The following is a 111,665-nucleotide window of genomic DNA, read 5'->3' as shown; positions in this document are numbered from 1 at the left end:
ATTTAATTTTTGTTTTGGGAAACACTCTGCAACATGTATGCAACTACAGTGTCTCACAATCAGCAGAGTAAATGGCATTCACTGTTGCCACATTGATACTACTCAGCTAGTTAATATTAAAAATCTTATTTTGTATAATTCATACTTAATTTTTTATTTTTTTTTAATTTTTACCATTTGTTATTTTTTCTAAGACCATAAAATATTATCTATTGGTACTGACAGTATTATTAAAATTTTTTAGTTTACAGAAAGGAAAAAAAAAATCCATTTATTACTTCAAAGGAGAAACTATTTTTAGCTGTCCGTCACTATAAGCAAAAAGGCATTTTATCAAAACATGTGCTATACTGAGAAGAGCCAACATTTTTTATATTAAAATATCTAAAAAAAAATTTTCACATAAATAGTTGCAACCAAGATCTCGTTAGACATAAAAATTTAATTTTAACAGATGATGCTTATAATTAAATACAACAAGAATTAGTCCAGTCATTTGGTGTTCAAAAAGGAGTTAACCGTACCTGGAAGTTTTGAAAATTGGTATGCTTATAGATTTCACCATGCTCTTTTAGAATTTTCACTTTGCCACCTCATATCTTTGCTGCTCACACCGCCATTGTGGAAAAATGGCGCCAAAAACAGTTTTTTTTTCTTTGAGAATACCCCATTTCCACCAACTCATTTTGCGATAAAAATAGTAATGTAAAAAATTAAACTTGAGGAAATTTGCTAAAATTCATGTAGTTATTTTGTGTGTGTGTGTGTGTGTGTGTGTGTGTGTGTGTGTCTATATATATAAAACCAATGGTTTCAGCATACGATTGCGGCAAAGTCTACTCCAACATGAGCATTGGTGAAAAAAACTCATTTCCACAACACCATGAGTAAGAGGCACTTCTTTTTTTTGTGGTATCCCCAGAAGGTATAATCCACATAATGCCAATGCAATTTCGGATACATAGATCTTATTCTTTCGACGGCTCTATCTATGCGTTCAAACATATACATTCTCAAACCAGGAAAAAGAAAAAAAAATTTGCAACAAATACATTCAACAAAAAATATAATACATACAACAGTCTCTGATAACATTTTATTCTTGCACACCTTCAGTGGCTGTAATAGAACATCAGCCCTACTTAATCATGGAAAAATGAAATGTGCCAATGTAGGTACTATGAAAGAAAAAAAAACAGATTTAAACAAGCTTGTCTAGGTATTCAAAAACCAAAATTCTGACCAAGAGATGATTGCTAAAGCTGGAGAACGCTTTCTCATTGGATTATACGGGTACAGCGGTTTGAAAAGTATGTCATTGAACTACTACAGAGATACATGCTTCACAAAATCAGCATATAAAAATAAATTAGAAATTGAAATACTGCCGCCGACAGAAACAGCAGCACTACAACATTCGTTCCAAACCTATCACCCATCCAGCAGTGGTGTGGAGTTGAACAAAATTCAGAGTGATGGGGTTGGAAAAAAAGCAGGGATGGGCTAAATCTGTCATTACACTTGAACCCCCAGCTCCAGAAACCTTGTTGAAACTTTTTCTTGCGAACACAAAAAGGGATGTCGCGGAGCCTGTGGATGCAGAAAGGCTGGGTTAAAGTGCTTCGCTATTTGCACGAATTGCAATGGTACCAGTGATAATTTGCAAGTTCAACTACAAGAGAGCAACGAAGAGGACTGTTATCGAGCAAACCTACGACGAAATCTAGGAAGAAAATGATTACACATAAGCTGATGAACTCTTCTCGTGGATGTAGAAGAAATTTCTATCTGTGATGTTTTTCTCTGTTTTGAAGATGATGAACCCATGAAACCTGGTCCATCAAGAATAACGAAGCAAAGGAGATTGCACTAAAAATTGTAATTAGTGCATTATGTGGATTAGGCCTACAGGGGACATAAAAAAAAGTGACACTTTACCTCCTGGTGGTGTGGAAATAATTTTTTCGACAATACACGTGTTGGAGTAGACTTTGTGGCAATTGTGCGCTAACACTAATGGTAAGTTTAGCAAAAGAAGTTGAGGTTATGTGCATACAAGGTTCAGTTAGTGCAAAAATTTAAGCCTGGTGACTACATTGCTCATCAACAATTTGCAATAAAAATGCTGGACCATTGTAACCCCTGAGCAGCGCGCACTTCTCCGGAACGCTTAACCAGATTTTAAAAAAACTTTAAACGAAACAAATTTAACACTGTAAGAGAAAAAGGACCTTTTATTAATTCTAGTACAATTTTTGGATTAGTTAAGTTATTTGGGTTGATTTGAATTTGCAGCACCTTAGTATGCAAATGGTTTTGTGTTTTGTAAAGTTGGCATTTAGTTTTAAAACTAGTATATTTGAGCACTTTTGTAATTTATATTTTAAAGGATGTGTAACTATAATATATCACTGTATAAAAATCTACGTGATTGTGTAATAAGACATGAATGGGAGTGTTTAAAAGACGTTAAGAGTGAGCGTTAGTTAAATTTTTTGCTGCAGATTGAAATTAAATTTTGTCAAAAGTTTTATTTAGCTACTGTTGTTGTCTGTACGTAGTTTCGAAATTTTTCATAACATTTTAATTGAGATATAAAACCTCAAGTTTTAATAATTTAAAGCTGTTTTATACAGAATTTTAAAAAGTCTCGTGTCTAACGCGTTAACTATATATGCATGTAACCTTCTTGTTTACTAAAATAAAATTTTGTGTTAATAGGTGCAATAATTCTATCATAAAATAATTAAATTATAAATCTCTCCATAATGCAGAAGTGCAGTCTTTTATGAAATCGTCTGTTACACGTTACTAACATATTGTAGAGAGATGGGATGAAGCCCTTATAGAGACAAAGCACCATGGATATTTGTTAAAGCTAAAATATGTCAGAGCTATATCTGGGAAAGCCAAACGATGATCAGCTAATATTACCAATTTTTCACACGTAGCGAGTGCAGACGTCTGTGAAACTATTTCCACCGAAGTTCGTATTCGACGAATCAAAATGAAAGTTAAACTATTATACAGTAGAAAGAATTCTGCATCGTTTGATACCTAACATATGTCCGTGCACTGCCTGGAAACTCTAATCGAAGGTTAGTTGAAAGTCCAATTTCGCGTTGTTTTTGGAATTTTACACAGAGCCGTTTAAAAATAATACGCGCTGAAGAGCGTTGAACAGTGCTGCTAAGGATTGAGCAGCGGGAACTTCCCTGAACCAGGTACTACCTGCTCGTAGTGGGGACTGGCGAGACCGCGCTAAGCCGCTTATCTCTCTTCAAGATCCGGAAAGGGGGCAGTGCATTGTTACCTGCCTTTTTCTGACCACTGAACCATGGAAGTGCAGAGTATATCAGTGCTGTCGTTCAATTTCCTTGTGCCAGCTGAAAGAAACTTGCATCAACAGCTTCTATGTTCAAAGAGCTAATTCTTTAACATAAATTTTTATTAACGTTACCGTATTTTTCCCTGTTCACTTACAATTTGGTTTATCTCACACATCTGCCTCCCTACTCTCAGTACGCCTTCATGGCCAGTGACACCTTGTTATCATTAGGCCCATTATGTAATGATACGGAAACGTAATCAAACGGTAACGCATCTCGTAAACGCAATACGACCATTTACGGTACTCCGTCAGCTCGTTCTACAGTGTACGGATTTCACTTGCGCCAATAAGCGTAAAAAATACTGACGTCACACAACATCATTGTAAACAAGCTCAAACGTGACATTTTAAACATGCATCGGTTTTTATTTTTAGTTTACGTTGAATTGTGCATGATGACTTCTGTTTGATGCATTTAACTAGTCAAACGGCTTATAATTAGAGACGCCTGAATTTCGCGAATAGATTTCGTGACTGGTTGTATTGCATATCACTGCATCTCTTATTCATGTAACTGATTGGATGCTTGTTACTCTCGCGCGTCTGGGCACTTAAAAAAATATGTGTCAAATATCGTACCACACGTACGCTAATGTATGAATAATCACTTACTGTAATTTGTACATCTCGAAATGCATTTATACACAACACATTCGGCTTCGTTTTAATAAAACTTAAACAATTAGCTTGTCGGTATTTCCCGGTAAATTTATCAATGTACTGAAATGTCACTTTTGGTTTTAAAGAAATAAGTTTTTATATCACTCTGTATAAAAACATAAAATTGTGTGAATTAGCACATAACAAACAAGGTAAACAACCTAGATTTCATAAAATTATTGCTACATCCACCGGTTTTAAAGTCACGATGTATGTAGATTAACCGACATGCCGAAGGCATTACCTACTTGTTGGAATTTCGCGCTTAATCTAGCTCTAAAACTAAATGTTTCCATTCGTTAAAAGTGTGCCGCAAATATACTTCTATTTGTTTATTGACATTTTTTTTCTTTCACTTGAGCCATTGTCGTTACCCAGCCTTTTTAGGCCGTTCAAAACTGGTATTCCCGAAAGAGAGGTGTACACCAAACTAGACTTTTTTGATATTCCAGACAGAAGAAATGACGTCTTAAATAATAAAGCGGAAACAACTAGCAAATATATGGGGAAGGTACCTAAGGGTAGGGTATCGTACTCCGAGTGCACACTTGTTATTGGGCGCCTGGGATGCCCTAAGGGATGAAAGCAATGAAGCCCTGCAATGGCGAAGCGCTTGAATGAGCGGGGTGGTGGAAACGGGAGATCCCCGAGAAACCCCGCCAACCACGAAATCGGAACGATTCCTACATGCGAAATTCCGGGCTTTTGCCCCGCTGGGATCGAACCCAGATCGCTTTGGTGGGAGGCGAGGGGTCTGACCCCTCAACCACCGCAGACCCTAACATGATATTCAAAAACAAGAATAAAATGGACATGTAGGTACATGGTATACGTAGTGATAAAATAGTGCATTGCTATTAGCTGCATGGAAGAACGCATGCACAAGAGTTCGGCATTGCCCATTTCTCAATCTCTCTTACGCTTGCGGATGCGAATATGTGTACACTTACGTGTGAATGTAGAACGAACTTAGAGGGTCTTACGTTTCCCTTTTTGTGATACGTATACGTTTGTGTGTCACGGTCAAATGGGCCTAATCATTACTTGCATAGCTGTTTCATAAATAAGTAGGTACATACTTAAAATTAAATGTATAACTCCTGTGCCCAGAAAACTGCCTTAAACTTACCTTAAACCTTTGTCCAAAGTATATTTTTGTAAGACCACGTATTAGTGGCAAGGATGAAAAGTTGTGTTTGAAGGATGAAAACAAATACATAATTACTTAGTAGGTACAATATTAAATTCGTTTAGACATTAAATGCTGAATGCATTGAGTTGAGTTGAGAAAAAACATTAAAAATAGTTTCGCTGTCTGGAATGCAAGAAAATGTTTAGTCGGACATTTTTTAATATTGGGTAAAATATCTATAATAGGATGTTATGTACATTAAGTTTTTAAAATGTTCCAGGAGTTTGTAAAAATCTTCAAATCACTTCCACTTTGAAATCTACGCACACCTGTAGGCTTTGTTGAAATAGATTTTTTATATCTATTTACAGATGCACACGAGATAGTAACATAAATGAATCATCCAGTGTCAACAAGTTACCAATTCCAAATTAATATGTTTCAAAAGGTAATATCAATACAAACTTATAATATATTATCTTCGAAATATATCTTTTGACTTTTTTTAAAATAGATGTTTCCTAATGCATAATGATAAACACAATAAAAACAAATTTAATTGGAAAATTAGTAAATTCACTTTGAAAAAGTTAATCTAATGCATAAAGTGGCTTACTTACATTCTGCACTTAACGATTCAAATGTTGTTAGGTGTTTTACATTACCTGGGAGACATATATTAATATTATACAAATTGAAACCAAATTACAAAATTTGCATCTTCGTTTTGCAGATGGCGTGCCATATAACATGTATATTTTCTTTGAAATTCTATCCAAATCAGCTGCAACAAAAGACCTAACTATAAAATGTGTTCAACAATATTTTTGTTTTAAATTACAGCATTTTGGAACAGATGTTGAAACTTATACAATTTTTATTTCTATAAATTTAGCAATATTATGCATGCAGAAAAAAATTCTCTTTTCTTTATTTAAAATACTTCGCAATGAAAAATCAGATATATCAAGTCACGGTTAGGTTTTTTAAGGCCTCCTAGGTTTATTATATATATTTAAAAGAAATTATTTACATTAAGAAGATTAATGGATATTATTGTTGGCAAAACAGTTGACAAATTTGGACGTCGTTTGACTAAATGGTTTTTGATTTATGGCGAGTTGAGTTTGACAGATTTTTTGATGCGCGTGAGCATGTACTGCACGCGCTAGCAACTGACGATCAAAAATAGTGAACGCGCATACACACTCCTTGCGCCTTACGCATCCCAGCTACGTCACAGGACGAGATCGCTCCCCCCTCCCCCTCCTGCCTTTCCTGTTTTGCTCTTCATAATGGCGCAACCTAACCCCAACCGCTCTAGCCAGACACAGTGGCGGCAGCTAATCCTGCTTGATTGACAGCAGCTACCCAGCTACGACAGTGCCCTCTATAAGGGTATTCTGGAACTGTTTGCAAGGCTATTCCGTGACCTCCGCGGCTCCTCCTCGATTTTGTCATTTCCTCCTTCCGTCTCCGGCCTGTCGCTCACTCTTAATGGAGTTGCTCAGTGAAGTTTATTTTCCTTCACGTTCGTGAGAGCGCGAGGGAGTGAAGGGGTGGTATGAGACAGACTGGTAAGTGAGCGCGGCCGTGCACGGAATAGTGTGCACTTTGAGCTCTGAGCCTGCGGGTCAATTCGTCTGAAAAATGAATTGGCGTTAGATAATATGTACAACGTTTAATAATGAGAATTTTCTATGGGCCACCGTGGAATGGTGGTTGAAGATGGTCTGCCTTTTGGCCTGTGTGTCAGAGGGTGCACGTTTTTGCACATAGTGTTTTCAAGAGCATGTCCTGGAATGCAAAATACCATGTTTGACAATGTTATTATTTGCCTTGGTTCTACAATTGTCTGGAAAGCAAGTAAATGACAGTGCCTAAATCATAAAACCCTGCTTCAAGACAGTTCATGTGCTAGCAGTGAGCACTAACCATTTGACCATCTATGATGCTACTGTGTTATGAGCGAATTGTAAGGCTTATGACTGCGTGGTTACTACAGTTAGCTAAAAGTTAAACTGTGCTGAAAAGCGTAAATAGGTCAACTCAATCACCAGCACAAGAGACCAAAAAATTGAGACCCGGATCTATTTAGAAATTTTTGAGAACATTTACATACTGTTTTAATAAACCATTATGAGTGGTTGTACAGGATTTAAGTAAAGTATGTTTGTTTCATGATTAAATGTATTTGAGTGTTAAGGCTCTTATTGGTACATTGATGTGACCAGTATAAGAAGTTTAGTAGGCTTGTAAGCTAAAACGAATGAAATAATGGTTTCCTTTTAAATCTTATTATTTTTAAGTTATTTTACTATTTACCTTTTGTAACCTCATCGCTGTCATGTTTAATTTTTGTTGCAGTGGCTGGTGTGAAAACTATTGATGGCATTAAAACTTACCGTTGGGCACAACCCAAAGTAGGAAAAGTCAGGAAAACTTACAGAGATGGAGAAAGTGTTAGGAAAACCTGTGCACGGGTCAAGAGTGGAGAAAACTCTTATCATTATTGCAGCATGGTTTGGAAACAGTAGGGTGTTAGTGTGGCAAGAGAAATGACAGCTTTGTCAGGATTATGCAGTATGGCATAAAATGAGTCTGGGTGCTGCTCGTTTGTAACCAGGGTCGCAGCACAGCCTGCAGCCCTGATGGTGGGTGACAGAACTAAGCCACCCACCTGACAGATGCCAGCTCACCTCTCTCAAAAGCAGAAAATGAGGCAATTAAAAGAAAAATTTGAAGACATAGGAAAAAAAATTAATAATTTTATAACTCTGGGAGCATTGTGTGCTCTTGTGAGTGGGTGTTTGTGGTATGTGTGTGTTTGCATGCATGCACTGAAGAAACAGGCCTCTTCCAGCTGGAACAGAAATGCTGTTTTACCTGTCGCCTGTAAGTGGCTGTCAGTAGGTTATAGAAACTGCCCAGTCCTGCAGCACAGTCTGGGTGTTTTTCGCATTATGTTTAGGATGTGGTAGAGGAACCACTGTGCTGTGTGGGGTTTTTATTTGTGTGTTTATTTATATTGACGCCAACCGTCAGAGCTCCTCTAGTCCGCACAGGCCGCTATGGCACATCACCGCTTCGCCAGTGTGTGTGTGTGTGTGTGTGTGTGTGACCCGAACACACCCCAGCGTAATGTAGGACAAACGAGTGTAATGCTATGAGCGCCAGCTGCCATAAGTGTATTGATTGTCACCAGAGAGTCAATCGACCAGTTTGTTACAGTTACTTTGCTCCTTATTAATACTGTTCGAATACTAAAGTAGGCAATTATTAGACAATATTACCATTCCAATAATTACGTAATAAATAATGACCACTGGCTGACTTAGCACGATTAGGCTGACAGCATGGCCTGAACTACTTTTTTGCGAACAGCATGTTTTTGTGGGAATGGAGCTGGGAGCCGCACGGAATCCAGTTGACTACCACCCTTGAAGCAGACCAGGTGCGTATCGCCCCGTAGGGCCCATCTACATTTATTCTCTTAATTCGCCACTGCAATAGCTTAAATTTCTAATACTTCCACATCTGGCCCCGCGGGCAGGCTGCACGGCCAGCCAGATATCGGCAACATAACTTAAATGTGTGTGCCTCTTGTGGGGCGTTTTATATTTTACGTAATTTTTTACATTTTTGTCTGGGTGAACGTCGAGACCCAGACTTCAACGACTAGAACTCGGTCATCGAGACGTTCTCATTTTTGTCCACGCAGAGCCACCGGTTGGACGAAATGCAGCATCGATTCTTTTCAATTAATACGGTCTGAGGACTTTTGGGGCCCACATTTAGTTTCACCCACGTGACATAGTTCTTAGCTTACAGAGTTATGCCACGACGATCTTCCTGCTTAATACATAATACTAGTAGCCCATGTGTCAAGTGGTAGTTTTGTATATCATTATTCAGGGATTTTGTATTTATTGTAGCATGACCACTGAGGGATGGCCACTATGTGTAACTTATAGTGTCTTTAGTTATGTGTAGTGTTGCAGACACACACCACGTGCATGGGCATTTACATTTCAAGTCAAAGCAGGACGCCGAGCGCACCTGTCCTATCAATTTGCAGATGAAGGCTAGAGAGCCCGTAAATAAACATTCACAGATTAGCATCTAACTCTGTGTTGTCACGTTAACGTGACTGTAACAGTCGTGTTGAGCTTCAGCTCTCGAAGTAACCAGGCCAAACTGAGCAGTGCATGTAAGAGTGCCTCTGTTCAATAAAGACAAACTTATTAGTATGCCCAGCATCTGCTTTCGTAACGGACTAGACCACTATTTAGCATAGCGTTCCTGGTGGCTACACAACCCAGGGATATTTTCAACGACCATATATTGGGCCAAAACCAGCTGCCCGCCGGCCACATGGCGACGTCACACCCTGAAACTAGTAGGAATATATTAAAGCTGTTTTCAAGGTAAATACAGAAACGTCTCTAGTGTTAAAAAATGTTATTTTATTTTTAATTTACGGAAAAGTCGCGATATAAGATATTTACCCCCGCATTTGACCCGTAAGAATGTGGGAGTGATAATGACGTAAGCGACGCCGTCTTGGTGACATCAATATCGTTATGGAATCGTGATTTATTCCACTCCCAGAAAAATAGACCTAAACACCCTACTAAATTTATAACAAACATTTCAATACGAAACCATTGCTTACAAAGCACCAACACACAAAGTCAACGTGTAAACGGACTGAGGAAGATAAACACTACCGTAATTCGGGGTTACTTAGACCACTTTTCGATTTAGGACATCTGTTAATTCAAGACCAATTACATTAGAGATCAACTTATTGTTGTAGAATATGGGTCTACATTTAAACTTTATGTTAACATGTTCAAAAGTTACCTAAAACACATAAATTAAATAGAAACAAAATAAAATATGGTGGCTTAAGTTACCCCCCTAATAAGGGGTTACTAAAGCCAGTTATAATAATGTAATGTTCGGCTAAGTTAGATGGTGGTGGGGTAACAAAATTTGCATAAAAGGTTAAAATAAATGTAACACTATTGTTAAAAACTTTTTATACAAAATAAATGTGTGAAAAGTAAACATTTTTACATTTTTAGTACTGTTGATGTTAAATTTACACTAAGATGGTTCAAGATGTTTAATTTAACATTTACTAATTGCATTTTAGTTAACAAGCACAAATGGGAAAGTATGTTGTCCTCTGTTGATTTTTACAGGCTCCACAGTAGTGACAATGTCTGCAACATCCACATCCATCTCATCATTCACAATCGGAAACACATAATTATTTCCCCTCGATTTAGTGCTCTTCCGAAAAAATTTACCTTTACTTTATTTGCCTCCAGTTAAGTTCAAGTACAATGGCATAGAACTGTTTCTTTACTTCTTTTTTTGTATTTTCATTGAAAATAAGTTCAACAATAACATAAACATCTGGTTTGAGATCCTCTATTTGATTATATAATTTGTTTGAATTATCAGGTGTTTTTTCAACAGATTCTAAGTCAAAATCAATATCAGTAAGGTCTAAATACGCTAGGTCTAAAGTCGCTTAATACAAAATCTGAATCTGAATCTTGCACGGAAAAGTCACTGTCATCTTCTTCACTTGAATGTGAATATTTTTTCCTTTGCTTTTTTGAAGTGGGCTTTTTTTAAAACTGTTGTCTTCAGTGCTTTTGAAAGTGCTCATCTGGGGCTCAACGTCACAGGCTTTTGCATCCAAAACTTCAAGTCCTTCAATTCCTTTTCCTGCTGGAACATTTAATTTTCTTTTTCTGTTTTTCATGGGGTTTGTCTCTTTCTTTCTACTTTCCTGCAGATAGGTTTCAAATGATTGAACCCAGTTGTTGCTAGAGTCACAGTCTTCAGATCTCTTCTCTTTATGGCCATCAGGGAGCCTCTTTAGTACTTGCTGTCGATCCAAAGGAACAATCCCTGCTGCTCTGAAGCCACTCTTCAAATTTTTTTCTGATGTTTTCTTCCCCTAGATCATCAATACACTTTTTTAAAAGTCGAGGAAATCTGTCTTTTAGGGACACCACCACGATTCTTCTTTTTCCAGTCATTTAGTGTTGCACGCCACTTTATCTTTAAGGATCGGAAAAAAGCCACATCTAAAGGTTTGGGTATAGTGTGTACTATTTAGTGGAAGTAGCACAAACGTTATGTTGTTACTCTTACATTTGTCAATGATATGTGGCGAAATGTGGCTTGAAAGATTGTCCCCAACTAACACCTTCTTAGCATCTTTGTCAAACTTATTGAAGAATGGCAATGCTATCTTCTCGAACCAGTCCTCAAAAATTTTGAGGGTAAACCACCCACTCTTAGACCTATTGTAGACATCACCCTTAGGGCCATTTTCAGTCCACGAATCAAAAAGATTACATGCCTTATAGGTAATGTGAGGAGGAAGTAGAGTTCCATCAGTACTTCCTGAAAACATAACAGATGTGCTCGACTTTGAAAAATCGATTATGCGTTCAGGATGACGTGTGCATCTTCTTACCACAACTTTCTTTCTGCCAGAATCGTCAGTAATGTTTGTCTCATCATAGTTTACTATCATAGATGAGTCTATGTCCTTAAATGTCAATTCAAGCTCATCAAAATAGCTGTTTAGAGTTTCCTCATTAATAGCAGCTCTACTCCTTTTAACATTCTGGCACAGCCTATTAGAAAGAATCCCTCGGTGTCTCTTTATAAATGATTCAACGAAATCTACTCCAGGCATATTTCCTCTGAATCTTGGTTCAATTTGTCCAAGACTGTTAGCGGGAATCCCCAATCTCCAGCCAATCGCACACATTCCGCTAATTTTTTTTCCTCTTCACCATCTAAAACAAAAGGCCTTCCAACCTTATTTATTTTTCCTTTTACTGCTGCAGTAAGTGCACACCTTGATATCCCAAACTTTTTGGCAGCCTTCCGTAATGATACCTTAACCCATTCCTCACTTCTTCTACTGCTTCTTTTACCAGATCTTCCATATAATCTTTATATGTTCGAGCGGTAAATATGTAGTTTAGCGGTATTTGCGAAAAAAAATGTTAAAAATCCGAAAATACTTTTATTATGTGCTCTTTAACTTCCTCTTTTCATTAAACCTGGCGGAGATAAGAAATTCCAAATACTTTAGGAGATATCGAATTTTTTAATTTTCATAGTTGGGCGATATTTGTTAAAAAAAAATTAATTTTCCGAAAATAATTTTATTCTATGCTCTTTGACGTCCTCTTATCATTAAACTCGGCGGAGATAAGAAATTCCAAATACTTTAGGAGATAAGTATGTAATTTTTTTAATTTTCAACACAATACCTGTGCATTCATGCGGCACATAAAATTGTTTCTTGTTTACAAGTATGATTTTTTTTTTTCGCGACGTAGGTGAACGACTACATAATTTTCTACTAATGGCAAAGGAATTGTACCCACCTCTAACTTAGTTGAGTTTTTAACGTTTCAAATTTTAATATTTTATTTGTTATTTGGATATTGTTGCGAAAGTAATAAGTAAAAAAAAATTACGTGAGTTCCTACTGTATATCCTTTGTCCCGGTTTGTTTGGTCAGGTCAGTTACATTATAAATACTTTAAATCTAAACAACCATTAAAATTATTTCACATTATTTTTAATGTCCACTTAGTTTGAAAGTATTTATAATGTAACTGACCTGACCTAATCTACCATTTAATTAATAAGGCATTCACGAACACACGGCAAAATAGAAAAAAAATGTCGTTGGTCGAATGATAACACAGGTCTTGTATTGCAAAAAAAACGGCGATATCTCCTCAAGTATTTGGAATTTCTTATCTCCGCCGGGTTTAATGAAAAGAGGAAGTGAAAGAGCATATATTAAAAGTATTTTCGGATTTTTAACATTTTTTTTTCGCAAATACCGTAAAACTACATATTTACTGTTCGAGCTCCAACAGGCCTTTGGTAGTTACGAGGCATTTTTCATCTAAAAAAATATATATAAAAAATAAAGTTTATTAAATATAATGCTGTTAGCAAGGGGTAACAAAAGCCACTAATGTGCGGTGGTATTTGCTATCCCATGCAGGACACAAACATTTATTATAAAATGTAAGAAAAAAGCAAAATGGTAAAATAACCTATAAAGTGAAGCAACAGCAAGAGTAATGTTTGAGGTTATGTTTCAAAATGCTTTAGTGAATTCAAGATAAAAATACGATTTCGGTGACTAAATTTAAGTTGTGTATAAATTTATAATGAGTTTTTCCTAAATATAAATAACTCAAAACTTCACCAAAATGTGGAACAGATGGTATTAAAAATAAACCACTCAGCTTAAAACAGGGCTGCCAAAATCAGTATCCAAAACTACCTTACAAAATGGCTTAAGTTACCCCAGCGGCTTAAGTAACGTCGAATGACAGTACTTAGATTGTTATGGTAATTATACTATACTATTTCAATGTTTTTTTTATACGCGCGATTACACTTAATTTTTATTCAATTACGTGTTTTCCTCTAAAACGTTTACAAATACAGTTACGTGTGATGCTCCAAAATATTTTTTATACAGCTACCGACACATTACTTACTTAACTTTTCCAATAAATTACGTACGCCATGTTCGTTTCAGGTTCAGCACACAAAAAAAATTAAATAAACTAAAGATGCATAAAAGCCGATCATTCGGGCGTATGGCTCTAAAACCTGTAAATTTATACTAATGCCAATGTTTGAATTTAACTTAAAAAAATATCTGAAAATTCATCTCATATAATGAATAATATTGTGATTTAAATTTATTCATGTTCAAAATTTTTTAAAAAAGCACAAATATAATAAGTTAAAAAAATTCAGTCCAGCATTGTGATGCATTATTTAATTTCAAAATTAATAAATTCTGAAAAGCTTTAAATTGCTTAGACCAAAGACAAACTTTGATAGAGTGACATGTTTAAAATATTTTTAAGGTTTGCTGTCACCCGGCCTCTGTAGAAGGCCCAGGAAGTACCTGACGGGCGCTACTGGCGTCGCAGTGCTGCTGTTGTCCGGGGGGCGCCAGGCTAGTGGAACACTAGGCTGTTGGTGATGGGTCGTAGGTACTCCGCCCCCGCGTGCCCCGCCAGGTACGCGGCTTGAAATCTAACCTGAATTACCCTACTTGGTTTTGAGGCCGCTCGGCCGTGTAGAGGACGGGGCGATAAGAAATAATCGTTAGCGAGACTGGCTATGTTTGCCGTCGTCCGGGGTCTCGGGCTCGAGTCCAGGTGTGGCTCCTAGTGGGAAAAGGCGGTTCTTGATCTGTGTTGTCCGGGTGGGCGCCAGACTAGCTCGTTTCTAGTCGTGAATTTGGGGTCGTGGATGTATGTGACCCTGCGTGGCCCACTAGGGCCGGCGGCGGTGTTGCGTGAGATGATTTTAAATAAGAGACGTGGAGTTGAGGTGGCGGTGTCGTACCTTTTATTCAGAGGAGCGAGTCGTACACAATACAACACTCTACAGAGGTCCCCGGGGGGGGGGGTTTTACTTGTTATTCCGTGGCGCCGTATTGTTTGTGTTCCGCGTTACGTGGCCTCGGATGCTGTTATGTCTCAGACGTCTCACTGGGTACGCAGGTAACGTAATTTCGTAACACAAAGGCGGGACACAAAATACACTGAATTAAGGGGGCGCGTACAGGTTACGTGGCACTCGTTACTCGGGTAACGTAAGTTAGCAATACAAAATACGGGATACAAAAATACACTGAATTAAGGGGGTGCGCACAAGTTACGTGGCACTCGTTACTCGGGTAACGTAAGTTAGCAGTACAAAATACGGGATACAAAATACACTGAATTAAGGGGGCGGGCGATTGGGGACGGCCAATCCCGTATGCAAATGTCTCGGCGCGGGTGTTGTGCCCACTGTGGTGAAACACGCACCGCAATTAAGTTTGTCCAAGTTCCCTTGCGGGTTGTGGTCAGCGCCGTGCGCGTGACCTTAAATAAAGTTCTGTACGTTGCGGGAGACGGCCCGTGCCGTATGCTGAAGAGCAGCCCCGCTGACCAAGTGTGGTGCGGGGTGTCCTTAAGTTGATGCGGCCGGATTAGGTCCTGGACCGAAAAAAGGGACCGGGTACTCACGGAGAGGTTAAGTAATAAAAGGGGTTTTGTTAATTAGTGACTATATTTACCGGACGTTACTTTCAATGTAGACAAAGGATGTTGCCTCTCCGTGGGACGTAGGTCCGCCCCGGTCCGTGAGCTGCGCTGAACTGCCGAACTGGCATGGCGTCCGAGGGAGGCTCGGCTTCTCTCGCGCCAGGCGTGACCTCATTACGCTAGACTCCAAACGGATGTGTCTGGAAGAGATTTTATTGTCGCTAAAATCCTAATTTAATGTTTCAGGAGGAATGGGTACGGTTCTTCTCTTGTCTACTCAGGTTTCCGCGGTTTTGCCTTTAATTGCTGTTCGGCTCGTCTGACTCGGGTGGGCCATGGCCAGGGGTGTGTTCCGTTAGCGGGAGCATATACTGGCGGGTGCAGGTCGGGCTCTGGGGTGGTCGTCGGCCAGACGACGTCAAACGCCCCCCCCCCCCCTGTGAAGCCCGACCTTGCGCCGCTTATGGTCCCGCTAACATGGGGCCACCCCTAGCTCCGGCCGCTCCATCCCGGCGTGGTTCGCGGCTCAGCAGCTGGTTGGCTCCGCGTACTGGACCTGGTGATCGTAGCCGACTGGGCTAGCGTGCGCGCCGCCCCGGTTGCCGTCGTGGCAGGCGTGCCGGGGGCGGCGTCGAGGCGCCTGTGCGGGGTCCGCGGCTGATAGGGTCAGCGCACTGGACCTGGTGAACGTGGCCGACTGGGCTAGCGTGCGCGCCGCCCCGGTTGCCGTCGTGGCAGGCGTGCCGGGGGCGGCGTCGCGGCGCCTGTGCGGGGTCAGCGGCTGATAGGGTCAGCGCACTGGACCTGGTGAACGTGGCCGACTAAGCCAACGTGCGCGCCGCCCCGGTTGCCGTCGTGGCAGGCGTGCCGGGGGCGGCGTCGTGGCGCCTGGGCGGGGTCAGCGGCTGATAGGGTCAGCGCACTGGACCTGGTGATCGTGGCCGACTGGGCCAACGTGTGTGCCGCCCCGGTTGCCGTCGTGGCAGGCGTGCCGGGGGCGGTGTCGTGGCGCCTGGGCGGGGTCAGCGGCTGATAGGGTCAGCGCACTGGACCTGGTGATCGTGGCCGACTGGGCCAGCGTGCGCGCCGCCCTGGTTGCCGTCGTGGCAGGCGTGCCGGGGGCGGCGTCGCGGCGCCTGTGTGGGGTCAGCTGCTGGTAGGGTCAGCGCACTGGACCTGGTGATCGTGGCCGACTGTGTCCCTCAGCGTCTGGTACGGCGTGGATGGGTACAGCCTCCTCTCCCGTTCCGGTGTGCCGGGCGGGTTTGGAGTAGAGGCCTCCTCGTCCCCGTCGCCCAGTTCCATCATCATGAGGGTGGTGTCGGCATGGTCGTTGTGCGGTTGCGCCCTAAGCCCCTCCCCGGACTCGTTCGAGGGGGGTGACGGTGGTTCCGAGTGTGGCTGCGGTGTCTCGCAGCGTGCGGCGGTGCGGTGGTGGCCAGGGTGCCGGCCGGCAGGGACGGCGGCGACCAAGGTCAAGCGGCTCTCAGCTGGCGGGCAGCAAGCGCGGGCGGCGCTCGGCACGGCCCGGCTCAGCCATGTCGACATGCGGGCGTTTCGCGGCCCGTCGTGCCATACGGATGACAGGCGTCATCGTCTGAGTGACGGTCACGTGCGGTGGTGGGGCGGTCGGGGGTCCAGGTGCCGTGGCGTCGACCTGCATTGCGTCAGGCAGATGCAGGGAGCTCGGGCGACCCGGTAGCCGCGGTGTCGTCACGGTGTGGCGTCGTGGCGCCTCTTGAGGGCGGAGTGCGCGTCGCCTCGGCAGCTGCTGTGGCAGGCGGTCCGAGGGGCGGCGTCGTGGCGCCTCTTGAGGGCAGAGTGCGCGTCGCCTCGGTAGCTGCTGTGGCAGGCTGGCCGAGGGGCGGCGTCGTGGCGCCTCTTGAGGGCAGATTGCGTGTCGCCTCGGTGGCTGCTGTGGCAGGCTGGCCGAGGGGCGGCATCGTGGCGCCTCTTGAGGGCAGATTGCGCGTCGCCTCGGTGGCTGCTGTGGCAGGCTGGCCGAGGGGCGGCGTCGTGGCGCCTCTTGAGGGCCGAGTGCGCGTCGCCTCGGCAGCTGCTGTGGCAGGCTGTCCGAGGGGCGGCGTCGTGGTGCCTCTTGAGGGCAGATTGCGCGTCGCCTCGGTGGCTGCTGTGGCAGGCTGGCCGAGGGGCGGCATCGTGGCACCTCTTGAGGGCAGATTGCGCGTCGCCTCGGTGGCTGCTGTGGCAGGCTGGCCGAGGGGCGGCGTCGTGGCGCCTCTTGAGGGCAGTGTGCGCGTCGCCTCGGCAGCTGCTGTGGCAGGCTGTCCGAGGGGCGGTGTCGTGGCGCCTCTTGAGGGCAGTGTGTGCGTCGCCTCGGCAGCTGCTGTGGCAGGCTGTCCGAGGGGCGGCGTCGTGGCGCCTCTAGCTTTTTTGATGTTTCAGGCGGTGACGTCGTGCGCGTCTGTCTCGTTTTGGTGGGCTCCATCCCCTGTGCCTCGAAGCCAGGCGGGCACCGCAGGGCGAGTCCCGGTGGCGGGGCCTCGCACAGGCATCTTGGCGTCGTGGCCCTGGGCGTTTCGTTTTCCAGCGTCCCTTTTGAGACCGCGTACTCGTGTGGTAGTGACGACGGCTGCATGTCGTTGAAGCCAGGCGGTGGCGACGGTGTGGTGCGACGTGTCGGTGCCGAGTCTGGTGGCGTCCCGGTTGAGGCGTGTGTCGTAGACGACGCGGGTTGCGTCGGAACGGTCCTTCGCGGCACTGTGACAGTGGTCAGGTGCGGTGGCGAGGCCATCCCGGCGTCGTGGGGTGTCTCCGACACGATGCGGGTTCGGGTCGTCGTGGCAGACTGCGGTGGGACGGTCGGCGTCGTGCGTCGTTCGGTCGGCTGTGGCGGGTCAAGCGTCGTCACAGTCATGTTGAGTGGCGTCAGGTCTGCGAGGGGTGTTGAGGCTGGTGGCGTTGGGCCCGGAGGCGGAGGGAGCAGGATTGGCGGCGAGAGGGTGACGAGCGTCGGCGTCGGGACGGAAGGCGTCCTTGGTGAGGCGTAGTGCGTCGGCGTGAGTGGCGTCAGGTCGATGAAGCGTGGACCTGCTGATGACGGTGTTTCCAGACTTGGTTCGGGAGGCGTCAGGTCTACAAGGGACGTCGAGGTTGGTGGCTCCGGGACAGGAGGCGGTGGGAGCGGGATTGCTGGCGTCAGGAAGCCGAGCGTCGGCATCGGGACGGAAGGTGGTGGGAACATGGTACGTGATGGTGCGGATGTCGTCGGGACGTGCGTTCGTGGTACGTCGTGCGTCGGCGTGGGTGGTGTCCGAATGTCGTGGATCGTCACGGCGTATCGTCGGGGAGGAATTATTAGCGTCGCTGCCCTGTACTGCACCTGGGTGGCTCGTTCTGCGGTACATCGCGTGCACGTGAACGTGAAGAACTCGTGCTTCAAAGTCCCGTCACGCTCGTTGGTGCAGTCACGATGCCACAGGCTGTCACATTCGTCGCAGTGGTAGCCCCCGCTACTTCCTCCGGGACACGACCGGCTTCCACACATCGTCATCCCGTATGTGCGGTACTCTTCATAATAGCCGCACTCGTACCCAGCGGCGGTCCTGCCGTATAAGTACCCACTCGGGCAGGGGTGGTAACACCCGATGCATCTGTCCGCATCCATCTCTGCGCACTTGGTGCTCCTGTTATCGTGCGTGTTCAGCTGTGTCGATGCGTGTTTTTCACTCGCGGCTCTGTGCGCGCTGTGCAAGTCTGTGCGCGGGGTCGCGTTCTCCGGCTGGGCAGGTGCCCGGACAGCCGCACAAAACGGAGGCGAAAACGGTCCGCGCGGAGTGGGGGTATCAGGATGGTTGCCCGAAGCGGAGAGCGTGAAGCGGGGTGACGAGGTGGGGGTAGGTGCCCGGACAGCCGCACAAAGAGGAGGCGAAAACGGTCCGCGCGGAGTGGGGGTGGTGACGTCGCTCCGTTGCTCGCCTCGCCGTGATGACGTGCGGGGGTGGGGGTGGTTGGAGTGTCCTTTGTCCGCTCGCCTCGTCGCGCCGGTCTGTCTGGCCTTCGACCCTTCCTGTGTCCAAAATGGCCGTTTCGTGTCTCCGCTGTCGCCTGTTGGTGAATTTGTTTCGAAAATGTCCAGAAGGGGGAAAAAAAAATTTTTTTCACGTTATATTCTGCCCCACGCAGCGGGCGCCAAATGCCGTCGTCCGGGGTCTCGGGCTCGAGTCCCGGTGTGGCTCCTAGTGGGAAAAGGCGGTTCTTGATCTGTGTTGTCCGGGTGGGCGCCAGACTAGCTCGTTTCTAGTCGTGAATTTGGGGTCGTGGATGTATGTGCCCCTGCGTGGCCCACTAGGGCCGGCGGCGGTGTTGCGTGAGATGATTATAAATAAGAGACGTGGAGTTGAGGTGGCGGTGTCGTACCTTTTATTCAGAGGAGCGAGTCGTACACAATACAACACTCTACAGAGGTCCCCGGGGGGGGTTTTTACTTGTTATTCCGTGGCGCCGTATTGTTTGTGTTCCGCATTACGTGGCCTCGGATGCTGTTATGTCTCAGACGTCTCACTGGGCACGCAGGTAACGTAATTTCGTAACACAAAGGCGGGACACAAAATACACTGAATTAAGGGGGCGCGTACAGGTTACGTGGCACTCGTTACTTGGGTAACGTAAGTTAGCAATACAAAATACGGGATACAAAAATACACTGAATTAAGGGGGTGCGCACAAGTTACATGGCACTCGTTACTCGGGTAACGTAAGTTAGCAGTACAAAATACGGGATACAAAATACACTGAATTAAGGGGGCGGGCGATTGGGGACGGCCAATCCCGTATGCAAATGTCTCGGCGCGGGTGTTGTGCCCACTGTGGTGAAACACGCACCGCAATTAAGTTTGTCCAAGTTCCCTTGCGGGTTGTGGTCAGCGCCGTGCACGTGACCTTAAATAAAGTTCTGTACGTTGCGGGAGACGGCCCGTGCCGTATGCTGAAGAGCAGCCCCGCTGACCAAGTGTGGTGCGGGGTGTCCTTAAGTTGATGCGGCCGGATTAGGTCCTGGACCGAAAAAAGGGACCGGGTACTCACGGAGAGGTTAAGTAATAAAAGGGGTTTGGTTAATTAGTGACTATATTTACCGGACGTTACTTTCAATGTAGACAAAGGATGTTGCCTCTCCGTGGGACGTAGGTCCGCCCCGGTCCGTGAGCTGCGCTGAACTGCCGAACTGGCATGGCGTCCGAGGGAGGCTCGGCTTCTCTCGCGCCAGGCGTGACCTCATTACGCTAGACTCCAAACGGATGTGTCTGGAAGAGATTTTATTGTCGCTAAAATCCTAATTTAATGTTTCAGGAGGAATGGGTACGGTTCTTCTCTTGTCTACTCAGGTTTCCGCGGTTTTGCCTTTAATTGCTGTTCGGCTCGTCTGACTCGGGTGGGCCATGGCCAGGGGTGTGTTCCGTTAGCGGGAGCGTATACTGGCGGGTGCAGGTCGGGCTCTGGGGTGGTCGTCGGCCAGACGACGTCAGTTAATTTGTGTTTAATTAACGGACTTCTCCAGTGGTACGCATGGGTACTCGATACTCCCTATGTGTACTCTATGCGGTGGCAGAACCGCTACAAACACTATGCCAATGCGCTATGTGGTGTCTGAGCCGCTGTACAGTTACATTAACACACGCTGATTACAGAACAAAACACAACACTAATATAACACAATGAACTTGCCGCGGCAGTCTCGCGGGGGGCGGTTACGAGTGCTCTGGAGACGGCCAGTACCGAAAGTTAACTGTCTTAGGGTGGCTCAGTGTGCGTGATCTTAAATTACACCTTACACTTACTTGTGGTTGCAGCCGGCAGGTGTATGCGCGGCGGTCTAGCGAAAGTGTGTTAGCTGGAGTCGGCCAGTGCCGTAAATGGTGTGGTCCGCGATGCGGTGCGGAACCACGAAGGAAAACGGTCGAGATAATTCTGGGTCTGCAAAATACACGCCGAGTCGACGTGAGTAGCAATGAAGTACAAGAAAAGGTTTAAATATTAAAGTGACTACAGAATGAACGACCGGTGGAACAAAGTGGAGGGCTGCTCACGGACACACGTCTTGACCCGGCGCGGAGTGGTTGGAGACTGCCGAAAATGGCCACCTCGCAAGGGAGGGAAACTTTCACTTCCTTTGTGAGTCGGCGCCAAAAACTTAAATTAACTTAATTTGCTCTATTATAAGCTAAAAACACATTCCAGGTGCCCAATTAAAAGGTTGACGCCAACCGCTGGTGCTCCCTCTGGTTCGCACAGGCCGTTATGTCACAACAACACTTACTCTTAAGTGCATCGAACACGCCCGAGCGTGATGTCCGCCGAGTGGGTGAAGGTGCACCGCGACGAACACCAAGGCGACGACAGCGCCCGGCCGGGTGTGGCAATGCGCTAAACTAAATCAGTAATTATGATTTTAAATCAAAAACAACCAAATTAATAACAATTAAAAGATAATTAATTCAAGGGAAATTATGTCCAATTTTTCTATAATCATATATGGTGAAATATGTCATTTAAGTCCAAAACTGGTCGTAGCTGTTTTACCGCGCTTCACGTGTCTCGGCGCGAGGTCGCACGGTGCTCTCGCGCCAGTTACCGTCGGGAGCTCGCAGGGGTCGGTCGCTCCGCGAACGCAGAGCCTTCAGATTTCGCGCTACATCCAAGTCTCAGCAATAGTGTAAGTTCTTCAAATCCTTTTACCAGCTCTGCGCCGACCCCACTCAGTCGCACATCATTTCGTGCGACTCGTTACTGAATCATTTTTATCCCAACAGGGAGTTTTCTATTTATTACGTAATTTTCATGTCCAGAGTTTAAGGACAGCATGAATGAGTCTTACACAGTTTTCAGGCTTCGAAGCCAAGTAATCATTATCGTCAAAGTCTCCTAGCCAGCCTCGTGTGTCATCGAGTTCTAACTTGTTAATCTACGTATCTAACTTTCATCTTATTTAAATGTGTAACCTCTAACGTGCAATCTAACCACGTAATAATTATTTAATAAGTGACAGTGACTTTTATGTTTTCATCTAACCGGGCCTACGTACTTTTCGGGACTTTAATGTTTTCAACAGGTTAGATTGCAAGTAACTTCTGAATATTCATTTGTATGTGCTGTTTTACATGTTAACGTCAATGTCTGCATAATCTGTTGCAGCATAGTAGCTCCGCGACTATCCGCCGCATCTTTCACGTTGATAACGGCCACAGTATAAGTCCGCACATACCATTTTGCCACCTATCCTGGTCGCGCGCATCGTCTTGGCATAGAGACTCGCGTGCCGCGACGGTCAGACAACAGACACGGCCAGTACTTGGACCAGTGTGTGTAACGGTTCTTAATAAAGTGCAGTGTCGTGTCAATCAGTTTACCATTTATTTATAAGGCGTCCTGGGTGGCCTGAACAGCCCGGGTAGATTTCGAACCGCGAAGCGCTCCTGCCTGCAGCCACGAGGCCGTTATTGCCCCTGAGATCACTTTTCATATTAATAATTACTTAAAAAACTTAGGCAGCGGGAGTGGCGTCAAGGTAGCACCTGGTAATTGGGTGCTTAAGGCTTAAGAGCGTGCATCAGATGGAGTTAAACTTTCTAATACAGTCATCCAGGATTCGGAAGATTACTACTATACTTTTACACGTTTAGCATTTCTGTTGACGCATTAAAAGAATTTAAATGTTGGTGAACATTTTAAATGCATAACATTTTGAAAATATCAATTGAAAGTTGCTTTAAAAGCATACTGTAATTGCCATTTTTAGCCATTTTCAAACGACGTTGTAGCCAAGAAATATAGGCACATCTCCATTCTGTTTTAATAGGCAAAAACTGTATTTCTTCGCCAGAAACTTTGTCGCTTTGTCCCCCATTGTCACCGCGAAAAATCTCGAGTAATCTTCCTAAACCGAAGGCACTGCACGCGTTTATAGCATACTGCTGGGCGCGCCGGACTGCCGTGTATGTGTGAGAATGGAACAAGAGATACTCGCGGTTCCTATCTTGGAATGCGAAGAAGCGTCAAAGAGGAGACGAAGATAGATTTCTACCTGACCCGGCGCGCCGCGGCATTGCTGCGTAAGCTCAGATTACCAGGAAGTATTACCACCCTCGTAAATAACCAAAAGAAAAATTTTTTTGTTGTAAATTTGTAAATGTACTATTTTCCTAACTCTGATCATTTAATGTGTTTTAAAGGATAACTATATAAGAAAATAAGCTTAATTAAGTTGTAAGTAAGTTTATTCAAAGTTAATTGCAATTTTGAATGCATTAATAAGCCGCACGATGACTGGTTGTTAGACTGTAAGGTATAACTAAGTGTCTAAATTTTGGCTGTTAGGGTGTACAGAGAGTTTCAATCCTCCAATGAATACATAAAAATGTGTTTAGATGTAGCACCAAGACTTGGTGACCAAGTACTAAACAGCTATATCGTATTTGTTAGCACTTCGAAAATTCTAATTCATAGATAGTGTTGATGATTTTGGTGGTTGCTACCAGTGTAAAAAAAAAATTAAGTACTTAATTATTTATATCAATTACATCATATTTCTGCACGAATTAATTATTTTGAACTGATTTTTGCTACAAGTTGACGCTTCATTTTCAACGAATATCCAAAAACTTATTCCACAAAGTATTTTTTTGTAAAACCATTTCTAGAGTTCAACAGTTTAATGGTAAACGATAGTTTTACCATTATAACTAAATTTATGTTATTTATTTTAAAGGTCCTCTGATTCATAATGGTTCGTGTCAAAATAATTATATAACTATCTAAATTAATTATAGGTTAAACCCGACATTCAATTTTATGAATTTTATTGTCAATGTAATTAAATTGATTATAACTAAATTTGCTACTTGATTATAGATATAGAGTTGATTTATTCAACCTGTGAAGTTAACTCGCCAATACATTTTTTTTTGATTGCTTGAATTGATACATTTTGCTTAAAACTTCACACCATTAAAGTATTTTATAGTCTGAAGTTAATTTGAAACCAACAATTGAGAAGGTCATTTGCAATAAAACCTGTGTTCAGAAATTAGTTCAATTGCAATTATGTAACTTTTAAGTTACAGAAAATATTTAAATTTTAACTGGACAAATATGTGAACAATAACTTTTACATTCAAATTCTGGAACACATTATTCCTTATTATTTTTTTTGTACTTTGTAGGACTGTATCAACTTTAAATGTACACTACTGTATCTTATTTATGTTCACGTCGTTTGTTATATTGTGTATATGTTGTATATGTGATTGTGTTACTGTATCTTGACCAGTGTTCTTTGCCGTGTGTTCTTGTTAGCCTACATTGATAAAAATAAAACCACTGTAACTTATGTACTGGTACTTAATCATGCAATTATGTAAATTAAAATTGTTTTCATAGGATAAAATGTCTGTGCTATACAACAGAAAACCAAGAACAATCTCTGTGTTGCTGTAGTTTATGTAATTTTTGTTTTTCATTGTCCTTCTGTTGGTGATCGTTGTGGAAGTAACTGAGAAATCGAGGTCGAGGTAACTCACAGGAATGACTATCGCTCGTTACTAACGCACTAATTACATAATGTATAAAAATTGTGTGCGTGGGTGCCACGCGTATTACAAGTGACATTTAGTTCCGTACTAAATGCCATTTTGTTTACGAAATGCGAACTGTGTTGCTATCAACACTACGTATTTTTTATTTGTACTTGTGGCTGAAATTGGGTATTACTAATTTATATATGAGAAACAAAATTGTTTGTTTGAAACGCAAAAAATTTTGTTCTTTTTTGAAAGAAGTAAATACATCAATGTTATTTTATACACTAAGACTGTATTATGTACGGTGATTATAATTTATTAAAATTGTGATCCATATATACTTAATCGTATAAAATGTGAACTAAGCTACTACGGAGATTGAAAAAAGAACTGTTGGCGACTTCAGCGTGTATCTTAGAGTGAAAACTACGAACTTATAATTGTCCTGCGAAATATCTTGCTTCGACTATTATGCTGGACCACGAACTTCAGGACGAGGGATAACTAAATCAAGAACCCCATAATTCAAATTTCATAATACCTTGAAGAACCTGGGTATACATGATGATAGTCAAACTCCGAATATAGAGTTGATGTCTAAGGATCTACTGGTTATTTCTACTGCTACCTACCAACAAACGCCGTGACAATGAAGACATTTATGGAGTGTCATGACTATATGTTATGGTTGGACGAATAACACCACGATATCCTTTGACTTATGTTTGGAACTACAGAAGGATTAAAGTGGTATGGAGTTACTGTTAATTGACAGTGTAAATATGTATGTGAAGTGCTTTGAAATATTAGTAGGTAATCCAAACGACGTGCTGATCTGTAGATTTATTCCTGATTAATTAATGTAACATCAATATTATAATATTCAATTTGCTGCACCAATTATTGTGAAGTAATTTTCCATAACTATCATCAATTTAGAAAAGTTTATCGTAAAGTGCTTTACCATAACTGACAAGCCTGTACCAGCTATATTTTGTTTTATTTAACTTTGAGTTCTCTATAATTGATTATGCTAGTCTAGAGTTGGTTTGTATTATCCCAGATAAAGCAAATTAAATGAATTTAAACTAATTTGGAATGTTAATATCTCCGACTTTGATTTTACATTGTTTCTCATAGAGGAAACTGAACCTTGTAATTTGGCGACATGTACTTCATGTTAAATTCAGTGTCACATCCAGAGATTAGAGAAATATACAGATGGAGAATGTCTGACTTTTGACGAGGGGGTTTAGATTATCGTATTTTGTCCGTAGTATTTAAAGATCATCAAAAAAAATTGGTTGTCTGTAAATTCGGGTTACGTACGATAGTTTAACGTGACGTCATAACAAAACATTGATGAAATGATTGCATACTTTATGAATAAAATTGAATCATTTTTATTGAATTATCACTATTTTGCATGGATACAAAATGAAATCTACAATTTAATTGATAAATTTACTTTTATTTGCACTCATTAATTCAAATATTTTTATTACTTTAACGAACAGATTATTTTAACTATAACTTTTTGAATGAAAGTGATTGTTTAATTGGAATGTTCAATTGGCTCCATAAAATAGTATATTCCCTTGCACGTCGGTTAGGCGGTTCAACTTGATATTAAAATTTCTAAATATTTTTAAAATTCTCTTTTATGTTTCTTTTTGTTTATTGCTCTTTATTTTGGAAAAATGAAAAAAAACCAAAAAAAATTAATTAATAAAAAATAGTTTAGTTAAAGTACTAAATTTAAAAGCTACTTTCGAAAAGCCCGCCTTAACCTATTTAATATAATAGTAGATTCATAGGCCAAACGAGTGGAAGATAGATGCGGCACAAGCGTAGAATGAACGTAACGGGACAATGAGTCATGCTTTTTCGTGCGTGCAGCCGGCGTTCATCGATTTATTAGACGTTGTTACGTCAAAAAATTAATTAATAAAAAAATTTGGTTGTCTGTAAAGTCGGTTTTCGGACGATAGTTTAACGTGACATCATAACAAAACATTGATGAAATGATTGCATACTTTATGAATAAAATTTAATCATTTTTATTTTAATATTAAAAGAATAAATACTTGAAATTATACTAGTAATCAGATTTTTAAAATGCAAGAATAATTAACCTTTATTGCCGAAATTGTTGTTATAAGCATTGAAAACCACATTAACTTTTTTCACTTTATAAACAGTCGACGAAACAGTTCACCTGTAGATGACTTGTAATTAATTTTAAAAACTGGCGTTTAGCTATAAAGTTTAAATATAATTATGAACAATTTTTCATATTAATAAACTGTAATCAAATATCTACCAATTATATGAATCACTATAATTTTTTAGTCAATTGTAACATAGCCTATTATTACTGCACTGGCCGACAGCGTAACGGAACACAGTGTAACGGAACAAAGAGCGTAACGGGACACAGCGTAACGGAACAATGAGCGCAACGGGACACTTTTTTTGTGCGTGCAGCCGGAGTTCTTCGATGTATTAGACGTCACGTCAAAAATAGTTTAGTTAAAGTACTAAATTTAAAAGCTAATGATTAATTAATTAATAAAAAAATAGTTTAGTTAAAGTACTAAATTTAAAAGCTACTTTTGAAAAGCCCGCCTTAACCTATTTAATATAATAGTAGATTCATAGGCCAATCTAGTGGAAGAGAGATAGATGCGGCGCAAAGGTACAATGAGCGTAACGGGATAATGAGTCATCCTTTTTCGTGCGTGCAGCCGGCGTTCATAGATTTATTAGACGTTGTTACGTCAAAAATTAATATTTGCACTTATAGAAATTATTAACTAATTTGGAAAATTTTCTATCATAGTTCCTAGTTTCCCATTACAACTATTCGAAATGTATTCAAGTTAAAGTGCGGTATGTATTATAACACTATTTTTACTTTTGTGATTATAATATATTAATATGAAACAAGACTAAATAGGATGAGTGAATCGTTGGAGTGTACATATATACGTATGCGTAGCACTGTGGCTGTGGCTCGCATCGGTTGTTGTGCGTCCGTGGCCTTGGGAAGGGTTTATCTTGACAAGGGGCCCGCAAGGTGGGGGGAAGAAAGGTAACACCTCCCGAATGGTGTGGAGAAGACAGTACGAGAGCGATAACCGACACTTTTTTTGTCTCCTCCTTTTGCTCTCTTCGCGGTCACACACACACACACCCAAATGCAGATGCCAGGCGCGAGCTGAGAACTTGCTGCTCTGATGAACGCTCTTAACAATGACTTTAGAGTATTTCATTATTTGAATTGTGGCACAAGTTGGCGACTGTAAATTTATTAACATATTGTCTCCCTGTGAACTGTATTATTGGGATTTCTCCTAATCCGACTTGATCATTGTCACGGGCACTTTAATTAAGGACTGTGGCCGCGGTGAATGTTAATGAGGTTCGTTGTCTGCTCTGTGCGTGCGGTGCTCGCACGGAGTGGCTATGATGTACTCAGGGCCGGTGCAAGGTAAATTGGTGCCCTAGGCGAAAAACCTTAATCCCCCCCCCCCCCCCGACAACCAAAAAAAAATTTCCTTGCCTCAAAATACATTACGTAAGCCTAATATTTTGTCAACAATTAAATGTAAGCAGGCTTGTGATTTTTTTTACTTATTACAAATCATAAACAGGTCACCATGGACTTTAAATAATTACTTATATCAATATAAGCATTCCAAACTGTTACAAAAATCCATTTTCATCTAGTTTCAATAATCGTTAAACATATTATATCAGCTGTTATGTGTCGTGCTGCACCGCCCCCAGCTACTTGGCATCCTAGGCGGTTGCCTAGTTCTCCTATATGGACACGCTGGCCCTGGACGTACTTGTTTAATGTCTGGGAATTAATAATTGTGTCCTAGCATCTTTTCCCTTAATTGTTTTATGGGTTCGAGCCCCCGGGGTTCCGTGACCTTAACTTTTTTGAGTCTATTGAGGCCACGCCCGAGGCACTCTGACTTGTTCCCGCTGGGCTGGGGGTGCACTCTGAAAATGGGATCTGGTACTAGCGGTGCGGAGCACGAGCTTAGAGGTCATGGTTGGAACGACGTCAGATTATCTGTCCCAAATATATCTGATGGAGAACATTGAAAGCCATTTTTCGTCAAATACTTCCCTTACAACTGTATTGTCAAATATTTGGAAACAAATATTTTACAGTGTGACAGGGCCCCATATGTTCTATGGATGAGGGAGCTCGCTAGGGAAAAAAAAAGTGATTAGGTTAATATTAGTTTGGTCTCGCATTCTAAGAAGTTTTATAAGTCGGTGATGTTAAACAGTAAAATGAAATTTATTCAAGTAATGAAGAATTGCAATTCACATATCCACTAACACATCTACGGTAAGTATAGAAACACAATAAAGCAGCTATCAGATTATTTGAAAAGCTTTTATGCTGAAAATCTTACTTGTAACATTTTCCCTGGAAATGTTTTATAAGAAAAATTAAAAACTTGTAAAAAAAAAACATTTTTAATTTTTAGGACAAGATGTGGGCTGATGCAAAGAATCCTAAATTTGAAGTACATAACATGGCATTTTCGTATCTTTTGTGGGAAGCACTTTGCTAGAAATCAGTTTAGAGATAATAGCAGGAAACCTCTTATTTTTGGAGTAGTTCCTGTAACAAATGGCGATTATGGTTAAGAAATCTAAGTAGCTAGCCCATGAGTCACTTATATATATATATATATAATTAATTCCTTTACTGTGTGACTAAACTGAGTAATGCCTGTAAAATCTTGTGAAGTTCCTCAAAACTTTAGTTTTAAGTAATTATGGTAGATTTCCCTGGTAAATTTTCCTTATGGTAGTTTTCTATTATGGCACTTTTCCCCCTGCATTATAGAATGCCGCGGGTTCGCTGGGTGGTTTGAGGAGTCCCAGTGTGAGGTGGGAGATCGGGGCAGGCGCCAGAAGTGATGACAACTCCGGAGGGCTAAGGGAGCATCAAATTTCTGGTTAGCCGAGTGGGGTAGGGACCGAGGTGGTACATATACTGGGATGGGTTCCTCAGCCCCTGTGTAGGTATAGCCAAAGCTCTAGCGCCCTTCCTGGCTGTGTATGCGGCGTGATCCACATCCACGCCCATGGGGGTCCCGGGGCGGTAGGGCCGTTAGGCTAAGAGTGCCGGGTTAACAAAGAAAAGGGGGGGAAACCCCTGTGACATGCATATAGCTATTTAAGTTAATGTAAAATAATTATCTAATCCAAATTAAGCTATGTCTAGCAAAAGTGAATACAAATAGTTTTTATTTTATTTTTGGTCAATTTTAGAAGCCATACAGTCACCACATTGAATATAAAATCACTCTGTCACATGACAACACTAAAAAGACTGAATACGAATATAAAATAAGTTACTAGACACTACTTTCTCGTCACCGGCCAAAGCTCTTGCCGAACCGTCGACCTGTCACTGTAGTGCAATGCTTCAATTTACCAATCTTTGAAATTCTCTACTGTGAACTCGAGAAGCCTTATTTTCACAGACGAGAGAGCCAAACGCCCGATCATGCATCTTAGGATTTTTTTTTTCATTGTAAATAAATATGGCGGTGTTGATAAAAGGATACTAATGGTCAATTAGGTTACGTTAGCTACATTATAAATACTTTAAAACTTTGTGGACGGTTATTTGGTTAGGATAGCTACATTAGAGATACAGAAAAAAAAAAAGCATGAACTTCGGGGAACTTCGGGTTTTGGCTCTCTCGTCTGTGAAAAGAAGGCTTCCCTGTGAACACTGGTATTTTCCCTACTTTTAAATAATATTTTACTATTCAAGATGTCTTACGAGAGGAAAATAGATGTAATTAATTCTATTAAATTGTTGGGACTAACAGAGCTGACTATTCCATAAACATTCCGATGACGTCACTACATGGCGTCGTTGACAACATTTCTACACATATAGTAGGGGCCGTTAGGGTATTTCGTATGCTCCTTCGTGAAGAAAGCAAGAGACAAATTTTATTGTGTTCCTATATGTCCCAGGATACCGAAATGCCTTGGTGCCACTTTCACAGTGACGTCATTATAAATTGGCAGCCATTTCAAAATGGCCGCCAATCGTATTCATAAAACAAGCTGTATCTCTGCTTTCCTTCATCCGATTTTCATTTTTTTTTTTTATTAGACAGATATTTTAACGGTGGTTACATTATTTGCCTACTACATTTTTCATAAGTCTAACCATTTTCAAAACAATTAGGAAAAACTAAATATTTAAGAATTTTTATTTTAAATATTTTTTTTTACTGTGAAACAAAAAAGCAGTAAACGATAATTAGTGTTTTATGAAAGTTAAAGATAATTTGTTAAGCTTTAATTTGATATATTACACAAGATTCTGTTCTTCAGTATAGCAACATAGTAAGCGAATTAATCTGGGAAAGTGTATTTTTGTAATTGACAAATACTCCTTATTAAACTTTATTTATTTTATATGATGATTTGTTTAATACTCATGTAGTTTGTTTTCAATGTATGCATAATATTTACACTACAAGTTAATATATCTGTATTATTTTATTATTGTGTTAAGGAGAACATGTTGTTAACAAAAAAAGAAAACACAAATATGAATAGTCTTAACAAACCAATGAAATTTTTTTATTCTTATATTTCTTGGTGCAAAATTAAACTTTTAAACAAACCATGTACTCATTTTTGGCGTTCTTATGCATAACATAAAAAAAATATTAAAAAAAACTGAAATTATTGCTCAAATAGCATGTCATGTCGCATTGTCTCATAAATAGAGTTATAATTAGGTACATAATAATTGCATTATGTAGACATAATAATACAGCTGTCATGAATAGTTTTAATCATTTTGATTTCACATGAAATGAACACCATTTTCATCTTCATCGTCACTTTCGAATGTGAATGTTTCACTGTTCAAATTGTTTCCACACAAGTCAGCATCTCCACCACAATTACACATTTCTGTGCAGGGGAGGTTACTTTTTGAACACTTACAGCGAACAGTTTGACATTTTGTTTTGACACAGTTGCACTTAACAAGCTCAAGTATTGCTTGAGGGGCTGGAATATTGTTGCAAGTAACAGGGACTAAGTGTCCATCTTCATATTTCCAGCCAAACTCTGTGGGATTTGCTGAACTTGGATGTCGTTTGTCGCACTGATGCCATTCCATTGCCTGCAAATGTGCCCTCAATATAGCCAATCTAAGTGAAGACCTCGTTGGAGGGAGATTTTCACCCACCACTTGCTTTTGTGTAAAAAGCCACCATCTCAATTCTCCAATTGTAGTAATAGTTGTATTGGGCACATACACTTTGCATAGGAACCTCTCAATTTCCAGCATTACATCATCAGACACTACTTCAGTTTTACCAAGGTTTGCCAGTGCATGCAGAACATTATTGTCTGCAGTCATGAAGGGCTTCCAGAAACTTAATTTCCCTTTTTTTGTGAAACGAGCCAGTGATATCAGCTCCTGATATTGAGTGTAAACCCACAAGTGCTTCAGCTTTTAGATTTCCCAATTTACTGTGCAGTGGCTGAAGTGGTATAGTTCTGTTCCTGTCTCTACTTCCAGTGATGAAATTTGTGTTTTGTGGGAGTGATGGATACTTGCTCAAAGCAAGAACAAGAACATCAGTGTCAGGAGAGATGATGTCTAAATGTGTTGCTCCAGCCTTTTTTGATTCTATGGCATGCAAAATGATCTTTGCATCTGCCTCTTCATGAGAACTGCTCAGAAAAGATGCACATTCATTTGTGCCTTTAGCAATCTGACGCCAAGCAACTACCACATCCCGACCTGTGCGTGCTGCATATTTTAGAAACTGCTCAGCTAAAAGGTTGGACAATTCGTCCTTTGTCTTTTCATGGGAAAGGAGCTTCTGTTTTGAAATTGTATAAATAGTAGTTTCAGATTGAATTCGGTAATGAGTTGGCTCAACATTAACACGGCGCCTTTCCCTAGTGAACTGCTTTAAGGAATCTTCTATGTATGAGTCAAATATCAAGTGGATGCATTTGTATGAACGATATTTATTAGTAATGCGGTTTATAAAGTGGTCTGCCAAGTCTGAGCAAGTCTTAATGTGAGGTGGTTTGTCTAGCGCCTGTACCTCGGCCATGGCATCAATAATAGCAACACTGCCACTTAAAATGGGTTGCATTGCTTCGACCATGTCTGAGTGGCTATCTTCATGCTGGAAGTTGTCTAGTAATGACTCGAGTAGTTCCATTAGCTTACTCTTCTGAGAGCAGTGCAACATTGTTCCATCAGGAGCAAACATTGAACGTGGTACAACAGAAAGTTCATAATTACTGATGGTATCGCACACATCCACCCGAGGACGGGATCTGGCCACTATGAGCAATCTCGCAAAGAGGTCCCTGTCTTGTTTCAGTTCCAAAACAGTGTCTTTCATTTTTATTTGTACTGTCTTCACTGAATGTTTGCAGGTGCTAAGATTTAATTTTTTTATGGGATCCCATAGGTTTACTTGACCAGTAATTATGCGCTCTGTTGTGAATTTAATAAACTGTTTTTGGCCTATGGTTGACATGTTACACATATCTTCCTTCGTCTTCTGAGGCATAACACACATTGTTCTAATGTTTATCAATTCATCTCTGCAGTATTTGAATGGGTTCCCGACTCTTTCAAGGGTTTTCAAAAGTGCTGAAACATTTTTGCTTTGCCTTCCTGAAGCAACTTTTGACAGTTCATGATGTTTGGTTTTATCGGATCCCTGAAATCCAGCCATATCCTTAGCTTCTTTTACAAGCCGCGTGAGCTCAGGAGAGGTGAGAAAGAAACGGGTTCTTGCATTTTCATTAAGAGTAATTCCTACAATTCCTCCCATAACTTTCATAGCCCTGTTTTCATGCTCTAAGGCTTCATCTGCACCCAAACTACAAAATGGTACTTGTGTTTTGTTAACTACCCAGTTTCCCTTTTCAAACTCTTCCCAAATTTCTGGATCTGTAGTTTTAAGTGTTTCCATTTCAGCCAGGTACCAAGCAATCATGCCAGAGTAGTTGAAGAGGTCCATTGCAAAGAAATATTTTGTGAAGTCATGTAAGGAAGAAAGATGCAAATGCCAATCCCCTATGCGTACTGAGCTTACAAATGCTAGCATGGACTGTACCATCTTCATGTACTGCCTCATTACTTTGAAGGTAGGGTTCATAACTTCATTTGAAGAGTCGAAACATTCAAACTTATTGATGATATCCTCACAGGTTAAAGTATACATAAGATCTTTGTGAGCCATTTTAACATCTCCATCAGTAAAGTCTTTAATAAGGACTTTCAACTTAAAACTTAAAATCTGCTTCACTTCTGGATACTGCTCAAAAAATGCTTCTTGGTAAATTGAAAAAAGAGATATGAGAACGACTTTATGAGCCTCTAGTGCTCTCCGTACATGCCTACCTTCCAAGATTTGTTTCACAGTTGCAGGGCAATATATGTTGGACTCGACCCACAATTCTGGGATACCTGTGCCATCGATATATTTGCCTATAGTTCTTAGTTGAGCCATAATAATATGCAACTCTCCAGGTCGAAGGATCCATTTGTTTTGGTTGTCGGTGTGGTTGAATTCAAGGCGCTTAACTGGTCTATAAAGTCCCATATCCAAAGTGACTACCACCTTCTTTTGGCTACATTGCACCATAGTATTGATTTTCTCTAAGGTCTTCATAAACGTAATTTGAGTTTGACTGTCCGTAGGTGACTCAGCAATGAGTGGCAGTACACACACCCGAGTTCTCTGACGGACTGAACCTATGAGGGAGTTGTATGCAGACCAAGTATATGTGTGGTTAGCTTCAGGTAAGCTGATGTTCACTGAGTTGTCTTAAAAAAAAAAATCATTTGATTCTTTATCAGGGTGCTCAGTCAAGGAAGATACAGATGTTGCCTGTAGTATCAACCAAGCAGTGTTATCTAATTCTGCTCCTTCAAATACATTACTGTACATGTTGGTGTTCAATTCTGCATTTAAAACTGGCATAGATGGTTTCAATTGTTTTGACCTCAGATGTACTGCTTCTTCTTTGCTATAGCTAATTTTTCTCCCAGATTCACTATGTGATTTTCCAGTTAACACCAGGGGTACACTTGTGTCATCTTCTTGCATCTCTTGGTAGACTACCATAACAGTTCCATGCAGGGTTTGCTTCCCATCACGTGTATCTTCTTGAAAGTCAATATTATCCGCAGCACAAAATATGAACCTACCTATTGTCAGGTCAGGAGGAATGTAAACACCATCATTTTTTTCCATCCTATGTAAAACTTCACCCACTATCTGATCTTCTAGTTGTAAAATCCTATGGTAATCAACACAGCAGCCAAACCCATTTAGAATCTTAATAAGTTTCTTACTTCTGCTTTCTTTGTGAACAGCTATTCCAACAGCTAATGGAGCTGGTACATCATGAATGTGGCGAGATAACTGGGAATCCTTCTTTGCTACTTGGCGTGATGACATGCATTCATACATCAAACTTTGCGAAAGTCGTACAGCTCTGTTATTTACTTCTGACGATTTGCTAGCATTCACATGGGACATATCTACTTGGCCAACAAGGCACCACTTGAAGAAATAGTACATTTCCATTGGCACAATATCATCCACATTGTCTTGTAATAGAGACCCTTCAAAGTTCCAATTTTTTGCTCCCAATGCGAGTTTTCTGATACACTTTGCTGCAGAGTACAAATTCCTCAGGTTTTCTCCAACATTTTCGTCTTCTGCTTGTGCCATTGCGACATCTTTAACTGCTTTCAATGACACCCTTTCCGATTCATTTTTACGCTTTGGAGAACTGAATAGCACGTCAAACTCCAAAAGTTGTTCTTCAATCAACTTCTTTATCTGCCGTCTACTCTTAACTTCACTTTCAGGGACACCATTTGTTAGACAAATATTTTTGTACACATTTTCCAATTCTGCCATACTAACAACATGTCCTTGTTCCAAAAAATCTCTTAGCGAATTAATAAATTCAATGTCTGATGCCTCAACAAATTTATCTTGCTTTTGATATGGAACATTTACTTGCCGCAACTTGTTGTTCACATTTGTATTCCAACAATTTTTATGATACATTACATCAATGGCGTGAGCATCTGCAGGATTTAAACTTTCATTTACTCGCACACGTAACCTATCGTCATTACTGAGTTCTACAGCTTTCAACAGTTTTTCCCCGGCAATATCAGTTTGCACCAAATGTAGTTTATTGTGGTTGGTTGGACCATTGTCACAAAAAATGCAAACAGATTTCACATAAACACTAGTTTTTGCTCTGGTGTATGGTAAATGTAGAGAAGAGCTACATTCTTGTTGACACTCTATTGAACTTCGGGACTGTTCAATGAACATTCTGTAGGCACGTTCCATATGCCCTTTATGTGTGGCATTTTGATAGCAAGAACGATGCCACTTTGCTTTGTTTACTTCAAAGTCTGTTGCTGTCAACTCACCTAGGCACAATTTCAACTCCACAAAGTTCAAGTCATTCCATGTTGCTCGCTCTGTGATACAGTTGTATAACTTCTCATAACTTTCTTTACGTTTTGGTTCCGAAACACTTTCTGCAGTCTCTAACTGGCACAATAAACACAGTGTCCATGTTGTTTCCGAAGTTCGCCTTCTCTTAGCAGAAGGTGGCAGGTCGAACTTAGCAACTGATTTTATGTTCTCCATCATAGCTTACTCAACAGTTCACCTGCAACATAAAATTAAATTATATTACATTAAAATCACAGGTTAGAGAGAAGATAGAACAAGCAGAAATATTTGTGACATTTTTTATCAATTACAAAAATTCACTTTCCCAGATGAATTCACTAACTATGTTGCTGTACTGAAGATCAGTATCATTGTGTAATATATCAAATTAAAGCTTAATAAATTATCTTTAAGTTTCATGAAACACTTATTATCGTGTACAGCTTTGTTTTTTCACAGTAATAAGATATTTAAAATAAAAATTCTTAAATATTCAATTTTTCCAAAATTTTAGGAAAATTGTTAGACCTATGAAAAATATAGTAGACAACAAATGTAATCACCGTTAAAATATCTGTCTAATAAAAAAAACAAAATGAAAATCGAATGAAGGAAAGCAGAGATACAGTTTGTTTTCTGAATGCAATTGGCGGCCATTTTGAAATGGCTGCCAATTTATAATGACGTCACTGTGAAAGTGGCACCAAGGCATTTCGGTATCCTGGGACATATAAGAACACAATAAAATTTGTCTCTTGCTTTCTTCACGAAGGAGCATACGGACTTCAATTTTCTATCCTAAGGGACTGGACTAATATATTTTTAAGGGAAAATTGTGGAAATATTGGAGTTATGGCATGAAACATTCACGTGCTTACTTAAAAAAAAAGGAAGTATTTTTATGGCTTCAAAATTTAAAAAAAAAGTGTGTAACTTAGTACATGTAAAACTTATTTGGCAATTCAAACCTCGACTCTTTTAAGTATATCGTAAGGGGTTATATATATATATAAATAAATAAATAAATACATACATATTTATAAATATAAATATAAATATAAATATATATATATATATATATATATATATATATATATATATATATAGAGAGAGAGAGAGAGAGAGAGAGAGAAATAAAGAAGAAAATTTTCTACACATGAATTAACAAAATGAGTACCGTACTAACTTAAAAATAACTGCTCAGAATATCAATAATTATTATTGATCAATCAATAATGATTATTTAAAAATAACTACCTTTTAAATATTAAAACCATAAAATTTTAGGTAGGTATATTAAGACTTTCAAGACAAGTTTTAAAAAGTAAATCAACTTCGATAAATATTATTATCAATCACATTTATAATTTTACTTAGTATTATTCAGCAAAAGGATTTATACAATTTAATAACTAGATAGCGCAGCGTGGTGATTATATATATATATATTTTTTTTTTTAATAATTTAAGAAATCTGACTTTTATTTATTTATTAGAAATTTTATTAAAATAAAAACAAAAAAAAATAGTACCTAGTTATTTAATGTACAAATAATTTTTTAAAATTTTTTTTGAATTATTAATTTAATACTTTATAATAGTGCAAAATCATAATTAAATTAAATAATTTAGGTTACATACCTGTTATATATATATGGGTAAAATTTTAAAACATCCTCGTAAAAACGGAGCTTATAATGAACTAACTGTAATACTTTCAATTCAACCACAGTGCCTGGATAGCTCAGTCGGTAGGGCATTAGGCTTTTAACCTAAGGGTCCAGGGTTCGAGTCCCTATTCGGGCGACATATGTTTTTATACTGGTGTCATAATGTATAATGGTGTTCGTGGATACTATTTTAACTATTACGTTTACCCACCAAAAGTTGCAACATAACTTTCCACGTAAACTAGGGATGGAATATTGTTTTTCTCTCCATGTACAACAATGTAGCTTGGTAGCACATCAACGACAGTAATGTTCTAGGTTTATATTTTCATGCACATTGGAACAATTTAGTGAGACAACATTGTTTAATTTCCAGCAATGAAACACTTTCAGTATTACTCTACAAAGAAAAAAAAAGGGGGGGGGGGGGGGCAAAATCCCAAGTGCCCGGTTATCGGGGGAAAATTATGACCCGGGAGGGAAGGGGGTTGAGTTTTCAGAATATTTTTAACGCTTAGGTTTATCTGGATAGTATGATAAAAATTATAGGTAGATTGTTAATATTATATATATATATATATATATATGAAACTTTAAAAGTAATGCTATATGAACATATTTTACAGTTAGGGTCATGGTAATATTTACAGCAGTTAGTGTTTTTTTTTTTTTTTTAACTATGGGGTTTGCAGAGTTGTACATTAAATAATAGGGAGGGGACCCAACAAAATTATTTGCTCCTGGACTCCGTGGTTTATTTCGATGGCTCTGCTCACCACCATGACCTCTATCAGTGGCGTCTCGTCAGGGCAAGCAAGGCAAGCAGTGCTTGCCCAGGCAGTTTCCAGACATTGTATTTTTTAAATAAATATTTTATTCGGAATAGTATTTTACTTAGGCTCGTGCAGTTAGATGTATGTATTTTTTACTCTATCTTCTAGGGACCCAATACTGTGCGCTGTGCGCTATAATAAAAGAACTCGTTAACACACAAAACATGCTGTTTTAGAAGCGTTGCTAGGTTTAGAAGCGCTGGTAGGACCGCTTTCAGCAGGAAGGCTGCCGCAGTAGTTTCCTTTCGGAAGGGGGTGGCATGGTACAAAGGTTCGAGGAGGGGATTGGCTGTAAAAATACGTGGTAGAAGCTAAGATTTTTTTTTCCTAACCTAACTAAAACTAAGTGTATTTTGGAGGGGTCCGGGTTAGGGAGGGACCTATGTGCGTCTCAGGCCGAAGCCTATACGCCTAGTCATGCTGGGATTAGCCATGCAGGAAGAGAGTCGCATGCATCATGTGCTAGGAGGGGATTGGCCAGCCATGGCAACGATTGGCGCCATGACTAACTCCCCTCACTCTTAAATCTAGACTATAACTAGAGATAGGTTGGGCCCAGGTAAAACCTGCATAGACACAGGGAAAACCCTGGGCACATTCATGCGGCATGCAATTGGGCATGCATTACGTGTAAGAATTTACAGGAGACAGAGGATGGTCTGGATGAAGTGTTGGTCAAAAAGGTAACGCTTTCTTGCCGAACTGAAGCGAACATGGCCGAAGCAGACGGTGGAATTCTTCCGTCGACTGCTTCGGCTATGTCCGCTACAGTTCGGCACTGCAGGTAGCGAGGTGGCGTAATAAAAAAAATAAAAAAATAATATTTATAGATATTATTTTAGTTTTATCTTAAGCACTGCACGTCCATCCCTGAGTTGGGTGTTTGCATATTTCGTAACGAAATGCCTAGTTTGTAAGTCAATTATCTTTTTTCTGTCTTAGTTTCTTAGTTTTTTAGGTGCTGACTGGCGGCGGAGTGAATTGTCAGTGTAACCACTCACCACCAGGGGCGCTTGCGTCCCTGGTCAATTATTCCAGATACAAATAAAATTCAAAGCGGACCACGATTCCAAGTGCCCAACCCCCGCATGGTAGACTCTTTTCTACTCTGTCCAACACCTCATCCAGACCATCCTCTGTCTCATGTAAATTCCTACATGTAATGCATGCCAATTTCCATCCCGCATGAATGTGCCCAGGGTTTTCTATGCAGGTTTTACCTGGGCCCAACCTATCTCTAGTTATAGTCTAGATTTGTGAGTGAGGGGAGTTAGTCATGGCATCAATCGTTGCCATGGCTGGCCAATCCCCTCCTAGCACACGATGCATACGACCCTCTTCCTGCATGGCTAATCCCAGCATGACTAGGCGTATAGGCTTCGGCCTGAGACGCACCTAGGTCCCTCCCTAACCCGGACCCCTCCAAAATACACTTAGTTTTAGTTAGGATAAAAAAAAATTCGTGGCGTTTCAGGAATGGAATGATTGACGTGCCAGTTTCTTGGTACACGTACCAGTTAACAGAGTTTCTGATCACGTATGAAGATAAATTTCTTTGTTTTGGTACGAAAAATACCAAATATAATTTTTACTATTCTAATACATTTTTATGAAATTCTTCTCTTTATTTTAAGTTCTTACTTAGCCATTTGTTGTCTGTTTATATATTTTGATATCGATCCCACTTAGTATATAAATAATGTAGAGTAGGTATTTTATTATCAGAATAATGTAAGTCAAACATTATTATTTTTCAAAAATAATTTATAATTTAAAAATAGTCAATTTTTCTACATGTGGAATAGTCAATGTTCAGTTAAGAAAACTACTTAAATAGCAACCTTTTGTACCTTGAAATCCATATTTTCCCGGGGGAGTGTAAGGATACTGAATTTAGACAGCAAGCAGTTAATTTTATTTAATTAAAGTTTGTGAGAAACTGTATGTCGTCGTTTTAAATAAATAGCTTTAGATACGTTTTTATCACGCCTTGTCATTGGTACATGGTTGTTGAACACTTGAAAAAGTCATTGACAATAAAAATTAAAAAAAAAAAAAAATAGTGCGCGTCAGAAGTTATACTTTTTTTATTTTATACTCAAACCTATTTTGAAATTAATAGGTAGAAATACTTAACTTAAAATATATTTTTAAAATACGCAACAAAAATTATGTTACCAAAAATGTTTCACAGAACAATGGATACAAAGTTATGTCTGTGTGTGTGTGTATGTGTGTATGTGTATGTATGTATGTATATATATATATATATATATATATATATATATATATACAGTCAGATGTGCTGACTCATTTATCTATACATACAAGTTCTAACCCACTTCCAGACGAGCTAGAAACTCAATATTTTGACAACAGGTAGATCTCAGCCCGTAATCAACGGAAAAATTTTAAAATGTTGAAATTTTTAATTTTTTAACCCCGAAATAAAAAAAAAACTTTCAAAATAAACCATCAAGCTAGGCCGCAGAAACTTGTGACTATAATTTTAACTTTTAAGCAATATTGTGCTAGTTTAAAAATATTTACCTATATTTGTAAACTGGTAATAATCAATACATTCTACAGATATATTGCTTAAATTCGTGACAGCAAAAGGAAATTAGAATAAAATAATTCCTAGTTTCTGGATAAAAAATAAAGTATTGAAAACATAAACACTAGGTACACTTAAAACTATCAACTTGTGACAGGAAATATTTCGAATTAATTACTAAACTTAAAAACTTATTTAAAAATAATCTTCAATAATGCATTGCCTTGATAATATTCCAGAAATTCAATGTGAAGAAAACACTAACATACCAGAAGCTACAGTGAGGCGAGACGTGTGTTAACTTAAAACATAATTCACTATCGTCCGAATGGTTTACATATCGAGTCGAAGTCATTCGATGCCAAACGAGTTAGATCGGGTGGCGAAAAATTCAGCTGAATGCTGGACACATCCATGACGTTAGTGCGACAAAAAATGGCGGACGCAACAGTTTTCCCGATTAGGCGTTACTGAAATGAATGTCAGAATTTTGTTTTCGAAAGATGGTTACACTGGTACATTTATAATTATATTATTTTTTCTTGTAATATTAAGGTTTTGTTTACAGAATTTACCTGTGAAATCTACGAACTGTTGTACGTACAGTGATTTTTACAATTCAATGTTAAATTTGAATTAAAATATTTTTTTCTCAAACACATATATTAAAAAAAAACCTGCAAGCATTGATGGCTTGTTGTATGTTTGTGTGTAGGTGTGTAACAGCAACACATTCTATATACAACACATACTTTTTTTTTTGTTGCGCGTGGTTAAGAACAGTACGTTAACAATATCACTATATTTTGCTGTCGCGTTGTTGTTCCAGCATAACTCGTGCTCGAGCAGTTGAAGCGCAAACGAATCCTGCGCGGACCTACAAATGACGGGCAGTTGAGGAATGCACGGGGGGAGGGGGGAGTGCCCGGAAAAAAAACCCGGAAAGGTCCATCTTGTATAGGTCGTCAAAGGTCAAAGTAAAATAAAATATGGCGGAACGTGGCGTCACAATCCAATATGGCGGAATCCAAGATGGCCACCGTACGCTCAATCCTCCGCCTGTCCCAGAACATTCTATTTCCGTCTACTCAAATTGACTTGTCTTGATACATAATAAAAATAGTCTTCCATAATTCAATTTTACGAACACTCAAGAAAATTATAGGGTGACGGCCGCACATGTAGGGAGAGTAAAACATTACTGACAAAGCATTAGGTAAACTAACCATGATATTCACACCAGTTTTCAAGTGTCGACTTCAACAAGTAGCCAGAGCTATGTCGAGCCGAAACAATCTAGCACGGACGCTTTATTGAAAGCGATACCAACATATTCGGAATTTCAATACGGCGAGGCCTAATCCCCCTTAAGTTATGAGCATACGTCCTCCAGTGGATCAGAACTGTGGTTCGAACCAATGAGGAGGAGAGGCAAATATATATATAAAAAAAATTGGTTGTCTGTAAAGTCGGTTTACGGACGATAGTTTAACGTGACAACGTCATAACAAAACATTGATAAAATGATTGCATAGTTTTATGAATAAAATTGAATCATTTTTATGGAATTATCACTATTTTGTATGAATACAAAGGAGTGAAATGAAATCTGCAATTTAATTGATAAATTTACTTTTATTTGCACTCATTTATTCGAAAATGTTTATTACTTTAACGAAGAGATTATTTTAACTATAAATTTTATACATGTTTGCTATTTAACTACTTTCCAAACTGTGTTATTCTGTTAAGGATAGGACGATGATAGGAAAAGTATAGGAAACGAATGGGAGAGTTTCAAGTTTAATATGCCTCGAAAAAGTCAAATCGGTGGTTGTTCCAATCGAGTGGAAGAGAGATGGATGCGGCGCAAGCGTACAATGAGCGTAACGGGACAATGAGTCATCCTTTTTCGTGCGTGCAGCCGGCGTTCATCGATTTATTAGACGTTGTCACGTCAAAAGGCTCATTGAGAGACGGGAAGTCGCACGTACCTCGCGCAAAAAGAAAGGGGGGATAAAAAAGTGCGAGAAAGACAATTGGACGCGGGTGTTGGCGCAACGACCAGCCGACGGGGAGATAAGGCGGCGGACGGTCCGTCACGCCCGCGGCGGGGGTCTCCGGGCGAAGAGCCGGCGCCGGTCACATCTCGTCCGACCACGGACCTGCGCGGACTGCCTGCTCGCCGGTGCCCCGGCAGCCATGTTGTCTTCGCCCGCCAGCCTCGAGGTGAGTCCGGTCCTCAACGGGACCCAGGGTCTGGCCTTTGAATATATATACACTGTATAGAAGTCTCCAGCCCAGGTTAAAATTTCTAATACGGTTTTGAGGTAGTTGGTTAATTCACCGCCGCGATCGCCACCATCTCTAGGGCATCGCGACTTGTGGTGGTCCCTGGCGGACAAGTGTAGAACTCTTCAAACACCCCTTTCCCCCTCCAGTTGAACGATTAAGCTGCAGTGAATGATGGGTGGGGGGTGCGGGGAAATGACAGCGGGCGACAGTGCTGCGCTCTAACGTGCAAATAACAACCTAAGACGATACAGGGCGTTACGGCAGCGCACTGCAGCGGTGAAGTTCCCAAGCTGCGCATCATACGCTCCTGAAAAAACGTAGAGTAAATCCTATCCACTCGCGACTTCTATACAGTATATATATTCAAAGGTCTGGCGCTGGCCAGTTCTGTTTCACTGACGGTGCAGCAGACAGTGTCTGAAGTAGTAATAACTGGTCTTGAACGAGTTTTTAGTGACACAAAGTTAAATATATAAACATTTGCGTTACAATTTTTTTTGACGTGATAACGTCTTATAATACGATGAACGCCGGCTGCACGCACGAAAAAGCATGACTCATTTTCACGTTCCGCCTGAGCCGAGCGTGCAAGAACCGGCCAACCACCGTGCGAGAAAATCCAATCTCACTCTTTATCTTTAACTTAAGGGGGTGGGAAGAGGGAGATATTTAAACAAATAAATGTTTTAACCCTTGCAAAATAACATTTCTGCATTTTCATAGCAAACTTAAAAGAAAAAAATGTCGTTATTTAAAGAATATTGGCGCAACAACCGGAGGCACTAGACAACCCAGACCACGACAGACTCTCTCTCGCCTCTCCGAAGGAGAGTATCAAATTAAAGTAGCCTCAGCGCGTAATAAAGAAACGACATTTTATGATGTCCATGTCGAGTTCCGAAAAGAACCGAAATAACTGGGAATCGATTTTAAATCCCCGGTTATTTTGCTGTATCAAAAGTACGAGAATTCCCGGCACTTTCGGGACCGGGGTTTTCCCGGTTCTGAAGCCTATTGCCGTCTCAGGGACGGGGGGAGTGGGAGGGGGGAGGTCCTGGTATTTTTTTTACTCTCCATTCCTGAATTCAAAAGAAGAAATAAAGCTAAAACAAAATTATAAAATAACAGAAATTGTACTAAATAAAGTTACAGAGATATAATTTCGTGAATATTATTGCAATCCCTAGTGGGCAACAATAGTGTGTTTCTTCTTCATATTACAGACCTCCTACACAGAAGTGTTTCCAAGTACAGTCTATATTCATTCCATTACGTGTTGTGTTGGGGTAAATATTATTTATTTCTTATGTGGAATGCGGGATACTTACTCACGACTGCAAGAGAAGGGCTTTTCTAGACATCAAGAAGAAGGAAGTTCGTCTTGCATGTCAGTGTTTCTCAGCTGTCTCAAGGCATAGTAATAGACTGAGTAATAAATATTTTTTTACTTAAAATTAAAGTTTTTGCGTGAATGAAGTATTGAACCAAGGATTTTTACATGTATTTACGTGGTTTTTTTTTCAGTTTATCAGGTCGACTCATTAGTACACAACATTTTACACACAGAGAAGAATTATTGATTTCATTAAAAGGACAGTGTTATATTTCACATTTTGCACTTTGAATATTTCCTAATGTTTTGCCGTAGAATATACATTTTTATCCTGATAAATGTTTAACCAGTTCTTTGCAAAACATCAAGTACCTTTTCAGTTTTCCATAGTGTATAAACTGGTTACAACACCTATTGCACTGATATTTAATGCATTCAGAGTTATGTTGTGGTATTTTTAATTAAATTACCTTTTTTTTTGCATTGACCAAGGATTGAAGAAAGGACAGGAATCGATCAAACGAATCAGCATATTAATTACAGATTTTTTAAAATCAATTTTGACATTTTTCCCGAATTTATAGCTAAATAAATACGAATTTCCAATATGGTACCCAAATTTCAAGATGGTGGGCGCCACACTTATAAATTATTACTCAAATCTAGCAGGTAATAATTAATCAACATAGTGGCAGTGCACTCTAGCAGATTAAAACAAGATGGCGGCCTCCAGCAGACAAAAAAAAGATGGTGGACATGATGTCATACTAGAGGACCCCAAACTCCATGATGTAGTAATTTAATAAAAAAATTTATTAACATGGTGTACATCGGCACCAGAAACTTGCTCCAGCCCCAGTCCTTGGACACATTTGGAAGTACACTCTATAAAACGGAAGCACACTTGGAAGTTTATTCGACAAAAAATAAGCACATTTGGAAGCAGACTCCATAAATAGGAAGCAAATTTGGAAGCACATACCAAAGAAGGATGCACATACGGAAGAACATTCGACTAAAGGATGTACATTTGTAAGCACAATCGAAAAAGGGAACACATTTGGAAGCACAATAAAAAAGGAGCAAATTTGGAAGCACATTCAAAAAAAGAAAGCTGTATTCGAGAATTCAATGTTAGTTATAAAATCAGATTTCGAGAAATGAAACAATCATTTATGAAATACAAGTAAATATTGTATGTAGCCAGCATTTCTTGGTTCACGGAGTATGGTTTTTACTTCGTTAAGGTGCAAATAGTTTCCTCCACTAATCAATGCCAGTAGCAGTCTTAGACGATCGAGCAATATGTTAGGATCTTCCAATGGTGCGTAATCAATATCTTCTGCTGCCGTAATCTTCCTGGAATGTTTATTATTGGTATTTTTAAGATCTCTGAAGTCTTCTGTCTTATCATCATCCTCAAAGCCACTGTCGCAATCACCTTAGAAGTGAGCGCCTTCACTTGGATTACTGTAAGAATTTTAAATCGTTGACGTCGAAGCTTCTTCGTCGTCTAAGAGTTTTCTTTTTAAGTGTATATCATTTTTTCCAAAGTACGGAGAATCCATTTGAATTCGGCTTGAACTTTTCATGGTAATAATACTTTCATTGTTTTCTGTCTTTCTTAAACTGTAAGAATTCTTCAATTTAAGTTCTTTATCGAGATATGGTGAGCTATAAACATAATCACGTTCAAGAAAAGGAAATTTATTGCCATGCAGCACTCTCTTCTATAGAATAGTAGCTCGATCGTTTTCATTTATCTTGTTAGTGGGCTTGGCTTTACAAGTTCAGCTGTGTCTTTTTAAACCCTCTCTTCGCTTAAACGAATTGCTACATCAAACACAACTTATAGTGGATTTTTAGTACAGTCATTCTTCTCGTGTTGTCTTGTATTCTTTCTCAGGATAAATTCATTGCTGCAGAACGTACACCTGTTTCCTTTCGACAATGCCACATGCATCGAACCTGGATCCATGTTAGCTTCTGAGACTAATGCCTGATGAACACAGATTTTTAATTATAAACAGATACTTAAATGCATTTTTGACCTCGACTGCTTAGGGCGGGTGCCGATAAAGAATTTAAGTCACTTTTAATACATTTCGTTCTTTTAAAAGCAAAAATTTATTGAAGCTTTTTGAACTTCGATTTTTTTTCTTTTGGGAATAAAAACGGGAAATTTTCCATCAAACAGGATTTTTTTTCCCTCGAAACAGGGAAGTTTCAAGGAATTTTGAGGAAATTTGACGCCAAGTTGGCCGCCATGGCCTAGAGGTCGGTCGGTCATTAATCCGCTTCCTGTTCCGGACTTATACGGTAAAAAAAATTTAATCTAGCAAATTCGACTAGTCATACTGTAAAAAATACTTTAATATCTTAGCAAGTTATTTGAAAAGATGGCTGATTAAATCAAGTAACTTGCTAAGATATCAAAGTATTTTTTTACAGTATGACAAGTCAAATTTGATTACTTTGAAAGTTATTTTGAAAATATGGCTTATTAAAGCATATCACTCTCTTATCAATTTTTTACAGTGCAAATAGTCAAAGTTACTTGATTAAAAATTTTTGCCGCATAAATCCTGCAAACAATTATTTTTGCCCCCAAACGTTTAGTACGTTTGATTTTATTTTGAATTGTTATCAATAGTAGGGTTATTTATGATTGCGTTGGAAAAAAATGTTTATAGTCATAGTATCTCATAATTTCGTGGAAGGCGGAGATTTAAAAACTTCTGAAAAAAATCCCGATAACTCAAAAACCAAGAGACATTTTCATTTTGGCATTTTGATTCAGAACCGTGTTTAATTTGCCGATCAGCTGCTCTCGGATTAACGTAGAGTTATGCGACAACTTGTATGTAGAATGAAAATTTTGCCACTATCCTCACAGAAAAGCTGAAAAATATTTTTTATATATATATTTGTCTATTTTTTTTGTTTCATGGTAGATATTTTTTTAGATTTGTTTTGTACATATTTCTTAAAGACTTGTCATTCGTTATTCATCGCATACCACATATTTTATATATTGGTCACTGTACAAAACTTCATAAGATAAAAATAAATGTAAAAAAAATATTATTCGGTGTGTGTCTGACCTTCGGATAAGTTAAAAAAAAATTAAACCTGGCCTTCAAAAACAGTTAAGATGGTCACACTAATGCACTATAGAGATTTAACCTAACCACGGTCTCCTAGATAGGTCTGGTAACTTTCTATCCTTCTCCTTGGCTTGACCTGTCGGCTTAGTGAAGCTCGCGGCGGCTAGCGAACTGATGGCGCTTAGCCCTGTCTTAACATTGGGTTTAATGGGAGTTCAGTATATAATTGAATACTATTCGTAATTCTTTCACGTTTTTAAAAACTTGTTTTATAGATTATGACCTTAGCTTAATTTGGAGCTTCGTAGGTGTTTAATGCATAAAAAGACTTGTAATTTTCAATCATTCGTCATTTTACAGGATATCCATTAAAGAATGTTCCATTTCCAATTGTTTATTAAAACAACAATAAACCATACATAAAATTGAAGGTAAACTAACCTAGTTTTTCTTTAAAAATGCTCTATATGTGCACTTTTAGCTATACGGCACAAATCCAACCTAAAGTCCCACACTTTGGTTAACAAGTCCGGAGTAATGGAAGAAATAGCTTCTTCAATTCTGTGTCTCAAATCTGGCAGATCATTAGGTAGCGGCGGAACGTAGACAAGATCTTTCATAAAGCCCCAAAGGGGAAAAAAAAATATGGCGTTATATTGGTGAACGTGGAGGCCAGCGAAAAAGAGCTCGTGTCGTCTCGAATTGCCCATACCATCGGCGGATGTTTTTGCCACACGGAAAGGGAAAAGGGGGGGGGGGGGGGGGGGGGGGTGGCGATCACAATTAAACTACAAATTACAGATTCACTCTTAAAAAATTGCAGAACACAAAACGCTTTACGCCCAGGAGTCGCCATTTGGCATAAATGGCGTTGCAAGCGAGGTCATGATAATGCTGTTGTTCGGCGCGACTTGGGGTGGTTGGCCCATGTGGTATGTGGGTATCCTTTATCTCCTTCATGCCGGTGGTCCCATCCCGACACGTACTTGGGCCTTCTGTCCCATCACCCAGCTCTTGTACTCTCTCCTCTGGTGGCGTCAGACCTCAGCAGTAACTCACGCATGCGAGTATCTAAAACTGAGTTATCTATACCTAATTGTGACTTTGAACCAACACACCACAAGGCTTACAGTCGATACTATTAGAATGCAGGGGCGGAGCAAGAGGGGGGGGGGGGTGTTTAGGTATTCTAACCCCCCCCCCCCCCTTAGCACCAAATCTTTAATTAATTTCTTATTCATCACTCAAACAAATTTCACATTAAAATTAATAAAAATTTTACCATTACAATATTTAAATTTTAGTACCGAAAACTGCTAAAATAGCACTATTTTACACCTTAAAATCCAAATTTTCCCGGGGGAGGACCCCCGGACCCCCCGCTTTAATCCGGGGTGGGGGGGTGGGGGGCGGCATGCTTCTCAACACCCCCCCCCCCCCACCCCCCATACACAAATCCTGGCTACGCCACTGTTAGAATGTATAACTGGGATACTTATTATCTCAAGGACATAACCTTGAAGTTGAAGCGGTGCAAGAGTGTACTGATTGAAGTGTTCCCGCATCCTTGCAGACACGCACGCTGTGCATGTTCCTGACGCTGCTCGCCGGAGTGTCGGGCGCCAGCCTGGGGATGATCGACCGGTCCGGACCCAGGGCGCACGATCGCGCCGTGGTCCACGCCTCTCCCTCGGCCGCCGCTGGTCCCGAGTACGTCAGACTGCCGGCGGGACCCTCGCGCGGGCACAGGACGTGGCTGGTGCCCGGCGGGGGGTCGAGGGTCTGGCAGCACGACTTCGGCCCGGGGTCCCCGGCCGGCGAGGTCCTCCAGCAGCTACAGCCCGCCCGCGCCGTCGACACCCGCCCCTCCTCCTCCTCCCCGCCGGCGCAGGCCGAGGACTCCCCGCTGGTGGTGTCCTCCGGCAGCTGGACCAACACGGCCAGCCTCGGCGACTCTGCCCCGGCGGCGCCTTCCGGAGTTCCCGACGCGTCCGCGGACCCCGGAGGAGCGCGAGGTGCGGGGAAGGCGTCGTTCTACGTCGACCCGGGCGACTCGAGTTCGGGAAACGCGGGAAACTCCTCCGGTTCCACCACCACCACCACCACCACCACCACCACCGCCAGCTCCAGCGACGGCTCCAGCGACGACGACGACGACGACGACGGCGAATAAACGGTGTCCTCGGCACGTCTGCCTCCGTCGCTGCGCCGCCGAGGGCGTGAGAAGAGTACACAGACACACAAAGTGTATTGTTTCTTCTTGTATTTAATCTATTAACAGCGAATCTGCTCCGATGCCAACCAAGTAAAAATGTCTACAGTATGTTTTTTTTTTTTTTTTAGAACACAGTGTATCTTAATTTTCAAGTATTCTTATTTATTCATGTGTTTTACTAATTAAAATTGGAGTGGAATCATTAGTGTGTCAAACTATTGTATGTGCAGTGTTTTACTAAGTAAATGCTCGTTCTGAAAGTTATCAATTGTTTTTTAAAAAAAAAATACCCAATAAGTACTGATGTGGTATCATGAATTTATTATTGTGTAAGGTACTATGAACAGTGGAAATGTATGTGCTTGCTTTCATAAGGAGAATAGTAAATTCGATTTAAACATCCTGAAACAAAAAATGAATTTATTTTAGGTCTACGAAACATACAGGTAGTTTAACTTAAAAAAAATAAGAAAGAAATTATCCAAACTCACCAGGAGAGGTTACTTGAAAAATTATTGAAAATATAATGAAAGATTGTATCTGTCATGAAAAATATAATTTTTTAACTGTAATGCGTATGCAAATACTGAGGCAGTGATCCGGTTTCTTAAGTCAACGCAAATTATTAAACGTTACGGAGTAACCTGAAACTATATTATTTTATCGAATATACATTTATTTATTCACTATAGTATAACCTAACATGCTTCAACGGTTTCATCTTGTTGAAAAATTTCAGGAAATAATGCAGAATTTATATTCATATAAATATCAATATTTTATAGGATTTCAAGTTTTTCACAGCAAAAATGGGTAACGATCAATAATTATACCAATATATGTGTGTCATTTTTAAGCTTCTTACATTTGTAGATCTGAGAATATGCTTTTATTTTCCTCTCAGATTTCATGCTTCAAAAACAATTATGTTGCTAAAAGAACACTTTGAAAGTGGGATAATTAATTTTTGTTTTTACTTGATCCACAAATTAGCACTGGTGCTCTTCGGAATCTAGATCACTCAGTCGTGGCGCTAAGAGACGCACAGAACTTTAGAAATACGTCCATTACTATAACAAACCATGTCTTTATGTTTTCCAGTTGCACAATTGATCACTTTTGTGTAATCAAGAATCTGCTAAATTGTTGAAATTGAGGAGTTCTAAGGAATTTGGATATACTGTTCATGGGAACTTTCCCCTAATTACGTTTACAATGCATTGCACTAGAGTCTTCTATTGCGTATCAAAAATTAATTTTATATTTTAACCCCGTAGATGATGTGTACATCACTGTGATCTCTCTTCGACGAAACACTGATAACATTCTGTAAGGGAAATGCCCACAGCACTCTTCGATTGTTCAGATTGATGGATATTTTGTGGGCGAAAAATGTAACACGTACAAACAACAAACTATTAAATGTTACGTAGTACAAAATACTGTTCATCGCGTGCAAACGAAATCATAAGGCCTGGTTGATATGGTGCAAATGTACTGGGACCACAGCATGGACCAAGCACACATGCATAGGTTCACTTGTTCCAAGTTGGTTGCCACGAACAGTGAATTGAACGTCAGTTAATTGGTGAATTTGGGGGTGGGAGTGGTCACGGAAACGGGAAACGTGAAATTGTCATAAAACAGAAGAAGAGAAAAATTCCCCGTGGCCACGGAATTGGAACCTTTTAGGCGAGAGAGCTTAGAAAAAAAGTTATAATTTCCTTCGTAAAGAAGTGACTGAGGATTGACATACCCGCAAATGATGCCATGTTTGTTGAGTGCGAAGTCCCGCTTGGATCCAAGTAAGTTGTCCCATCCTACCCGACTCGAATGGCTCTACTTGGTTGAGTTTACTTAAGATGCCGCGGTTAGAGTGACGTTCAAGTGTTTCGCGTGCAGCGTCCAAGTGCACTTGGACCGTTTCAACCAAGCTCAGGGCGAGTAGGCCTACACGAACTTCGTAAGAAACGCAAGAGCGCAATGACGCGCCACGCAACAAACGCGAAAAAACTACAGTCGTTTATAAAAACACGCAATTCTCAAGACATCAACAACTCTACAAATTGAAACTATAAAACATTAGAAGACAATTTTTCATTGGGCTTTTTGTTCATAAATAATGTTATTTCACGAAAATGTATAAATTTCTTAATAAAATTATTTATTTGATTTCACTGTGTGATAGGTTAATATGTCAAAAGTGATGATAAAAATAAATTTGTACTACGCATAATTCACAGTTTTCGGAATGTTTCACTTCAAATACGGGAGCCGGAAATGCAAGCCGAAAAAGAGGGGGGGGGGGGGGAGTTTAAAGTTGGCAGGTAGACGGCTGTTTGAAAATTTCGTTATTCATTTTTTTTTTTTTGTTCGCTTTGTTTTGCGTTTCTTGCGTTGTTGCGTGACTCTGTTGGTTTGCGAGCCCGCCCTGCAGGCTCGAAGCGGCGCTACCACGTGGTCGCCCGCGGCACGACGGGAGTCGCCGCGCTAATCGACGACAGCGCTGGCAGAAGAGCAGTGGCACATGTCGCAACCCGGCCTCTGCACACGGCCGTCTGGACTCGCACACGAAGGAACTCCCGAGCCCAGAGTCTCCTGGAGCTAAAGCTGCGACCGGACATCTCGATCTGATATATGGTCGTTGATCTCGATATTCGGTATCGGACTCCTTCGTGGTTTCACAATTTAATTATTTAGGACGCACAACAAAAATAAAAAAGGAAGCACATTCATAAAAACCGACGAATATTTTGGACGCACATATTGGAAGCATAATCAACGAAAAAGGACGCACATTTTAACGCTTATCTGATACAAATTTCACAACTTTCTCGTACATGTTTAGTTAGGACATTTAATATGTTCGTAAGCGGAGACTTTAATGCTGCACGGACTCTGAAGCTGGCAGCATGGAGCTACGAATTGCCATGGTATGGCGTGCTGTGACGTAGTTGAAGTCACATCTTACGACATCATCGCCATTTTGCAACACCCATGGTGTGTGATCACGCCTGGTTGTGGTGATCGTTAAACACAGCCACTTACACAATGCAAGCACTTCACTTCAGGCAAAGGCTCAGACAATCAAATTGGGGGGGGGGGGGGGAAGTCTTCCCGCATTCTCCAAGCAGCATGCATTCCCCGTCCCCCCCTTCCACCCCCCTTTTTTTTCATGATTGGTGGCCTGTGAAAAATACTGCGCTGCCAACAATTTTCTTGCGGTAACTCTTAAAAATCGTGGCGAAGGTGTGGGGAGTTTCTTCCACGTGAATTTGGAAGAAAGTGTTCACGACCATTGGCAGTTTCCATCTTCTTCAGGGGTAACAGCTGGACCTCACAACACGAGCCGATTCAGTCCTTGAAAGTCATTCGCGAGCTTAACGTGACAAAAATATTTGACTGATCTGGACTGCGCTCAGCATCTCCGCGAACTGAGGAGGCCGTGTCCCAACTCGTCGAGAGGGTACACTCTCTTCCCTCTTGACAACTCTTGAGACTTGATGTATGCTTTTGGACATACGCCATTGCTAAGCACATGTATGTCTGTAGAAGAAAACTACAAAAAAAAACACAAAAAGACAAAAACACAAATTAAGCAAAAAAATTGCTGTTGTCAACAGTACATAAACACATAATATTCCATAACAGGAATATGGTCAACAAACAAAGAAAAACAAAGAAAACTTGGGTTCAATATTTTTGTTCTGTCATCATTTGTGGGTTTTTTTTTCGTTCTGTTAGTCCATTTTTCTTTGTTTTTTCTTTGTTTGATGACCATATTCCTGTTATGGAATATTATGTGGTGTTTATATCCTGTTGACAACAGCAATTTTTTTGCTTAATTTGTGTTTGTTGTCTTTTTTGTGTTTTTTTGTAGTTTTCTTCTACAGACATACATGTGCTTAGCAACGATGTCCAAAAGCATACATCAAGTCATGCACTCCCATTGCACAAATCTTTCAAAGATAACTCTTGAGACCTGTGGACAGGGGACACTGCACCAAGCAGCTATGTTTCCAGCTGAAGTACCCGCCAATGTTTCCGGGAAACCCAAAACCTTATAGGTGGAGTGTCGCGGTGGGAATGTAGAGACAATTTCAAACAACTGCATGACCGCTGTCCCAACTCGAAGGAGGGAAGGTGAAAAAGGAGAGTGGATTAAACTGTTCTGCTCGCTGCCCGCTTTGCTTACTTTATGACAGCCATCTTTGTTTATGAATCGTAACATCATGACGAAGTATAGCTAGTTAGTTGAAAGTATCTACGTAACAAATAAAAAAATTAATTAAAAAAACATTTGCATTAATTAGCCATAGACTATTTTCAAACAGCCTGACTAGTCAACTTTTCCATATTATAAATATTTTGACGCTTAAAATGTCCAAATATTTTTTCCTTAAAAGTTTATCATGTTTGAGTTTATTTTTAACTGGTATCAATAGTTGAGTTATATATGATTGCGTAGAAAAACACTTTAGACACAGTATCTAATAATTTGGCACAGGCTAGGGATTAATTTTTTTTTGGTTGGAAAAAATGCCTATAACTCAAAAAACTACACATTTTGAATATATATTTTTAAATTCAGAACCATAATTTACTGGCCTTTCAACTGTTCTTGAACTGACGTTCGAGACAGCTCAACTTCTTGCATTTTGGCTTACGTTCCACATTATGTACCTATATTTGAAGCATAGAATTCCGAGAAACATTGAAAGAGCAGAAATAATGTGTATACAAGACGACGGTTTTATTTTCATCACACGTTATCACGTTCAAACTTCATTAAAATATCACAAAATTAAAGCCAATTACGTTTTTAACTCAAATTATTTAGAATTGCTCACGCGTTCGTAAAAATAATTAATTATGAAAATAAGCCCGATGATGGAATTTTTTCCAGTTCCAGTTGTAGGAGTTGGTAACGTTCTGAGAATTGCGTGTTTTATAAACTAGCGTAGTTTCATTGCGTTGTTGCGTGTTACGTGTTGCGTTGTTGCGTTGTTGCGTTCTTGCGTGTTGCGTTCATTGCGAAGTTTATATAGCCAGTCTAAGAAACCACATACTTAATGTAAAAAAAACTACCATTTTCTTTTCGTCTCGAGTACATTGAAGTCGTTAGGGATGGCCTTGCACATCGTAAGTCAAGCAATTCGGGGGTATGACTCTGTGAAGGCCTGCGGAAAGAAACCACCCCAGCAACGCGAGCCCAGGGTATCGTGAACGCGAGCGCAACCTCGCGCTTTTAAAAATATTTACTAACAATTAAAAAAAACTACAAGTTGCAAGGCAAATGAAGGTGAAACTACACATTCGTAGATATTTTTTTAAGAATATGTACTAAAAGTTAATTGCAGATATTTAGTATAAAATTATCCAAACAAAACTACATTGTTGGCTTTCGGAAATTCTTACTAATAACATTTGTTAATAGCAATGTTCTGTGCTGTTACATGACTATCCCATGCACAGTAAGTGTATTATTTTTATTTTAAATAACATTTGAATATAATTATTATTATTTGTTTATGTTTTCATGTTTACTGGTTATTGGTTATTGGACGTATCTACGAGTGCTACACTCTATGGCGTAGCCCGAGTGACATTCAAGCAACAATTGGCAAGATCCCTCTAGGGAACTATTGACTTTAACGGCAAATTCAACTTTTAAAAATGAGCTAAAACAAAGTAAAGTAAATTATAGTCAAAACACAATATTATTCAAATTGCCATAAATATTTTATAAATTATATAATCAATACATTATGAGCGCGATTTTAAAAAAAAAAAACATTGTGTAGAATTAAAAGCAAGTTTATCTGTGTGTCGGCATTTAATTTTTTTTTTTTTTAATACAGAAGCGGGGTAGACTTATCACACGAGTGTTTGATGAAACAGTGCTTGATGCGGAGCGCCGAATAAATATATATTTTTTTTCCTCGGTCGTTCACGACGCTGCGTTGCTCTCGGGGACTTCGCGGACCAGTCCAGCCAATCAGGGCGCGCGCTACGCGCTGTACTTGAACCTGTCCGCGGAGAGCGCCAGTTTGCGGATGTTGCTGAGACAGCCCGCGGACGCCTCTTGGAGCTTCTCGTCCGGAGAGCCTATAGTTTCCAGCAGGTACTGGAAGCACAGCAAGGCACACCGAGGTTACAGACTACACACATCCACGTCCGTCTTTTACGTCCAGCAAAGGTAGTATTTTTTTGACGTGACAACGTCTAATAAATCGATGAACGCCGGCTGCACGCACGAAAAAAGTGTCCCGTAACGCACATTGTCCCGTTGCGCTCATTGTACGCTTGCGCAGCATCTATCTCTCTTCCACTCGATTGGAACAACCATCGATTTGACTTTTCCGAGGCACATTAAACTTGAAACACTCCCATTCGTTTCCTACTTTTACTATCATCGTCCTATCCTTAACAGAATAACACAGATTGGAAGAAGTTAAATAGCAAACATGTATAAAAGTTATAGTTAAACTAATCTCTTCGTTAAAGTAATAAACATTTTTGAATTAATGAGTGCAAATTAAAGTAAATTTATCAATTAAATTGTAGATTTCATTTCACTCCTTCTTTGTACCCATACAAAATAGTGATAATTCCATAAAAATGATTCAATTTTATTCATAAAAGTATGCAATCATTTCATCAATGTTTTGTTAGGACGTTGTCACGTTAAACAATCGTCCGTAAACCGACTTTACAGACAACCAATTTTTTTTGTAAAGGGGAAATTAGGCCTCGCCATCTTGCAATTTCAAATATTTTGATACCTGTTTGCAATATATCTTCCGAGCTAAATTCTTTGGCTCTGGGTACTTGAAGTCAACACTTGCTAACTGGTGTGACTATCACGACAGTCGTGGTCGCCCGCGTGAAATAATAAGTTATTTCATCCAGACTAGAGCCTGTTAGTAAATATGTGGTTACAAGAATATAGAGAATGCCCGGGAGAAATGATTTATACATTGACATTCCAAAAATTAGAATTATAGCAAAAAGATTGAAAAACCAAGATGTCAGGACTTATCCCCTTTAATATAGTAACGGAAAAATATCCTGTTAATATTTTAACTAACGGAATACAGTTTTAATCACAGTAAAAAAAAACCTTAATCGGGAGTTTTGATCGTTTTCTCTAAATTTAATCAATTTGTTTGAAATTTGCAAAAAAAAAAAAAAGTAATTTATTTTAAATATAACTTTCATCAAGCCAAAATTGTATACTTTATTATTATAGTGATTATGATTCTTATCAAACTTTTAGAGTTCAAATAAGACCCACGATACAACAGTGTGGGGATAAAAAAGCACAAATATTATTTATTTATTTTTGGCCCCAGCTGGCAACAGCCACGTATCCACCAACCCTGACACCAAGCGCAGGAGGCTCTTTGAGAAAAAAATGGTATTGAAAATTGAAACAAATATGGCGACACTACAAACTGTCAGGATCTATATTTATTTCTTTAATCTACTTAGTTCCTTACAATAGCATTCACTCTCGCTCTCTCTCTCTTTCTATTCCCCCTCCCCAGGAGCGTTAAACGTTTAACGCAACCTTGTTGGAAGTCGCATTAGAAGTATAACTTCAAAAATTTGGACTCGTGTTGAGAGGGTCCAGGGGTTAGAACCCCAGTCGATTCTCTCATCTCGGGTTTCCCAGTGGTTTTCCCGCGCGAACCGCTCCGAGAGCTGGGAGGGCGGATTTCCCAGAGTTCCTTGACGTGTGTCGGGTGCAACCACGGAGGAAGGAACTGTCAGGAGACGGCATGCAGTGACGTTGTTCAAGTCACTTCTTAACCTCACCGTCGCCGTATTCTTTCGCCCAAAAATTTGCGGAAATGTTGCTTGGTACCGCCTGATGATGGTTAGAGGTTATGAATAATTGTAATATCTCCGTCGTTCAAAAAAGTCACTTTCATTTTTAAAAAAAAGTCATTCAAAACTGTGTCCACAGTACAAACACCACACTTCAGCCAATGTTTTGGGCGTCTGACAAATATGGCGCAACATTGTGCAGTAAAGAAGGGGGGTCATATAAAGGCACACTTTCCGGTCCGCGCCATAGATTTTTCTTGAAAACGTAAGTATAAAATCTGTCAGGTTTTACGTATTAATGCGTAATTTAATCATCAAATCTATTTAATATATTGTCTCACTTTGAACCCTACAAGAGCTCTGCAAGCTCATTACAAAGTCAATGTCCTAGCTAAACACGACGCCAATTTATAATTATACATAAAGCTAATTCCCGCTCATGCGCCTACACTGGTACGATGACGTCACAGGGCAAAACACATACAGCGCCACAAACACGTGCAGACATGATCCATCCGTCGTGGGCGCAACCATTGTTGACGCGTTATTAAGTCTCGTAAGTCATTAGCTCTATCAGATTCACGTCGGGAGATCGCGCAGGCCAGTCCAGAAACTGTAATTCCCACGTGCCCCAAGTATTCGTGACGATTCTTGCGGTATGCAGACTTTCATTGCTCATGCACCAAGATCAACTGTTGACCAATCAAATGAAGCAAATGGGACCGCATCTTCTAGACGCACTTCCTCAATGTCAGAGCCCCATTACCAACGAAAATCAGTTCAGTACGAGCGTGAAAATTTATTCCTCACCAAACCATAACTGATTGCCTTCGAAAAGGTTGTGAATCGAGAAGAGTACATTGAGTGAATCGCACCTCTGGTCGTCTCTAAACACTGTCTCGACCGTCTGATTGGTACAGGCCGAATCGACACTCGTATGTGAACTCGCTTGTGCCTTTTGCAATACAACTGCAATGGTACAAAGCTCTGCCTTGAAATTTTACAGATGATATCGTGGGCAACTGAGTTTCCAAAGGACTATAATTGAATCGCCACATGCTAAAAGGGCCTCTGTCACAAAAACAAAATGGCAAAGTGAGTTAAGCATGAAAATCACATGTTATAGGATAGCTTCAAACTATCTATGCTAAAAGGGATTGAGTCACACGCGCAGGTTAGATAATATTAGCTTGGGAAATTCTTAATGTATGCTAAAAGGGTTGCTTATAGAGACAGATTTATTCTTTTTTTTTTTTCTCAAAACTGGGTTGCTCGGACTGAGGCTCTTGTAGCATGTGCCCAATTATAAAAGTACCAAAAAAAATGTACAGTGTAAGTTTTTACGATAATTCATAAGCATTAAACATCGGTAAATAATCTTGAAAGCACTCCAGATACTTTCCCAGCCACATAATGTTATGGTTATCGCTCAGATCTCATAGCTGCAACCACCAGCGAGCTTCGCACCTATCACCCTGCCTCGCCAACCTGACCAGGCCAACCAGCTAACCCGTGGCTCGACGCCAGAAGTGTCCAACAGGCAGCCATTGAACAAGGAGGGAGATAATACAAGTGCGACTCTTACAGTGAATACTCAAAACTACGTTCTAGCGGGACATCTGACGCTATCTGTTGGAAGGACCCGTAACCACCAACAAAACAGTTCGACCCGTGAAAAAAAAAAGGGGGGAGGGGGTTAAAAATTCAAAGTGTTGGTTTTATAATGTTAATCCAACTACTTGGCTTAATGCTTAGTGACATAAATTTAAACAGTGTTTTGTAAGAAAAAAAAAGGGGGGGGGGGGTTTGTCTGTAAAGTCGATTTACGGACGATAATTTTACGTGATAACGTCATAAGAAAACATTGATGAAAAATTGGATACCTTTTAATTTTCAAATATTATTTACAGTTTTTGCAAATTTAATTTAAATAATTTGTTTAAATATACTCACGAACAATTAGTTTAAAAAAAGAACGATTTAACCTGTTTGATATTATTAGATTTTTTCGCACGGTGGTTGGCCGGTTCTTGCACGCTCGGCTCAGGCGGAACGTGACAATGAGTCACGCTTTTTTCGTGCGAGCAGCCGGCGTTCATCGATTTATAAGACGTTATCACGTAAAAAAAAATCGTGACGCTTATAAATTAGTAAAAAAAAATGCAAAATTTCTGGTATGCCGCATCACAAATTACGTAGCCACCAGTATGAAGTGAAATAGTTTCCACTGGTTTGTTTGCCTGTTTTACTTCTCACAGTCAATGTAGGGAAGCTTACGATGTAAATTCTGTATTGCACAGACCCGAACAAGCCCGAATATCTACCTTCGGCCAACTTCGTCAGTGTTTTTATTACTTTAAAAAATTGTGGATGGTTGGTTATGTTAGGTTAGTATAGCTACATTAAAAATACTGCCAAATCATTTCAATGGTTGTTTAGGAATTTCTAATTTAATATGTAGCTATCGTGACCTAACAAACCATTCACACAATCTCCCAATTTTTTTTTAAATGTAGCTATACTAACCTAATTAACCTCTTATCTCCACAAAATGTGTTAAATAGAGGAAATTTTGTAGCACGAAATAAAAGTATTGCCGATTTTTTTTTTCCATTTTTTTTTAAGGAAGAGAAACTGGTCAAGATAATTACCCCTTCAACATCAATAATCAGTTAGTTTACGTATCCATAAATTCAAACTATGCCTTCAACCCATGGGCCTCTCTGGCGGGGAGGGGGGATGGAGGGAAAATGTCCCCTCCAAAAATTCCTTGTGGAGGGAACACAATAGCACTCAAGGGTAATTTTTTTCCCCCTTCATTTCATTCTAAACAATTCTTCAATCAACATTACATTATTATCATTACATTGTTTCTATTATTATTACATTACATACAATGCATTCTATTTGTATATTTTTTTACTTCTCTTCGCCAAATATATTTACATCCCATGTCCCCCCCCCCCCCCCCCCTAAATATACTTACCAGAGAGGCCCATGCTTCAACCTAAAATCCTCCTCGTGTTAATATTTTGAGTCTACAGAATATTAATATTTTTTTTTCCTAAACTAAAACTAAGTGTATTTTGGAGGGGTCCGGGATAGGGAGGGACCTAGGTGCGTCTCAGGCCGAAGCCTATACGCCTAGTCATGCTGGGATTAGCCATGCAGGGAGAGGGTCGCATGCATCATGTGCTAGGAGGGGATTGGCCAGCCATGGCAGCGATTGGTGCCATGACTAACTCCCCTCACTCTTAAATCTAGACTATAACTAGAGATAGGTTGGGCCCAGGTAAAACCTGCACGGACACAGGGGAAAACCCTGGGCACATTCATGCGGGATGCAAATTGGCATGCATTACGTGTAGGAATTTACAGGAGACAGAGGATGGTCTGGATGAAGTGTTGGACAGAGTAGAAAAGAGTCTACCATGCGGGGGTTGGGTACTTGGACACGTGATCCGCTTTGCTAATTGTCCAGTACTGGAATTAGTGACCAGGGACGCAAGCGCCCCTGGTGGTGAGTGGTTGCACTGACCACTCACCCCGCCGCCAGTCAGCACGAGTCCACAGAATAAGAAGAAAAAAATGATTATCCCGATGCTGGCCGAAGGTTGTTCGGGTTCGCGCGACACAGAGTGTAACATCGCGGGCCTCCCACCTAAATCCAGTACTGGACAACTGGAAAAGCGGACCACGAGTCCAAGTGCCCAACCCCCGCATGGTAGACTCTTTTCTACTCTGTCCAACACTTCATCCAGACCATCCTCTGTCTCCTGTAAATTCCTACACGTAATGCATGCCAATTTGCATCCCGCATGAATGTGCCCAGGGTTTTCTATGCAGGTTTTACCTGGGCCCAACCTATCTCTAGTTATAGTCTAGATTTAAGAGTGAGGGGAGTTAGTCATGGAGCCAATCGCTGCCATGGCTGGCCAATCCCCTTCTAGCACATGATGCATGCGACCCTCTCCTTGCATGGCTAATCCCAGCATGACTAGGCGTATAGGGTTCAGCCTGAGACGCACCTAGGTCCCTCCCTAACCCGGACCCCTCCAAAATACACTTAGTTTTAGTTAGGTTAAAAAAAATAAAAAATAAAAAAAAATCGCGGGCTCCCACGTCGGTTGCGGCCACGCGAGCGGACCTTGACGACGCCGCTGCGGTGCATGGCCGTGCAGTTGAAGGGGTCGGCCGACAGCTGGAAGAGCGCGCGCGCAGTGGCGCGGTGCACACCTCCGTCGCGCGACGTCATGTAGCTGACGAGCGGCGGGATGGCTCCCAGGCGACCCAGCTCGCGGCAGTTGTCCTTCCAGCCGCAGCAGTTGGCGATGGCCTCGGCCAGGTGCTGCCTCAGTCGGTCCTCGTCCTGCGAGGGAGAGGGGGGGAGCGCGCCGATGTGTGGGGGCCACTGCCTCCACCTACCTCCACACCCCCGCCGCCGCGTCGCCGCACCCAGAACCTTGCCCTGGTCTCGACCACCCGGATAACCGTGTGGACCTTACGGCCGGCAGCCCTAATAGGGTAGGCTGGGAGTAGCGTTCCAGCAGGGCCGGTGCAAGGTAAATTGGCGCCCTAGGCGAAAAACCTTAATTACCCCCTCCCCCCCCCCCACCCACCGGGCGGACACACAAAAAACAAATTCCTTGCCTCAAAATACATCACGTCAGCCTTAAGATTTTGTCAACAATCAAATGTGCAAGTAGGCTTGTGTTTTTTTTTTTTACTTTTTTTTACTTATTAACAAATCATAAACATAGGTCACCGTGGACTCTTTTAAATAATTATTACTTATATCAATATAAACATTTCCAAACTGTTACAAAAATCAATTTTTTATCCAGTTTCAATGATCGTTAAACATATTATGTATATCAGCTGTTGTGTGTCGTGCTGCGCCGCCCCCAGCTACTTGGCGCCCTAGGCGGTTGCCTAGTTCGCCTGTATGGACGCGCCGGCCCTGCGTTCCATTTCGTTTTTCATAAACATTCCACAGCTTTTTTTTTAAAAAAAAAAAACAGAACTGTTTAGGGATCGCTCCCTTTTGTTCGATCGGGAGGGTACTAGAGCTTCGGCAATGACCAGCGGTTGGGGCCACCAACCCAGCATATGTAGTCACCGCCTCAGCCCCGTATCTACCTCACTCAGCTTGAAAATCACTCAGCAAGATCACGTCGCGTCCGTCAAACAAGCCGAGTGATTCCGCACGTCCGTCGTAACATTTATTCCACTCGGACGCCGCCAACAACTATAAAGGCTCTTGTTTTTGAGGGAATTTTCTCTTGTAAAGTTATACCAGTTAGGACGATCACGTACGTTAAGCACTCATGAATGTTAAAACTAACTCTAAAATATTCATTTAAATATTTTTTTTTTTCGAGTTACCGTGCATTATTAATTATTTTTGTGTCTCAGACAATTTTTTTTTTAATATCCAACTCAAAACGTGTTCACAGATAAGTTATTAACACAATACGTGAAGTAGCTTAACCAATAAACAAAACTAAAAAAAAAACTTTTAAAATAAAGACAATTCCTTTTAAATTTTTGAAGTTTATTATTTCATCCATTCGTCTACCGAAAGTTAGAACTTGGCAAGGTTTTGACGGACGTATGGAATTTTTCTGGCTAATCTGAATGGCTGAAATGTCACGTGATTGACGGACGGACGGATAAGATGGATCATTGTGTCTAGCTTTATACTGGAGATATTTTCCCAACTTTTCTTCAGTCTCGTCCCGCCATAATTCATCCAACTAGTAAATGCCATTTTTAAGGTTTATTTTTCTTTAGGCTTTCTAGGTCCACAAAAAAAAGTTTCAACAGTATTTTTTGCTGGCAATGGCACTTTGGGCCGATTCAGGTAATACGGAAACTCGGTTAATCGAGGCCCTGCTCTATGGGAATATTCGCAGTCGAACGAGTCACTTTCGAGAAACTGTTTCCACAACGCAAACAGCCAAAGTTCTGGGTGTAACGCGCAAATGTGGCGCATATCGCCAGCTGCACGAACCGCAGTATCCATGCAGTAACGGATGCCTTTCTTTCCCATGGGGAACAATTGTGATCGTAATACAGCTAGGGCACTTATCACCGTGTCGCTCCTTTACACGTAAATAAAGCGCACAAAAGCTTTTTAACTAATGCAAGCAAATATGTAGCTCTATCTGCAAGAACAACTTTCATGTACTCTATACGGCATTATTACGTATATTTTTTTTATTACAAATGATTAAATATGTACAATTTTTTTTTAAATATTTTACTTTAAAATTATCACACTGTGTTTCACTTTAAATAATCTACTGTAACATCACAAGCTTTCATTTGATTCTGGCAAAATATACAACACGTGTTTTATGAAATTTTATAGTTTACTTTCTTACCAGAAACAGTATTCTATAATTGCAGCACGCACGACCACACACAGATTGCACACAAAAAACGGTTTACTCGCCAAACTACTAGAGGCGAATATATTTAAGCCATGCACATGATTTGCTAATATAAATAATACTAATGGAATTGGCACAAGCATGCTAGTACGATCTCAAAATGCGTTGAGTTTATTTTTTTCTTTCTATCATTGCGTGTGGTTTTTGGAGAGTTTGGACTGAAGGTTGTCATGCTTCGAGCTGTGGGAACGTGATGTCAAGTTGTTGTTCGAGGTGACTCTGTGTTGGCTCGACCTTTCTCGTGAAACGCCGGCCAGTGCTCGGACAGCAGAGGTTTTGGGGCAGCTTTCTTTTCACGAACGAGAGAGCCAAATCCCGAAGTTCCCCGAAGTTCATGTTTTTTTTCCGTATCTTTAATGTAGCTATCCTAACCAAATCAACCGTCCACAATGTTTTAAAGTATTTGTAATTTAGCTAACCTAATTGACCATTAGTATCCCTTTATCAACACCGCCATATTTATTTACAATGAACAAAAAAAAAAAACCGAAGATGCACGATCGGGCGTTTGGCTGTCTCGTCTGTGAAATGAAGGTTGCCCGAGGTTTTGAGGGTCGACGGGTGACAAGCCTCAGAACAGCCAGTGCGCAGGTTTGCCAACGGTGTGGACGGCGCGAGGTCGGGATCGGACGTACCACAAGTGCGAAACTCGATAAATTTGAGATTCGCCGAGCCCCGTGCCGTGAGAACAATGCTATAGATAAGCAGCGTGCATATCAGTGGATGAATAATTCACACGAATATTCATTTTTTTTCGTTCGGAAAAAAGGGGGAAAAAATTTAGTGACGGAACAGAGCATGCCTCGCAGATAATAATAAAAAAAAAAGCTATGTTTTAAGTGGTTTCTTGGGTTTAGGCAGCTGAAGAATGCTGGGACATCACGTTTGTGTGGTAAAAAAGAAGGGGGGGGGGGGAATCTGCCATGGTTCGAGCTAGAGGATAGAGCATGGCCGAGTCAGTAATAAAACACTTTTTAGCCTACACCCGGCTTTTATTTTTTTAGTATTCATACTAACTGATTATGTTTATATCCTCCCGCTTTCGTCGCACATTGACCTCGTGATTTTCTCTGTGCATATGCAGGTTTAAGGGTGACCCCATATGTACCTATCCTATTTAGAAAAATTTACTGTGTAATAAAGTTTTAATACATAAACATACCCATAACAACACCATTGTCAACCTTTACGCTGTCCAAAAAATACATGTTAAAACAAAACCAAAAATGAAATTTCAGTTATGGGAAGTGCAATTGCTATTAAGTGGTATTCGTGATTAGACATTTTTAATAAATTTCTGAGTGGTTTGTAAATGGTGCGTTTACGCCGGGAGCGTTACCCGGTACCACTTTACAGTACTCAAAATTGGCTCTTCGTATTCGTCCGAAAGATGGCCATTATTTTCATCCGGCAGTGGACAGCAATTCACGAAATTATGACGTTCATTCGTTCACCACCACATTGAAAATTTTATATTTTTTGTGCTCAGCTGAAAATCAAATATACCTCTGGTTTCTCAGTTGGCGAGGGAAAACTTCCAATCAAGCATTAAAATTCACATTTCACGATTCATTTTGTTGGTCTCAAAGAACACATGACATTCCGCGTGAAAAATTATTCAACCGTGTGTTCTTACAGTAATTTGTATCGATTGCAGGTTTCGATTGAAGTAGTTTCCACGTATTTTCATCAAAAACATTCCAAAACTTAATTGCCAAGGATGCGTACGTCCCTGGATGTTTATGTTCTGGTATAAGTCATTTAATGTTTTCTGCCTTATTTTGTATGAGGAATCACCACTCTGCGCTTTTACATGGATTTCATAAATAATTCGCTCCTAGAATGTTTACATTCACTTTATTACATCTTGGCTAAATTTCAAAAAAAAAAATCCTGCAATGTGGATAAAGTTCATAAAAAAGTGCTCGCAACCCATGCTACGTTGAGTACACGCATGCTTCATAAATTCACACCTCTATGCGCAATATTTATAAAGGTATAATGTACGAAAAGTATATGCTGTGCTATCGCAACTATTATTTAAAAAGAACAGTAGAAAAGGTTCTACTTTATATCTACCAAACATGCAATTACCTCCATGCACATCAAGCCCAGGACGTACAAACTACGGATATATAAAACTGTCCAAGAAGTGCCGACTGGACTCAGAACTCATGCAATGTAGACCTGAGCTCGTCATTGCCCCGCGCCACCGACTAAAAAGTGTAGATCATTAGCTACTTTTAGATGGCAAGAGAAGGAAAAAATTAGACCTTAAAGAAGAAATTGGAAAATAAGTGATAAGTGTAATATAAAAATAACTGTCGTCAACATCTTTCAGACGAGGCAATCGTCACCTCTTTGCAGTCAGGCAGACTGGCTGGCACTTCTTCATTCCTGGAGTGTGTTTGCCTCGTGTCCACAATCGGCAGTCTGCTTGAGATCTACCAGTTACACCAACACATAAAGCGTTCCACACCAAGAAACCATGCCACACAGAAAACACCTTCATATTCTTCAAGCGCTCCTCGTCTATCATCGGCCGTCGCTTCTATAGTGGCATTGCAAATTGGAGCCTTTTACTAGTAAGCTCAACCAATAACTTAATGAGGATATCGGTAAACTACCAAGTATTACTTCTAATATTTTTATTACTGTGTCTATGTATTAAACGCTTTTCTGACTGTTTCTCTAATTTGGAACCTGTGTCTTTCAATACACTGGCAGCAAACAGTTTCTGTGTGAAGGGATGTTACAAGAATATGTTCATTTATGAAATGTCATTTTGTGACTAATTTACGTGTGTAGGTTTTTAACCTTATTTTTAAAGGTTACATATTTTGATATGTAATGTGTTAGAATCATTTTTCACCTCGTTTTTGTCAGACAGTGAAAACGGTTGGCTGTAATTTTGTGTAGTAAAACGAATTGGAATGAGTTGCGGAGTACACTATAGATTGCCAATGTGAAAGATTGTATTTGGTGAGAGTTTAAGAGACTGGCTGCATTTCAATAAAGTGGATCCATAATTATTTTGTAACATTGGCGTGACTCTTAACGGGTGAAACGAGTGAAATATTCACTCAAAAAAGGACCATACATGTAAATAATTATATTGAAAATATTATTTATGAACACTTGTGATATAACCAACCTAACAGTGTAGCTCATCGTTCAGGAAGAACCTGAAGGAAATGATTAAGTATTTCAGTTACTCCTGACCATTATGCACTGTTTTAATATTTTCATCTTATATTTACGAAGAACGCTGGTTACGAATTATCGAGGGATCTTTATACATGCATCGTTAAATTCGTAAATTTACGTGTCCAAACTTAACATACTTTGATAAGATTAATACTTACATAAGATTAATTTTAATATTAATGGAAAAATTTATAAACTGACTAATACCCACGCAAAAACACAACTTATTTCTTTCACAAGTGTGTTTACCCTTTTGATTTGGAAGTTGAAATACGCCGTAGTTTCTACGAAGATCCGGTCATCTTAAATTACGAAGAACTCCTCATTTATTCTTCGTTGAAATTACCTTAAAAATTTTCCTGTATAGAGTGGGTGGAAAGTTTGCAAGTGTCACTGGAATAACCGTAAATACGGTTTCTATACTCATTGCTTGAGGTAGGTGGAATCTTCTTTGAAATGTCCAAACATTTGCTGTGATTTCTAACGCTATGGAATTCGAATGATATCCCATGATAGACAACAAATTAAAATAACTGAAACCAGAGTTACTTAACATTTATGTGTAAGTCTACCCAATTCTTCCATTTGTTGTATGTACCAACTGTAAATCACCTTTGAGTTTATCAGTTAGTGTATAAAAGTATAATCGGGGACAAGGTTTTTCTTATATGACTGTGGCTTAGTGGCTTACTCAGTTGTAGCTTACCAATCGTGAGGAATTGGCCGTGGTACAGACAATACTAGTGATTTTGAGCACATTTATATTATATTTTAGAAGCTGGGAGAGGAAATCTGTGATGAAGAATATCAAGATGTTGTTAAATTTAAACAGACAAAGACAATGTAAAACACTGACTGTTTGCTACTGCTACGAGACAAGGACCTGCCGTACTGAGCATTCTACACAAGGCATGACACGTGCAACAAGGACGATCATTACTCGCAAATTGCAAGTGTCACGTTAACAACATAAATCCTTAATGTTTGCAAGTGTATGTTTGCTGGAATAAAAAAAACATTAGCTGTAAAAAGACATTTCACAAATTATATTAGTTATAAATTTTTCTCTCAAACATTCGGTGGTAATATGGCTGCTTCATTGATTATATCACGAATCCTTTATCCATGGCTGCTTATGACACTATGTCACATTCTGACCATGAGACCAAGACAATGGTTAATATTTTATTAAATAAATAGGAGTACATACAAAAGTACAAGGTGGAAACACTATTTTTTAAAAAAAAATGAGACCAAAAAATAAAGTAAGAAATAATAGGACATTCTCGATCATTTAACGCTATGATGTGACTAAAAATAAAAAGAAAATAGACCAATTTGAAGGCATATTGGGTTAACTGGGTAACTTAAGGTTCAGAAACTCTGTGTGAATAGGCTTGTACTGATTCTGAGGCACAATGGAATGTTTAACCTATAGAAGGTGTAAAACATGTGTTGATTGTATTTTATATGACTTTAAATCACATGGTTATGCAAAGAAGCATAGGTCTATATGACCTCCAAGATTATAGAGGGCTGAGAATCACTCAGGTACCGACTCAATGTTCACAAATTTGAGTCATGGTACAACCCACGATCTTCGTCCAATATGTGTGAATGCTTAGCAATCATGGCCACGAAGGATGCTAAAAAAAAGTTATTATTTATTTATTACGTAGAATGTTTCGGAATAACGTTTTGCTTTCGTAATTATTTTAGTGGAAGGTGAATATATTTTTTTAAATATATAAGTATACTTTTTATATTTATTGTTGGGGCATCAACTTTTAAAAAGATTGCCGTGCAACCTGTACTTTAGGGTACGAGTCACAAGATTTGTTCAATACTCGAATTATTCTTAATTTTCGGGCCTTTTAGTAATCCTTGTTACAGGTTACAATAAATATTTTAATTTTAAATACAACGTTTAAAGGTAAAGGCCAGATGGAAATTTAAGTCGAGATGTATACCAAGGTCAAAACTGAAGTATAGAACCTTGGCTGTTCTTCTACGATCCTCACGACCAATAATTTTGAAGCCTCTTATCATGAAACATCATCACAACAGACAGCCTTTGACATAATAGTGTGGCACTAAGTTTATGTATTTAAAAGCTTTTTGTAGGGTTTTATTACGGGGCATCCAAATTATAGATGGCTGTTAACCACCAAGTCATCAACTCATAGCTCATGACATTAAGTCATGCCAGCTGTTAGGATTAAACTTACAACCATACCACTTAAGCTGAATCGCTAGTAATTATGGCCATACTGAGGACCAGATAAAAGTTTTGCAACTGCAATGAACCGAATATTTACCACAAAATAAATTCTGGGCCTCATGTAAAACAATTCCAACGAATTTTCAATTCCTTTATTTTCATGCCATCTCAAGCCTTGTTCCTAAAGCGTGTGCTTTTGAGGGCTCTACCTGAAGTTGGGTATGCTTCGTGTCATGTGAACGTAAAGACTTGTTATTGCTCGAGGTGATTCGGGGTGGTTTAACCTATCCTGTGAAATGAAGGTGAATGCTTGGACCGCAAAGGCTTGATGATCGGCGGATGGCAAGCCATAGTACGGATAGTGCACAGATTTGTCAAGCTATGAGCTGTGGGGATGGCTTGAGGTCGGAATTGGACAGACCGCAATCCAAAAGTACGAACCTCGAGAGACTCGAGGTTTTGCCGATCTACGCGCCGTGGGAACAAGGCGTCAATGCGATGTGGCAGGATGCGACATGGCGCACCACTGTATCGTGTTAGTGCGTTATTAAGCTGTCTGATCAACTACCGGTGGGGCATTATTTACAGATCCGGGAACCTCAGCTTCACCCTGGAAATGGCCGGGTTAGTTTAGCCCCAAACCGGTTGGTTGTTTGACGTAATCTGGCTTTACGTGCGGTAGACGATGGGGTTACTGAATGTGGCAAAGCCGAAATCGCAATAATATTTCTCCGCCATCTGACAGTCAACCACCAATCTTTCGTCAATAGGGCGAATAGAATTACATCTATAACTGGTTGAGCCAGTCGATATAAATAAGAATACAAGCTTGTGGACTGTCAGGTGTTTAAATTTTGCATAATATTATCGCGGTTGTTGAAATTTACTTCAAAATAACTCAGTCGTGGTTCTGACATTTTCCCTACGACTTGCTCATAGATTGTATCAGGAACATGTCATAAGTAGCAAAAGAGGATCGAGATAAATCTGTGAAAGAGAAAACTGTTTTGGGTAAATGTTTTAATGGACGAATTATGTCATGTTGTACATAGTTTGGCTAGCTCTATGGCGCTGACAAATAAAAAAAAACAGTGGTGGACATTTGGCTGTCGGACCTTGACGAGGGGAGTAATTGCAATTCGGTCTGAACTCAGCAAAACAACTAAAGATATCAGGGCAGCAATCGGCTGTGGCCTGTAGCAAGGACTCACGCCACTGGCATTTGCCTGAAGTGACTTCGGGAAACACAGAGTGAAGTGGCGGTTTGTTAGGACGCTTGACTAGCATTCCAGAGGACCCAGGTTCAAATTTCGTCCTATAATTCTGAATTTTTAATCACCATGGTTTCCCCCAGCAAACACTCAAGGCGAATGGCTGATTCCTCTTCAAATGTCCATGGTTTGTGTTCGTTCAGCATCACCGTCTCAAGTGAACTAGTTGTCAACAAGATGCTAAAGGGGATTAGGTCCTGCCATCTCGGATTATTCCATCTTTTTGCTTCAATTCTTATTTTGAACAATTTATCCCAATTTTTGCCAGGTAGAGTCATAAATCAGATCTCTAGGACCTCCTATACCTCGGTGCGACTACACATTTAATAACAGACTCTTGTCTGTACGCAGCACGGGGAAGTAAGTTATCATTTCACGATGGCTTCTACAACTATCAAGATAATCACACCAGTTCACAAGTGTTGACTTCAACAAGTAGCCAAAGCTTAGTCCTACGCCATATCAAAAACAAACAAAAAAAAAGGCACGGAAGCTGTATTGCAAGAAGTATCAAAATATTTTAAATTGCAAGATGGAGAGGCCTAATTCCCAGTTCATTCTCATTTGTGGGTTTTTAACTTTAGTTACAACAATAGTGGTTGACAAGTACCGTTTGTTTTGTTTTGGGGGGGGGGGGGGGACTGACTGGGGCCAGGGCCCTCGCGAGTTTACCGTGAGCACGAGTCGCGCCAGCATGGGCACCATGCCGTGGTCGGTGACGACGGCCAGGTTCTCCCGGTCCAGGGCGATCACGGCGATGGCGGCCGACACGCAGGCCAGCACCCGGGTGTCGTCCGAGCCGAGCAGGCTGACGATCAGCTCCAGGCCGCCCACGAAGCTGCGCACCATCTCGCCGGCGTTCTGCGGCCGCCGGCCCGGCAGGGACACGGACAGAGTCAATCGATACCTCTCGGTGTCCAGCAGTTCTCTTCAGACACCGATACTGCTTAGTCCATCATTTTAACCCTAATAGTACTTTTTGTCAGGTATCTTACCCTTTAGTTTTGAAGATAGTTTGAACTTATCAAAATCTAGCTATGTGTTCAGTTCCACCCGTTTTATTGCCCTTTTTTTTACCATCAACAATTTAGTGATTGATTAAGAGAGAGAGAAGGAAAAACATTTATAAAGCTTCGTACGGCTGCAATGTCCTGTTTGCTTAAACTTGTGTTCAAGAATAACGCAGTTGACATCACTTTATCCCACAATTTCACCGTATTGTAACACCCAAAATATTGTGGAAAAATTCACGCCTGATGATGGTTAACACGTATGAATCAGGACAGTCATTATACAGGGCTGTCGTTAAACAGGACTGTCGTTGAACAGGACTGTCGTTGCCATAAAACATCATTTAAAACTGTTTCCGAAGTGCTGACACTACGCTACATCCAATTTTATAGGTTTGCTGGTTAAATGATTTCATGATTTCTTTTTATAGGCGTCTCGCAAACATGGCGCAAAACCATCACTTGCGCAAAAACGCAGCTTCAAGCAGTATCTATGTAGTAGGTAATTCATGAAAGGCCACCTCCTGGCGACATTGTGCAAGTTCATCGACATGCATTTAGATTATTGAAATAATTCTAGGCACACTCCTGCATATTCCGGCCACATCTCTAAATGGTTTGACAACTGTAGTGATGGTTTGTGTCTGTACACTGTCACTGGAAACAGTTAGCAGGGGTTAAATAATATCAAATTTGACTATGTACTATAACTAAACGCATAAGAATTTATAATATTTTCAGCTGAAATGGAGCAGCAGTAACTTCGCTAAGCTCCTGGTGGATTTGGTCAACTCACATTATTATTGATGTATTGGGCGACCAGCGCCTGCTCGCGGCTATACGCAGTTAAATCAAATATTGTAGAAAACTATTGGAAGCTCAGGTCCGTTAACATTATAACAGCGATCCTAGCGGCGTGAGCTGTAAGCATGCGTACGAAATTAAAATTTTTATACGTATTATTATACCCATTTTCCCCTATATGAATTGTCAGCTGGAATAGGGGAAGACTACACTTCATCAAATATTGTAGCATGAGATGTATTTGTAGTCAAATTACATACACTTCTAATACATCTGTTTATAAACCATGGCAATAAGAGTGAAATGGAAAATCAAAGATAGTTAAGTAAAGCTCATGTTGTCATGATCACTGCAATCTCTTGTCTCGCGGATTTTCGACGACTTTCCTATATCGTCTTACCACCGTGAAAGGTGCTGTGTAGTGGCGTGTGAGCACGAGAAAAAGCTTTCTTTCTAAACAAAGGATGAAGAGTTGCATATCACTAAAAAGCTTCCTTATATGCATGTCAGATGTCTGTCATGCAGTTTCAGTATTTATCCGAATGAAATATTGCTAACAACTAACTGCCTTATGACCCATAGTTTATTACATCTTAAAGTATGCTAGCAATTTTTTTGTATTTCTTTAAAAGTAAAAAAGGTGGTGCAGTACTTGTACTTAGGAACGATCGGTTTTGAAGATCGATTCGGCCAACGCCATATTGTTTATCCACGGTTTGCCGATTCACACAAGACAAATGACCATACTTTCGATTCATTCACCAATCTCCCTGGTCTATCTCGTTTGGCATTGCCGTCTCTTATAACCTCTCTTACGACGAGATGAAAATCCCAAATAGTAAGATTCTCTCTGTACAATTAGAGATCAGACATTACCTAAAAAAAAAGACTCGTCTGCTAAGGCCTAGTCTCACATGCAATGTTCTTGTATTTATTAGTTCATCTCAAATTTTCTCAACAAATATTTACTAAACATAATGTAGTAGCAGTAAAAATATAAGTATTCATAATTAAGATCAATTTCACGACATTTTACAGCTAGAAATTAAAATCTAATATATATTTGGAGAGAGAAATGATGACAAAACAACAACTATCGGATTAAATTAACAGGGAAGTTGTTGAATTAGTAGCAGGGCCGGCGCGTCCATATAGGCGAACTAGGCAACCGCTTTAGGGTGCCAAGTAGCTGGGGGCGGCGCAGCACGACACATAACAGAAGATATAATATGTTTAACGATTATTGAAACAAGATGAAAATGGATTCTTGTAACAGTTTGGAATGTTTATATTGATATAAGTAATTATTTAAAGTCCACGGTGACCTCTTTATGATTTGTAATAAGTAAAAAAAAAAAACACAAGCCTGCTTACATTTGATTGTTGACAAAATCTTAGGCTTACGTGATGTATTTTGAAGCAAGGAAAAAAATTTTTTGGAGTATCCGGTGGGGGAGGGGGGGCATTAAGGTTTTTCGCCTAGGGCGCCAATTTACCTTGCACCGGCCCTGATTAGTAGTAATGAATGAAAGTTAAAAAGAAGCACACAGTTAGAGACAGTGCCCGCACCTTGGCATTCTGTATGCAGGGGCAGAGCGCCCAGGCAGCATTGGCCTGCACCTCGGTGTCCGGGTTCTTGAGCAGCGACCAGAGCAGCCGGATGCCGTCCAGCTTGTCGATCACCTCGATGGAGTCCATCTCGTGCGAGCACTCGCCCAGCACCAGCGCCACGTTGCGCAGGAGCGCCGGGTTCGTGCCGTTCAGCAGGGCCACCAGCGGCGGTATGCCGTCGTGCGACAGCAGCGCCGCGCGGTTGTCGGGGAACTTGCAGCACTCGGCCAGAGCGCCCACCACGTTCGTCAGCACCTGTGGGGACCACGTCATTCAGCAGTGCTACAAGGTGACCTCGTGCATCTGCTGCGCTGTGTGGTTCTAGAGGAAGTTTCTGCTCCCTGCCAGAGTGCCCACCACGTTCGTCAGCACCTGAGGGGTCCACGTCGTTCAGCAGTGCCACAAGGTGACCTCGTGCATCTGCTGTGCTGTGTGGTTCTCGGGGAACTTGCACCACTCTGACAGAGCGCCCACCACATTCGTCAGCACCTGTGGGGTCCGCGTCACTCAGCAGCGCCACAAGGTGACCTCGTGCATCTGCTGTGCTGTGTGGTTCTCGGGGAACTTGCACCACTCTGACAGAGCGCCCACCACATTCGTCAGCACCTGTGGGGTCCGCGTCAATCAGCAGTGCTACAAGATGACCTCATACATGTGCTGCACTGTGTGGTTCTCGGGGAATTGCAACAATCTGCCAGAGCACCCATCACGTTTGTCAGCACCTGTGGGGTCCATGTCATTCAGCAGCGCTACAAGGTGACCTCATACATCTGCTGCGCTGTGTGGTTCCAGAGGAAGTTTCTGCTCCCTGCCAGAGCGCCCACCACGTTCGTCAGCACCTGAAGGGTCCACGTCGTTCAGCAGTGCCACAAGGTGACCTCATATATCTGCTGTGCTGTGTGGTTCTCGGGGAACTTGCAACAATCTGCCAGAGTGCCCACCACGTTTGTCGGCACCTGTGGGGTCCGCGTCACTCAGCAGCGCCACAAGGTGACCTCGTGCATCTGCTGTGCTGTGTGGTTCTCGGGGAAGTTTCTACTCCATGCCAGAGCGCCCACCACGTTCGTCAGCACCTGTGGGGTTTACGTCATTCAGCAGTGCTACAAGGTGACCTCGTGCATCTGCTGCGCTGTGTGGTTCTCGGGGAAGTTTCTACTCCATGCCAGAGCGCCCACCACGTTCGTCAGCACCTGTGGGGTTTACGTCATTCAGCAGTGCTACAAGGTGACCTCGTGCATCTGCTGCGCTGTGTGGTTCTCGAGTAAGTTTCAGCACTTTGGCAGTTCACCCACTTAGTTCGAGAGTACCTGTGGGATACATAGACAATGTGTATCTCTTAAAGTACCGTTAAATATTGATGAGTTACATGGCACAGACTGTAGCTGAACCTACATTGTGTTTCTTTAGGGCTTAAAGCCATATATATAATTACATACACACATACAATATTTTTATGTATATTTCTAAGTAATATTACCTATTGTAGGCGTAACCATTGCGTGATTTCGGGAAATTCTCATGTAGTTTTTCGTTTCATGTTCCGCAGACCCTAAAACCACTGTCAGCTCGATAACTACAGTAATGTTTTTTACAAATTACTTGTAACTCATACTTATATTAATGTGATTGAAATTCTCGGTCGAGTTCGTTAATGATTAATATCCGACCAATGGGGTAGATATGGGGAACATTAAAAGAATAACTAAAATATATCTATAGCTCCTATAATATGTCAAATATCACATCCATTTGAACTTATTATAAATCGTAGGAGTAATATCTACCAAAATTTGATTTATAAATAAATTTTTAATACGACCAACCAAATCCTAAATTTTTATCTAAACTTTGGCTGAAACAATTGTTGATAAAAGTAATTTATTACCATAAAAACAGAGGTTGAAACTAAAAAAAAAAAAAATTGAAACTTCCTTAGTAACAAGAAGTTCCAATTATTTTAAAATATCTTAATATTTTCTTAAACCTTGATCAAAAGCAAAATTTTATACGGCCGCGTTATTAGTGCAAAGGATGAAAAATAGTGTTTGAATGTAAAAAAATTGAATTAATACCTTATTTGGCATAAAATGCAATTCGTTCTAAGACATTTAATACTGGATGCAATGAGTTGAAACACTCAGAATGGAAAATGATAAAATGTTTGATCGTAATTTTGTAATATTGGAGAACATAAAGACGTCATGTATATTAAGTTCTTAAAATTTTACAGAAAAGTTTATAGAAGTTTCCAAATATTTAAAAAAAAAAATAAAAAAAATAGGTACTTAGAAATCTACGCACGCCTGTAGGCTGTGCCGATATTTACTTCGCATGGTTACGTAGGAAGGATTTGGCTGATTTGATAAACTACGCAGGCAAGTTCAATAATGACGTATTTAATTACACGTTTTTCAACTAAGCAACACGCAAAAGCGCAACGCTAGCATCACCAAACGTTGAACTTCTTGCGTTTCGGATTGCGTTTCCACTTCGACATTTGATGTGAAGTGTTCCGAAAATCTTTTAAAGACACAGACGTAATGTGCATAGAAGGCTACGATTTTTATTTTATTATATACGTCATAATTTTCACTTGTTAAACTTTCGCACGGTGAAAGAAACTACCGGTTTTAAATTAAGTTATTGACCATTGGATAAATGTTTTAATGATAAACACAAACTAATAACAGGAACTTGGGGAAGAACTTAGTTTTCTACTGTTTTACAATTGTTTTGAATGTTGTAGGGTTGGTGACGTACTGCGATACGACTACCGTGGTTTATAAACGACCGTGATTTACTTGCGTTGTTGGAACGTTGCGTCACTTGCGTAGCTTATATCCCCGCTCTTGAAGTGACGGGAACTCCAAGGCTTGGCTACTAAAGCAGCTCATACTAGCGCGTTCATCAGTTATTGTATTCCATGCCGGAGAATTGGGATGGAACGCGCGACACTCGGCATGTATATGTGCACGATCAACGACGGCCCTGATTCCAGAAAGAGAATGTGTCCATATAAAGAGCGTTCGAATACCAAACGTAACCTTCGTGTCTTAAGAAACTGGTCAGTGGTGAATCAGGATATTATTTTCTTTGTGTGGAATGTTGAGAAAACGGAAGGAAGGGAGGGGGGACATTAAAAAAAAATTAAAATTTGAGCACGTGTATTCAAACAAACTAACATTACTAGTGACACTAATGAGCTATCGGTCTACGGAAGTAGCTTAAGGTGATGTGGATTCTCACACAGTTGGAATTGCACGTGTTCTAACAGATCACCTTGCATAACACAAAATTACTTAAATGTCTTCACCGATATTTTGCCAATTTTTCCCAAACTTGGGGGGGGGGGGTGTTTCACATACCCCGTATACGCCCCCCCCCCCCCCCTTTTTTTTTACGTCTGCCATTGAAACAGATGTGTACGGCTCCAAAGCATTTATTTTATAAATATGATTAATCTCATTAAAAATTAAATTGTTTCAAAGGAAACTGTTACTGCAAGAAAATAATTATTTTGAGTTTTGTATTTTGTGGTTGGCCAAAAAAAAAAAGAGAGAGAGAGATCTACATTGTGATTAAAGTATTTTCCACTGTTGTGACACTCGTGCGACGTGGTGCAATAACGCATGCCTTCCTTGAAATAGCGAAGCTTAGTGGACTCTTTTATGTCGTGCCAACGTGTCACAGCCATTGCGAATGACTGGGGGAGAAATTTCTAGTAATCACGCCGTGTTTAACAAGCAGAGTTTTTTTTTTGTGTGTGAAAGAATTTTCTGTTAAACGGGAAGCGAATGACCTTGGAGGCCTTTGATCGTGTCGTGAGACACTGTTGCCAACTCCGGCAGGGACGATAGCATTGTCCATTGCACGAGCCCACGGGTTATTTCATTCAGTCTCCCTGCAGTGCGGCCAACTCACCAGGAATGAAATCAACAGTTACAACGTTAGGTTATTTTATTTTAATGATTCTTGCAGTTGGGAAGATTGATACAAGACTTTTTTTTCTTGGACTTATGCCACAAAGGACAAAAATTATGAATACGCAAACACGTAGAAAACAAGCCATAATCAGCCGATGTTAAAATTAAATGCAAAAAGAGCACAGAGAATTCGATGGACGGAATAATTCAGTATATATATATATATATATATATATATATATATATATATATATATATATATATACACACACACACACACACATATATCTCCATACAGACAAACAGAGTGGCCTGACACCAATGAGACAGTGGCAAACAATAACAGTAAATGTGATAAAAAAAACCTACTTCGGACAAAACAGACACACACAGGAGAACCCAATGATCGTGTCCGAACAGATATTCTGGACATAATGACGACAGCAGAGAAAAACACAGTAGGCCGGCCGGCTGCACGCAAGAAAAAGTGTACCGTTACGCACCTTGTCCCGTTACGCTGTGTCCCGTTGCGATCATTATACGCTTGCGCCGCATCTATCTCTCTTCCCCTCGATCGGAACAACCATCGATTTGACTTTTTCGAGGCACGTTAAACTTGAAACACTCCCAATTCGTTTCCTACTTTTCCCATCATCGTCCTATCCTTAACAGATTAACACAGATTGGAAGAAGTTAAATAGCAAACATGTATAAAAGTTATAGTTAAAATAATCTGTTCGTTAAAGTAATAAACATATTTGAATTAATGAGTGCAAATAAAAGTAAATTTATCAATTAAATTGTAGATTTCATTTCACTCTTTCTTTGTATCCATAAAAAATAGTGATAGTTCAATAAAAATTATTCAATTATATTCATAAAAATATGCAATCATTTTATCAATGTTTTGTTATGACGTTGTCACGTTAAACTATCGTCCGTAAAACGACTTTACAGACAACCAATTTTTTTGGTATGTTATTGAGGTTTCTCTATTAAGTATAGTGTAATCATAAGTGGCCATGTCAATAAATTATTGTTTTTTAATCAAGTTACATCGTTCTTGAGATAAAATACACAGCGAGTCTGCATTCCACCGACAAACGTATCGTATGCAGATGTTTAAAAAAAAAAAGGAAAACATATTTACATGTGTCTTATGGTCTTAAGTAATTCCCAATGACTTTAAAGTAGGAGCTGAACTGGTTTATAAAAAAATAATAATATAGAAGGTATTTGACATGAAATAGAAAGCTTCGGGATAACGTTTAATCGAACAAATTTCAAAACCAGCGCAAAACTTGTCGCTGTCGTAAAATTATTGCAATGAAATAATTGGGGGGGGGGGGGGGGGCGCCCTTATTTTCCAATCTTTAGTTTTAGACGGAGGGGTGATGGAACACGTTCACATGGCTCACGGAAAATTCCTGCCACATTTCTCAAGGTTATTTAAGGTCCCAACCCCCCCCCCCCTCCTTCCATAATCCAAACGGTAATGGCCTTTTTGGGAGGCGAGTGATCTTGCCACCCAACAAAACTGGCCCTCTACAGCTACAAAGAAATGAAAAATGGCGAATTTATAAAAAAAAAAAAAATTGCTTGTCTGTAAAGTCGGTTTACGGACAATAGTTTAACGTGACGTCATAACAAATCATTGATGAAATGATTGCATACTTTTATGAATAAAATTGAATCATTTTTATTGAATTATCACTATTTTGTATGGATACAAAGGAGTGAAAAAATCTACAATTTAATTGATAAATTTACTTTAATTTGAACTCATTAATTCAAATACGTATGTTTATTACTTTACGAAGCGATTATTTGAACTATAACTTTTATATATGTTTGCTATTTAACTGCTTCCAATCTGTGTTATTCTGTTAAGGATAGGACGATGCTAGGAAAAGTAGGAAACGAATGGGAGTGTTTCAAGTTTAATGTGCCTCGAAAAAGTCAAATCGATGGTTGTTCCAATCGAGTGGAAGAGAGATAGATGCGGCGCAAGCGTACTTTGAGCGTAACGGGACACAGCGTAACGGGATAATGAGCGTTACGGGACACTTTTTCGTGCGTGCAGCCGGAGTTCAACGATTTATTAGACGTTGTCACGTCAAAATAAAAAACATTTCTGACGGAACAAGCTGTTGAGTAATATTAACTTTAAAAAAATGGAGGTTTATTTCGTAGCGGCATGAGCCATCGCAGAATCGCACTGATTAGCTGCATTAGCTCACGATATTAGGCAGCACGTCCGCGAGTGATGCAAGGATCGAGGCATATCGACCGCGGGTTAACGCGCCGGCGACTCCGGAGCAATGTAACTTGCCCCGCGCGTCGGTTGAATTTGTCATCGCCAGAGGCATACGCAGATTATGAGAGTGGAGGGGGAATAATACCTCCCACCCAAAAAAAAAAAAAATTAAATTCCACGTATGCTCTGGGGAATCGCTGAATGCTGACGAGTGAGGAGATGCAAAATAAAAATGATAATAACTAACATGTTACTTTAGTTTAATCGCCATGTGAATTTTATTTTATTTTTTTACGTTTTCCTTTGTCTGTCCTGCTTTAGAATAATATTCTTCAAACGACAGGACAGCAAAAACCAATTAAGAGCTACACAATAAACTGCCTTAACGTCACAAACGTAGCGATCAATTAAAACCTGGTGGTTATAGAGCATTAGTGGAAATGGTGGCACAAATTTACTATAATTACAAATATATTTAAATTTATATATTTTTTTCTCAGTAATGCAAACTAAAAGGTGTAATGCAGAGGCCAGTTTCACTTTTTTCCCAACCTAATGCCACCGGTTTGAAGGCAAATCTTAGTAAAACACAAGTAAAATATGTCACTAGTAACTGACAAAAAGCATATAATTACACGAGGAGCTACTTAGAGTATTTTAACTTAGAAATGTCATAACTTTGATCCACAAGCTTAGAAATTATGTCCGAAAATATAAACCGTTAACACTGAAACATTAACATCAAATAACCTAAGTTAGAAACATACGAACTCATACGTTCATAACTTATAACTGTCGCACGTAAGAAGTACCTAACTTAGAACTGTCGTAAGAGAGAACGCCGCAATATTCATAACCAGGGACGTATGAACAGGGGGGGGGGGGGGCCGCAGGAGCGAGTCGCCCCAGGGCTGTTGTACATGGGGGGGGGGGGGGAGAGTAGCATTTCGCCCCCCTCCTTTTCCCAGAATAAATGTTTGGTCCTAGTAGTATTTTTCTCAACCAGTAGTTACAAACGTTGCATTGGTGATCACATTGATTAGAAAATCAAATTTATGATTGTCAATATACTGTAAAATGATTGCAAATTACTAGATGGTATTTTATTCAAATTGTACTACATCTACTGTCAGAGTAGTATTTAAAACATACCATGTCATCGAATTCTTGGAATGGTATATTTAATATTTTGGTTCGGAAACTCATTAAATAGCACAATTTTGCATCTAAAATTCCAAATTTTTCCGGGGGGCTCTAAGACTGAGGTAAGTGTGATACATCTTTTCGCCCCCCCATTCATGGAAACGTTCCGACGTCCCTGTTCGTAACTGTACAAGTAGCACAAGTTGGAAGCGAACTCTGGCAGTAAGTGTCCTCACCTCCTCGCTCTCGTCGGCCAGCAGGGCCACCAGGGCGGATACGGCCCCCAGCTCGTCCAGGCGCCGCACGTTGTCCGGACAGCGCGCGCACTTCCAGATGGCGCCCGTCACCGCGGCCAGCAGGGGCTTGTCAGCCGCCGCCGCCGGGCTCTTGGCCAGCGCCACCAGGGGGTCCAGCCCCCCGCTCTGCCGCACCAGCGCCCTGGTCTGCTCGTCCTCCGCGCACTGCCGGCAGCCACCCTGCCCTCCAGCCCTGAAGACATCCTCCCTCCGCCGCCTGGCTCTTGGCCAGCGCCACCAGGGGGTCCAGCCCCCCGCTCTGCCGCACCAGCGCCCTGGTCTGCTCGTCCTCCGCGCACTGCCGGCAGCCACCCCACCCTCCAGCCCTGAAGACATCCTCCCTCCGCCGCCTGGCTCTTGGCCAGCGCCACCAGGGGGTCCAGCCCTCCGCTCTGCCGCACCAGCGCCCTGGTCTGCTCGTCCTCCGCGCACTGCCGGCAGCAACCCCACCCTCCAGCCCTGAAGACATCCGCCCTCCGCCGCCTGGCTCTTGGCCAGCGCCACCAGGGGGTCCAGCCCTCCGCTCTGCCGCACCAGCGCCCTGGTCTGCTCGTCCTCCGCGCACTGCCGGCAGCCACCCTGCCCTCCAGCCCTGAAGACATCCTCCCTCCGCCGCCTGGCTCTTGGCCAGCGCCACCAGGGGGTCCAGCCCTCCGCTCTGCCGCACCAGCGCCCTGGTCTGCTCGTCCTCCGCGCACTGCCGGCAGCCACCCTGCCCTCCAGCCCTGAAGACATCCGCCCTCCACCGCCTGGCTCTTGGCCAGCGCCACCAGGGGGTCCAGCCCTCCGCTCTGCCGCACCAGCGCCCTGGTCTGCTCGTCCTCCGCGCACTGCCGGCAGCCACCCTGCCCTCCAGCCCTGAAGACATCCGCCCTCCACCGCCTGGCTCTTGGCCAGCGCCACCAGGGGGTCCAGCCCTCCGCTCTGCCGCACCAGCGCCCTGGTCTGCTCGTCCTCCGCGCACTGCCGGCAGCCACCCTGCCCTCCAGCCCTGAAGACATCCTCCCTCCGCCGCCTGGCTCTTGGCCAGCGCCACCAGGGGGTCCAGCCCTCCGCTCTGCCGCACCAGCGCCCTGGTCTGCTCGTCCTCCGCGCACTGCCGGCAGCAACCCCACCCTCCAGCCCTGAAGACATCCGCCCTCCGCCGCCTGGCTCTTGGCCAGCGCCACCAGGGGGTCCAGCCCTCCGCTCTGCCGCACCAGCGCCCTGGTCTGCTCGTCCTCCGCGCACTGCCGGCAGCCACCCTGCCCTCCAGCCCTGAAGACATCCTCCCTCCGCCGCCTGGCTCTTGGCCAGCGCCACCAGGGGGTCCAGCCCTCCGCTCTGCCGCACCAGCGCCCTGGTCTGCTCGTCCTCCGCGCACTGCCGGCAGCCACCCTGCCCTCCAGCCCTGAAGACATCCGCCCTCCACCGCCTGGCTCTTGGCCAGCGCCACCAGGGGGTCCAGCCCTCCGCTCTGCCGCACCAGCGCCCTGGTCTGCTCGTCCTCCGCGCACTGCCGGCAACCACCCTGCCCTCCAGCCCTGAAGACATCCTCCCTCCACCGCCTGGCTCTTGGCCAGCGCCACCAGGGGGTCCAGCCCTCCGCTCTGCCGCACCAGCGCCCTGGTCTGCTCGTCCTCCGCGCACTGCCGGCAGCCACCCTGCCCTCCAGCCCTGAAGACATCCTCCCTCCACCGCCTGGCTCTTGGCCAGCACCACCAGGGGGTCCAGCCCTCCGCTCTGCCGCACCAGCGCCCTGGTCTGCTCGTCCTCCGCGCACTGCCGGCAGCCACCCTGCCCTCCAGCCCTGAAGACATCCTCCCTCCACCGCCTGGCTCTTGGCCAGCGCCACCAGGGGGTCCAGCCCTCCGCTCTGCCGCACCAGCGCCCTGGTCTGCTCGTCCTCCGCGCACTGCCGGCAGCCACCCTGCCCTCCAGCCCTGAAGACATCCTCCCTCCACCGCCTGGCTCTTGGCCAGCGCCACCAGGGGGTCCAGCCCTCCGCTCTGCCGCACCAGCGCCCTGGTCTGCTCGTCCTCCGCGCACTGCCGGCAGCCACCCTGCCCTCCAGCCCTGAAGACATCCTCCCTCCACCGCCTGGCTCTTGGCCAGCGCCACCAGAGGGTCCAGCCCTCCGCTTTGCCGCACCAGCGCCCTGGTCTGCTCGTCCTCCGCGCACTGCCGGCAGCCACCCCACCCTCCAGCCCTGAAGACATCCTCCCTCCGCCGCCTGGCTCTTGGCCAGCGCCACCAGGGGGTCCAGCCCTCCGCTCTGCCGCACCAGCGCCCTGGTCTGCTCGTCCTCCGCGCACTGCCGGCAGCAACCCCACCCTCCAGCCCTGAAGACATCCTCCCTCCGCCGCCTGGCTCTTGGCCAGCGCCACCAGGGGGTCCAGCCCTCCGCTCTGCCGCACCAGCGCCCTGGTCTGCTCGTCCTCCGCGCACTGCCGGCAGCCACCCTGCCCTCCAGCCCTGAAGACATCCGCCCTCCACCGCCTGGCTCTTGGCCAGCGCCACCAGGGGGTCCAGCCCTCCGCTCTGCCGCACCAGCGCCCTGGTCTGCTCGTCCTCCGCGCACTGCCGGCAACCACCCTGCCCTCCAGCCCTGAAGACATCCTCCCTCCACCGCCTGGCTCTTGGCCAGCGCCACCAGGGGGTCCAGCCCTCCGCTCTGCCGCACCAGCGCCCTGGTCTGCTCGTCCTCCGCGCACTGCCGGCAGCCACCCTGCCCTCCAGCCCTGAAGACATCCTCCCTCCACCGCCTGGCTCTTGGCCAGCGCCACCAGGGGGTCCAGCCCTCCGCTCTGCCGCACCAGCGCCCTGGTCTGCTCGTCCTCCGCGCACTGCCGGCAGCCACCCTGCCCTCCAGCCCTGAAGACATCTTCCCTCCACCGCCTGGCTCTTGGCCAGCGCCACCAGGGGGTCCAGCCCTCCGCTCTGCCGCACCAGCGCCCTGGTCTGCTCGTCCTCCGCGCACTGCCGGCAGCCACCCTGCCCTCCAGCCCTGAAGACATCCTCCCTCCACCGCCTGGCTCTTGGCCAGCGCCACCAGAGGGTCCAGCCCTCCGCTTTGCCGCACCAGCGCCCTGGTCTGCTCGTCCTCCGCGCACTGCCGGCAGCCACCCTGCCCTCCAGCCCTGAAGACATCCTCCCTCCGCCGCCTGGCTCTTGGCCAGCGCCACCAGGGGGTCCAGCCCTCCGCTCTGCCGCACCAGCGCCCTGGTCTGCTCGTCCTCCGCGCACTGCCGGCAGCCATACCACCCTCCAGCCCTGAAGACATCCTCCCTCCGCCGCCTGGCTCTTGGCCAGCGCCACCAGGGTGTCCAGCCCTCCGCTCTGCCGCACCAGCGCCCTGGTCTGCTCGTCCTCCGCGCACTGCCGGCAGCCACCCTGCCCTCCAGCCCTGAAGACATTCTACCTCTGTCTCCGAGGTCATTTCCCTCGCTCGAAGCTTGCCGAAGATCATCATCTTATTATCTGTCGTGAGAAATATGTTCGCCGTATGTTACAACTCTGCCCACACTAATTAATTGTACTTTTCAAAAAATGTTCTTACTTTATGGGTAAATCTGCTTACGCATGTGTGGCGTTACACCGCCACCTCATCCACTGTTCTGGTCCACTGTGCGATGAAAGACAGGTCTAGCCGTGTAATATGGAGCGCATCATCGCAAAAATGGCTTAACCTCCATCGCCAACCTTCTCCATCGGCCACTATTCTGGTTTGCGCTAGCTGGTGTCGCATCTGACAGAACAAAGTTGTATTGCACTGCAAATATGCAACAGAAGTGCATGATATATTAGTCCATCCCCCTACTGAGGACAGATAAAACAGACTCATGGTAGAACTTATCTATAAACCCAGAGCTTCACAGGTGCGGAAGACTAAACAACAGCTGGAGCAGGATGAGATCGGCAGCCGAAGGCCTTCCCAATTTGTATGGCCCCTCAGAAGTTTGGCCGGAACAGGTGACCCGTATAACCTCCTTAAGTAATGTGGCTGGGCCACTTGACTCCACCAACTCAAGGGATCGTGGTGATGCTGAAAAATTCTCCAGTCTCATTAGCCGATCTCGCAGAAGCCATCGCAGATACTAATCTGAGACCACAATTGGTGGAAGCAGGTCCATAAGAAACAACGTTCAAGAAGATGTCAATACTCTTAACAGAGAACAGAGGCAAGATGGCCACAATGCTGCGACAGGATAACGCAGCATCTTCAACTCACCATGGCCAGCACGAGAGTTACTGTGGCCACTTCCCATTTATGTCATGTCAACAGTGCTCTCGAAAGGGGTATTTGCAAGGAATCTGCTGATAACCACCCATGCTTTGGAGATGGAGCACTCAGCCCTGTCAATACAGTTCGAGAAAATGTCAGTGGACTAGTTAGTGGCGGCCAATGACCCCACCCAGGCTTTTGGCAGCTGCCTCTTCAACTCAGACAAGAACACACACCACACAACATCACACTACACAAATAACACATCACACACCACACAACACACAAAACACACCACACATTCCTCATACATTTTCCTTCGTTGTCCTGCTGGCAACTGACTACACATCGTGACACAGCGCTACTCCCTCTCATGCAACAAGGGCTGCAGCCTGACTGTCGACAAGGGTCTAATCCACACGACAGGACAGTAGCGACCTCTGCCTCAGAGGTTGCTGACCGCCGCTGCTGCAGCATTCACCTTGAATATGGCGGATGCACAGTGTTTCTTCAGCTCCATGTTGTCGGTGCTGAGGTGGCGCACCAGATCCGGAATCATGCCCTCAGTTCGGATCCCGAGTTGGTACTTGCTCTGAAAACAAATATAGAATCAGCATAGAATCATGATGGAAAATGATTAAATCAAATCAAAAGGATATTAATATACCCATCATTGCTACAGTTAAACGTAAACAGTCGTGAACAATTGAGTTCTGTTTTTTTTAATGGTAATTTTTCCCCAAGAATGCTAAAAAAACCATAACCATTTAAGGGTGTTCTAATTGTGCAAACAAAATTATTTCGTTATTTCAACACCAGAGAGGACTTTAATATTTTCTATTACGATGTCTACTGAAATATATTACTGGCGAAAGATTAAAAGACTTTTTTCGGAAAGAACTTCCCAACTGTGTAGGTAAGAATTTTTGGAGGAAGGTGAATTGGAAAAGAAAGGTTGGATTTTCAAATGAGAAGAAATTTAAAATCTGTGTTTTTTTGTTTTTTTTTTGCTGAATGAATTAGTTCGTTACCGAGGGTAGACGTTACAGATATAATAATAATTTATTTCCCCCTTTTTTTTACACTTTGTTAACAATATTCACTTAATTAACCAGGAAATTTAGCACTCACGAAAGCAAGCTTGTATGTGAGTGCATCTAGTCACTTCAAATTACATGCGGTATTTTGACGATTGTAAACATTTGTAAATGTATAATAACTGAGAAATAAATAAAATATATCCTAAGAAACCTTACATTAGTTATATAAAGATTAAAGTTAGAAAGAGCAGTTTATAAAAATTCAATATAATGTATAAACAAAAAATTGGTTGTCTGTAAAGTCGGTTTACGGACGATAGTTTAACGTGACAACGTAATAACAAAACATTGATGAAATGATTGCAAACTTTTAAGAATAAAATTGAATCATTTTTATTGAACTATCACTATTTTGTATGGATACAGGATACAAAGAAGGAGTGAATGAAATCTACAATTTAATTGATAAATTTACTTTAATTTGCACTCATTAATTCAAATATGTTTATTACTTTAACGAAGAGATTATTTTTTTAACTATAACTTTTATACGTGTTTGCTATTTAACTTCTTCCAATCTGTGTTAATCTGTTAAGGATAGGACGATGATGGGAAAAGTAGGAAACGAATTGGGAGTGTTTCAAGTTTAAATGTGCCTCGAAAAATATCAAATCGATGGTTGTTCCAATCGAGTGGAAGAGAGATAGATGCGGCGCAAGCGTACTTTGAGCGTAACGGGACACAGTGTAACGGGACACAGCGTAACGGGACACAGCGTAACGGGACATCGTGTAACGGGACACAATGTAACGGGTCACTTTTTCGTGCGTGCAGCCGGCGTTCATCGATTTACGAGACGTTGTCACGTATAAAAGTGTGTGAATGGTAACATCGGACGTGGAACAAGTGTAGGGGCGCACCTCGGAGGCACACTGCTGCAGCGTGCCCATGATGGGCACCACCACGTCCAGGTGCACGGACTGGATGAGTGCCGCCAGCAGCCGCATGACTCCCGCCCGCCGCATGGCGTCGCGGTTGCGCGCCGACTGCGACAGGGACCACAGCGCCTGGGCGCCAGCGCGCGCCACCAGCACCTGGGGCCGGTCGTCGGGCTGCAGCTCGTCCACTGGCGTGACCAGCGCCGCGCGCCGCACGTCCAGCAGGTCCACCTGCCGACCCCTTGTAGACACTGTACACATTTACCTCTGGAACTCTCATTTCAAAAGTACTCGAGATTTTTTAATCTTTGTTTGCGCAGGAAAGGAATAAAAAAGTACATTCGACGTCAGTCTGGTGGATTTTTTACGTTTCCCTGTACCCGCATTTACACTTTTTTGACCCCACCATCATCACTAAACTGACCTTTTTCAACCTAATTTTTTGTGAAGAATAAATCGTCAGAACTTAAGGAACTCACCAGTTGGACATGCCTTGGACCTTCTTGCATTGATTGATACCTACATTTTGACAGGCATGTCACCGTGGAAAAATTCTTAATGGCAATACTAGAGGCAAACGTCTGCATCGGCGAAATTGTTCGCCGTCTTGTGACGTCCCCACTGTAAAGGTCTGCCGGCTGCTTTCCCTCCCGCCCTCGACCTAGTGCTTCACCCTCGGGCAAAGACACCCGGGCCTAGAAGACTCCCGGACAGCGTGTTCCAACACGAACGAGGCCTCGATCGCAAGTCTCGAGACCGGGCAGTTTCAGAGTGCAGCTGAGGGTTACAGTTGATCAATCCTCCCACGGACATGCGCAACAGACGGTGCTGCCATCTGTGTTTTATGATGGCGCCATTACAAAGTTCACAAAGCCAAAGGGAATCTGATAGCATTAAACTGTCTGATTTTTAAGAAGTTGCGTAGTGTTTTTGATAAAATTCCTTGTCAAAAGCCAGGGGTTAAAGTTTTTTTTTTTTTTCAAGTATTTGTTCAGCTTTTATCGGAGCCTGTTTCGATGGTCGAGGTAGCTGCTCCGGCAGAGAATTCTAGCGGCGGGCGAGGAAACTACGCGCGATTCGCGTCAGGAAATGTCGTGTGCGAGCTGCTTGTTGTAAGCTTTGAATATATATACTGTATAGAAGTCGCCAGCCCAGGTTAAAATTTCTAATACGGTTTTGAGGTAGTTGGTTAATTCACCGCAGCAATCGCCACCATCTCTAGGGCATCGACTCGTGGTGGTCCCTAGCGGACAAGTGTCGAACTCTTCAAACACCCCTTCCCCCTCCTGTGGAACGAAGTTGAGCTGCAGTGAATGATGGGTGAGGGGTGCGGGGAATGACAGCGGGCGACAGCGGGCGACAGCGCTGCGCTCTAACGTGTAAATAACAACTAAGACGATACAGGACGTTACGGCAGCGCACTGCAGCGGCGAAGTTCCCAAGCTGCTCATAATACGCTTCTGAAAAACGTAGAGTAAATCCTATCCACTCGCGACTTCTATACAGTATATATATTCAAAGTTGTAAGTGAACACCAATGAGGAGAGGGGGGGTAGGATGACCGCTCACCAGCTTGGGGATGCCGCCGAACCGGCGCACGTACTTGCGCGCCTTGCGCACGCGCGCCACGTGGGCGATGGTCTGCGCCGCCAGCAGCTGCAGGTCGCGAGACGGCAGGGACAGCATGCCCACCAGCAGGGGCACCCCGCCGAGGTCCGTGACTCCGCGCCGCACCTCCGCGTTGTCCGACACCTCGCTCAGCACGGACAGCGCGCCCAGCTGCCCCGCGCAAGCACACAGTGCCTCTCTCTCCCCGCCACCGCGTCTGCACGGGCTAGAACCTCCGTCGTCAAACGGGAAGCCTACAACTCACGTAGTTTTCGGTTCCCTGCAATAATTCCCGAAGATTTCCGAAGTTTTGCGTTTCGGTATCAACGCCACTTCAGCCGCTAAATCAGACGTTTCCAATGAAAACAAGCGTGCTGTGACTGACCTGACCTAACCTAACATAACCCCAATTCGATTTTTTTTTTAATATTTCAATTTTTGAGAGAGATCCGAAGTTGCACGAACGTGGTAGGGAACCGAAACTACGTGAGTTGTAGGCAGGCTATCGTCGTCAAACACAGCCACACACACATGGCGCAGGTTAACATCCGTAGGAAGAGAGGGGGGGGGAAACCATGACTCCCCGTGAGTTGCTAAACATGCATTAGTATGGTCCGTCTCATCCTTAAGACAGCAGTGAGCATTTCAATGCACGATATCTGCCATTAGCGCCAAAAACAAAACGGGAACTTTGGCGATCTATCAAGCGGATACTTGATATTCTTTCCCGAAATGTAGAATCGCTGGTCGGGCGCACACGCACTTGTCCGGTACTTTCGACTCGTGCAATTACAAATACGTAACTGTTACGTAAAGTTATTTAATATTTCAGTTTAACCGTCACTCTTGTACAGCCCAGCCAGATCGCGGACACCTCCCTTGCGGCCAGCGAACACACACACGTCTACACCAGTCAGCTGCGTGCTAGCTTTTTTATTTATTTTTGACGTGAAAGTCTAATAAATAGATGAACGCCGGCTGCACGCACGAAAAAGTGTCCCGTTACGCACATTGTCCCGTTACGCACATTGTCCCGTTACGATCATTGTACGCTTGCGCCGCATCTATCTCTCTTCCACTCGATTGGAACAACCATCGATTTGACTTTTTCGAGACACATTAAACTTGAAACACTCCCATTCGTTTCCTACTTTTCCTATCATCGTCCTAACCTTAACAGAATGACACAGTTTGGAAGAAGTTAGATAGCAAACATGTATAAAAGTTATAGTTAAAATAATCTCTTCGTTAAAGTAATAAACATATTTGAATTAATGAGTGCAAATAAAAGTAAATTTATCAATTAAATTGTAGATTTCATTTCACTCCTTCTTTGTATCCATACAAAATAATGATAATTCAATAAAAATGATTCAATTTTATTCATAAAAGTATGCAATCATTTCATCAATGTTTTGTTATGACGTTGTAACGTTAAACTATCGTCCGTAAACCGACTTTACAGACAACTTTTTTTTTTTTTAAAGCTATTTTTCATTGTGTTAGAGACGAAACCACGAAGAGAAACTTGCAAGTGCAATTGCCAGTGACGTAGCCAGGAGGATGGTCCTTCCAGGGTTTACAACACAGCCTAAGGCAGAACAACTAAATAACAGCCACTTAGCTACATAAGATTACCGATATATTATTGTGGAAGCGTTATTGTGATGCTTATTGGACAACAGTAATGTACTTCCTCCCCATTACAGCCCGAAATAACTCGCACTCAGAAGCGCCTGGAATTTTGTTTTCAAGTAGTCTATGTTTAGTGACTGTTTACACGCGTGATACAGCAGTAAGTTATTTAAAAAATCCACATAAAAACCAAAGTATTTAATGTTCAAATTTATTTTCTCAAGCAAAATAATTTATTAAATGTCTATGTGTAAACTTTTGGAGTTGTAAAAGTCTACTATTCCTTTATATTTTAGTGCTACAATCCATTTTCATTTGAATCCAATTATATAGGGAAACTTACTAGTAAAAAAATTTATTAAACGGTTAAACTGGACCTCCCATCCTTCACAAAACACTGGCTACGGCCCTCATAGCCCCCCACATTCGATTACGGGCCCTGGACCCAGAATTGGAGGGACAACCCTCCCCCCCCCCCCCCATTTTACAGTCACGTGCTACATTATAATTGCATGGTTATTTCTTACCTACACTCTTTTCAGAATGTTATTTAACCTGAAAATACTGGGTATAATTATTATGGTTACTAATTTTATAAGTCCAAAACTAAGCTATTCCATATGTTTATTTTTTTTTCTAGTTTGTAAAAAAATTATACTAGTTGAAACATTTAAAGTTGAACAAGGATGCGCCCGGACCCTGGACACGAGAGGTCCACCCAGCCCCACCCTTGTGGGGGCCATGATGGTTCTGCAATGGCTCCAGGGGCGTAGCCAGGGGGGGGGGGGAGGGTTTAGGGGTTCAAACCACCCCCCCCCCCTTAGCACCAAATCTTTAATTAATTTCGTATTCATCACTCAAACAAATTTCATATTAAAATTAATAAATAATTTTACCATTACAATATTTAAATTTAAGTACCGAAAACTGCTAAAATAGCACTATTTTACACCTTTAAATCCAAATTTTTCCCGGGGGAGGACCCCCCCCTCCCCCCCCCCCGCTTTAATACTGGAGGGGGGAAGGGGCCATGCTTCTAAACACCCCCCCCCCCCATACACAAATCCTGGCTACGCCACTGAATGGCTCCTGAGTCATGTTCCGGAGAGATCTCGACGCGGCCGCGACGAGAGACCCACCATGCACTTGGGGTCGTTGGTCTCCAGCAGGTTGACCAGCACTTCCAGCCCGCCGATGTCGCGGATGGCCATCTGGTTGACCTCCGTGGTCAGGTCGTGGTCCTTGAGGCAGCACAGCGCCAGGACGGTGGCCGTCTGGTTGCCCGCCTGCGCGCAGAGAGCAGCACACACCTTCTGGTGACGCAACACGCTACAAACACCGGAGGCCGGGGGAGATCGATCACCGCACGTACAAGCTGCACGTCATTGCTAGAGACCAAGGGCGTAGGAACCGGGGGTGACAGGGGGGACGTGTCCCCCTGAACATTTTGGGTGGAGGGGACTGTCCCCCCCGCCCCCAACTTTCTAGACCGTGATATTTTTATGTTATAATATTATTCTGCCCAACTTTATTTGTAATTTCTTCACTCATCAAATTTTATCTTAAGGAAACAATAATAATTTTAACATCGATGTATCCAATGGTTAGATACAAAAACTGCTTAAAAAGCGCTATTTTGCACTTTTAAAGTCAAAATTTTCCGGTGGAGGACCCCCGGACCCCCCGTCTTAGTAAGAGGGGAATGGGTTTACATGATATCAAAATCATTATTTGTCCCCCCCGCCAACTTTATGAACACAGCTACGCCAGTGCTAGAGACCTGCAAAATTCGCGGATCCATCGACCATCTAGGGATAGACTCCGCAGTCCAAATTACTCGCGGAAATGACACCTGTCCATTGGCTATACTGACGCGTGAGACGTCTCAACTAGGCTGTCCGTAATTCGGCAATTTCTTGGTTTAGTGTTTTTCCCATGGGCTCACAGTTATACGGATAAAAATGTTGGCCGATCGCAGAAGCGGTACGAAGGTATAGTTGTTTTGATGCTAGCCTATCGCGAAATGAATCCGCGAATTTCGCATGTCTCTAGCCTCATTACGAACACAACATTTTTCGTTAAGGGTGTGCCTCCCGTTTTAGGTCAAGATTTTATATTTAACAGTAGTTACAGATAAACTTGTAGACTTTTTTCAATTGTAACTTTCACGAAATGAAAAAAATATATACAGCGCATACTTTTTGCATAATTAGATGCCAAAGTTACATTTTTAACGTTTTTTTGTGTTGTACAAATAAGCAGAATTTAATTTGATTGCAGAACTGAAACTTTTTAGGTTTAACTGCAATACCACTGGCTACTTCATGATATGGTTTGCATTTATATCACAGAAACTCATTTCATGTTTCTTGGCTGTCAAAATCGTAAAAAAAATAAAATAAAAAAAGAATCTTGAAATGCCAGGTAAAATTAATAAATATTTTCTTAAAGAAATTCAAACCATTTCTTGAAGTAGCCAGTGGCATTGCAGTTAAACCTAAAACGTTTCAGTTCTACAATAAATTAAATTCTTCTTATTTCTACAACCCAAAAACGTTAAAAATGTAAATTTGGCAGCTAACTAATGCAAAAAGTATGCGCTGTATATATTTTTTTCATTTCGTAAAAGTTAAACAATTGAAAAAGTCTAAAATTTGATCTGTGATAAATATAAATATAAAATCATGACTTGAAATGGGAGGCACCTTCTTAAACTACGACCACTGACGACTGTAAGTTACGTACCGTAACCTTTGAGTGCGGATACATATTTTCGGACGGTAGCCTATACGTCGCATCGGTGCTACGTTATATATGCTATATATGTGTATAAGCTAAACGAATAAGGGGTTAGGAATGTAATTTTACTAAAATAATTAAGTATTCAATCATGTTTATATTTATCCCGTCGATTTACTTTCAAAATCAAATCGTGGACTGTAAATACCCATGCACAAAACCAAAAAATTTCAATATCCTTCCCAGTTAATGCATCTCACCTCTGTAATAGCCTCCACCAAAAAATTTAAAACGGTCTAACAAGATATTATTAAAAAAATCTTATCAAAAAAAATCGATTCTCTAAATTCGTAGACATGTACGAAGGGAACACTGAATGTGTGTGTTTGTGTGTGAGAGAGAGAATAACAGTAGCCTATCATAATAATAAAAATTTGTTTCTATGTAAAACAATATTTAATATGTTTTATTTTAGTTATTTAATTCATGATAATATTTTCGTGTTTAATACATTATTTAATATGTTTTTGGTGGTATTAATCGGTAGATATTTCATCAATAATTAATGTAATATGTTACTATGAAATTGCATGTTTTACTCCTAGATGTAACTTACTCCTCGTTGTTCATGTCTAATGGTTCAGCCCTAACTGCGCCAAGCAGAAGCCGAGTAAAAGAACTGATGTAATGCCGCGCGGTGTTTGAAGAACGGGAAACCTTATTTTCACAGACGAGAGAGCCAAACTCCCGACCGTGCATCGTCGGGTTTATTTATTTATTTTTTTGGTTCATTGTAAATGTGTTGATAAAAGGATGCTAATGGTCAATTAGGTTAGTTTAGCTACATTATAAACACTTTAAAACATTGTGGACGGTTGATTTGGTTAGGATAGCTACGTTAAAGATACGGAGAGAGAGAAAAAAACCGAGCATGAACTTCGGGGATCTTCGGGTTTTGGCTCGCTCTCGCGTCTGTGAACAAGAAGGCTTCCCTTGAGTCGGTGGTCGTCTCTCGGGGCGTGCGCATCTCTCTCGCGGGCTGTTGGCTGGGAGTTCCCTGCGACCTATTGGGTATACCGAAGGCTGGCAGTTCGTGTGGGGTTTGTGTGCGTGCTGGGGGCGGCCTAGCAGCGCCAACTGCTACCGACCGCGTCCCGCGGGTGGCGGATACGGGAGCCCAGCTCGAGAGTTGCAATCTCGCTGGGGTGGCTGTGAATAACCAATAGCAGTCCGCGGACCAATGGCCGGCCTGCGGAGTCGTTATTACGGCTGTCGGTGTGAAAGGTAGCCTGAATGCAGCTCGGCGCGTGGCAGGAAGCAGCTTCGTCGGCGAAGGCCCGCAGGGGAGCTCGATGTGCTGCAAAAATGCGAAGTGTAGACGAACTGCGGGCTGGAACTTGCGGAGCTGTGAACTGCTGCGCGCGCAACGGAATTGAAATGCATCGGAACTCTGAAGGAAGACATCAGGAACCTTCAGCTGGGGCTGCTGTAGGTGTGGCAGCAGTAGCCTCGAGCGGCGCGACCTTCAACCGTCTCGGGGATTTTGGGTGGCGAGGTTGGTTCCCTCCCCCCACCCTGGCTTGAAAAGTACTGCTGTTTACCTGAAGAAGGAAGATGAAGATGGCGCAACGTCAGGCTGCCTTTCGCACCGAGAGCCAGCAGTTCGAGCCGGTTTACTGGCTCGTCTGCCCGCTTCTGTCTTAACTGTGGCTGCCTGGGCAGCTGTGGCTGGGCTGACGTGAAGTCGCCCGCCCCTGGGGGCGCATGCGCCCCTGGCTAATAATAACCCAGGAGCTCCCAACTTAAATGCGGGCCGCAAGGCCCAAGCACCCAACTCCACCAAGGTTGATTTTTCAGCCCCTCCAACTCTTCTTACCTGGACCCTTCTTCCTCTTGTCCAGTAGTTACCTGCTTGCTTAATGCATGTTAATTGATCCCCGCATGAAGCGGCCCAGGGTTTTCCCTGTGTCTATGCAGGTTTTACCTGGGCCACACTTAGCTAGCTTTTAAGCTAGGCGACCAATGGGGCGTCAGTCATGGCGCCAATTGCAGCCATGGCTGGCCAATAAACCCCAATAAGCACATGATGCACGCGCCCTTGTCCTGCATGGTTAAAAACCCGCATGGTAGAGTGTATAGGCTTCGGCCTGAGACACACTTAGGTCCTCCCCTAACCTGGACCCTCCCCTACACACTTAGAATTAACTTAGGCTAGGAAAAAAAAAAAAAAAAAAAATTGCTTCCCTTGAGGAACGCGCGATGCCGGAAGGACAGGGGGGTGGAGCGAGGTATGGAGGGGGTTGTAGTCAGGGGCGCAACAACTAAATTTCCAAAGGGGGGGCAATATACCTTTTTATAAAGAATTATCGTTCCCCCCTATTGAAGCGGAGGGGCCGGGGGTGCTCCCCCGGGAAAATTTTGTATTTCAAGGTGGAAAATGGTGCTATTTAAGCAGTTTTATTATCTAAAAATTGATTACACAGCAATTTCTTTGCCCCCGTTTGCCACCACTTCAAGGTTTCAGAGGGGGGGGGGGGGGCAAAATACCCTTGCCCCCCCCCCCCAGTTTTGTTGCGCCCCTGGATAAAAGGATACTAATGGTCAATTAGGTTAGGTTAGCTACATTATAAATACATACTTTAAAACATTGTGGACGGTTGATTTGGTTAGGATAGCTACGTTAAAGATACGGAGAGAGAGAAAAAAAAGCGAGCATGAACTTCGGGTTTTGGCTCTCTCGTCTGTGAACAAGAAGGCTTCCCTTGAGGAACGCGCGATGCCGGAAGGACAGGGGACGGGGGTGTAAGTATGGTGGTACGGAGGGGGTTGTAGTGTGGTAGCCACCGACCTTCATGTAGCGCACGAGCTTCTGTATGTTCCAGTACTCGGCGGGCAGCTGCGTGCTCCTGGCGGCGGCCGTCCACCGGGGCTGCTCCTCCTCGGAGGGCGAGCTGTCGCTGTCGTCGTCCAGGTCGGCGATGACGACCACGCGCGGGCCCAGCTGCAGCTGCAGCTGCTGGGGGTCTCCGCCCCGCGCCTCCGCCCTGCGGCGCGGACGGCAAGCCTTCTTTCCCACACGCCCCGACCGTGCATCTTGTTAATGAGAACTGTTTTGATCATTTTTAGATTTTTTTTTATGTTAATAGTTACAGATTTTTTAATATGGCAGCCAATATGGTCGACAAGATGGCGAATGCTACGATAACTGACCAAATAGTGATTGACACTACTGCACTCTAGCGAATAAAAAGTAAACACATGTGGTAGCATCGAACTCTAGCAATGCATCGGTGCATCTTCGGGGATTTATTGACGTGACAACGTCTAATTAAATCGATGAACGCCGGCTGCACGCACGAAAAAAAAGGTGTCCCGTTACGCTCATTGTCCCGTTACGCACGTTGTCCCGTTAAGCTCAGTGTACGCTCGCGCCGCATCCTATCTCTCTTCCGCTCGATCGAAACGACCGTCGATTTGATATATTTTTCGAGGCACGTTAAAACTTGAAAACACTCCCATTCGTTTCCTATACTTTTCCTATCATCGTCCTATCCTCAACGGAACAACACAGATCGGAAGAAGTTGAATAGCAAACGCATGTATAAAAGTTATAGTTAAAATAATAATATCTTCGTTAAAAGTAATAAACATTTTTTTTTGAATTAATGAGTGAAAATAAAAGTAAATTTATCAATTAAATTGTAGATTTCATTTCACTCCTTCTTTGTATCCATGCAAAATGGTGATGATTCAATAAAAATTATTCAATTTTATTCATAAAAGTATGCAATCATTTCATCAATGTTTTGTTATGACATTGTCACGTTAAACTATCGTCCGTGAACCGACTTTACAGACAACCAATTTTTATTTTTTTTTTATTTTTGACAACTCATGATAACTAATGGTCAATTAGGTTAGGTTAGCTACATTATAAATACTTTAAAACATTGTGGACGGTTGAATTTGGTTAGGATAGCTACATTAAAGATACTGTGAAATCATGTAAACGGTTTCCTAGCACTGTATAGCTACATATTAAAAAAGGTTATTTGCTAAGCAACCTTCGGGGAACTTCGGGTGTGGCTCTCGTCTGTGAAATGAAGGCTTCCCGCCATTGACACTGCCGTGTGTTGTACATTTCACGTGCACGTAAAAGGTAATATTTTCCATACAGAATATAAAATACGCTAATTTATGTGTGTTATAATCATGTTTGTAACACTAAGAAGTCATCATCCACTTGCATAATTTCAAACCGCCCCCAGCTGCAGGTGCACTGGCACCGTCGTTGATCCGCTCGGCCGTATTCATTTTTTTTAAAGTTCCCGGCACTGCTTCACTCGGTCATATGGTGTTTTTATTGGTATCATTCGATTTCTTTTGAGAAGCCCTTTCCTACAGTATACGATCTCTGTATTTGGCTTTTTGACGCGTATAGGCCGAAATTATATTTTTTTTTGTTTTTTTTTTTATTTTAACACCATACATATTCACTGTAACTATTTTACACTAATGTTTTATATATGCAATCGATATATTTTAATGAGAGCTGACGATTGAAACACAAACGAACGTCGTAGCTTCTCCGAGTAAAAGGTTATACTGAATGGAAATCTCGAAACGCAGCAAAATGACCTCAAAATGGCGGCACTTCCCCATCCACCGCGCGAGATGCTTCATAGTCCTCACTTAGCGTAACGAATTCTTTGATTCTTTAGCTATCCAGTGGTGTAATTAAATTTTGGATGGCGATTATAGATATGTAGTTGCAACACCAAACTTTGCCCCCGGTTTTTTTTATCATTCGTTTTTTTAGTTGCCTCCCTCTATGAAAGCAATTTTTAAGGCTTATTCACGTCAAAAAAACAAGTTTTAAAGTACACGAAGGTCTTTTGTACAAAACTTTGTAAAACTTTCAACTTATTTTAAGTCTTATGTTTTAATAGTAAATAAGTATTAATATTTTATCAGCTCAGAAAATTTTTTTCAATGGCATTTCATTACTACATGCAATTTTTAATATTTTATTTTTAGCTCAACATTGCTTTAAAAATGAATAATCGCGGCTTTATAAGTTTAATTTTTTATAAATTATGTTTATTTCGTGAAGATTTCGCAACATTTAACATTTGAGGTTCTAAATTTTTTTTTTTTCAACGAAATCGTGTCATTTTGATAATAATTGTTAAGTTAAGATTTCCTTCAAACAAAAAAAACTAATCGAAAAAATTTGTATGTTTTGAACATACAAACTGTAAGCTTAAAGTGATGTGATTAAAGAATAGCTGCATTATTAATTAGGGAACATAAAACATATATATTGCATTTCAACTGGTCAGCAAATTTGAGTGATTTAATTTATATTTTCTTTAGAGATCATGGCCCACACATTCAATATTTGACCGATTCCATTTATGTATCGTTGGGATATGAATTTTTAGCTTCAATGGAAGAAGGTATTGAATGCATTACATAAATAATTTTAACATTATTATTTTTGTAATCCCCGTTTCACATTATCAATTGCTTCCACATAAATAATTAAGTCGCATGGAACAGAAATGAGTAACAACCGTGGTGCTGCTATATGTAGCGGATGGCGCGAACAAAAGTTCACAAGTACGAAGGGAAACTTTATAGTATTAAATTTTTAACGAATTTTGACAAGATGGGCAGTATTTTAATAAAAAAACTTTGTCAGAAATCAGGTCCAAAATCGGTGTGTAGTATTTTTTTTTCCAAAACTCTTATTCGCTTTTATTGGATCCGTTTCATTATAAAGTTCAAAATTTCGGTCTGCAAATAAAATAATTCTGCAGTCGATGTAGCTGCTGCGGCAGCGAATTCTAGCGGCGGGTGAAGAAATTACGTGTGATTCGCGTCCAGAAATGTAGTTTAAAACACAATTATTGGCGTATATGTATTATTCACGCTCGGCATTATTTAAAAAAAAAAAAATCTACGTTAAATATCGCGTCCCAGTTTCGTGTCGTAAGTGTACTTGAAACTAGAAATCACATGAGTTAGCTCGTTGCCGAGGTTAGTAGTTGCACATAACTGTCGAGTATTGAATGATTCGCTCTCATATATATATATATATATATATATATATATATAACCTTCCCTAATGATCGCGCCGTGGACGAGACGTAAAGCTTTGATGACAGTGGCTGATACAAATATATATTGTTACGAACGTAAGCAAGGCCGGGACACGTGCAGGTGCAGAGTTGGCTGGCGGCTGCCGCAACATGATATGCGTCGCGCACGCCTGGAAGATAACAAAGATTGTCGCTTTCCCTCCTCCTTCCCTACACTCCCAGCGCGGCGCCCTGCCTTTGACACGTAACTGAAACCTGACAGCTGCGGAGTTACGCGAGCCGCCGACACGTGTTTCGAGAGATTTCTACCGTCGTGTCAGCGCGGAATGACGCGACTGGCCCCGGCCGCGCTCGTGAGTTCCAGAAATAGCAGCTGATATATAAAAAGAGGACGTCGACCTCAGCAGAGAGTGTTCAGAAAGAGAGTTGAGAGACAGAGTTCAGGCGGGAGCTTTCCCGCGGCGGAGTTTCCGGGGCGATAGTGCCGCAGGTGCGGCAGAGTGGCAAAGTCCTTGGACGAAGGTTCCAGAGTTCAGTTCCGGGCGATAGAGTCGTGGGCGCGGCGGAGTCCCGAGTGGAGTTCCGAGCAAGGCGTCGAGCGGATCCTCGGCGAAGGCAAGTGCGTCGGTGGCGGCGGAGTATGGCGACAGAGTCCCGCGGCGGAGATCCACGAGGGGTGCTGCGGCGAGAGTTGCGCCCAGCGAGGTGTGTGGATTGTAAAAACGAGTGTCTAGGGAAGCAACTTTATTTTTAAGTGCAATTGATTATTTTCTATTTTATAAGAATAATTGTAAGTGACATAAGTAGTGGCAATAAATAAAACTGTGTGTGTGTAATAAAATCTTTAATTGGGCTATCCTTTACGAACCCCGCGGTAAATAGTAACAATATGTATATGTGTATATATATGTGTGTATGTGTGTGTGTGTGAAACAATATATGAGCGAGTTTTTCAGTACTCGCCAGAGATGTGTAACATCTAACCTCGGTAAAGAGCAAATCCACGTGTTCTCATGTTTCTTGACGCGCATCACGTGTAGTTTCCACACCCATCGCTAGAATTCGCTGCCGGAGCAGCTACGTCTACTATCGATCCATACAATTTGCATGGCAATATTTTAAACTATACGATATATAGCTATAATTCCATAGTTCAACTCCCGGGCGCAACTCTATAACACTCACCGTGCAAACCGAAGAGTCGCTGTCGCTACGACGGCGACGGACCGCCGGTGGCAGATACGAGCGCACTAGCCCTCCAGGGCATGCCGGAGGCAGCCCTCTGCCCTAATGACACGCGCGGCGCAAGGTAAGATGAAGATAAGGCAAATGGCCCAATTACCGTGCTCGCTCGCTCCTTCTTGTTTATAGTTCCCTCCCCTTCGTAATGGGCTGGGAGGAAGAATGATGGGGCGGCCGCGCCTTCTGACAGACAGACAGACGTACATGCTCAGCTCCAGTTCAACTCTCACATTTGTGTTTGATTCTTCGCCAGCCAGTAGCTGTCCCACCGCATTGCTAGAGTTGTTCTCGCCGAACGTCAAAATATGTCGCAGCCCTGCGATTTAATCATCCACGTGAGTAGAAATTTTATGTATTTTTGACGTGACAACGTCTAATAAATCGATGAACGCCGGCTGCACGCACGAAAAATTATCCCGTTACGCACATTGTTCCGTTACGCTGTGTCCCGTTACGCTTATTGTACGCTTGCGCCGCATCTATCTCTCTTCCACTCGTCTTTTTATAAAGTGAAGTGAAAAGTTAATGTGGTTTCATTGCTTATTACAACAAAAATTTCGGCAATAAAGGTTAATTATTCTTGCATTTCAAAAATCTGATTACTAATATAATTTCAAGTATTTATTTTTTTATTATTAAGATAAAAATTATTCTATTTTATTCATAAAGTATGAAATCATTTCATCAATGTTTTGTTATGACGTTGTCACGTTAAACAATCGTCCGTAAACCGACTTTACAGACAACCAATTTTTTTAGAATTTTTTAAAATTTATTTTACAACTAAAATAAAACGTAGGTAGAAAAAGTGCGGCAGGGGCCTTGTTCCGAAATTTATGATAAATCAAGTAAAATTATACTAACACAAAAATACACACCACTGCACACGGAATAATTATTTACTGTTTGGAAAATTATTTGTACATTTAACCTTGATCAATTAATACGGTGTGAATGTGTCTATAAAAGCGAATTCCTAAACAGTATATCCATTTCCCACCTCCAAAAAATATAATTTTCTATCTACGCTTTTGGTGTATGGCTTATTACTTACTTCAATGAGAAGCATCCAAAACTGATTTAATGTAGCTACACGGGCTGAAAAAATGAGTTGTACGTGGTTACTCCATATTCGACGAATTATACTGAATGAATGAACTTGCGATAAAAATAATCACACACATGTATATCGTTTTCAGTAGCAGACGCAAGGATGGGGGGACCGGGGATACTTATGATTTCCCCCCCCCCCCCCCTTTTGAAGTTATGAAAAAATTTGCAAACTATCATTGAAGACAATATGTTATTGTGTGAGTATCCACGTCGTCTACAGCTACTTCCGTAGGTCCGTATATCAGTGTGTTAGTGTCAATAGCAATGTAAGGTTTTTAAATACAAGTGTTCAAATTTTTAATTTTTTTTTTTAATTTTTTTGTGCAACATCATAAGTTCTCGGTATACGGTATTGTGTAGAAGTACTTTCGTGAATATAACGTAAGTCCCATGGAACGGAAATGTGTAACCACGGTGCTGCCATCTGTGGCGGATGGCGCGAACCAAAGTTCACAAAGCCAAAAGGAAAATTTATAGAATTAACCGTTTAATGAATTTTTAACAAGATGGGCAGTTTTTTAATCAAATCTCTTGTCGAAAATCAAGTCCAAAGCCGGGTTTGAGTATTTTTGTTTGCAAGTTTATTTTTTCGCTTTTTAATCGGAGCCGCTTTATTATCGTTTTAGTTAAAAATACTGCTATGCAAATTGTATGAATCGATAGTAGACGTAGCTGCTCCGGCAGCGAATTCTAGCGGCGGGTGTGGAAACTACACGTGATTCCCGTCAAGAAACATGAGAACACGTGGATTTGCTCTTTACCGAGGTTAGATGTTGTACATATCTGGCGAGTAATGAACAACTCTCTCATAATTTTTTTTCATATATATATATTTGTATCCGCCACTGTCGTCATCAAAGCTTTACTTCTCGTCCACAGCGTTCTCATTAGGGAAGGTCATAGCACAATACTTTATCAGGGATACGGAGCAAGGATTTTTTTACACTTCTTGATTATTTTTAACTTAACATTGTGCTTAGTAGAAAACATTTTCTTTAATTAAAATGTTACGGAAGAATTACAAACTGAACTCATCAATCTATTTTCGTTCGTGATTCCTTCTATAAGTACGGAGGTTATTAATATAGTTGTATAAATGATTTTCTTTCCTCATTTTCATTCCAATATTAACAAATAAATCCACAGGGGTATGCCTAGAGTAAAAACATTTGTTGGGGTTGGTAAAGGACCCGGGGGGGGGGGGGGGTAGTTACAGTACAAGAGAGTGCCACGCCTTAAGAGATCATAAATTAATAAAAATTTAATTCGACTTTCTTTTAAAAAAAACTCCCTATTGATATTTTGTCAAAGTGGTAAACTTTTTTAAGACCGTCACTTATATTATTATTTCTTTTGACTTTTGACTGTGTGTTAGTTGCCTCAACTATCCAATATTATTTAAAAATTAAATCAACACATTTTTCTTTGCTCGAAAATGAGTCAGACGAGATTAACAAATCAAGCCTCTCTTTCTACTGAGTATGAATATGCTAACCATACTATACAATTTTGATAACATAATTTATCAGTTTACAAAAAAATGGGGCTCAAAAGTAGAGGTTTGTGTGTCGAGAGTTAAAGATAGGAAGCAAAAGAATCCATCTTGGTTTTAACAGATCTTAGGCCATAAAAATTTTTTGTCGTTTGAATTTAAAAATTGTACCTTGTTAAAGCATAATAGATAATTTTATGAAATTTCCAAACATAATAATGACTAGCAGCTACAAATAGTTTACCTTGTGAAGTCATTTGCATTTAGTATTTTTTTAAGGAATGACTATCACTTTAATAATACTGCCAATATACACGATTTTATGGTTTTAGAAAAATATATTAACATAAAAAAATTAATACTAAACATTAAAAAGTGGTTACGACATAAAAACTGTTGAACCCATTATGGCAATATATGACCATGCGCACTCACTGTGTGATTTTATAAATATTGATGAAATTTATTTATAGGACCTGGGTGTTTAGGTATACATAGGATTGAATTTTAAAATAAAATGTTTCTAGTTAGCTTTTTATATACACGAGGAATGGTTAACATTGATAATGAGAATTTTTTTAAAATTAAATTCTGACAAAATAAAAGGTTCAAAGTTTAAAGTGCAGGCAAAATAATTTAAAATGTATGCTTTGGTACGAAAATCAGAATATGTTGAAAATTATTACAAAAGCAAGAGTCAGATAGTACAGTGAACAATAATTGGCAAACAATTACAAGTTTATCACGTATTCCAGAACCATCTGCGAAATATACCAGCATATTATAATTACAACCAGCTGCGTTATGAGGTTGCTACGCCTAATACCCATCATCAAGTATAGTCTGTTTTTCTTTATGGTTCCTTAACAATTTTTAACTCAAACATTCCTAAGCATTAGATCCGTTTGGAATTTATTTTCTGCATATGGGTGGACATGCTAGTTTTTCAACGAATATAGGCAAATGAATAAAAATCGAAGTGTTTGTGATTTCTGAATTATTACATATTACACATTGTTCTTGTTAGCACATTAGATGTCCAAACCAAATATAACTTTAAAATCTTTTTGTCTATCTGTAAGTAAATAATTCTACTCAAAAAAAATTATATTGTGATTGCCTTAAAATTCAAGCAGATCTTGGATAGTAACTCCAGAAGTAATTTGATCATTATATTATTGTGATTTCTGAAACGGTACAAAATTATGATGATAATTATATATCAAAATGTAATAGCAATATCATTAAAATTACTTTTAATTGTAAATTTAAAAAATATTATATATAATTTGATTAAAATAAATTTAAAACTAAAACTGTAGTTTACTTGGCAGCTTAATGTAACTTTAAAGTGCGTATTAATATACAATAGTGTGTGGCAATGTTTTCTACTGTAATAACCCGTGTGAATTATTTGGTCTACGCTTACGTAGTCATGGGCATAGCTAGTCTTCAATAAATAGCAAGAAGTAAATCTAAAAGGGTTATTTATAAAATTTTCCTACTTTTAACTTTAACATTTCAATACAATCGTATATTAGTTTTGAAGGGGGAAAAATGCTTCTAAATACGACATTTAATGGCTTATTCGATTATGAATACCGCTGATTTATTATCTCAGTAGGCTACATGTCTGTGCCCCATTACTGTTACGTGTGTACTTACGTCATGTTACTGTCTTCCAGATTTCAATATCTTTACGTTGAATGCGACACACTCGCTCACGGCTAACTACAGCTTAGCCCATATCGACCAAACAATGTTCAACCACGCCATTACCTCTCTCTCGTTCTTTCTCTCTCTTTCTCTCTCTATACGCGGTTTCTCCCCAACCCCTCCTCGATAACGAAAACAAGGTATTTGATTTCCCTGTGCTATGAATACAAATGAGGTATTCATGATCATCATAATCTTTTCTTCACAGGGAAAAAGGTTTGTTTGGATGAAACAGATATTTGTTTATATTTGGCCAAACAAATATTTACTTAATGCAACAAAATATTTTGTTGGCCTAACAAATTTTGGTGAGTAAAAAATTGTTATTTGTTTAACCCAACAAAATGTATCGTTGAATTGACAAAATCATTTTGTTGGGTCAACAAAATCTTCCATACTACAAAATATTAGTTGGAATCAACAAAATATGTTTACTTCGCCATATAAAACCATATAATTGATTTTTTTCTCTTTAAGTAGAAAGAATGGAAAGCCCATTTCACCCACACCAATGGAATGGCCGAAACAATGGTTCAAACAATATAATGAAAACTTAATGAACTGCAAAATATTTACTGTCTTCATAATTAGGTATAACAAAACGTTATTAGGCTTTTATATGTTTACCTAGGAGGCCTAAACCACTTCTACAAAAACACGATTGTTCGGGCGAGCAGTTTATAAATTGTTTACTGTACTTATTCCTTATTTATTGAAATTCAACACTAAGCGATTCGCACACAAATCTTATTTTATTTTGAAATTATGAATTTATTTATCAATAACGTTAGAAAATATTTCCTGTTTTTTTAATGGACATGGTGTTCTATGCCTTTATTTCATTAATGAACTTTTACCGTTCGGAGCTATGGACGTTTTGTGAGGCAGATCATTGTAAAAAGTGAATTTTAACAAAAAAAAATCAAGGCTAGTTAACGATTCAGAACTTAAGAATTAATCGTATGAATTATTCCCCTCGCTGTATACCAGTGAAACGGTTTATGATTGTCGTGTAGTTTTGATGGGTCGTAGGCAAATCAGCTGTTGACTTGAGAATTAATTATATCTTTACAGCACAATAGAATGTGTTGTTGGCGCAAAATAATGTTTGTTTAAGGGAAAGCACGTTAAGATACAGTAGTACGAAATGAGTATGAAATAAGGAATTATAAGCAGCAAGTTACAAAACGATAACCTACTTAGGAGCAAATTGAATAAAATATTAAAAATAAATTCTGAAGGGGGTATTTTTAAATTATAATTGTGGGAATTGGTGATTATGATGTGATACTGGTTAAATTTTGCTATTACAAGAGTCTTTAAAAATGTGTTTACAATTCATTAATATATACTTAAAATTAGGCAGTCATTTATTTTAATTTTAGCTCGGAATATATCATATTAGCATTACATATAATAGTATTTATATATTAAATTTAATATTTGTGATTCAGATTTGTGCTTGAATTCTAGGTTAGTACGAGCTGAATTTTTAGATTTAAAGTTGGAATCCTATCAGTTTTACAAGTGCACAAGAAATGTCACCATGAATATAAACACTACATTTAACAAATTATCGATCAAAAACAATTCATAAGCAAAGTGTATTTCAAAATTTCAGACGATACCTACAAATTGTTATGAGACTGTTGAGTAGCCGAGGTGCGAACGACCTGCAGGGAGTCTGTCGCAACAAAACCCGCCCGAATTAATGTGTACTGTGTACATATTGAGAGAAGGTCAAAAACATTTTTCACATTGTGTGCATGGACCCAAAAGAAGAAGTTCATTTTTTCAAAGTAAATGTATTTGGTATGTATGGGGACAGGGGAGGAGGGAGGGGATTGGGGATTAGTAGATGGAAAAGGCCGATTCAAGGACAGGCGCAGGATACAGGAGCCGACCTTGAACATTGACTTTGACCTTGAACATTGACCTAAAATCTTGACCTTTAACTATGACCTTGACCTTTGACCTTGATCTTAAACTTTGACCTTGATCTTGAACTGTAACTTTGACCTTGAACATTGACCTTTAATTATTAACCTCGATCTTTAACTATGACCTTGACCTTTGACCTTGAACTTAAACCTTAAACTTTGACTTTGACCTTGACCTTTAAGTTTTGACCTTGATCTTTGATTTTGACCTTGACCTTTGACCTTTAAGTTTTGACCTTTGACCTTTAAGTTTGACCTTGACCTTTAACGTTGACCTTGACCTTTAACTTTGACCTTGACCTTTAACTTTGACCTTGACCTTTAACCTTGAAATTTGACCCTGACATTGAAATTCGACCCTGACCTATACCTTGCGACACTCGATGTTGCCAACCTCTTGAATGACGTCATCTAATCCATGCTAATCCATAAGTCAATCTATGCTAATCTATACATCAATCTATGCTAATCCATATGCCAATCTATGCTAATCCATCCGCCATTTTGTATTTCTAGAAATTTCCACCAACTTAGAATCGTGACGTCACCGTTGCACTTTTCGTCACGGCCGCCATCTTGGATTCGAATTTTTTTTTTTCGAACTTCAACTTTTCGAAATTCGATGTAATCATCAGCCGCCATCTTGTTTCGTCTGCTGGTGGCCGCCATCTTGTTTTAGTCTGCTGGAGGCAGCCATCTTGTGATGTCATATAGTTCTGTTGGTCGCCACCAGGTAGCAGCAGGGATTATTTTATTTTTTTCTTTAACTAAAATATTTTCAGTGCCGAGTCTGGGATTCGATCCATGGGATGTGAAAACGTCCAGGATGTCGAGGTTAGAAAGCTGGCACCTTACCAACCAGACCACAAGACCAGTTGGGATATAGTGGAATAAATAATCTATATATGCTACGTACTGATGGCAAGTTTATGATAAATGGGGGGGAGGGTGTTTTTGCCTTCCTTAATGCATACCTAAGGTGCCACATTTGAAATTAAAATTATTATACAGCCACCATCTTTAATTCCAGCACAGACTACCAGATGGTGCTAAATTCAAAAATTAGTTGTCAGAGGCGCCGCCATTTTGGTTCTAAAGTTGGCTGGTATATGTCGCTAGTATCGCGCGCCAAATTCAAAAATTAGTTGTCAGAGGCGCCGCCATCTTGGTTCTCAAGTTGGCTGGTATATGTCGTTAGTATCGCGTGCCAAATTCAAAAATTAGTTGCCAGAGGCGCCGCCATCTTGGTTCTCAAGTTGGCTGGTAGATGGCGCCACCGTCGCCATCTTTTAGTTCATATAATCGATACCAGATGACGCCACCATCGCCATCTTGGATTTCAAGTTGGCTGGTAGATGGTACCACCGTCGCCATCTTTAATTCTTAAAGTTACCGCCGGAGCACGTCAAATTCAAATTCAAAAACCTAGTAGATAGCGTCACTAGCAACCATATTGGCCGGAGAAGTGTGGCATGATGCGTCAGACTCACACACGAGAATTTTCATTGTCAAAGTCCCTGAATGTATGGTTATAGGGTATTACTCGTTTAACTGTATATACCTATTAAGTAAATAACCTACAAGTGTTATGTAGTCAGTCGAGACAAGTCGGGAACGAGTCGAGACAAGTCTAGACGGAGTAAGTCTAGACAGTCGAGACAAGTCGGGGGACAAGACGAGACAAGTCGGTAGCCTGTATTCAACAAGTTCACTGTTGACGTCACTGCCACCCGGGTATCTGACGAGTCCTAATTAATACACTCGTACACATCCTACCTCTATGATTTCTACAAACAGACTGATTGTCTGCATATAATTACATTTTACCATTCTCTAAGACATTTATAAGTATCTTTACCTTGGAGGATATAGGTTATAACAATTAAAAAATAAGTAATATGTAGGTAAAATCTTATTTATTAAATTAAGAACATAAACTGAAACAGAAACTATACAACAAAAAAGAAACTATACAACAAAAATGGAAACTATTAAACAAAACAAAACAGAAACTATACACCAAAAACGGAAACTATACACCAAAAATGGAAACTATACAACAAAATGAAAACCATAAAACAAAAAATGGAAACTATCCGACGAATGGAAACAGAAACCAAACTACCAAACTATTTACAACAAAAACTATTTACAGAAAAAAAAATATATTCGTCGCCTCCGATATAGCCGTGGGGGACTGTGCAGATGCCGTCTTCACAGATTAAACGTTTGTCATCCTCCCACATTATGGCTAGCTTATTGCTGTATTCGCTGTACAGCACATGCTTTCTGACCGTATGGCTCTAACACCTGCCCTCCTTGTGCGGTGGTCTTGCAGGGCATCCAGGTAATCACCGAATGTGATGTGGTTTTTGACCACACAATGCTGGATGCCCTTAGCCTTATTCTCAACCTTGCCACCGCACGTGTATGCATAGAGTTTGGCCCGCAGACTGACAAACTCGCTCATTACTTCTCCCCCACATTCATCTTTGAATGTGCCAACAACTTTCTTGTTGATGGGGGAGAAGCATGGGTGGTCAGGAGGGTAGCAGCTGGTGTCGAATTCAGACATGAACTTAGGGTCGGCTCTTAGATCATGGTAGAAGTCCTGTGTTAGAATCTCATACACAAAGCTGTCTGTATCCATATATGCCAGATGAATATTTTCCTGATATTTTGGTTTCATAGTATTATAGTGGAAGTCGTACATGAGTGTTTTTGATAGATCAAGTACTGCGAGTCCGGCATAGATCGGCTTGTCGAAAATGATGGTCTCATGGTTCAGGTGGACAAGAGACAAGTTTGGCTCATACATTGTGCGGTCCTTGAAGGACGGACGACACACCAACTTCTTAAATCTCTTCTCAGAGCACACCAACTCCATTTTGAGCCTCCGCCTCTTGTTTTCCATCAGATTACCAAATGTCGAGTTCACAGCGAGCTTGAAGAACTCCTTCTCGAACTCGTTGGCTGCTGCTTTGCGCTTGTTGGTGTTCCGCCGAATATAGGGTTCCAACCATGCCGACTGCTCAAACTGAAGAACTTTATGTATTCTTATGATTTTTAGACCATGCGATACTGCTCGCTGTAGGTTTTTGTAGTGAACGATGTAGTGCTCTTTATTTTCCAGCGTTGTCATCAGCTTTGATTGCTTTGAGCCGGGCGGACACTGATTTACGGGAAGAAATGGCAGGTCTTTGTGATTTTCGTAGAGTTCGAGAGGGTACTCCACATCACACTCGATAATGTAGCCTGTGGGTGAATTTTCCGGAATAGACATGACATCAATTGATGTGTCTGTCAATTGGAAATGACGAATGGGGAGCGGCAGAGACATCGCCCACCCGTACAAGTTGTTTGCATCAATGTACTCCAGGAATGTGGATGGCTTGGGAGCATCGTGTGTTTCTGGTATGTAGGCGTTATTGGCTACGCAATGACGTTTAATGCTTTGCGCTACACCA

General features: G+C 41.4%; 2 protein-coding genes and 1 non-coding gene across 5 annotated transcripts; 2 read left to right on the top strand and 1 right to left on the bottom strand.

Annotated features, from left to right (window-relative positions):
- The first annotated feature begins 38,119 nt into the window (after positions 1–38,119).
- Trnak-uuu (transfer RNA lysine (anticodon UUU)) lies at positions 38,120–38,192 on the top strand. Its single transcript has one exon. It is a non-coding gene; the product is annotated as a tRNA-Lys (tRNA).
- A 5,389-nt stretch (positions 38,193–43,581) lies between these two features.
- On the top strand, positions 43,582–50,660 carry LOC134535643 (uncharacterized). Its single transcript, XM_063374829.1, has 2 exons — positions 43,582–43,675; positions 49,755–50,660. The coding sequence occupies exons 1-2, from the start codon at positions 43,649–43,651 to the stop codon at positions 50,352–50,354; spliced, it is 627 nt and encodes a 208-aa protein (XP_063230899.1). The 5' UTR covers positions 43,582–43,648; the 3' UTR covers positions 50,355–50,660.
- Positions 50,661–56,213: 5,553 nt separating this feature from the next.
- Positions 56,214–106,277, bottom strand: LOC134535899 (armadillo repeat-containing protein gudu). Of its 3 annotated transcripts, none has more exons than XM_063375267.1 (11): positions 106,208–106,277; positions 97,440–97,635; positions 92,992–93,138; positions 90,179–90,388; positions 88,592–88,840; positions 87,113–87,223; positions 82,368–82,592; positions 74,767–75,063; positions 72,056–72,244; positions 62,377–62,598; positions 56,214–56,523 (listed from the first exon to the last, which is right to left on the bottom strand). In XM_063375267.1, exons 1-11 carry the CDS (start codon positions 106,210–106,212, stop codon positions 56,407–56,409), a joined length of 1,968 nt encoding a protein of 655 aa, XP_063231337.1. In that variant the 5' UTR covers positions 106,213–106,277; the 3' UTR covers positions 56,214–56,406. The 3 variants fall into 3 exon arrangements, with proteins under 3 accessions (XP_063231337.1, XP_063231336.1, XP_063231338.1); XM_063375266.1 differs by having other exon boundaries at positions 62,466–62,598; XM_063375268.1 differs by lacking the exon at positions 106,208–106,277 and adding an exon at positions 101,881–101,941.
- Positions 106,278–111,665: the final 5,388 nt, after the last annotated feature.

Source organism: Bacillus rossius, chromosome 10, assembly GCF_032445375.1.
Source record: "Bacillus rossius redtenbacheri isolate Brsri chromosome 10, Brsri_v3, whole genome shotgun sequence".
NCBI classification, from domain to species: Eukaryota; Metazoa; Arthropoda; class Insecta; order Phasmatodea; family Bacillidae; genus Bacillus; species Bacillus rossius.
The sequence above is the reverse complement of the archived record's forward strand: the minus strand, read 5'-3'. Positions and strand labels throughout refer to the sequence as shown.

Coding starts and splice junctions, on each gene's coding strand:
- LOC134535643 (XM_063374829.1), top strand. CDS start 43,649: ATGTTGTCTTCGCCCGCCAGCCTCGAG. Junction 43,676..49,754: donor CTTCGCCCGCCAGCCTCGAG/GTGAGTCCGGTC, acceptor GCATCCTTGCAG/ACACGCACGCTGTGCATGTT.
- LOC134535899 (XM_063375266.1), bottom strand. Junction 93,139..97,439: donor AGCTCGTGCGCTACATGAAG/GTCGGTGGCTAC, acceptor CTCTGCGCGCAG/GCGGGCAACCAGACGGCCAC. Junction 72,245..74,766: donor CCTGCATACAGAATGCCAAG/GTGCGGGCACTG, acceptor CGGCGGCCGCAG/AACGCCGGCGAGATGGTGCG.